The 110,324-nt window shown below is 39.1% G+C and overlaps 1 protein-coding gene and 1 pseudogene across 1 annotated transcript; both read left to right on the top strand.

Moving 5' to 3' along the window:
* The first annotated feature begins 21,633 nt into the window (after window positions 1-21,633).
* LOC121147302 lies at window positions 21,634-54,412 on the top strand (annotated as a pseudogene).
* Window positions 54,413-65,914: 11,502 nt separating this feature from the next.
* Window positions 65,915-80,138, top strand: LOC121147087 (UDP-glucuronosyltransferase 2B14-like). The gene is made up of 6 exons (XM_040966799.1): window positions 65,915-66,635; window positions 71,034-71,182; window positions 72,844-72,975; window positions 74,774-74,861; window positions 75,997-76,216; window positions 79,859-80,138. The coding sequence occupies exons 1-6, from the start codon at window positions 65,915-65,917 to the stop codon at window positions 80,136-80,138; spliced, it is 1,590 nt and encodes a 529-aa protein (XP_040822733.1).
* Window positions 80,139-110,324: the final 30,186 nt, after the last annotated feature.

The raw sequence follows: 110,324 nt of genomic DNA, 5'->3' as shown, positions 1-110,324 counted from the left end.
TGTACCAGCAGTATGCAAGAACTGGGCCTCTGCTTGGTCAAACATATACTGTTGCTTAGGATACATGTTTAACAGAACAGCAAGTGCAGGAAGTGATACCAATGGCATGCTAGAACTGAGTCTCTGCCAGGTCAAATACATATAGGCATACAGGCATATAGGCATTCCCCCTATGTATATTTGATTATGTATATAATCATTCTGCCCTCTCACCTTGAGTTGGCCCTGATGCTGAGCCTGATTTCAATAAGGACCCTTGCTGGCAAGAGTCTTAGCAAAGATATTTTGAACTAGAGTTTGGATAGTTTGTGCCAGTTCTGGCTGCAACATTGATTAACAACTCGGCAGGTGAAAGGATAAGGAAGCACAGTGTGAGAATAAAAATTCTCCCCTGCAAGCTTTCTCTGAGGCATAGGTTACATGGAAAAGACCTGAGAAAGGGAACCCAAAAGAGGGAGAGATATGGAGGAAGTGTGCACCTCAGAACATGCTAGTGAGGAGTCCAGAGGGACAAGGCACCTGACTGTGAAGGGGTTGTTTGAGGTCTGACCCAGAACTCAAGAAACGTCTGCCAAATGCCAGCTAGTGGGGCCAGGAGTCCAAGTCTGCATGAACTGAGGGGGATTTTGCAGAGTAAAGAGAACATTTAGGAGTGACAAGAAGAAAGGGATGAGACAGAGGGTGAGAGTCTGGGTCTGGAGCAGGTTGGGAATTGATTGAGGAATGCAGCACAGAACTCATGGACTCATCCTGAACTGTGCTCAGTTCTCCAACAAATCAATTGCCAAGAAAAGAACAGAATATATTTATTAGTAATTAACCCCAGCTGATTTCTCCAGACTCCTGTGTCTTTAATGTTGTGGTCTAAGATTGGACCTATTATTTAGTTCTTAGGTTCTTGCCTCTTAAAAAAACATTTTAAGTACAGACACTGTGACACATCTGAAGCAAGTGATAAGGTTTATTCTGAGGGTAAGGAAAACAGACAAATGCCTTCTCTGCATACATTGAGATGATCATATTTTTATTCTTAATTTTTGTTAATATGGTATATTGCATTTATTGCCTGAAATACTATTGATTCTGTTGGCTAGTATTTTGAGGATTTTTGCATCTATGTTCATCAGAGGTATTGGTCTGTAGTTCTCTTGGTTTGCTAGGTCTCTATCTAGCTTTGGTATTTAGATAATGTTGGCTTCATAGAAAGAGTTTGGAAGGATTTTCTTAGTAATGTTGTTTTAGGTTTATTTAGATTATTAACTGCCTCGTGATTCAGGTTTGGTAAATGATGTGTGCTCAAAAATCTATCCATTCCTATCTGGTGGTGCATGGTTATTTGTAATAGTTTCTGATTATTAAATGTATGTCTGAGTTATTTATTGTTTATTTTTTCATCTCTAACTCTTATTTCTTATCCTATCCCTACTTTTTATGACTTGTTGCCCTTTGATACATTGATCTCCTGTATTGTTCTTTTAGACAATAGTTGGTCTATTTTAGTCTTGTGATTAAGATTGAATCAAGCATCTTCTCAGACCACCATGGTGTGAAACTGGAGACCAACAAGTCAGAAAAGTCCAAAAGATGGGCCCGGCGTGGTCGCGCAGTGGTTAAGGTCCTCACCTTGCACGCCCGGGATCCCATATGGACACCGGTTCTAATCCCGGCAGCCCCACTTCCCTTCCAGCTCCCTGCCTGTGGCCCAGGAAGCAGTCCAGGATGGCCCAAAGCTTTGGGACCCTGCACCCGTGTGGGAGACTCAGAAGAGGCTCCTGGCTTCGGATTGGCATAGCATCGGCAAGCATCACTTGGGGAGTGAATCATCGGACAGAAGACCTTCCTCTCTGTCTCTCCTCTCTGTATATCCGCCTTTCCAATTAAAAAAAAAAAAGTCCAAAAGATCCGGAAATACTTGGAAATGCTTCGATGAACAATGGTTAGAGAAGGAATCAAAGAAAAAAATTTTAAAAATGCTTGAAATGAATAAAGGCATCAACACAATGTGTCAAACAATGAGGGGCACAGACAAGGCTGTGCTAAGGACAGTTCATTACAGTCAGTACGCATCAAGAGACAAGAAAGACACAAGGCAAAAAAGAGCTAACCGATTTTTTTTATTTTCGGGGAAGGGAAGATGGCCGACGTAGGAGAAAGGCTATGAGGGAGAGTTCAGTGAGAGAAGGTTAGAGTGCTGCAGAGGCAGCGAAGAGGAGCGGCAGGAAACCGTAGGGAGAGGTCCGTGAAACTCCCTGGGACAGTGTGGAGCCAAAAAGTTCCACACAACTCGGAAGAACAACGAGAACGGAGCAGGGCAAAGGTAGAGAAGCCGACATCCCACTCCAGACCTGCTGAGTCACCTTTGAGAGCGGCCTGACGGGAGACGCGGCCAGCTTGGAGCCAGGGAAATCGGAGGGATCGTCGCCGGCGGAATTCTTCAACAACAGCAGAAGCAGACTGCAGCAGCCGGACTTTGGTGAGCTGGGGATTAACGTGGCAGCCTCCGCATTCCCCACCCCCTGCTGAGGCTCCAGCCTCTGAGAACACAAGGGGCGCAACCTGAAACTGTCAGGTCTGTGCCTTGGGAACAGCGGTGCGTGTTGGTGGCTGAAAAGGTCCCGGGAAAGCGCCTCAGATCTTCCTGCGCTAAGTGGGCCAGTGCATCTCAGCGCGCGGAGGCTGCTGGTGGGAGTCTGGAATCCCCGACACCCTGAAACCCTGTGGGTGGGCGACAGCACCAGGAGGACTCTGAGCGCCGCGCCGGGCTGGGCTAGGCGGTCCCGCCTGCAGCAGCCGCCTCCGTAGCGCAGGAGTCAGGAGGGTGCTGAACTGGGAAGTGTAGCGCTGTGTGTCCCTGACACGCAGATGCCACTCCCATAGTGTGAACTGTCCATTCCTCGCCTCCCACCCCGCAGTCCTGAGTGTAGGCGACACACCGGGAGAGCTCTGAAATCTCCTGTGCCACACTGGCACTGTGCGATCCCGCTGAGAAGTTATTTTAACAGGGCGCCTGGGTCACACCTCCTCTACGGTCCTGTGAGGAGGAGCCACACACACACCACGAGTGGTGGAATCACTGCACAAGAGCCACGCCCAGAAAGTGCCTCAACCACAGTCTTGTGTGTGGGAGACACACCAGGCGGGCTCTGAAAAACCCTGCAGTCCCTGACAAGGAGAACGCAGGGAGAAAGCACATAAAACCTTCTACGTCCTGTGGATTCCCGTGCAGGGGGCGCGCCCAGAGAGCGCCTCCATCCCTCCACGCCCTGCGGTGGCACACCTGTAGAAGAGGTGCCCAGAGTGTGCCTGGAATCCACTGGGCCCCCAAGGTGGTGCTCTACAGCCCCGGGCCCTGAGAACGCACCAACGGTGCCTTGAAAATTACCACGCCCGGCAACACCACGCTTGCAGGCTCCAATCTCTACAGGAAAGCACCTGACAGCCCCTCAACACACGGGTCCATTTGCCTTACCAGAATACACCAACGCAATGGGAAAAACCACTAGAAAGAGCTGTGCTCCAGATGAAAGAGCCAGCACCCCACCAAACATGGGCCAAAAGCCATTATCAATATCGGCGATGCGAGATGAAGACATGGACGTGTTACCAGCAAAGGAATTGATGAAAATAATGCTAAAATTTCTCAGAGACGTGGACACAAAGCTGGAAGACTACCAGAACCGCATAATCACCGAAATACAACAAATCAAAACCAAACTGGATGCCCAAGAGAATAAAATTGAAAGCCTCATCAACAGAATAAATGCGGCAGAGGAAAGGATCTCTGAAACAGAAGACACACAAAATGAAAGTGCCCAGCGAATTAAACAGCTAGAGACAAACCTCAGCAAAACTAATAAAATGATGCAAGAGATGAAGGATTACCTTAGAAAATTGAATATTCGGATCATCGGCCTCCCCGAGGGAGTAGAAAGAGAATCTGGGATGCAAGCAGTGCTTGATGAAATTATACAGGAAAACTTCCAAAACACTTGGAACACGAATCCACCCCGCATACAGGATGGACAGAGAACTCCCAACAGACATGATCCAAAGAGATCTTCACCCAGACACACGGTGCTCAAGTTCTACTCCAATGAAGACAAAGAAGGAATCCTGAGACAAGTACGAAGTAGAGAAAAGATCACATACAGGGGAAAACCCATCAGAATTACTGCTGACTTCTCCGAAGAGACCCTACAAGCAAGGAGAGAATGGACAAAGATCTTCCAAGTCCTGAAACAAAACAACTGTCAACCAAAAATAATCTACCCAGCAAAGATCTCATTTGTATTTGAGAACGAAATCAGATACTTCAATAGCAAAGAAAAACTAGAAGAATATGTCTACACAAAACCAGCCCTGCAAAGTCTCCTTAGAAATGCGCTAGTCCCGGACAAAAAGGAGGCAAATCACAAACAAAGTTGGCAAATAAGAAGGTCTCCAAACTAAAGGCCGCACAAACAAGACAACTACATAGGCAACAACACATACACAACACAAACACATGGCAGGGCAAAATTGCAACCTCTCAATTTTAACTCTCAACACAAATGGTCTAAATTCACCAATCAAAAGACAGAGATTAATAGAATGGATCATCAAACAAGACCCAACCATCTGTTGCCTACAAGAAACGCATCTAACCAGAAAGGATGCAAAGAAACTGAAAGTGAAGGGATGGAAAAAGATATTTCACGCTAATGGACGAGAAAAAAAAGCTGGGGTAGCTATCCTAATTTCAGACGAGATAGATTTCATTCTAACTAACATCAAAAGAGACAGGGAAGGCCATTTTATACTGGTGAAAGGAATGATCCATCAAGAAGCAATCACCATCATTAATGTTTATGCACCGAATCTTAATGCACCTAGTTACGTAAAGCAATTACTTACAGACTTAAGGGAAGACATAGACACCCGCACAATTCTTGTAGGCGATCTCAACACACCTCTAACAACAATGGACCGGTCTACGAAACAAAAACTCAACAAAGAAACAACAGAGCTCACACAAACAATAGAACAACTGGACTTAGTAGACATATATAGAACTTTTTATCCTAAGGCCACAGACTATACATTCTTCTCAGCGGTGCATGGCACCTTCTCCAGAATCGACCACATGATAGGACATAAAGCGAATCTAAACAACTTCCAAAACATTAGTATCATACCATGTACCCTCTCAGACCACCATGGGATGAAACTGGAAATCAACAACTCAAAACTCCCCAAGAAGTATACGCACTCTTGGAAATTGAACAATATGCTATTAAACGAACATTGGGTCAGAGAAGAAATCAAAGATGAGATCAAAAAATTTATGGAAACCAATGAAAACTCTGATACAACATTCCAAAACTTGTGGGACACCGCCAAAGCAGTGCTACGAGGTAGATTCATCGCAATCGGAGCGCATGTCAAGGCCCAAGAAAGACGCCAAATACAGGAACTAACCTCACACCTCCAGGATCTGGAAAAACAGCAGCAGAAGAGTCCCACGCACAATAGGAAACAAGAAATCATCAAAACAAGGGAGGAGATAAACCAAATAGAAATCAAAAAAACTATACATAAAATCAACAAATCAAAAAGTTGGTTTTTTGAGAAAATAAACAAAATAGACACTCCACTGGCCCGATTGACCAAAAAAAAACAAGAGAAAGTGAGAATTAATAGCATTAAAGATGAAAAAGGCAACATAACAACAGACACTGCAATCATTAAGAAAATAATTAGAAATTACTACAAAGAACTGTACTCCCACAAATTTGAGGACCACCAAGAAATAGAAAAGTTCTTGGACTCCCACCACTTACCAAAACTCAGTCCGGAGGCAACTGCAGAATTAAATAAACCCATAACCGAGGTAGAGATTGAAACAGTCATCAAGGATCTCCCAACGAAAAAAAGCCCAGGCCCAGACGGCTTCACTACAGAATTCTACAAAACATTCCGAACAGAACTAACCCCAATCCTCTACAAGCTCTTCAAAACAATAGAGGAGGAAGCAACCCTCCCAAACTCATTCTATGAAGCCAACATCACCTTAATCCCAAAACCGGACAGAGAACCATCAGAGAAGGAAAACTACAGACCTATTTCTCTGATGAACATTGATGCTAAAATTCTCAACAAAATCCTAGCCAATAGAATTCAAAAAATCATCAGACAGATCATTCATCCGGATCAAGTAGGATTCATCCCTGGGATGCAGGGATGGTTCAACATTCGGAAATCCATAAATGTTATAAACCATATCCAAAAACAGCAAAACAAGAACCACATAATAGTTTCAATAGATGCAGAAAAAGCTTTCGACAAAATCCAACACCTCTTCATGCTAAAAACTCTAGCCAAAGTAGGCATAGATGGGAAAATCCACAACATAATCAAAGCAATTTATGAAAAACCCAACGCCAGTATCATACTGAATGGAGAAAAGCTAGAACCCTTCCCACTGAGATCTGGAACAAGACAAGGGTGCCCGCTATCACCACTGCTATTCAACATAGTCCTAGAGGTACTTGCAGAGGCCATAAGACAAGAAAAAGAAATCAAAGGCATACGTATAGGAAACGAAGAAGTCAAGCTTTCACTATATGCAGATGACATAATCCTATACATAGAAAAACCAGGAGACTCAATACAGAAACTGCTAGAACTTATACGAGAGTTTGGCAGAGTGGCGGGGTACAAAATTAACGAACGAAAATCAACAGCCATAGTGTACGCAAATAACACCAAGATGGAAGAAGATCTAACCAACAGGATACCATTCAAAATAGCAGAGAGAAGTATGAAGTATTTGGGAATAAATCTAACCAAAAGCGTAGGAGACCTATTCGAAGAAAACTACAAACTATTTAAAAAGGAAATTGAACAAAACCTCAAAAGATGGAATAACATCCCGTGCTCCTGGATAGGCAAAATCAATATCATTAAAATGTCTATACTACCACAAGCAATATACATTTTCAATGCAATTCCAATCAAATTGCCCAAAACATTCTTCACGGAACTGGATACAATGATTCAAAAGTTCATCTGGAAGCACAAAAAACCACGAATAGCTAGAACCATCCTGAAAAATAAGAAGTCAGCAGGGGGAATCACAATCCCGGACCTCTGGACATACTATAGAGCAGTGGTTATCAAAACAGCCTGGTACTGGCACAAAGACAGAAAGGAAGATCAATGGAATAGAATAGAAGCACCAAAAGGGAACCCACACAAATACAGCCAATTAATCTTTGACAAAAAGACCAATGACAGCTCAAGCAAGTGGGAAGGCCTCTTTGGTAAATGTTGTTGGGACAACTGGCTGATAGCCTGTAGAAACAAAAAAATAGACCCACATCTATCACCATACACTAAGATCCAATCTACATGGATAAAAGACCTAAACCTACATCCAGAAACCTTCAAACTCTTGCAAGAAAATGTAGGAAATACCCTGCAAGACCTAGGAGTAGGTCCCGACTTTCTAAGAAGGACACCAAAAGCAATAGCAGTTGAGAACAGAATAAACAAATGGGACCTCATCAAACTAAGAAGCTTCTGTACAGCAAGGGAAACAATCAACAAAGTAAAAAAGCAACCCACAGAGTGGGAGAAGATCTTTGCACACGATATAGGCGATAGGGGGCTAATTTCCAGGATATATAAAGAACTTCAAAACAACCAAAAAACCAAAACAAACAAGCCACTCAAGAAATGGGCACGGGAAATGGGCAAACATTTCACAAAGGAACAAGTCCAAATGGCAAACAAACATATGAAAAAATGTTCCAGCTCCCTAGCAATAAGGGAAATCCAAATTAAAACATCGATGAGGTACCACCTAACACCAGTAAGATTGGCCCACATAAACAAGAACACCAACGACGCTTGCTGGCGAGGATGCGGGGAAAAGGGAACCCTACTCCACTGCTGGTGGAGCTGCAAATTGGTACAGCCTTTATGGAAATCAGTCTGGAGAACACTCAAACAACTCAAAATCTGCATACCATATGACCCAGCAATAGCACTCCTAGGAATATATCCAAAACACCTGTTTTACGACAAACCAACATGCATCCCTATGTTCATTGCAGCACAATCAGTAATTGCAAAAACATGGAAGCAACCGAAATGCCCATCAGCAGAAGATTGGATAAGAAAGCTTTGGTTCATCTACTCCATGGAATACTACTCAGCTATTAAAAAAAACAAAATGCAGTTCTTTGTGGCTAAATGGGTACAACTGGAAACTATAATGCTAAGGGAAATGAGCGAATCCCAAAAGATTAGATACCACATGTTTGCCTTGATTTAACCTGTAATTTTTTGTTTGGTTGTTTGTTATTTTTTTTTTTTTTGAACCTGTCATTGATACTGTCTCAACCCAGATGTTTCGAAGAAGGGAACTTGCATTATTTTTAACATATTGTTTACCCAATACTATGTCAATTAATTCCATAATGTTGTATATTGATACTGTGGCCTCGTTGGGGCTTTTAACTGACTGGATCTTTACTCTGTTAGACCTATTTTCAGACCATAGAAGGTCTCCCCAAGAGGCCACTGAACTTATCTGGACAATAAGACGCTGAACTTTATGCTAGGCATGTGTCTGCAAGCAATGAATCTCAACCGAACTTGAACTATGGTTATGCAACAAGGTGGAGGAATCCACCATGGGGGGAGGGGTATGGGAGGGGTGGGGGGAATCCCCAGTGCCTATGAAACTGTACTACACAATACAATGTAAGCAACAATAATAAAAAAAAAAAAAAATGGAAAAAAAAAAAAAAAAAAAAAAAAAGAGCTAACCACACATCTTAAGGAGCTAGTAAATCAACGGCAGAGTAAGCCGAAGTTTAGCAGAAAAAAAAGAAAGAATCCATAAAAGGGAGAAAATAGTCCCATGATGACCACCTCTGCCCATTTAAAGGCACACTCTTACATGCATGCTGCCCTCCCACCTTCTTCCTGCTGCCCCCTCTCTCCTCCTTCCTTTTGCAATCCCCTCCTGCCACTTTGGTAGAAGATGTTTCTCTCCCTCTTTCTGCCTCCATTTTGCCCCAAATTTTCTGCCTTTAAAAATAAACACTATGCTTGTCTATGTTGTTGGTAATACTAATCTAACAAGCACCTCTATTTTATTCCACTTTAGGTAGGGCAGGACAATAAAAGTGCATATCTAGTGGGTTCTCTTCTCATATTGGATATTCCAGTCCACACAGCATGTTCTCTTGTCTAAAGAAACAACTAAATCTAGATAGTATTTTCAGTTCTGCCTTTTCTATTAGCACTCTGAACATTTGAATCCTCCATGGATATAAGCAAAGTCTAATTCAGAATCAGTGTCTATTTCTATTAGGAGCCATTTGTAGTAATCCTTACTTTGACCTATGTGGTGTAAACTTGAAATTAAGAAAAGGAGAGCCAGACAAGATAAAGTGAAAGCAGAGAGAAACACTGATTGAGCCTTACCCAGCAGCTTTTGTTTACTAACTAAACGTTATGAGACTTAATGTTGATGTGTATCCAAGAAACCACCTGGAGATCATCTGACAACACAAGGGAGGAAGAACAGGAAGTGTGTCTGCTATGTAATGAACACTTCCCTTTGGCTTGGCTTTGTTAACCTTGGAACTTGTCCCTTAGCATCACCATGGGAAACCTCTCCCAGATCTTCAATTCATGCTTGTCACTCTAGCTCTTGTTGCATAGATTTTATTCCTTCAGTGACCACTGGCAAGCCCCAAACCCAGGATATTATTATCAATCTCATTTGCAAACTATAGTACATGTCTTTAAACCAGAAAATGTGCTGCATAAACACCTTGATGTCCATTTTACTGGCAAACACAATAGATTTTTACTGCTATTACATGTTTGAGAAGGGAAAAATAGTCTATCTATACTATATCTGTGTTCTATCCATGTTACATTGCTGCAATGCCCCCATATCCACTGATCTCTTAGGTAAACATCCCTTGAAATGAATGTGGCCAAACATCCGCTTCACAGTGCTGACCACCTTACAAATCTAGAATGTAGTCTTTGATTGACATGAACTGTAAGAGTTTTATTAGACGAGTTGTCTGACAGACTGCTCCTGGGTAGGAGACAGCCCGTGACCACGTCTACAAGGCAGGGTAACCACTTGAGCGAAATGGCCACTCAGGGAAAATGGCACAGGGTTTTTATACGTAACAGGTGTGGGAATGGTCGGTGGCAGCTTCTCTGTTCGCACATGCGAGTGAGCTGCAGCACAGGATGCTCATCTTGGTGGGCTGACACACGACCTGAGTGCATCCTCAGTGGCATTTCAGCCACTCCCTAGGAGATAGGCCCTCAATGATTCATTATGGCTCACTCTAACTCTGCCTCAGACCAGCATTCTGCTTTTCCCAATCTAAAGGAACCTGCTCTGTTTTGATGCATCCCTGAAAATTTCACAGCATTTGCTCAGGATTTTTCTCTGTCTTTAATAGAATGATTACCATTTCCTCTTTGGCTGAGTCTATGGGCCAAAATATGAACCACTGTATACGAACCAGTAAAAACACAAATGCAAAATGATTTTATTATTATTCACTTGGTTTTTGTTTTCCATCATTGCTAAAAAAAAAAAAAACAGGACATGATTCAAACCTCTGTGTTGATTTATTTTTAACTTATTTGATCACAAAGCCAGCCTTCTAAACAGGCTGTTGCCTTTTCCCTACCATGCCAAAAAAAAAACCAGTAGCACTTTCTGTGTCAATTGAGAGTGGTTTTGGGAGAACTATATAATATAGAAGTTGCTCAAAATCAGTGAAAAGTGGCGAATGGCAAGAAACTCTCTGGTTGTGGATTTGCCTTGCATCCTGAACTGGCTTGAACCTGTAAAACAATAATTAAAATGATAATAACACCACTGTTCTCTACATAGAGGTCTTCAACCCCATTAGAGTGTCTCTCTGATATACCTAGCTACAACATGTGCACATCAAGTGTCTTTTTACCACATACATACCTGAGTGTTCAATTACTGCCCTATAGCAAGGAGTAATGTCTGCAAGAAGAAAAATTTTCAGAAACCGTAGTCTCAGTAGCTGTCACTAGGGGGTGCTCATAACCTTATTGCCATAAGCTCTGGTCTATCAAGCAGGTGATTTGTTTCTGCCACATCGAGTTTTTGTTCTGAACCTTTTCTGGGGGGAGGAAGTGGTTAGACAATTGTCCAGGTTCTAATTTAATAAGTTATATCAGCTCAGAAGAGAGGGTAGATTTGCCTGTCTTCTAATCCATAACATTAAATACAAGAAACAGTCCTCCGAAAAACTGAAACTCCCACCACATAATGTGAGCAAGTAATAGACAAAACTACATGAAGTATGTTAAAGAATATAGTTCTGGGCCCGGCGTGGTGGCACAAGTGGTTAAGTCCTCGCCTTGCACGCCCGGGATCCCATATGGGCGCCGGTTCTAATCCCGGCAGCCCTGCTTCCCTTCCAGCTCCCTGCCTGTGGCCTGGGAAAGCAGTGGAGGATGGCCCAAGGCTTTGGGACCCTGCACCCGCGTGGGAGACCCGGAAGGGGCTCCTGGCTTCGGCATAGTATCGGCCCGTTGCGCTCACTTGGGGAGTGAATCATCGGACGGAAGATCTTCCTCTCTGTCTCTCCTCTCTGTATATCCGCCTTTCCAATAAAAAATAATAAAAATAAATCTTTAAAAAAATTAAAAAAAAAAAGAATATAGTTCTGCTATAAAGATATCTTAATTCTCAAAACATACACATTCCTAACTAGAACTTCCATTTGGACTTTGTCATCACGTTTTGGGTCATAATACTAAATAGGGCAAGAGTTTCCCTGGTATATTCATATATTATCCATTGCCATAAAACATTTATAAAATCCATTTAAACATTGCCAACTTTCACAGTCTTACTGGGTTACACTTTTATGTTCCTTCAGTATGATGCTGATATGTTAATATGTCACCAGTGACTCCCCCTCTCCCCCAGCAGCATGTAATGTTGGCTGAGAGAGGGAAGGCAGCCTAAATCCGCAACCAGGGACTTTCACTTCGCTAGATGTTGAGAGCCACTGGCAGATCCTTGGTTCACACTAGGCACACCAAACAGGAGCTCCATCCCTCGCACCCCTTTTCACCCCCGGCAGCAAGTAGAGGTGACTGGAGGTGCTGGGAGGCAGCCTAGTTCCAGGATCAGAGATGTTCACGCTGTTAGATGCCAAGAGGCACTGGTGGGCCTTTGGGTCACACTAGGCTCACCAACCGAAGCTCCATCACCTCCCAGCATCATGTAGTGCTGGCTGGTGGGAGGGAGGGCAGCCTGGGTCCGCGATGGCGAGCTTTCACCCCGCCGGATACCAAGAGGCACTGGCAGGTTTTTGGGTCATGCTAGGTAAGCTTTGGGTATTTACAGGATGAGCAAGACCCTGGAGCATACCCCACGTTGGAGACCCTGGAATGGTTGGGAGACTGGGTGTGGCTTCTCCCATTGTCTCCCTCATCTCTTAGATACAGGAAGGAAAAAAAGAGCATGTGGAAATGACGGTCTCACCCACCTTCCCATAACCCTTGAGCCTTTGTAACCTAATCAATTGTGTAAAAATTATCCAAAATAAAAATAATTATCTGAAAAAGAAGAACCTTTCCCTCTTTTTGTTGAGCCCAGAGATTAAACTTTACATGCCCCTCCCCTTGCTCTGTGCTTTACAATAGATACTTCCTTCTACTACCCGGATGTCATTGATTGTTTTTCTGTGCATTTCATGAATGCAGCCGTTAAAGGGTTTTATAACACTGCCATAAACCAGTGTGGGGTGTTCAGCAGCAGCAAAATCCTTAATCGTTAACCTGAATGATCATTTTGTGGTTTTTTATGCATAAATGACTTTCTTTATTTCCCTACTACTGCCCCCCATTTTAAATTTATTTATTTTTATTAAAAAGCAGATTTACAGAAAGAAAGACAAAGAGAAAGTTTCCATTGCTGGCTTACTCCCTACATGGCCACAATGGACAGGGCTAAGGTGAACTGAAGCCAGGAGCCGGGAGCTTCCTCAAGATCTCCCACTTGAATAAAGGGTCCCAAGAACTTGGACCATCCTTCCACACTTTCCTAGGTCATAAACAGAGAGCTAGGTCAGAAAGTGAACAGCCACACATGAATCAGTACTATATGGGATGCCAGGAGTTGGTCGGGGCATTGTGCCACTCCCTGCCCTTACTTTCTAGTATATGTGCGTGTGTGTGTTTCAAATTGCCTTCTGTAGGCATCAAGGGAAAGTTTGCTTTAAACTTATTTTGAATAAAACAATTGTCATAACCATGGTTTGAGATAGCTAGCAGAGATCATTTAAGATCAAACTAACTAGTTAAAAATTAATCAGAAAATCTAGGTTAAAGAGCAATAATGTTAATAATACACAGATTGCAAGGGTCAGGATGGGATGGAATTGAAATTGAGACAAAAAGATTGAATTGATCTACAAATATTTAAGTATGGCATAAAATGGATGGTTACAGATACGAGAACACTCAGAATCAGGACCTTCTGCCATGTTATAAGTAACTCTGCTGCGTTTTCATCAATTCACTCTGAAATCTGAAAGGATTTAGGTGATTCCTCTTGCAGCCTTTGTCAAGATTCCATTTAGGAAAACAGGACTTTCGTTGCTTTTCTCAATAGCTGATCTTGCTTAGTTTTTTACTGATCCACCCAGCTCCTTATTACACTCAATGAAACATTTTATAAATGTGCCTGGAGAGATGATGTTGCTTATAATTAATGAGTTTTAAGATTTTGTTGCTCAATAGCCATAGTTGTCTCATAGAAATACTTTGGAGTTTGTTGAGACTTCATCTGATAGCTTGCCTAGAATTAATTTTATTCACTAGTATAGGAACACTTGAAAGGAATGTATGTACTCTAGTTTGGTACATGCATACATCAATAATTAACTCTATTGAATTAATACATTCAGTGCCTGGATTTCATATTAGGCTTCTTTTCAAAATAAAATAACAGCTGAATTAAAATATCTGATAACCTGCCTCAAAAAGTTTGTTAATTCATGTTTAAATTAATGTAATTTTTATTTGTTACTTTAAACATAATATGTGTATTATATGTGATTAACTCACATGAATCTATCAGACTTTGATTTACACATATTTTTCTTACCACATTCTTTTTTTTATACTTTATTACAGTGATTGAAGCACTTTACTCTTGTAAGCTTTCAATCCAAAGTTGTAAGTACAGGCTTTTCTCAAATCTCTCTCCACAGGTATCTAGAAACAATGATATATGGCAATCAATAAGCACATCTGATGTGTGAATCTTTGTTGTAAAGACTTTTCTTCAATAAAAAGAACTACAGCTTCAAAAGAGCTTTATTGGTCCAGGATCAAGAAAGATCCAGGCTGTGTAGCATCTCATACCTAAAAGTGAGGCACTCAAATTCTGGGGAAGATCAAAAAGATATGAGACACGATGGAAGGGAGCAACAATCAGTCAAGTTGGCATTAATTTGAGCAAAAAAAATGATAATAATTATGGATCATAATAATAAAATGAGTCTTAAAAACCAAATATGTAAAGCATTTATATATATTCCCCTTTCTTATTTTAATTTTCAGTTAGTTTTTAACAGAATTTTAATAAATTGAAAACAATGAGAATTTAAATATGAAGAAATTCATTTTCCAGTATGGCATAATCCTAAATAATCATTATGAAAAAAAATTATGGAGCCAGAACTCATTAGGCAAATTCCATAGTAATTTTGTTTCAGGCAAGAATTATCTGTGGATGGAGCAAAAATTACAGGGTAATGGGGAGATTGGAGTAGGACATTTTCATAATCTCAAAGAATCTTCTCAAAAAGCATTTTTATTCCAAAAAGAAAATATATTGAAACTGCAGAAATTTACACATATTATTTTACACAGGTTATCAGAGATAATAATACAATTACTGAACAGTTCCAATATTATGTGCTTTTAAAAATGATGGAAGGAGAAGACAAGTTCTGCAAAGTATTTGACAACAATACTTTCAATATGAGCACAAAAGAAATATTGAGCAAATGTACATTAAGGATTAGACAAGATCATCGAACAAATGAGAAAGAAAGAAAGAAAGAGAGGAAGAAAGAAAGAGAGGAAGAAAAAAAGACAGTAAAAAAGCAAGAAAGAGAGAAAGAAAAAGAAGGAAGAAACAAATAAACAAAGAAACAAAAAAAACCAAAGAGGCTTGGGTAAAAGAAGGAAGAGAAGAAATAGAAATAGGAAAATTGTGACATAGAATTGAAAAATCTGATTTAAACTTTCCTGCATTCTTTACACCTCCATTCTATATCCACTCTAAAAAACAGGTATTTTTCTCTAAAAACATTGCAATAAATTCTCCAAAATAAGATTTTTCTCATTTTAATATTCAGGGGTCATTTTAGGTAAAATAATATTGAACTCTGTGAAAAACAAGGTCCATCTGTTGCCGTATCTTTCCAAGACACACAGATATGTTGCTGAGTCATTCTGTTTCCACATTTTTAATCATAAAAGGACAGTCAAAGGCCAGTGAACCTCTGAAGCACGTGAATGAATGCAATGACAGGACACAGTAAATAAACACACATAGGTGTGCACACACACAAAGCTGAGCAATCAGTCCTGATTTGATGACACAATCTCTCATCTTCTGGGTGCAGACTTCCTTACATCCCACCATGGATGTCCAGACTTCCTTACATCCCTGAGACATCTCAGTCTACAGCTTTCCAGTTTCCCTGTTCTGTACACCTCCATCCCATGATCCTTTCTCAGCATAATCCAGTGTTCTAATCTCTCTCAGGCTCTGCTCTCTGCGGGGAAAGTGTAGGAGAGCTTGTCTTAGTGATGGCTCTAGAAACATAGACAAATTAAATGGAACTTGGGAGCTAGATTTCTCTCTGCTAATTTGAATAACAATCTCATTTATGATTAAACTGAGAACTAGTAACTGCTGGCATTCAGAAAGATTACAAGATTATAAATTTAAACATTCACAAAAGTTTGAGTAGAATTAGGGGAGGGCCATGAGGAAAATGAAACACTTATTGGTAGCAAATGTGGACAGAGGAAATGATGTACTTAATGTCAGCATAACTTGGAGATAAGACAGAATTTTTGATTTTCACATACTTATAAAATTCATAATTAAAGAAAATACAGTTTACTAAAAACTCAGATTTATGTGTATAAAATAATGCATGTTAATAATAGTGGAAACAAAATGTGGTTTGGATTTTATATATATTTTTCATATATATTATATATATTAATGTATTACATATTATTTGTGTCTATTCATATATATATTTATATATTTGTCTTAGCTATTATTTATATTAAATAAATTAGATAACAAATGGGTAATTAATGATTAATAAATGTAAATTATCATAATATGTGATAGAGTATTGTATTATATATTAATATAACATAATATGAACATTATTAATAAAAACAACAAACAGAAAAACTGGTAATGAGTTATACAAGATATTTTGTGAGGCGAATGTGATAACCGCTACACTATGGAAACGAGCTTATACAAGATATTTTGTACTTCTTCACAATTTTTGTCTTGTAAATTTAAAGCTTTCCTAAATCAAATCTGTTTTAAAAAAGAAAAATACTGGCCCAGCATTGTAGTGTAGCTTGTTAGGCTGTTGCACGCAATGTTGACATTATACAAGGACACTGGTTTGAGTTCTGGCTTCTCCATTTCCTGATCATGGCCTGGAAAGCAGAAGCAGTCAAGAACCTTGAGAAACTGTACCCACGTGGGAGACTTTGATGAATGCCCTGACTCCTGGATCTGGTCATTTGGGCAATGAACCAATGCACTCTCTCTCTCTTTTCCTCTCTCTCATTCTCTGTCTTTCTCTTTCTTTTTCTCTCTCTTCTTCCCTCTCTTTCTCTGTCCATGTGTGTGTTTCACTCGCTCTGTGTAGTTCTTTGCCTTACAAATAAGTCAATTTAAAAATACTAAATTGGTATGATTTAACATATGTGAGTCACATGCACCAATAAAATTCATACAAAAAGATACTAAAATGGCACATAATAGGAAGAAAAATGGAAAATATTAATAGTAAAATATTTCAATTTTAATAAATGAAAAAACAATTAAATGTGTCCATTTGGCCTTGCTCAAAAATAAACTGAATTGTGACATCCTTTATTGTTTTTCTGTAACAATTATCCTGTTTTGATAATTCTCTCAATTAGACAGAGGTTATTAGGCTATTAATATTATTCCTAGTCATTGTTTTTCTGTTGAAAACCGTAGGTTACAAGCTTAAATTCCAGTGCTTTTTGTTGGTTTTTACTTTCCTCATGTGTTTTTGCTTGTTCGTTTGTTTTTAGGTACAACACTGGGGCAAACCATCAGCCCAATGATAAACTTCAGTTGGGCAGTTAAGTCTTTTGAGAGAACACACTGTGAAAGTGAAACAAAGTAAACAGTAGGAGGGAAATAAAAGCCTGGAAAGTAACACAAATGAAGATTCCCAAGAGCTGGAGTTCAACCATCTTCCCCTCCTCCAATCTTGTTAGGCAGGAAAAACGTGTCCAACAGAAGTTGGAAAAGCAACCACAAACAGAATAACCTCTCCCTTGATGATAATTGTATAGTTCAAAAGCAAAAAAAGTGGAGATAACATTTCAAATGTCCCAAAGGGCTTCATGGTGGATTAAAAACCTTGCACGTAAAGTTCTACACATATTCAAACCTGAATACTTACAGGTCCTGTACTCCAACAACAGTTTTCTTTGTATCTCATTACTATAGGCTAAAAATAAAATCATGTGAAGTCAGAAAAAAAATACATTGTAATACAATAAAATGCAGACAACTATTGAAAATAAACTTTAAAAATTCATGGCAAAAATGAAAGTACATAAATGATTTACCATATTTTTGTTTTATTATATCTTTCTTGCATTTGAAAATTAATTGCATCAATACGAAGTTGCTTTATTGACGTATTTGTTCTTATAAAATCATGAACAAACATGTTTGTAATAAATGTAAAGATTCACCTTTAGCTTTTAAGGATGATTAGCACGATCATATGAAACAATGCAACATATATGTTACATTGAATTTATATCTTCATAAATGACAGAAATTTCCTTGATAAATATTCCTGTTTTCACCACCAATTTTTTCCTAATATTGTCTCAATTATTTATATCAGCTGCAAACTTCAGCATGTATATCCAACTCTAAAGCAAAAACAGAAACCCTAGGATTTCTATCCTTAAGTGTAAGTGCACTTTACATATCACTTTCAAAATTGTAACATAGGATAAACAGGCATTTATGGTGACATTGTCCAGAGGCTATTTATCTACTTGGTTTACTTATCCAGCATTGCTCTACAATGTGTAGTTGGTCAAGAGGGACAATTTGAATCTATGTTAAATGAATCCAATGGAAATTACTTGATGAAATAGACACATGATTTCTTTTTGTATTTTTTAAAATTATGTAGTGAGAGAGTTGCATACCCATATGGGCCTCTGATTAGACTAGGAAGAGTCAAGGTGTAGAGGAAGGTGGGTAAGATATTTGTTTCAACTGTTTATTCACCTGGACCTGCAGTGGGAGACAGTGAAGGGGGAGGGGTTCCCCTGTTGTCAAACTTACCACTGTCAGGGGATGGAGATGGTTTTGCTGTTGCCTTAGAGATCTCAATGTGGGAAAGAATGTTGCAAGGATGTTGCTTGTGTGGTCTTGATAGTTCTGAGAAGTTGTCAACTTTGTTGCACCAGAGAGAAGAGAATCTAAGGTCTACTGGCTGACTAGTATCTGCAGACCTACATGCTTGCTGCAGATTTTGGCCCAAGTGTTGTTCAACTTGTGTTTTCCATCTTTTGATGAGGTTTGTGAAATCCCCTGTTGGCTTAGAAGAGCTGGTTGTGTTGTTTTTCAAAGACACTCTGTAACAGAGTAAGTTCTATGAAGTTCTATATAATCAGTCAGTGAGTATCACTGAGAATATTTGAACTCAATTTGGCATACTACCAATTAAGTCAACTTGAAACCTCTTGTTACTTCATCTATTTTATATCTTCATTATAAATGATCACAAACTTTGCAAAAAATATGAAAAGTTTCAACACCTGTAAAGGCCTAAGTCTGTGTAGCAGAGAGAAATTTGACAAGAAAAACATGAAACAGCCACTTTTCATATAGTAGCAGGTGCATCTCCATAAACTAGCTCCCAGACAAAATAGCTACTAAAAGTTATTGAAAACCCCATCATTGGATAGGTGTTTGAATTTGCCCAAGGACATACAGCAAATAGAAAAATGAAACGTGTCAAAATGCTCATAAAAACAGTGAGAGCCTGTGGCAGTTGGATGTGACCCACTCACTTTCTCCCTACTTAGGCGAGTGTCATGGAAACTGCAATGTACTTAGATGTTGCCTAGACATTTGGACTTCTGGCCACAGCTTCTGGTTCAAAGTTATGATATTAGCTATAATCCCTTTCCGCCAGGTTGAAGGTATTACTACCCCATTCTTGGAGTAATCAATCCCACATGGCCATGCTAAGAATTACATTGGCTGAAACACAGACAGGTCACACTTAGAAGGATATCTCTTCTTCCATCTAGCCAGTGCCCTAACACAGCTTTAGTTGTAACATAATGAATATCAAGCTACAAAAGTGTCATTTTCCAGATCCACTCCTAGGCTCATGGTTCCATGCTGGCAGAGGCTAAAGACCTCCTCCTGCATTAGGGATATCACTCAGAGGGTGAACGTACATGAAATGCCCACAAACAATAACTGTGCAAAACCAGAATAAATTATTATTCTCCAAGGACTGGTGTAGTCAGAAATAGGAGTAGTGTGGGAGACATAAAAGTAGAGGGTGCAAGTATTCTGCTAAGATGATTTTTTAAATTTTATTTTGATTCTGATTAAAAACCAGAGCAATAAATTTTCCATCATTGTTTCACTCTTAGAGCAATAAACTTTCCATCCATTGTTTCACTCTCTAGAAGTCAAAAACAATGAATTTTGGGTTGGCCAAGGCAAAGACTTGGGAAATGAATCTGAGTCTCCCACATGAGTGTGAGGAATTCAACCCTATGAAATTTCACACGCTTGTTCCGAAGGTACGCTTTAGCAGGAAGCTGGATCAAACCAAAGCCAGTGCTTGAACCAGGAAATACGACACAGGATGTGGGGTGTCATGTCGTGTCTAAATTTCTGTACAAAATGCTTGTCCCCAGGGCTTTTTAAAAAATATAATCAAATATTATAAGCTGATAGTGATGGTGGTTATAGATTGATATGAATAGCATGACACAGAACTGTGCACTTTGAGTTGGCGAGCTAAATTTTTTTTGTACGTGAATTACATTTTATCCAATTTAAAAATACTTTGTTATACCATGTGCAAGAAATATGGAAAAGCCATACAGTTACTTTATTTCTACCTTTCTGTCATTCCATATCCTCTCATTTGCCATTGCTCTTAGCACTGTTATAAGTGGACATGGACTCCCTTAGAGAGCTGCTCAATCCTTCATTTGTGGTTACAATGCTCTACCCTATGATGGGTAGAGCCCATCTGAATTCCAATTGAACCTTTACTGTATGCTTTAACATTAATGGAAAACCTTTCCAAAATATCTGACATATTCTTTTTTTTTTAAAGATTTATTTTTATTATTTTTTTATTGGAAAGGAGGATATACAGAGAGGAAGATCTTCCGTCCGATGATTCACTCCCCAAGTGAGCGCAACGGCCGATACTATGCCGATCCGAAGCCAGGAGCCTCTTCCGGGTCTCCCACGCGGTGCAGGCTCCCAAAGCCTTGGGCCGTCCTCGACTGCTTTCCTGGGCCACAGGCAGGGAGCTGGAAGGGAAACGGGGCTGCAGGGATTAGAACCGGCGCCCATATGGGATCCCGGGTGTGCAAGGCGAGGACCTTAACCACTGCGCCACCTCGCCGGGCCCAGTATCTGACATATTCTTAAATCATTGTGTATTTTCATTTTATTTTGACCTATCAAAGTCTAAATAATCTGCTCTTGCATTCATACAAGCTCAGCTTCAAAGTTATGCAAAGCAGATCTCTACATTATCAATGAAAACCATGATCAACTAATACTTCTCTGTAAAATTGATCCCATCTCATTTTATTCGATAGTTGAAACCAAATATCAAAGTAAAGCATGGACAACATACGTTTTACCTTCTCCATGTCACTTGACCACATAAGTTACACAGAGTTATAGAGACAGAGGAAAGGGGCAATAATGTAGTCTCCTTTTCCAAAGTGTAGCCAGGAGTCTCTCCCACACGTGGCTGCTGATCCTGCGTAGGTGAAAGTACTTATGGGTAAGATGAAAACCTACTTGCTCACATAAATACAAGATCAGTTTTGCATGATTTATTCTCCTGCCATCCCAGCCCATAGCTCTTAGCGTTCATATGAAGTAATTACTTTGACTAGCACAAGTTATACTTTAACTTTAAGTTTGTTTATAAATATAAGCACAAGTAACCCCAAAAAAGGGACAGCAGTTGGAGAAGAAGCAGTGACTTCACCAGAATGTCCCTGAAACCCTTTTCAGTTCTGCTGCTGCTACAGCTGAGCTGTTGCTTCAGATTTGGGAATTGTGGAAAGGTGCTGGTGTGGCCTATGGAGTACAGTCTGTGGCTGAATTTAAATGTAATTTTGGATGAACTTGTCCGGAGAGGTCATGAGGTGATTGTTCTGAGAAACTCAGCTTCCATTTTCCTTAATCCTAGCAAACAAACTGGCATTCAATTTGAAACTCTTCCTATTGATACCACTAAAGAGGATGCAGAAGCGTTTTTCATGCGATTTGTTAATACGTGGACAAATGCACTGCAGGACTCATATTGGGAATATCTTCCAGCATTGCAAAAACTTCCTTTTTCAGAATATTTTGATGCTTGTGAAGATCTCTGTAAAGTAGCCGTTTTGAACAAGAAACTCATGAAAAAACTACAGGAATCAAAGTTTGACATCCTTATTGCAGATACTATTGGTCCATGTGGTGAACTGTTGGCAGAGCTATTTAAAATCCCTTTTGTGTACAGTGTTCGCTTCTCTCCTGGCTACACTATGGAAAAGTACGGTGGAGGACTTTCAGTGCCTCCTTCCTATGTCCCTATGATGCTGTCTGATTTAAGTGGCAGAATGACATTCATGGAGAGGGTAAAAAACATGCTGTTCATGCTTTTGGTTTCAAGCATCTAATGAGAAGAAATGGGACCAGTTTTACAGTGAAGTATTAGGTAAGTCATGGTTTTCATTGGCAGTGTGGACATCTAACTTTCCTGTGATTTTGAAGCTGATCTTGTATGAATGCCAGAGCAGATCAATTAGTTTTGTATAGGTCAAAATAAAAGAAAAATACATGCTACTGCAATAATGTGGATGATATCAGTGATTTGAGGAGACTTAGCAATGAGGGGAAACCCAGAGTTCATCAGACTATATTGCAAAATAATAATCATAACATTAATAATAATACAATTTAAATGATAATACACAATGATGTATGAATGTGTCAGATGTTATGGAAAAATTTTACATCAATGTAATGGTTTTAAATTTTAGTTATTAGTTTATGGTCCTTCATAGCACACATGTTTATCAATATTTCTCATGACATGAAAAGTCAGAAGAAACTAAGATGAATGTAGACATGAAAATTAACATGCTGTATTCTCTACCCCAGCTACCTAGGGAAGCCTGGAAAATTGCCTTCCCTGGTGTATATGAGCGTCCTTACCTGAAAATTATTTGTCTATCTAACCTTAAGGGTTCAATCATTTTTGAGAAACATCATTTTGCACACTGAAAAATCTGTTGTTTGAGGTTTCTATTGGGTCTCTATTATTCATTTATGCTTTATAATATCTTACTGAAAATTTGACATTTTATTAATTTTTTTGCCTAAGTGGGTCAAAACTAAGAGTGAGTATTAACAGATATTTTTACAGCTTATAAAAATCTTTCAAGTTACAGTTATAATTCTCATATATAATATTCTGTGGAAATACATATGAGTATGATGCTAAAGTGAGCCAAAACAACCGTGAGATCAAGGAATGCAGTCATACCTTTAAAAATCACAGTTTGGGGCGTGAGTTGTGTCATAGTGAGTTAAGTGAACACTTGTAACTGATTTGGTTAGAGTGCTTGATCTAACTGCACATCTAATTGGTAGGCGGTAGATAATAATCCAAGTATTTGGGTTCTCTGTGTCCTTTTTGAGAGCCCAACAAGCTTTTATTGGTTCTTGGCAGAGTGGCCTTGCCTTTGATGATGCAACCACTTGGGGATTGTGCGAGCAGATAAAGATTTCTCCTCCTCTTTCTCTGTCTCTCTCTGTATTTCTTTTAATGTGAACAGATATTAAAAAAAAAGAAACAAGAGGAAGAGACTGGCTGGGGGGATGATGAAGGTAAGGGGAATGATGGCAAAGGTGAAGGGAGGTAGAAGTAACTTCACAGTTCACCTGGTACTTTGGAGAAACGGACTAATTATTCCTAGGAAAGTTTTATGCAAATTTTGATCAATTCTGACTCTAAAATATTCATTTACATTCTCACTGGATTTCTTTTGGTAATTTTACGGAGAAAACTAGTATCATCAAAGTCCAATACAGACTGTTTAATTGAGAATGATTGTGAATATACTGAGGTGACATTAAAGACATACATCTTTGTGTTGGGCTTACATAGATCTAATACGTGAACAAAGTGTAAAGTGTACTTGTAAATGTGCATGGATATATATACTTGCTTTATGACTGCACAGGCCTTTTTGTACATCACATCAGAACATCTCAGAACATTCATATGACAGTTCTCTCTTTATTCCGCCTTTCCTTTCTCTTTTTCAGGAAGACCTGTTAAATTCTTGGAGACAGTGGGGACAGCTGACATGTGGCTCATTTGAAGCTAGTTGGGATTTGGAATTTTCTCACTCAACCTTACCAAATGTCCATTATGTTGGAGGGCTCCATTGTAAACCTGCTAGATCTCTGCCCAAGGCAAGTATGTTCCTGTTTGCTTTGCTTATTTTGCATTTTATTGAAAATGCCCTTTCAGTATATATTTTGCATTTTTGAATTATAGGGAGTAAAAGTTATGAAAAGTGAAATAAAGTGGCTTGCCAATTAGAAGCACATGTCTTTTTATGCAATCACAAGTATCCAGATTATGTCTTTGAGATATAATGGGTTATCTAGCAAATTTGGATAAAAAATAAAAAATAACAAAAAAATCAAGCAGAGTTTAGTATGGGAGAATGAAATTGAATATAGAGACTGACTGCTCTCGTGACAGAAGGAAGCAGTTATGATACCTAATGAAGTATTGGAGAGAGAATCTTGGTCAAGATGAGCTGGAAGAGCTATGACAGAATGATTTAGTAAGCCTATGAGATCTGTCCATATTAACGAAACTTAAAAGAAAAGACCTTCACAATGAAGACTCTTGTCAATCTACTCACAGCCAAGACAGAGGAAGGAAGCATCATTCAGAAGGTTGTTGCAAGCATTCAGGCACAGCGAGCATACTGTTGTGCTCTCGCAGCTAATACACTATTTGCCATACCATATCCCTCATTGGTACCAGACTGATTGTATCCCGCTTCCTATTCTTCTCCCTGCTATTGACCTGGGAAGGCAATTGAAGACGGTCTGAATGTTTGTTTCCCTACCACCCATGCGGCAGACCCTCTTGAAGTTCATGTTTCTTGTTTCCATCTGGTTAGCCTGGCTATTGCAGCCATTTGGAAAGTGAGGCTGGAGACATATCATCAGTCTCACTAGGCCTCTCTCGTGACTGTGATAAATGTGACTTTTAAATAATTCATGAATAAGACTTTAAAACACAGAATTCAGGCATTGATGACAGATGATCATCCTTGAACATCCAGACATGATTATTTCTCATGGTGTAACATGTGAGAAGTATAGTCTATAGCAAAAAGTCTCTAAAATGGAAATATCTTTGAAATGAAAAGAAAATCATTTCTACATTACAGTGCTTTTCATATTAGCCAGGGAAGAGATACCATGTCTCCACCCACTGATAAACAGGCAAAAGAAACTATGATACACGTAACACAGTGCAGTATCATTTGGCCATAAGAAGGATAGAATCTTGTCATTTCCTACAACATCGATTGTTCTGGAAGTTATTTTGATCTCACAGAAGTTCAGAGGATAATGAGGATTAGCACAAGCGGGAGATTAAGGCGCTAGCTGGGAGAGATAAAGGTTGACGGACAAGCACTAAGCACTATAAATATGTATAATTTTTGTGTCAACTGAAGTAAAAGCAAACAAACACAACAAAATGTCCCTGGAACCCAGCAATACAAAATTAGTGGTTACTCTTGATATTATTAATTATTTTAGTAGTACCAATAGCCTAAAAATGTGCCAATTTTGAAATGTAACTTACTATGAGTTAGTTTTCCAACAGATCAAAATTACATCTCCAAAGTTATAGAAAACAAAATTGCTAAAGACTTATTCAAAATTAAATATATGCGCTTTGGCAAAAAAAAAAGATGTACAACACCCAGTGTCTAGTTTTGCTCTATGTGTTGAGGCTCCTCAGCAACATTCTAGCTTAAAAGGAAACCCATTCCTCAACAATGTGGCCTTGTGGCCCCACAGATTTGCAGCCAAATCCAATCACTGTCAGCACAGCATTACCTCATTGCTCACGAGATCCCCGGGCTGAGATCCAACATAGAAGTAGTGGCTTCACTGCAGAGCTACTGTTTTCTGAGTTTTACTGAGGAACCTTGGGGAATTTGGTTTTAGACTCGTTATCTGTCTCAAGATGAATACAGGGAAAATGTTCAGTGCATTTGGAAGGCAAAGCTTATCATTCTTACATGGTATGTCTGAGAAGGGCCTCTCACTTTATGGTTGCAACAGAATTCTTTCAGCAGATAGAATGACACTTTTATGAAGAAATAACACGTACTAAATTCACATTACATTTTAAGGTGAATAAACCATACTTCAAAAGGTCATGAAAAATGAAGTTAAAATCTTGTTTTGCTAAAAAAATTAAAATGCACGTGAAGAATCTTCAAAAAGCTCATGGGGAAAATCTCTCCATAGATTTAAAAAATTGTACCACATGAATTTAGTTTAAATTTCATTTTTTCTATACAGTTTTAAAAATTATCTTGTTATATAGAAAGTGAAGATTTTTACATCTGTAATGTATGACATACTAAAAGATACTCTTGTCCCCTTCCAAATAGCTTTCACATAAGGTGAGATTTTATTAAGTGTTATATTACAGTATCAATTTTTTGCATAGAGTTTTTTTTTAAAGATTTTATTTTTATTTTTTTTATTGGAAAGGCGGATATACAGAGAGGAGAGACAGAGAGGAAGATCTTCCTTCCAATGATTCACTCCCTAAGTGAGGGCAACGGCCAATGCTATGCCGATCCGAAGCCAGGAGACTCTTCTGGGTCTCCCACGCAGGTGCAGGGTCCCAAAGCTCTGGGCCATCCTCCACTGCTTTCCCGGGCCACAGGCAGGGAGCTGGAAGGGAAGAGAGGCTGCCGGGATAGAACCGGCGCCCATATGGGATCCCGGGCATGCAAGGCGAGGACCTTAACCACTGTGCTACCTCGCCGGGCCCAATTTTTTGTATAGAGTTTTACACTCTAGGATAATTCTCTCAGATCCAAATGCCAGGTCAATATTGGTGAAAGTGTGATACCTTAAGTCTATGCTGCCGTGTCTGCTCAGTTTGTATAACAAAGGGTCAGGAGAACTAAGTCAAAGACTGGAGAACAAAGAAATCCAGAGGGCTGGGTCATGCCGTAATGGGGATATTTGTAATAATATCACCATTAGACTCCAACACAATGATTGCAAAATAGTCTGTCTTCATATTCAATGGCAATAATTTTATTCACCATTACTTGATTTTCCATAAGTTATCAGATTCTCAGATAATCTATATTTATATATTTTTTATTTAAGACATACATATGAGAAATGGCAAGTATTAAAATTGTTTATATTTTGGCTACATAAAACAGTAATATGAAAATACACATGGCAAAACAATAAATGCAAGTCAAAGTGTAAAACATGTATTTCCAAAAGTAAACATTAGAAAAAAAACAAAATAGCAAAATAAAGAATGATGAAACTATACATTTATGTGTTTGAAACACCACTACATTTTTTTAAATCAAAGAATCAGTCAAAAAAGAAAAGTTGTAAAGGGTGGGGCAAAGAAGATAAATAGTATAAAATTATATTTTTCTGATGCATTGAAAAGGAAATGTGATTTAGAATTAAGTATTTTTTAGTGTGTATCATTGAATGAATGAATTTTTGTAAGAAACAAAAATTCAGGACTTGATTGGCACAACAATGTGATTCCATGTTACACTACCACCTGTACATTTTGAAGTGAGAAATGGAACATTTACAGCTACTTCTCCAATCTTTCTTCCTGACTCAATATTTCCATATGTTATTTGTACCAAGCCTTTCATTAGTGTGTGATGTGCTGTTGCTATTTTGTCATGGAGCTAATTCTCTCTTCACAGGACATGGAAGACTTTGTGCAGAGCTCTGGGGAAGAGGGAGTTGTGGTGTTTTCTCTGGGTTCAATGGTCAGTAACATGTCAGAAGAGAGGACCAATGTGATTGCATCAGCCCTTGCCCAGCTTCCACAAAAGGTCAGAAAAGCTGCTTCATGGTGGGAGGTACTAAGTGAGTGTAATCAACTCTGGGCAAAGTCTGATTTCACAAACTTCTTGCATGAAAAGCAAACCGTTAAGATAGCTCCATTTATCCTCAGATACTAATTTAAGAATAGATATTTCAAAGATGCTAAAACAGTACTAAAAGCTCTTGATTTCAAATAATTTGATAACATTGACTTAAAAATATACTTACTAGGTACAGTAAATGTTTTATTATTATCCATATTATGCAATTCTCAGAAATCACCAAATTTGGCATATTCTTTGCTCCTTTCCCTTCCAGCATTATCAAAGCTATTGTATACACAAAACATATGACTAGAAAGTATTTAAAATTTAGTTACAAAATGTCTCGGCAGAATGAATATATAAGTGGGTCTTGAAGAAATTCTGACATGCTTCATCCAGTTCAGATTTTCCTTGTAATGTTAGTATGTTTTTCCCCTAACTTGGAAAGATGTTGGAGTGTTAATCACAAAAATATATAGAGAAAGAAGGACCAGGTCTCACTAACCTGAGTTTAGGTTGTCATTCACTTAGGTGCACAGACTTAGCAAAAGAGAAAAGTCTAACCTGTCCTCTGAGACTGGACTTTGTCAGTGTCTAAATCAAGCACACATGACATGTAGATCAAAGTGTGAAGCAGGGTTCACACCTCTAGTGAGACCCTGTGCAACATAAAGCCTGGCTCCTCAGGCATTGGTTTCTAACTGTCATATTCACACTTTTTCTGGATTGAAGAGGGAAAAAGTAATAAAAGGAATCAGAGGCAGGGATGACATGGGAAGAGATTCAGATGATCCCAACTTCATAAAATATAGTAGGGACAAATTCTCCAAGGTATGCATAATAAATGTTATCTTTGGACATTTATAAACTAGTTTCTTAAACTGTTAAAGGCCTGCAATAATGACTTAATTGGTTATTTTGATTATTACTTAACCTGTTAACTTGATTTTATTTAAAAAACACATATATTCCAGCTTAGCAGAATTTCTTAGAAATTCCAAAGTCAATACTCTGCTTTAACACTGAGCATAATGATTGGGCATTGCAAGGCATATTAATCATACTTCTCATATTTTATAGTTCATTGCAAGAGTTAAAAATCAGTTGAAGAAAAGTTCACAATGTCACAAGTTTGGATTTTGTCCCATTGCTATGCTGCTTATGAACCTGCTTCCCCTTACTTTTAAAATATTTCCAACTCTAGCTATTCTGGTACTTATAATTCCTTGTGTAACACAACTTCGAACTTTTTCTAGAAATAGTTCTCAGGACTTTGAAGTGTCAAATAGGTTATACATATTTCTTAATAGAAATTAACTTGCTTTTCATACACATCTGCTCTCATGGAATTGCTTTTTTGTTGTTTGAAAGATGTCAAATCTTAATGAATCGCTTCTCGGCCTTTTGGCTAAGATCAAGTGTAAGTCCTAATGAAACTATGAAGAATGTACATATAATTATATAAACATTTAATTTAAAAAACCAAAATGCCTAGTATTAAATTTGGAAAATGATAATATCAAAAAATACATATTTTAAAAAACCAATATTTCATGGATATTATGTTTTATTGTTTTTGCACAAGAATTGAATACTTTGTCAGTGATCAATTCACTTAGTGAAGGGTCTATATATGAGAGGTCATGGCTAATTTCCTCATTTGATTGAATATAAAAATGAATACAGGAAATGTAGGTCTTCTGTTAACCCCATTTTCTCCTTTCCTCTTCTTTTTATGGACAGCATTTACCCAGGTATCCTCACTTTCCCTTTAGATTTGTGATAGGCCTTCATTTGAAAGTCAATCATGGGTAAGACATTTTCTTAACCTAACAGATTTTATGGAGATTTGATGGAAAAAACCAGAAACTTTAGGGCCTAACACTCATGTGTATAACTGGATTCCACAGAATGACCTTCTTGGTAAGATCTTGATTAAAAAACTGCTGAAAACATGAGTAACAGTCAATGCAGATAATGACAGTGCAGTAGGAAATTGGTTGACTCTGTATTAATGAAAAAATCAACATCAAATATCCATACAACTACCTTACAAACCTAGGAGAAAAATAATAACCATAACAGGTGAAAGAGTGTTAAACACATTCACATTGTTTATGGCTGGAATAAAAATATCTTCCAAAGTAATTATGTCCTACAAAGACCTTATATAGTTTTCTGCATTGTTTGTCTCCTATTTCAATCATCAATCATTACTTCCATTTCACTTGATAAAAGAATCTACATATTTATGTGTGATTGCATTTCAAAATGAGGTGCTGCCAATCATATTTTGATTTTCAGCACTGCCATGTGAAGAACCCTACTTTGTGGGGCACCCAAATAACAGACCCAGTAAATGCAGATTGACAGAGAAAGAGAGAGGATGTTCAATCCACTTGTTTACTGCCCAAATGGCAGCAATGGCTAGAGTTGACTGATTGGAAATCAGGGGTCAGGAGGTTCTTCCCGGTCTGCCACATTGGTGCAGGTTTCCAAGAACTTGAGTGATTCTGAGTTGATTTCTCATGCTATACGCAGAAAGCTGGCTAAGAAGTGGAGCAGCCAGGACTAGACTTGTTGCCCACATGGGATGCCAGCACACTGCAAGGTGGATTATTAGCATGGAGAGCACACTGCACTGGACCCCAAATTCTCTATTTTTAAACAAAATGTCTTAAAGTGCACTTATCTTCTATTTTTGTGTATGACAAGTATTTTATTCAGAATTTTCTTTTTTTATGTCCACTCATTGAACTTACATTCGTTGGTTAAATTTTTTCTTTTTTCTTATTACATTTTATTATGTGACACAGTCTTATAGATACTGGGATTTCCCCCACCCCTCCCATAATCCTCCCCCCATGGTGGATTCCTCCCCCTTGTTGTGTAACCGCAGTTCAAGTTCAGTTAAGAGTCCTTCATTGCAAGCATATACCAAGCATAGAATCCAGCATCTTTTTGTCCAGATAATAGCAACGGCTTGTTGGGGAGACCTTCTCTGTTCTGAAGGCAGAGCCAACAGAGTAAAATCCTGATCAATTAAACTCATCAACATAACATCAGCAACAATATATAACGTTATGGAATTAGTTGACATAGTATTGAGTCAACAATATGTTAAAACTAGATGCAAGTTCTTAATAACCTCCTGTGACTATTTCAATAACATTTCAACAATTGAGGTGCAAAACAGTTTTAGGAGGGGTGTGCAGAGAGTTCTTCAATACTTTAGTCAGGAGTAATTAATCTTTGTGTCCTACCTAGTAAGGTGTGTGTGAGTCCATGCTGACCAAGCTTTCCTTGTTCTCTGCCTATTTATTCTAATTTGTGAGTGTGTGTGAGTGTGTGTGTGTGTGTGTGTGTGTGTGTGTGTGTGCGCTTGGGGGAGGTGGGCTCTGGAGAGACCCTGATGGTCATTGCAGAAAGGGAGAGGACCCAGAGTTGGAACTAAGTAAGGACCAGAGACTAGGGAAACTAGTCTCGAAGGGAGTTTACTGTTCTTCTGTTTCTGAGGACTGCTCAGGTTTCCTGGCTGTTGTTTCAACGGCCTTGGATCCTACGATGAAGGATTTGGGCTTCTTCCATCCCATGTGGTAGGTCCAAAGCAGGGGGTGGGGCGGTGATGTCCTCTGAGTTCTCTGTCTCCGAAGGCATTCCAGTTCCCCGTGGTCTCTTTAGCAGTTGTGATGTAGTCCTTGGTGCTGTACTGAGAGTCCTTGGTGGGGATCTGGGAGCTTCCAGGTTTGGGATACAAGACTTCTCCTGTCAGCCAGCTCCACTCTGGGGTCTCCTCACCTGCTCTGTGCATATGACCTCCTGTTAATAGGCTGTCAGGGTCGCTCTTGATTCCCCCTGTATGTCTTTGTAGTTTTACTGTTGTCTAATGCTTTTTTAAATCTATTGTCTATAAGTTACCTGTTATGTTTCTGATAAGTTACACTACACGGCTTCCTCACACATTCACAGGAGATAGAAGATTTCTTTGCTCTCCCGGCCCATTTCTAAGTAGCACAAGGTTTTGAAAGTATATTAGGTTTTACAATTTTTCAAAACACATGGGTTGAGACCATATTAGTTACAGATTCATCTGAGGGAAATTTACTGTCATTGGGAATCTTTAGGGTTGATTCACGTCCCAAAAGCCCTGAGGGTTCCGCCTGGAGATATCTAAGCAGCAATCAAAGAACCAAAATCCCAGAGCTCCCTGGCCAGGTGGCCAGCAAGCACAGCCTAGCTTCAAATGGCGCACTGGCCACCAGGTAACTGCTCCCCACGCCCGCATCGTAGCGGCCGAGTGAGATCCAGGCATGAGATGCTACTGTGCTGGGGCCTGCCAGCTGCCATGCGGTGGCTGGAAGATCAACCCCCAGGCTCAAGTCCAACCCCTTCCTGGTCCTGCCCCCAGCTCAAGCTCCACAGGCGAGCAGTGGAATAGCCGGACCTGTTTCACAGAGCTCTGAAGGTAGTTCACGGGGCTCCGGCAGGCCCAGTACCGGCTCCTCACGCACACGTGGTAGCAGCCGCGTGAGATCCAGGCATGAGACGCCACTGTTCCTGGGCCTCCCAGCCACCATGCTGCGGCTGGAAGACCTCATTGGTTAAGTTTTAAATCTCACACTTCCCCTTCCATGTGTCCTTCACTTACTTTACTTACATGCCGATTTCTCTAGATCTGAAAGCAATTTCATGCAGATTGATTTGTCAACCAGTGAGCTCTGTCCACTTATCTCACACAATGCATTTCACATTTCATTCTAAGATTTATGCTGAATAATTTTATTAAAAATTCTTCAACCCTAGGTCATCCAAAAACCAGAGCTTTTGTAACTCACGGTGGAGCCAATGGCATTTATGAGGCAATCCACCATGGCATCCCTATGGTGGGCCTTCCTTTGTTTGCGGACCAGCCTGATAACATTGCCCACATGACAGCCAAGGGAGCAGCTGTGAGACTGAACTGGAAAACCATGTCAAGTGCAGATTTGCTCAATGCCTTGAGGACAGTCATTCATGATCCTTCGTGAGTATTACTTTCCTTAAGACTAGACAGCGTTTACCCAGAAGTTATCGAATGAAGGCCAAGAGGGTGGCGGTTGAGTCTAAGCAAGAGCAAATGTTGAGCACACATTTCCCTAAGGTTGGAAGGCAATTGTGAATTTTACCATGATTTCTCATTGGCTTTAATAGAAGTGTGGTTCAGAGTTTTATGGATAATGCACAGATTGGGAAGCAGTGTATAAATTGAATGAGATGTGTCCCTGAAGATGACCACAAGAGGACTAAAAGCATAAAAGAAAAATGACTAAAAGAAAGCTTTAAGAATGCAACTGAATCAAGCAATCAACATATAAAAGCGCTAATCTACTTTCAGCACACTATGGGTTTCTTAAAGGCTGAGCACTCATAAGATGTCATATTTTAAGATGAAATTGTTCACATGCATTTCAGAGACACAGCATTTTATGGGTTATATGTAAACAGTAAAGAGATTCCTAGAGTGATGCTAAGTAACATAAATATGATCTGACATTGGTAAGTATGATTTATTAGACATTTATCAAATGGTTTATTTTCCATAAAACAACAAGCTGTAACCAACTCATTCTTGGAATTACATTTATTGTTTTGGCAATATTCCTTCCTAATGTTTTTGTCTTGTCATTCATATTGGTTAACAACTGGGACTTTTAAATTTACCCAGTTACAGCTATTGAAACAGAAGGCTAGTTACAAATGCAGCCAGGTTTTTATTTCATATGGTTGTTGTTTTTTTCTGGAAGAACTTAAAATATAGAAAAGTAACTTAAAGTAAAATTGAGCCTTCCTGTCTAATAATGACACTTATGGAAGTAACAAATAATTTATTTTGTAAGTATTTTTAATATACACAATAATTCTAGTAAAGTTTTACTGCTATGTTCTTGACTTCAATGACATACCTTATATGGTTCCCTCTTTTGCTTCAAAGTAAATTGAAATTTTAAAAACCCATGCATTTTGATTGGGAATATTGATAAGCAATAAAGCTAATAGGTTTTAGAATGCAGGTCTCTTCCATTTTATTACAGCTGTCATCCATCAAAAAGCAACACGAGAACCACCTTTGTGTTTCCTTTTGATTGGGAATATACCTTTCATTTGTTGATTTAAACTAAAGTGCATTGAGTCATAATGTATAATTGCTTTTCAAACTTAGTAACATGAGAATTTCTTAAGTAGGTGACACATGTTGAATTCATGTGCTATAACTCATATTGAACTAGTTTCTTTCCATGCATTATTTAACTTTTTCATTATAGTCTTTACTATATTACAAACAAATCTTTGAGTTGGGGTATTGTGCTTTCTAAATAGGACAAAAAGTAATTCTCCTCATTGCTATTCCTTCCGTGTCATACTATAGTATATTTTGGTTTAAAATTGGTAAAATCGTAATTTTTATGCATCCTTCACATTTGAAGACTAGACACAAGTAGAATTGCAATGCTTTAGATGAATATTATGTCTTTGTCAATACTCATGAAGGATAAGAGGAAAGAAGGGAATGAGGAGGCAAGGCAATGAAGGAGGTATGTGTTTACTTAGCCAAGAAATGCAAAAATCTGTTCTCTTTATATTAATAAAATTTTTGGAAGTATACAATAAATAAAAGAAACTGCACTATTCTAAAATTGCAAGCTTTCAAAGTAAAATGTGAGAATTTTTGAGAGAGCTTCTATTGTTTTACCACATACAAAGAATAATTGAAAGAGTTTTAAGAATCAATACATTTTTGCTTTGAACACTAGAATTAGAAAGATAATATTACTGCATATTTTGATAATTTTTCACAGATAATTTTTCATTTGTACTTTTCTCATTGCCCTCAGTCTCCATGTTTCTCATTTTCTGTTGAGATCCTAGGTTCCAAGCTTGCCTTGCAGTACAATTTTTTTTTGCAGTGTATTTTTTTTGATAATGACTATTCTTTCAGTTTTTTGGTAAAATACTCACATAAATCATCACTTAATATAAGCTGTAGATGGGTAATTAAGCCTCTTGAGAAAATACACTGCAGAAATGATTCTGTCAGTACAACCAATAGCAGGCTAATAACAGCTTGAAACATATCACAAACAAAGTTCAACCATCCTTGCCATCCAATCAATTTATCCAGGAAAAAGCTTAGTCAGACAAACATGAACAGAATAGCCTCTTCCTGAATGACAATTGCACAGTTTAAAAGAAAAGAAAGTGGAGATCACAGCCCTGACTTCCCCAAGGAATTCATGATCTTTTAGTTTTAAAGGGAATACAAAGTGTTCCAGGCCCAATGGATCCTGGGTACTCACAGGCTTTTGGCCCACAGAACTTTTCTACCCCAGCTATAGGCAACTACCTAGATTGCTTTGTACCTAGGCAAGTGTTATACTTCTGGGAGAAAAGCAGCTAATAAATGCCGGATACTGTGGACCTGGTTAAAGCCAGATCTGTGCTAATTATACCAGTGTGCCAGCATTGCTGTCTATTTTATTTTTTCTCATAAGATATGGGAAGGGAGAAAGATGCCAGTATGCCAACAGACAGGGTCTGAGGACAAGCATATGACTGTGCATGAGCCCTGGGTAGGCAGCAGGGCCCCAGGCTGGCTGAGCACAGCACAAGAGGACTAGGCTTGTGGATCTATGGGCATGGGGACTGTGGATTGCTCAGGCAAGCACATCTAGAGCTGTGTGGGAGGCAGGACTGCAGGAGGCCAGCTCCAGCCAAGTTCAGAGCTCAAGAAAAACGTGAGCATTCAGTCAGGAAAAGAGAGACACAGACACAGCCACTTGTGCCCTCTACCAACAACTCAACAAGCTATTAATTTTTTTTACTCAGACTCATCACAAGCTTCCGCACAAACATTTAATTGTTCTATTTTTGCTTCATAACTAAGCAGGTGCTCTTAAAGATAACTGTGAAAAACACTATATTCATTTTCTTTAAAGCAAGCCATTATTCATTCTTCAGCAGCAGCCATTGGGCAGCAGCCAGGATTCTAAGGCCAAGACACATGTGGTTACCTACTAATCAGTAATATACTTCTACTACAGTTCTACTTCTACAACTTAGCTATCACTCAAAGGGAAAAATTTGTTAAAAGAAAAAACACTTCTTCTATTTTTACAATTTATTTGTCATGTACTAAGAAAAACATGTCCTAAGAATAAAAAATAAAAATTCAAAGTAAAATTTTTAAACATTAAATCCCTCTACAGCTACAGGATTTGCTACGTCATAAATACTCAAACAACAATTAAAAGTGTATTTCTACAATATTAATAAAGACATCCTTTAATTCCTCTAGCAAAAAGTCATAAAAGCAGCTGAAACAAATACATTTTCTATGTTCCAAAGAATTGTAAAGACAGGCTAACCTTTAAGGTCACAGTAACTATATTTATGGCCATAATAATTTCACTTCATACTCCTATCACTTTCACTAATTTTTACGGTTCTTATCAAGCCATTTCCCAGAAGGTGTGCTACATGTATGGACCCGATTGTGGGGCAATAGTTAGACACACAATAAAGTGTCCAGAAATGGCATGAGCTTGATTGTACTCTTGTGTGTAAATTTTTTAAAAAGATGTATTTATTTATTTATTTTATTGCAAAGTCAGATATACAGAGAGGAGGAGAGACAGAAAGGAATATCTTCTCCTGGGGTCCATGTGGTGTGTGTGGAATACAGGAAGGTGTGAAGAGTATTGTTCCATTGCAGGCAGGGCTGCAAGGGATTTCCTGCTGTATGGCAGGGCCCGGTGGGTGTGTCTACAACCACCTGAATGCAGTTCCCCCTCCCTTTGCATGGACACTGGACAATCCTGCTGAGAATTCTATAATCTGTTTAGGCATTGTCTGCTTCTGCGGAGTTAATGTTTACTACCACTGCGGAGTTAATGTTTACTACCAATGTGAGCTTGGAAGTTGATGATACTGATACATTTTAGACAAAGGGCCTTTTACTATTGCTGCCTCCACTGACCATATGCTAATCAAGGGTGTAAAGTCCCTTGGTGTATTAGAAATATATTCTTTCCCTCTTTGCTTGACCTTCAGGTCCTTCCTTCTGTGATGCATTTCCTCCCTTAACCTATTCAAGACTAAGTTGTAGAATGAGGATTGTAGTAGGAATATGTTACTGATTGATATGCACCATTTACTGAGAACTTCCTGACCACAGGGTCAGGATGGATAACATCCTGCTTTAAGGTGAAACAAATGGCAGAATTATCCTTAGAAACACTCACTTGATCATGATCTAAAAAGTCTGAGCCAGAGTTTGACTGTTTCTGTATAAAAAAAGCGGACAGATTTCCCGCATTGTCCATTATGATCATGAAATCGTAGTGGTCCATTTCTTTCCTCTATATGCCTCATCCTTGCATACTTCTCGAGTTCTGAACTCAGATGGAGCTGGACTCTGGCAATCTTTCTTCTGATGATTCTTCCCCAAGTGACTGCAACAGCTGAGCTGAGCCGATCTAAAGCCTGGAGCCAAGAACTTTCTTCAGGTTTCCCACCGAGTACAGGGTCCCAAGGCTTTGGGCTGTCCTGGACTGCTTTTCTAGGCCACTATTCAGGGAGCTGTATGGGAAGCAGGGCTGCTGGGATTAGACCAGTGCCTATAAGGGGTCCTGGCGAGTTCAAGGTAATGACTTTAGCTGCTAGGCCACTGTGCAGAGCCCCTGGGTGAAATTGTTAAAGCCCCACTCACCAAGATATTATCAACAGCATTAACTCCCAAGCTCACACTGGTTGCAAAAACCATCTCACAAGGGCAAACAACAATGCCTCAAGAGATTACAAAATTCTTTGTCAGGGTGGTTAAGTGTCCATGCAAAGTGGTGAAATTGCATTGAGATGGTTGGGGAGACATCCACCAGGCCTTGCCATGCAGCTGGAGGCTTCTGGCAAGGCCTTGCCAACAGGGGGGCTGTTTTAACACATTTGTGTTTCCACATGCACAGCATGGACCCCAGCACTTCCCCCTCTTTTATCATTAAGTTGAAGCATGTTCAGTTCTCTGTGAGTGGCTTGAATTACGAAGACCAATTGTCAGAAGATAACTGGGCCAAGAAACAATACCAAAAGGAAAACAGTGTGATTTCTTAATTAATAAAAACAAGGAAAAGGTCTTATTAGAAACAAAAGATGAAAGGGATTATAAAAACTGAGAAGCAACACCTCCTTAGAAAGGGCCTGAAGATGAGAGTGAGAAATGGCAGAAGTTTGAGTATGTAATTTCTGGATGCTACAAGTAGTAGAAGTGCTATTCCATGTATACCTTGGAGATGAGTCTTAACATCATTCCAAGAGATGTGTGAACCATAGGGAGAGGAGTGATACAAATCCACTTGTAATTATTAAGGCAAGTGGCACTAAATCTAATTTTTAAGTGTTTAATTTCATCACCAATATAAATCATCACTTCCTCTAATGAATTAATTTGGGTCTCTAAGTTTTTATCAATATTTTAAGTAAACAAAGAAACACTACAAGAAAGAGAATTAACATGATCAGCTATATGAAATTACTGGAGCAAGGCAGTTGCTGAAGCTGTAAGGGATCCAATAAGGTCAATAAATTCAGTGAGACCCAAAGATAAGAAACCACAAAGCATCTAGGATGAGACAAAGCCATAGAAATTAATTCCAAGGCATAAAGAGCAGCATCATCCCCTAATGGTTCAGTAATATTTACAGGTAGCATTACATATGAGAACCTTTTCTTTTTTCAACATAATAGAAGTACCAGGCATCAGGGGAAAACTAAGACAATTCCTTAACAACACACTTAATACAAATTACAGTGTACATAGAGTTATTTTGGGAAAAGGAGGGTGAGCCTAAGGGTCCCTCAATAAGGGCAGGGAAAGGGGAGAGATGTTGCTTATCAGCAGTCCTTTTGGAAAGTAGCTTGAGTCCTGTGTGAGGATGTCTTTGGTAGTTGAGGGCAGATCAGCAGATGTACTTGTGATGTGTCATGGCAGGTGTTGACCTTCTGTACAGACTCAGCCTTTAAAACAGTCCTGATAAGCTGGAGGTCATATGCACAGAGCAGGTGGGGGGACCCCAGAGTGGAGCCGGTGGACAGAAGGAGGCTTGTATCCAATCTCTGAAGACTCACAGATCCTTAGCAAGGACTTTCAGTACAGGGACTAAGGCCTAATTCCAACTGCCAAGGAGACCACGGGGAATTGGAGTGCCTTCAGAGGCCAAGAACTCTGAGGTCAACCACCCCCTTTGGACCTACCACATGGGATGGAAGAAGCCCAAATCTTTTCTCGCAGGATCCAACGTCATTGGAACAACAGCCAGGAGCCCTGAGCAGTCCATAGACACAGAAGAACAGTAAATTTCCTTTGGGACTAGGGAGAGGAGCTTTCTCTGGTCCTTACTTAATTCCAACTTTGGATCCCCATCCTCTCTTGCAATGACCATCAGGGTCGCTCTGGAGCCCCCACCTCCCAAATAAACCAACCAACCCACCAAACAAACAAAATCAGAATAGATAGAGAACAACAAGGAAAGCTTAGAACCAGACAGGAAACGGTCAGGGTGGATTCACATATACCTTACTAGGTAGGACACAGAGATTAGATACTCCTCACTGGGGAATGGAAGATTTCTCTGCACACCCCTCCTAAAACAGTTCTATATCTCAACTGTTGACATATAACTCACTAGAGTTATAAGCCAGTTTAGAATATCCTAAACTCTGTCAAGTTCAGTTAAATCATGCCTCAATGCTATAGACTGCTAAAAACTAAAACGAGGATAGACACAAGACAGCTGAATAGTACCCCATAGCCATTTTAAGATGTATAGAAGCTGGTTGTATATAAACTAAAATCAAAATGTCAATGAATTAGTCACAGGATGTGGTTAGAAACTTGCATCTTGTAACATATTGGTCACTCAATACTGTGGCAATTAAATCCGTATGTTGTAAATTGTTGTTGATGTTATGTTGGGGCTTTTAATTGATCAGGATAATATTCTGCCAGTTCTACCTTCAAACCAGAGATGGTCTCCCCAAGAAACCATTGAATGTATCTGGACAATGTGGTGCTGGACTCTTTGCTTGGTATATGCTTGCAATGAAAGAATCTCAACTGAATTTTATCTGTAACACTCAACAAGGTGGAGGAATCCACCATGGGGGAGTGCACAGAGAGGGGTTGGGGGAATCCCAGAGCCTATGAAACTGTGTCACATAATGCAAGGTATTTAATAAAAAAAATAGCAAATAAAGAAAGTAAATAGGAAAAACAAACAAACAGACAAGAAACAGTTCTGATAAGGGTGGCATCAAGGCTAGTGAAACTCTTTTTGGTTGTTTGTGGCCAGAGGCAGGCTGGAAGGAGATAGCACTGGGGTTTAGTCTGCTGTTTGGTGTCTTAATGGCATCAGCTGGTCCTGGCTCTAGGCAGAGCTGACAGGGTTTCTGAAAAGCCACTTAAAATTGTAACTGGGGGAAAAGACATGTATGGTATAATTGTCTAGAGCCTGATCATGTAGTTGGTCTGCTTATCCATCATTTCTCTGTAATATACAGAGTTAATTGACAGAGACCATTTAAATCCTTATTTAGAGACTCCAATAAAAATTACTTGGCAAAAAAGATGCACTGTTTTAAAGAATAATTTCCATAAGTTGATATTATATAATCAGTGAGTAAGTATCCTTCAGAAAACATGAACATAAACTCATATACTACCACTGCAATTACCTTGGAACCTCTTTCAAGTCATCTATTTCATATCTTCACCATGAATGATTAAATTACTTGCCAAAATTATGAATAATTTCAAAACTTGAAAAGGCCTACGTCTGTGTAATTTTTATGAACAGAAGGAAACATGACAAGAAAATCTGGACACTGTCATATCTCATGTAATAGCAGGAGAATCTCCAAATGTAACAAGAATTACTGTTGACAATTATTAAAATGCACAGTATTGGATAGATGTTGGGATTTTCTTACTAACATACAGCAAATAGAAAAATGAAACGTTCAAAGTCTTCATAAAAACAGTGATACCCTGTGGCAGTTCAACATGACCCACTCCCTTTCCCGCAACGTAGGGTTCGGGAAAGAGCAGTGTACTTTGGTGTTGCTAGACCACCAGACTCCTTCTGCCCATAGTTAAAAGTTAGATTATGTGGCTGGTAAACCCTGAAGGTACAATTGCTCCATTCTTTTTTATATGATCCTGTTTCTACTCCAGTTTAACATCCAGACTGGTCATCCAAGAAGGGTATCCTTTCTATCTATTCAGTGTCCTAATACAGGAGATTGCTTTAGTTGAAACGTAAGTACCCAGCTGCTCCAGCTCCTCTCATAGGCTGAGATTTCCATAATGGGAGAAGTTAGTGACTCCTTTTGTGGGATGTCACATAAGGATAAATGCCACTAACTCTATTCCAAGTGTCATTGTATCCTATTTACACGAACTACTCACTAAAACTGACTTTGTAGAGGCATAATGAGAAGTAATACTTTCTGAGGACTGGAGCAATCAAAAAGAGGAATAGGGTAGGGGGCACAAAAGTAGAAGATACAGGACTTCTTTCAGAATTGTTATTTTATTTTCATTTTGATTGAAAGGTAGAGACACAGAAATATTTTTCCATCACCTTGTTTACTCTCCAAATATCACAAATAGTCAGAAATAGGCCAGGTCGTGGCTAGGAATTTGAAAATCAATCTAGGTCTTCCACATAATAGACAAGAACTCACCAATCTGAGACATTATCTAGTTCACCAAAAGTTAAGTATTGGCAAGAAGCTAGAGTCCATAACATACCATTCGTGTCCAATCCTCATCTTACAGGCTACCCATGGAAAGTGTAGAGGAGGACTTTGACTGCCTCCATCCCAGGTATCTGATTTTTGTCTGATGGAATGCTTGCACCTGGTAATATGACACAGAATGCATATATGCCATGTAATGTCTTAATGGCTACATCACATGCTTGCCACAGCACTTTTTTCAAAGTAATTAACTGTCCTGAAACGTGTTGTGGTGTTGTACATGTATATGTGTATTTGTAAGAACATAGTTGCACATATACAAAACATACTGTGTGAGACTGTAGCATACACTTTGAGTTTGTAAATTCAGAACTTTAAGTACATAATTATATTTTATAAAGTTTTACAAATAATCTCTTGACCTACACTGTTCAAACTGTTCAAGAAATGTGAAAAAGTTTCAGAATTTCTATATTTGTACCTGGGTATCATGCAATATTTTCACTTATTCCACTGTTCTTGGCACTATTTCAAAATTTATGTATCAAAGCTCATACGTACAGGCAATTAGAGAAGCAAATCGACTCGCTAGTACAAACACAACTGCTTATGAGTTTTTTCACTGGCTATCCTAGTCCTTATCTCTAGGGTTCATAAAAGGTAGACAATTTGAAAACACAGGTTATAATTTAACCTTGGATTAAATTTCTTGGGTAGAGGAAGCCAGAAGACAGCAGTTGGAGAGGAAGCACTGACTTCACCAGAATGTTCGTGAAACCCTTTTCAGTTCTGCTGCTGCTGCTACAGCTGAGCTGTTGCTTCAGATTTGGGAATTGTGGAAAGGTGCTGGTGTGGCCTATGGAGTACAGTCTGTGGCTGAATTTAAATGTAATTTTGGATGAACTTGTCCGGAGAGGTCATGAGGTGATTGTTCTGAGAAACTCAGCTTCCATTTTCCTTGATCCTAGCAAACAAACTGGCATTAAATTTGAAACTTTTTCTATTGATACCACTAAAGAGGATGCAGAAGCGTTTTTTACACAACTTGTTAATACGTGGACAAATGCACTGCAGGACTCATATTGGGAATATCTTCCAGCATTGCAAAAACTCTTTCTAGGATATTCTGATGATCGTGAACTTCTCTGTAAAGCAGCAGTTTTGAACAAGAAACTCATGAAAAAACTACAGGAATCAAAGTTTGACATCCTTATTGCAGATACTTTTGGTCCATGTGGTGAATTGTTGGCAGAGCTATTTAAAATCCCTTTTGTGTACAGTGTTCGCTTCTCTCCTGGCTACACTATGGAAAAGTACGGTGGAGGACTTTCATTGCCTCCTTCCTATGTCCCTATGATGCTGTCTGATTTAAGTGGCAGAATGACATTCATGGAGAGGGTAAAAAACATGCTGTTCATGCTTTATTTTGACTTTTGGTTTCAAACATTTAATGAGAAGAAATGGGACCAGTTTTACAGTGAAGTATTAGGTAAGTCATGGTTTTCATTGGCAATGTGGAGATCTAACTTTGCTATGACTTTGAAGCTGATCTTGCATGAATGAGAAAACAGGTCAATTAGCCTCTTTTAGGTTCAACTAAAAAAAAAAATACAATGGTTTTAGATTGTATGCAAGAAGTGTGTCTCACAATGTGGACCTGGAAAGGATGGAAGATCTTCCTCTCTGTCTCTCCTCCTCTCTGTATATCTGACTTTGTAATGAAATAAAATAATTCTTTAAAAAAAAAGTTTCAAACTATGTTCCTAGAAAGTAGTACAGGTTATCCAAGGAATTGAGTCTCTACCATCTATTTGCAAACCTTTTGGTAAAAAGACACAGAACAGAGAGGAAACGGGGTGTCAATTCACAGCCCAGTTGAATTTATCAAAGGTTAATAACTTCTCCGAGGGTGGACAACTGCTGCTGTGTAGATGAGGGACTCTATGGCAGATGCCATGTTCTTCAGCAGACAAGATCATTTGTAGCTTTGGGTGTTGAGATAGTGGAGAGGTGGAACTGTGGTATATATTCATGGCCATGTCAAATATGGGAGGCCTTGCTCCAAGGGTCTGGATTGTTGGACAGATATTCAAAGGAGCAGGTGTGGAACAATATAAGGCAAGGACCAGACCAGCCTTGAAGTATAATACAAGAGGCCCTAGGGACGCTGTTGGTGCCTGAGAGTTCTAATGGCTGTTGAACCAGAATGACTGAGGCTTGTGTCTCTGTTCCACTAACCCGATGGAGTTCCTGGCTTTAGAGTAGCCTCACCTAGTCTGTTTTAACCACTTTGGAAATGAACAAGCAGATGAAGAGATCTCCAACACTCAAGTGTGTGTATGATTGCATAAGTTGTACTCATGAATTAAATTTTTCTAAATAAATATATTTGTTTTATGGATTCAGAGGCGTTTGCACATCAGTTGCTTCACTTCAAAAGCTCTAAGAGCATGACATGATACACTTTACATGACCATTCTCTTTCCTTTTCCTTTCACTCTGCAGGAAGACCCGTTACATTCTATGAGCTGGTGGCAAAAGCTGACATGTGGCTCATTCGAAGCTATTGGGACTTGGAATTTCCTCGTCCCATCTTGCCAAATGTCCATTTTGTTGGAGGCCTCCACTGTAAACCTGCCAAACCTCTGCCCAAGGTAAGTAAGTTTCTGTTTCCTTTACTGTGTTTATTGTTCATTTCATTGGAAATGTCCATGCATTGCATCTTTAGCATATTTAATTACAGAAAGGCAGTGTTGTGGAAAGTGAGATATACTGGCTTGCCATTTAGAATCATATTTCTTTCTATACAATACAAGTATCTGACTTTTCTGTCATTGAGAATTTCTGGGCTACCCAAGGGCCCTCTTGCCAGGAAAAGAAGGAAGATAGAGTTCAGTATAAGAAAATGAAATTGAACATAAAGGCTGAATATTTTAAAGGCAAAAAAGGAAGTTATAATCCCTGATAAAGGAAAGTCTGAGTAAAGATGAGCTGGGGAAAGTTAAGACCAAATGAGGAAATTATTGTTATGAAATATCCACTTGTATTCTAATCAGAGTTATCAAATAAGCCTTCAAGATGCAAAGCCTTGGTTCATCTACATTCAACCAAGACTATGGACAGAGGGATCCTTTGGGGGTTGTTGTAGAGGTTCAGGGACAAGGGCTGGTGTTGTCCTATCTAAAGGTAAGACATTTTGTACAATACTGTATTGCTTCCCTGTGCCAGACCAACTGCACCACCACTTTCTGCTCATCTACCCAGCATTGGCCTGAGAAGGCCATGGATGCTGGCCTATTTGATCCCTTGCTAGTAACATGGGAGATCTGTTGAGTTTCTGTTCAACACCATAGCTTCTGCTTTCACCTTAGGCTAGCCTGACTATTGCACCATTTCAGAAGTGAGCCAGCAAATAGAAGACAAATATTTATCCTTCCCTCTTTCTCTGTAACTCTGATTTTTAAATAAGCAGATACATCCTTAAAAGACAGGGGTTTCAGGCACAGTAGAAAGATAAGTAAATTTTAATAATCATTGATATGATATTATCTCTTGTTGTGCTTTGTGGGAAATGTAAGAAACAATAACAACAGGACAAAAACTAAAAAGGAACATGTCTTTGAAACCAGTATGGAATTATTACCATGTGTCTGAACTTATTTGCACTGGCACACTTTTCAGTTATCCAAGAAATAGATATAACCTGTGTGTTCATCCAATGAAAATATGATACACATACACAGAACATTCATGAGAACTAAAGAAGGATGGAATCTTGTCATTTTCAGAAACATGTATGTGTGGAAGCTACTGTCACATTAAAACAAATACCTTATGATGATACCTATGTGTACAATTTGGAAATGCTGATCCCATACCAGTTAAAGGCAGACTGGGGGTTACCTGAAGTGGGAGATTCTGGCATGTGACAGAGGATAAAAATGATGCTCAAGTACTAACTTATAGTTACAGAAGAGCAAGAAGATCTCTATGGATAGTGGGGTACTTCAGGCAATAAATCTGTACAAAAAGATACTTCTTTCAAAAAAAAGCAAGAGAAATGATAAGTTTCAGGGGAGACATGTTTATCCAGATTGGAACGTTATGTAATGTGTTTATGTTACAAAACAGTATGTGGTATCCTACATTTTTTTCTGTCAGATAAAAATAAAATAAGATAAAATAATGTTTGTAATGTAGCTATTCAGAATTGATGTTGACTGTTGACCTTACTGATATTTCTGGTGTTATTTTAGTAGTATTAGTAACATCAAATGTGCCAAACTATTTAGGTACACCTTTTTTTAGTAGGACCTGGATTTCTAACAGATTAAACTTATTTTATTCTAAAAGTCATAATAGGGCCAGGTATGGTGCCTAGTGGCTAAAGTCCTTGCCTTGCATGCACCAGGATCCCTTATGGGCACCAGTTCATGTCCCTGCTGCTCTACTTGTCATCTTGCTCCTTGCTTGTGGCCTGGGAAAGCAATCAAAGATAGCTCAATGCCTTGGGACCCAGAATCCACATGAGAGACCAGGAACAAGATCCTTTGTTGACTCTTGGGTTCCTCTCTCTGTTTCCTCTCAGTAAATCTGATTTGCCAATAAAAAGGAATATTAAAAAAAAAAATCTTAGAAAACAGAAATGCTACCGAGTCAATTAAAATTAAACATACATGTTTTGGCAATAAGATGAACAAGATCCAACCCAGTGTTGAGTTTTACTATACATGCAGAAGCTCCTCAGTAATATTCTAGCTTAAAAGGAAAGCCATTTCTCAACAAAGTAATTGTGTGCTCCCACAAGATTTACAGCCAAACTCACTTGCTCTCACCATAGCATTACCTCATTGCACATGAGATTCACAGGACTGAGAGCCAAGAGAGTAGCAGTGGTGGCTTCACTACAGAGCTGCTCTTTCTGCTTTATACTGAGAGTGGACACAGCAGTAATGCCACCTTGGGGAATTTGGTTTCAGTCTCATAGCTGTCTGAAAATGAATACAGAGAAAATGCTCAATGCATTTGGAATGAAGAGCTTATCATTCTTACCTGTTGTGTCTGAGAAAGGCTTTTCACTTTACAGTTACTAAAGCATTTAGAATGACATATTTATGAAGAAATACAAAAACTAAATATGTGTTAAATTCATATTGCATTTTAAGGTGCACACAACATGATTCAAAAGTTGATGAAAAATGGAGTTAAAAGTTTACTTGTTATGTTTGAAAATATAAATGTTTATATATTATGTTTATAACTTTCACTGCTTTGGCATCTAAGTAGCTAAATTATGTTTAGTTTTAGTGAATGTACTCAGTATAAGTGAAAGTCTACTTTTTTCTTTAAGAAAATCATATTTATATTATGTATTTTATCTGTTGGGTTACTTTTTGCTCATGGAAGTAAGCAATTAAGTTGCAAATTTACCTACTCTTCCTTTTATGTTTCTCAAGCCATTGTAATTAACAACTCATTTACAGTAAAACGTTAATAAAAGGTTTTTAATAATGTGTGAATTACCCAGTATTTGGCCTTAAATCTGTGCTAATTTGTTGAAGACAGTTTTCCTTCCTTTTGGCTTATCTGATCTGTGTGTTGCTTCAATTTGGAAAATTTTATTTTGTAGATATAATGTAATGATTCTCCTCATTCACTCTTTGTAAACAAGTGTACTGCCACATCGTGTAACATTTTTTTTCCTCTTCTTTTTTATTCTAAGCTTTTACTTTAATAGAAAGCAAATAAAAATTTAAAATCCAGAATCCTCACTCATACTGTGACTCAATGCAGGTGAAATTGCTTTTGGAAACTTGTGAAAATAATTTTCAGTTGGAAGCACATTCTCATACCAGTAACCAACTTACTAGGTTACTTTACTTTCTGCAAATGATTTCATTTTTATTAAAGGTGATTCACTATATATACAAAAAATACTTGGCAAAAAGCTTAAAATGCAGGTATGAATCCTTAAGATGATCACGGGGAAATTGTGAGTAGGTCTCAAGTAAGCCTGACACCAAATAAAGTTAGCTTTGAATCCCATTTTCCATGTAATTCTCAGTTATGAAGAAAATAAGAATTCTTTACATCTGTATTGCATGATATGCTAAGCTGTATTTTATCCACTTTCTAAATAGCAGTCACATAATGTCTTCTTAAATTATCACACCATGGTATCTATTTTGATGATAAATTTTTACACTATGTGCAATAACTATCACAGGCCTAAAAGTCATGTCAATACTTGTGAAAGTGTGATTCCTAACAACTCTACTGCTGAATGTTCTCTTAGTTTGCATAATCAAGTTTTATGAGAAATAATATTAAGACATTTAGAACAAGGAAACCAGAACTATAGATAATAACGTAATGATGATAATCGTAATGATGTCAGTATGAGCCTTAAATCCAAGTTAATAATCTCAAATTTTATCTTGATACTCGATGTTAATATCATCTTTATTCCACACCACATGTTGATCTTCCACAAACTATAAAATTTACACATACTCTTTTTTTAAGAAACGCATGAGACAAGTGACACATTAAAATAGCTTATAACATTGCTAAATAGGGCACTAATATGAAACTATTCATAGAAAAGCAAAATTGCAAAAAATTAAATATATCAGGTATTTATAAAGGTAAACATTGTAAAGAAACAAAACATCCAGTAATATAAAGGCATAGTTAAATAATATATTTATGTCTATGCCAAGGCATTTATTTTATGAACAAATACTTAATAACATTAAATTAGTCCAAAATAACAATTTGTTGAAATGGGTGGAATAAAAGAGTAAACAAAGACTTATTTTTTTTCATGTAATTAGTAAGAAATGTACAATAGGATTGGATTTCTTTAAAACATTACAGAAGGAACATTGCATACTAAGTTTTTAATAAGGAGAAAATAACTTTGCAACACGATTAGCACAACAATGTGATTACATTTGATACTATTCCCTGTACACTAGAAAATGAGAAGTGGCAAATTTTGCATTGTATGTTTTTCCCACAGGTGCTCCTCTCTCATTCCTAATCACACTCAACATTCTTCCATTTATTTGTACCAAGCTTTTCATTAGTGTGTGATGTGCTGTTGCTATTTTGTCATGGAGCTAATTCTTTCTTCACAGGACATGGAAGACTTTGTGCAGAGCTCTGGAGAAGAGGGAGTTGTGGTGTTTTCTTTGGGTTCAATGGTCAGTAACATGTCAGAAGAGAGGGCCAATGTGATCGCATCAGCCCTTGCCCAGCTTCCACAAAAGGTCAGAAAAGCTGCTTCATGGTGGGAGGTACTGAAGTGTGTACTCAACTCTGGACAGAGTTGATATCAGAAACATCTTGTATGAAAAGTAAATGATTATAGTAGATCCATTTCTTCTCAGATATCATTCTAAGATGTCAGTTTAAGAAGAGACCTCAAAGATGCTAAAACATTGATGATGGGTTTTGATTTTAATTGACTTTGGTATCACTTTTGTGATTAAAAATATACTTAACAAGCAGAGTAACTGTTTTAATATTACGTAACTAATGTGATCATCATCTAGAAATTATTGATTTGACCCTGTCCTTTGAGCCTTTGCTTCTAGGACTGACAAGGCTACTGTATACATTAAAGATATTATCAGACATTATTTAAATTTATAAACAATGTACATTTTACCTTCAAATTGTCTCTGCAGAGTGAATACAAGTGGGTGTTGAAGAAATTCTGAAGTTGTTCATGCAGTTAGATTTCTCTTGTAATTCTAATTTGGTTTTTTCTCCTAACATGAATAGTTGTGTTCAGTGTGTTATCCACAACTACATTAAGAGGAAGAAGGAACGGGTCTCATTAAAACTGAGTTCAGGTTGTTGTTCACTTGGGCATGCGGATTTTGAAAAAGAAAAGGTTTATCCTGCCTTATGGGAACGGATTCTGCCAGGGTCTAAATCACAACCCCATAGCACGCAAGAGGAGCATTAGAGGGGGTTCGACACCTGGAGCTTGACTTTGTTCAGTATAAACATGGCTCCTTGAGGACTTGCATCTAACCTGTCTTATTACTACCTTTTCTGCATTGATCAGGAGGAAAGGAATATAAAGAATCCAACATTAATAGGGGTGGGATGGGAAGAGGCTTGATGTTCACAATTCTGTATAATATAGTAGGGATTAATATTCCTAATATGACTGTATGTTTATGAATGAGCTTTTTATCTAATATAAGCTTCTATTAATCACGTATTTGTACATTTTTGTTTAGTGTGAAAAACTGAGTTTATTTTAACAACAACAACAAAAAAGATTTGCTTTTATTGGAAAGTCAGATTTATAGAGAAGCAAAGAGAGAAAGATCGTCCATCCACTGGTTCATTCCCCATGTTGCCACAATGGCTGGAGCTTAGCTGATTCAATGCCAGGAGTCAGAAGCTTCTTTATGTATCACACATGGGTGTAAGGTCCCCAGGCTTTGGGCCATCCTCCATTACATTTCCAGACCATAAACAGGGAGCTGGATGAGAAGTGGAGCTGTCGGGATTACAACTGGCACCCATATGGGATCCTGGTGCATGCTAAGCAAGGAGCCCAGCCACTAGACTACTGTTCCAGGCCCTGAGTTCACTTTTAACATGCACAGATTATATAGAAAAGTAACACGTGTGGTTTGTATTCTAGTTTAGGAAAACTTCTCTGAAATTCAAGGTCAGTGCTGTACCTTATAGTGGGCATGATGACTGAGTAGAGAAGAGCATGATTATCATGTTTTGTAATGCCTTATAGTTAATTGGGAGAGTTAAATTCAGCTGAGGATTTTCAGGAACATCAGAATTTTGTACTTTGTTCAACTGCCATACTATTCATGAAACAGCTTGCACTTTATTTTTCAATATTTCCAACTCTAGAAATCCTAATACATTGAAATGATTTCAAAAATGCAACTTCAAATTTTCTTAGAAGTGGTGTGCACTGTTTGGCAATATGAAATAAGTTTTATATGATTCCTGAGAGCAACTAAACTATTTTTCATGCTTTTCTGATCATATGGAATTGCTTTCTCGTCACTTAAAAGATGTCAAATCCTAATGAAGTTATGGAAAATGTGGACATATCTCATTTTAGTTTTTAAAAGAAAAATTTTAGTATTAGATTTGAAAGATAATGCTAACATCAAAAGATACATATTTTAAAAATAAATAGTTCACTGCTAATGCGTCAATTTTTGCATAAGAATTAAATAGCTGAAGTTGTCACTCACCAGTTCACTCATTAAGGCTCTTTCTATGGAAAATATTAGATTTCACATCTGATCAAATATAAAATATCAGCACAGGAAAGGGTGTTCCATTAACACAATCCTTTCCTTATCTTTTCTATGGAGAACATTTAGTTGTTGATATGCCAATCATTTTAGATTTGTGATGTGCTCTCTTTAAATTCAACCATGGGTAAGATATTTTCTTTATTTAACAGGTTTTATGGAGATTTGATGGAAAGAAACCAGAAAGTTTAGGGCCCAACACTCAGATCTATAAGTGGATTCCTCAGAATGATCTTCTTGGTAAGACGTTGCTTAAAAAAAACTGCTGGAAACATGAGTAATAGTCAATGCAGATAATAACGGTGCAATAGGATGACGATGACTATGTATTATGGAGAAAATCATAAGCCGTGTATATATCTACATTACATTCCCAGAAGACATAAACAGATTAACAGATGGAATATTTTTAAACACATATGCATTGTTTATGTCTGGAATCAAAAGATCTTCCAATGTAGTTATGTCCCACAGAGAACTCTCAATAAGGCACTGCGTTGCCTGTCTCCTAATTCAGTCATTGTTTCCATGCTTTCCTCTAACATCATTGGTTACCAAAGTATTAGAAGAGTAATAAACTGTTTAATGAGTGAACCTGCATATTTATGTGTGATCAGATTTCAAAATGAGTGTTGACTATCATTTTTGTGTTGTCATCACTGCTAGATGCAACAAACTTCTTTGTGGAATCCCCAAATTAAAGACTTAGTGAATTGTTTATTTATTTATATTTGAAAGGCAGATTACAGAAAAAGAAGGATTTTTAGTACACTAGTTCAATCCCCAAATGGTTAGAGATGAGCTGACCTGAAACCAGGAGAGAGGAGCTTCTTCCTGGTCTGCCATGTTGGCGCAGGTTTTCAAGGACTTGAGTGATTCTGAGTTGATTTCCCTTGCTATATGCAGAGAGCTGGCTAAGAAGTTGAGCAGACAGGACTAGACTTGTTGCCCACTGGGATGCTGGTACTGCAAGACGGAATAATAGCATTTGGAGCCACCGTGCTGGCCCTCAAATGCATTGTATTTCTAAAAGACAATATTCCAACTTGCACTCAGCTTCTATTTTTGTGTATGATACTTATTTTATTCAGAATTGTTTCTTTATGCCCATGAGGTGAATTTGTGTTCACTGGTCAAGCATTACCAAACTTCTGCAATTTCCCCTTCACTTCTTTTCCCAATGGACTTACATGCCAATTTCTCTTGATCTGAAAGCAATTTCATGCAAATTTATGTCTGTCAGTGATTTGTCAACCAGTGAGCTCTGTCCCTTTATCATCTCATACTGTGTATTTCCCTTTTCATTCTAAGATTTATGCTTAATAATTTTATTAAAAATTCTTCAACCCTAGGTCATCCAAAAACCAGAGCTTTTGTAACTCATGGTGGAGCCAATGGCATCTATGAGGCAATCCACCATGGAGTCCCTATGGTGGGCCTTCCTTTGTTTGCGGACCAGCCTGATAACATTGCCCACATGACAGCCAAGGGAGCAGCTGTGAGACTGAACTGGAAAACCATGTCAAGTGCAGATTTGCTCAATGCCTTGAGGACAGTCATTCATGATCCTTCGTGAGTATTACTTTCCTTAAGACTAGAAAGCGTTTACCCAGAAGTTATCAGATGAAGGCCAAGAGGGTGGCAGTTGAGTCTAAGCAAGAACAAATGTTGAGCACACATTTCCTTAAGGTTGGAAGGCAACTGTGAGTTACGTCTTCTGAGTTTTGCCATGATTTCTCATTGGTTTTAGTAGAGTTGTCTGGATGGTGCACAGATTGGGAAGCAGTGTATAAATTGAATGAGATGTGTCCCTGAAGATGACCACAAGAGGACTAAAAGCATAAAAGAAAAATGACTAAAAGAAAGCATTAAGAATGCAACTGAATCAAGCAATCAACATATGAAAGTGCTAACCTACTTTCAGCACACTGTGGGTTCCTTAAAGCCTGAGCACTTATGTCATATTTTAAGATGAAATTGTTCACATGCAGTTCAGAGACACAGCATTTTATGGGTTATATGTAAACAGTAAAGAGATTCCTAGAGTGATGCTAAGTAACATAAATATGATCTGACATTGGTAAGTATGATTTATTAGACATTTCTCAAATGGTTTATTTCCCATAAATGAACTACAAGCTGCATTCAATTCTTTCCTGATATTACATTTATTTTGTGTTAGGTTTCAATGCTAATATTATGATCTTGTCAGTGATATGTGTAAACAGTTGAAACTTTTTAATTTTCTCAAAGCTGTTGAAAGAGTGCTATTTATACACACAAGCAAATTTTTATTTCATATTTTTTTGTTTCTGGGAAAACTGTAAAAATTGACTAAAAATTAAACTGTAAATTTCTACTTAATAATACTCTTAAAAATAACTAATAGATTTATATATACATTTTCAACATTTATAATAACTTCAGTTAAACTGATGCCACTATATTCTTTTCAAAATTTATTTTTTAAAGATTTATTTTATTTTTATTGGAAAGTCAGATATACAGAGAGAAGGAGAGACAAAATGGAAGCTCTTCTGTTTGTTTATTCACTCTTCTAGTGACCTCAATGGCCAGAGCTGTGCTGATCCAGAACCTCTTCCGGGTGTCCAACATGGGTGCATGGTCCCAGGGCATTGTGCTGCCCTCGTTTGCTTTCCCAGGCCACAAGCAGGGAGCTGGATGGGAAGCAGGGCCACCAGGATTAGAACTAATCCCTTACGGGATATGCAAACTAAAATTTGCTTCCACGTTATGTGCCATTTTTTACAGTGCTTGAAATTTCCAGATGTCTATCCTTTGTTTGTCCTTCAATTTGTTGTCTGCTTGATATTTTTTAGCTATAAAGAGAATGTCATGAAGTTATCAAGAATTCACCACGATCAGCCCATGAAGCCACTGGATCGAGCAGCCTTCTGGATCGAGCATGTCATGCGCCACAAAGGAGCCAAACACCTGCGGGTTGCAGCTCATGACCTCACGTGGTACCAGTACCACTCTCTGGATGTGATTGGGTTCCTGCTGGCCTGTGTAATAATTCCTACTTATCTTGTCATAAAAATCTTTCTGTTTGTTTATCAAAAGCTTGTTAAGACAGAAAAGAAGAAAAAGAGTGATTAAGAGTTCTTTCACACCGAAAGTGTCTGATAGATGATACTTGAGTTTAATTCATGCTCTAGAGATCAAGATGTGGCCAGTTTTTTCCTGCATGTTTTATGAGAAGTGTGCCTTCTTGATTTATTGATCTATTTAAGCTTCAAGTAAGCATTGAGGAGTACACAAGCCTAATTACAGAAATTTTCAAACAGTTCTACTTAAATGCCGACTTAGTCACGCTATTATACTTCTGAAAAACAAAATACAAAACAAGACCCTCTGAAAACTCAGGTTATCAGAGACAAGAAAATACCCGATGTTTTGATGTGTGCATAATCAGAAATACCTGTGTATTTGACTAAATAAATTTATATGGATCATATTTGTCCTTATCAGAAAAAGTAGTCAAATACTTGTGAATGTGTACAAGGTAATGTTTGAATGACAAATAAAACTACGTATATTACATTTGAATGCTAATCAGAGTCTTTGCAGAACACATTATTTAGCTCTAAGTAAGAATGAAAGTAAGTTAAAAACAGCCCCCTTTTCTAATAAGAGATATATATGAACGAGCAGATGAAAGTGTTGTGTCATTAACATTTTAACATAGAAATACCACAAAAATTATTTACACTAAAATAGTTTTGATAATTGATTAAAGTGGGTCTCAGGACAGGGTGTCTCAGGCCCAGATCCCAGACACCAGCTACCATGTGCACATGGGGAGCTGTCCCCGGGCCTGCCTGTGCTCTGGGGGCTGCTGCCTTCAGGGTGAGTACACTGACCGAGCGGGGAGGTCTCCATGACTGGGCAGGCGTGGGACCCATCTGCTGCCCTGCCCTCATTGAGCGGTGGATGGGATTGGGGAGGTTCACAACATTTGGCCTGCAGGTTTAAACTTCCAGCAGCCTCCCGGCAGCTGGTGGGTCTCAGGGCAGACTGGGCATCTCAACCTGGATCCCAGATGTCAGCCACCATGTGCATGGTGGGGAGCTGTCCCAGGGTGGCCAGTGCCATTTGGTGCTAGGTTCTGCCTGCTCTCCACCTGGGCAAGGAGCTCTGGGGTTTTGGTTCTATGAATCACTGCTTAGGTAGCTCCAGGTTGAACGCACTGTGCTTCTAGGACATGAAGCAATCGTAAAGATTCCCCATGACAGTAACTCTTCCTTTGAAGAACTTGTAATCACTTAACAATGCTGAGCACCGAACACCAGTTCATGCAAAAGCTAAGGGTTGGTGCTTGTCCAGCAGGATATCCTATTACCTGACATGATGATGGATCAACAGAGAGGTCATATTAGGCAGAGCCATGACATTAACTAGCACTCAAAAACCATATCTTAGGGTAGATGTGGGGGATGTGATGGGCCAAACTTGTGGAAATTTTAGCCCCTCCTGTTAGCTCAAGAGTCAGAGTAGTGAAGCAGTAAGCTAGGTAAGACCAAAGAGCTTGCCATCAACACAGGTCAAGGAACCCGCACCAGTCTAGACTAGTCAAGGCAGCAGCAACCGAATGTATGTCCTGAGTAGGGTGTGGGGTGGGCCAGGCTGCAACATTCACCAGCTCACATAAGGCCAAATGGAAGGCCAGACTGAACCGGGCACTGGCCTAAAACTGAATGACATGTATGAGAACTAGGTCTGGGAGTGGATCAAGTGGAGGAACTCCCCTGACAAGCTGAGCAAAGTAGCTCCAACAGCTGGCTAGTGTGTGAATTGGTAATGGAATGGGATGCACTGGGCAGGACTGAGCAAACCTTAGCCTACAAGCGAAACTAGAAACCAGGATGGAGAACAGGTCATGCTCAGCTAGGCTTTTGCACCTACTGGTTTGTGTGAGTCAGGGATGCTAAGCCATAGTGTCTAAGGCAGAGGCCAGGACAGGTGAGTGGCTGAGCCAAGCTGAGTCAGAGCAACCACTGGCATGCACATGATCTATGGCTGGGAACAGGCCTGGTTGGGGAGCTAAGGGGACACCCTAACTGGGTTGAGGTTCCCACCAATGGGCATGTGGGCTGGAATGAGGGCTGTGTTCTGATCAGGAAATGGTTGAAGTCTCCCTTGGCACAAGTGTGAACAGGGACTTGATGCACCAAACCATCCAGACTCCAACAACATCTGGGGTCCAGGGGGACCAGGGTAGATGTGGGATGGACTAGGCAAGGTCTCAACCCCTACTGAGCCAGGTGTGAGCCATATATGGGTATAGACAAGCCGTGACTGGCCTGAAACATCCAACAGTAAGAACCAGCTTGGGTTGAAGGCCAGTCAGGAAAAGCCACTGTTCCTGTGAGGACAGGAGGTGAACTGAGTAGGGCTGGCTCATGGACCCCCTGGTATGCGCAAAATCTGGCATTGGGAGGGGTTCTGATGGAGGAGCCTGGGCAACTCCTCTGGCAGGACACAGACCCGGCAGGTAAGCCCAAGAAGCATGATAGGAAACAGCCCAGAATAGGCCATGGAAAGTTTCCCACTGGCATACATTTGGCATGGGTCAGGGGCAGACCAAGCTGAATCAGTTCACATCATTCACTGGCAAATCTGAACAGCGGAACAGAATGTGATCAAGCCAGGTTCGGTCGCAAAAAAAAAAAAAAAAAAAACCAGTGCACAATATGGAATGCCAAGGTGAGGTTGCCTGTCCTGGGTGTGACTGCAGCGCCCAACCAGCATGCATGAGATCCAGAAAGGGAGGGGACTTAGCTGGCAGGAGAATAAGGGGTGGTTCCCTTGCTGGAAAGCTAATCCCACTGGAGAGCGGAGCTGGGATGGGGGCAGACCAGACTAAGCATGGCAACAACACCTGTGTACCTCATGTGGCCTAGATCAGGGAAAAGCCAGGCTGGGCTGATTATTCCTACTGGTGCAAACAAAATTAGAATGGGTGAGGGTTGTTTGGGCTTAGCCACAGCATCAGCTGGCAGAAGCTGGCATCGGGGGCTAATTCTGTCAAGTCAAACCACAGAACAACCTGGAGAGTGCATATTCTGGGAGTGAGACCTGAGAAGGAAATAGTGGGCTCCTCCCTCTAGGGTTACCACTCCCAAGGGAGGGCAGCAAAACTACGACAGCGGCTGAGTGGTAGAGTGACAGGGACTCAGCAATATCAATGAGGGTTGGATAATTGAGCTGGTTAGATGGAACTAAGCTTCAACCCATTGACATGTTCGAGAACCAAATGGGATGTGGGACAGACTGGACTAGTTTGCTACACATACTGGCAAACCAGGGTAGGGTGTGGGCCTGGTAGGGGTTATTGTGGGTCGCTCTGACTAGGCTACAGCTCCCACTGGTATATGTGAGGGCCGAATATTTGCTGGGCAGCATCAGGCTGTACTGCACACCCATTGGTTCCAGTGGAAGTCGGGGTGAAAACAGAACCAATCCAGCAATTGCAACCACCAGTGATTGGGGCAATAGATTGTGCTAGGCTCTTTGCTTGCTAGTACATACAAAAATCTGGTCTGGGAACACATCAGACAATGCTTCTTTGGGGATCTCCCCAAAGCTGAGAGGGAAGAAGTACCATGGCCAAGGTGTCCTGGAACCCCAACACCTGTGGTCGCTCACTGAACCCGCTGACTGCCTTCTAATCAAAGCTTCCTCCAAGAGCACCTCCAGAACCAAGACTCACCAGGCCCTTGGCTAACAACCAGACCAGGTATTGACCTCACCCAGCCTGAGTCCCTAGCCATTTCACAAGTGTACAAGAAAATGGAAGAATTTATCTCTTTTCCCCCTCTGTCTGCACACTCTTTGTCTCTGTTTCTGTAAGTCTGGTGTTCGAAGACAAATTTGTAAAAACAACAACAACAAAAAGACAGTAAATGCATTTATTGGAAGGAGGGAGGAAAAGGAATGGAAAGGAAGGCCGAAGAATAAAAAAGGGGGTGTTGAGTGAAAGCAGACGGAGGGGAGGGTGACAAGGAGAGAGTGAGAATGAGAGCCTGTTGGACTAGCTGCAGCATTCAGCAGTTTCCCAAGGGGCAGCTCAGATCTGGCCCCCAAGCACAAGTGCTTGGGTCTTCCTGCATGCGTGGGGGCCCCACTAGGGCTTTGCTACTTACAGCTCTATTCTGGAGGCTGAGCTCATGGCTTGTCCACAGACGTGGAAAGAGGATGACAGAGACGCTTTAGAGTGGAGGTGAGGTCAAGTCTTGCCCTTTGTGGGCCCTGGGGACCACAGCCTTCTCCAGGAGCCTCACGGCAGGGGGTTCCGCGGTCAGTGGGCCCTGGTGGGACTCCAGCCCTTTTTGGCAAGCACACTTGAGGCATCCACAAAAGGCCAGTCCCTGGGGCAAGCAGTGTGCGGACGCAACCATGAGAGGGCAGCAGGTGGCACACTTTAGAACTCTGCAGGGAACAGGCTGGGTCCTGGAGGCTGTCCACCAACCCTTTGCCCCTAGGCTGCTCACGACCACACCCACCGCGCAGCTTGGGGGTTGAGGGGTGGTCTGCCAGTATGAGGCTTAAGAGATGAGGCTGGGCTTCTTGCAGCTTGGGCAGCATGGCATTTTTGTCTTCCTATGGGTTTCACTGTGGTTTTTAGCAAAGCTGTTGGTTATGAGAGTGACAGTAAAAATTACCCTTGCTGCTAAAAGTAGTTCTGCTGGGGAACAACAGCAAGGCAGACTCATAGAAGGCAAATTGTCTTAGAGGCAAATTCTGGAATAGCCCTGGATCTTGTAGGTTAACCATTTTTAGTTCATGTTTTAACAAACAAACAAACAAGCAAATAAACAAAGACTAAGGCAGGTATAATGTCTCCCAATGCATAATTTCATTGGTCAAGCTAGAAACCATCAATGTTGAAAGCTGGATTTTTCAAGTATAAACATTTTCAAAGTAATTTTTAGACCTGAGCATTTTAATATAAGTTATGGAATTTAAAAGAATTAAACTCAGTAAAGGCAATCAAACACGAAATATTTCTGGGGACTCCTATAGTTTGAAATGTTTGGTTAAGTAGAGTTGAGGTGCAATTCTTTAAGTATAAATGTGTGAAATTTACTACCTACTTCCTACCTGGACTTGAACATTGCTTTAGCATTAGTTTTCCAAAACCTTGAAGAAGAGTTAGTACATTGAATTTTCTCATAAGTTAGGAGAGTTTAACAGAGTTGAAATTCCCCCTGACCATCAAGCATAGGCATTAATGTATTTTAATAACCTTCAAAATATTTGTGTCTTGTGTCTTCTTGAAGTTTAAAAGTGCATGAGAGATCCACAGAATCATGTGAATCAACAGACATTTGGTGAAACACCTTTTTTTTTTTTTTAAAAAAACCAGATATATATTTTCTCACTTTGACAGATATCATAAAAGGTTGATATCAGAATTTTCCTGTTTTATACAAAATAGTCTTGAATATAAAGCAGTGAATTACTACAAGATACATTTGACATGATTTCATGACTTTACAATGTGCTTTTGCATGATTTACGTTAAATGAAATGGCCATTAACTCATCTAGTTGATTCTCATCCCCTGAGAATTCTGGGGAATGCAAGTCCCAAAGTCAGGAGACTCGATTTGGAACTTTGCAGAATTATCAGTGCTCCAAATGACTCATTCAAAATAAAATGCATTTAACTGAATATTTTAACTAACACTGTGATCCAGTTGGATCAGAGTTATGTTAAACACAAGCAGATAAAATTATTTTCATGCTCAGTAGTAACAGAAAATGCACAAAACCTTCCAAGACACATAAAAGCTCTCATTATCTAAGTAATTTACAATACCAAAAAAACATTGACTCAGCACATAAATCCATTATTTATGATGGAAAAACACATCATGTGACAGAGGAAGAGAATTATGCAGTCCTATAGTCAAGGCCCAAAGGAAAAAGCTAGTCAGAAGTGCAGAGAAGGTTGAAAATAACTTCTAGGATAGGAAGGGTTAGTTAATGTCTATTTCTCTCTAGCTTAGGTTGGGAACAAGTCTGGGAAGCTGTGGCTAGAGGCCTTTCCCATTCCATTTCAAGCATTTAAAGGGAAGAGTAGAGACAGAATGAACTTCTATCTCTTGCGAGATATTCCTGACTGTGACCACAAGGGTGCAGCCAAGAGACTTCAGCTAAAAGTGAGACAATGGGGACAGAGCAGAGTGTGTTCAGAAAGGACTCTCAGAGTCAGGGTCAGCACAGCAGCTGAGTCAACCCAATGAAAACTATGCAAAGAAAGCCCATGTAGACGAACTCCATTCTCTACATTTCTAACAGGCCATGCATTGGTGCACAAAATTTTCAGGCCTCTTTCTTTAAGACCAGGGGGTCATAGGGTTTCCAATGTTTTAGGTTGTACCCCAAGGGGATGTCTGTGGTAGAGGGATTATTTGCCATCTGAAATGAAAGGGTAAAAACAGAAGTGTACCTCAGTTTTTTTTTCAATTTTTCCAGAGTTTTAGATGGCTCTCATTGCTTTCTCTCCCTGCCTGTGGTGTTCAGGTAGGTACTGAAGGCAGGGAGGTGAGGGTGGGATTAGTTCATATTACCCACAGTCTCTCAGCAATCCACACCCATAAGCAGGGACACACATATATTTGTCAGAACACATTCATAGTGAATGATTAGTTCCCTTTACCGGCAGTGTAAGAATTAGTCTTGTTGCTTAGGATATGTATCTGTCAAAACCACAGAGGTGGCATTCTAGAGCTGCGTCTCTGCCAGGATATATCTATATATCCAAACATGTTCCCAACCTAAGCTAGCGAGAAAGCTAAACCAATTAACACTTCCTATAATATGTAATATGCAATATATACTATAAACTGTGTAATATATAATAGGTGCTATATAATAAATATATCCTTTACATCCATATAGATTGTTCTGTCCGTGAATGAAAATAATTGTAACCTTGACTTGACACTGAGCCTGATTTTGACAATGAGCCTCCGGCAAGAGTCTTAGCAAAGATGTGTTGAGCTGGAGTTTGGAGAGAGATTCCCAGGCCTGGCTATTGCTTAGGTCAATGACTCAGTAGGTGAAGCAACAAGGAAATGTGGGAATTAAAATTCTCCCTAGGAAGCTGCATTAGCAACTTTTATCTGGCTGGCAGGAACCTGATGTTTCTCAGAGACCAGAGTCTTTGAACAGCAAACATGAGAGCATTTTGCAGCTCACCACCCATCTAGATGACCCAGTGCTGGATGGAGTCAGATTCAAAGTGGATCCAAGTTTCACTGCAGTTCATTCTGAGTGACAGCAACAAAACTGTTTTAGGGAATTTCAGGTGAAAAGACAAAGCAACCTCAGTTCTAGTCTTAAAAGAAGAAAGAATTCTCACATGGACAATGTCAATTGGCAAAAGCCAGGTTTACTAAAGGCATCAAAGATGGTCACTGTTAGATTCGCCACTGGCCAAAATAGTCGATTCCCCGACTGCCAGGGAAAGAGTAACTCAAGCCAAATACATGAAAAGAATTTAGATGGCCTTTACTTCAGGGCACCACAATCATGGTCTTCCCTCCCCATGGAGCAGGAAGGACAGATGTGAAGGAGTGGGCTGCAGAGAAAGAAGAGCAAGGAAGACACGGGAAAGGGCTTTTTAAATTCCTCTTGACACGGAAGCCAAGAAGGGGGTCACCTCGGCCCCTATTGGTTGGGGGATATGGGTGTGTGATTCTCACTGGTACAATGGTGGTTCCACCACCTGCGGGGCCTGACAGAATTCCGCTATCTGTTCCAGGTTTGGTTGGAGGCAAGCTCAGCCCTTCTCTGGTTACCGTGGTAGCCAGCAGTAACTTTCTGTACCACAACAAAAGGGGGCTCCAAGAGAGGAAAGACCTATATGTACACATTTAATGATGTAATCAAGAAAATTTGTACAGATGACTTACAATGACTTAATGTCAGCTTTAAGTAGATGATTAAAATGATCACCATATTAAGCAGTTCATGTATAACCTTCATTAAATTTAAATTTTTATAAGTTACAGCAATTCCCTTGGTGAATAATATTAATTTATTTTATTGGAAAAACAGATCATATTTATGGAGAGAAGGAGAGATAGAAAGATCTAACACCTGTTGGTTTATTCCCCAAATGGCCTCAAAGACCTCAGCTGAGCCAATCTGAAGCCAGGAGCCAGGAGCTTCTTCCAGGTCTCCCACGTGCATGCAGGCTTTGGGCTGTCCTCTGCTGTCCCACAAGCAGCTTGTTTGATAAGAAGCGAAAAAGCCGAGACACAAATCGCTGCTCATTTGGGATCCCAGCACTTGCAAGTTGAGGATTTAGCTATTAAGTTTTGGGACCTGTATTTTAAATCTAGTGAATGAATTCTGTGCATGAATTATGAAAGGTTCCAATACTTGCCAAACAGTGAGTTCATAGAATTTTTATGAACAGAGGGAAAGTTGACAAGGAAACCTTGAAGCATCCACTTCTCACATAGTAGCCTGTGCATCTCTATGAACCAGCTCATAGTTACTACTAGAGAGTATTTAAAAGCACATTCGGTAGGTAGGAACATTTTCATGAATACATATGACACAAAAGAAATTAAAAACATGAGTTCAAAAATTGTGTAGAAACAGAGTCTATGGGTGAGGTGCAGCCTAGACCTTTGGACTGCTTCTACTTATAGCTCCCAGTTGAAAGTTACGACCTCAGCTCTCCCTCGTATCAGCCAGATTGAAGGTATCAGGACTCCATCCTTTCTCACAGACTTGCTTTATATCACACAGTCTTTCACAAGTGTGCCTAAGATAGATCCCCACTCTTCCATTTCGCCACAGTTCTGACACAGCACCTCAGCTCCTCTATATCACACTTGGATTCCCTGTACCAAATAGTCATTGTTTAGTTCACACATGCACTATGATTCTGTTACAGAAGGAGCTAGAGACCAACCCCTCAAGTGGGGAGTGCTGTATTATTTACTTATAGGAAATGTCATATGTGCTGTGTCATTTTATTTATAGAAAATGTTCAAAATACACAAATGTAAAGAGACATAAACTGTTTGCCAGGAACTGGAGGAGTCATAAATAGGAGTAATATAGGATAAGAATAAAAGGTGCACTGAAGGTATAAGTCAGTTGCCTTGGTTGCCTTGTAACTAGGTGAGTGTTGCACCACTGAGTGAGAAGTAGCCAATAGCTCTAGGCATTTGGCCTGGTTAGTACCAACTCCGTGTTAACTATATCGGTGTGCCAGTATAGTTCCTATTTGCTCTTTAAGCTATATGGTGAATTCTATGCGGTATGGTGTGAGGGACACTGTACTTGCACAGGCCACCATGGACCCCAGGTATGCCGTGTGCTGCTGCATGGTGTGGGCTGCAGATTTCCCAGGGAAAGGGGTGTAGATACATATTGGAATAGCAGGCACTGAGATCATGTTTTACAGATGAGAAGAGACCTTTGGGGGCTTCCCTGGAATGGTCATTACACTGCTAGCAAATCAAAGGCATTGAAGCAGCATGCATTAGAAAGGTGAAAGCTAAAGGCATGTAAAAGTTAGGCCAAGACATTTGTCCAATGAGACACCTTGGCTAGGCTAAATAACTTCCCATGCTGTCAGCCAGTGAGCATGAGAGCTGAGGCTGGAGGAGATACTTGGCAGGGCTGGGCCAAAGTATCCACCCATGAGCGTCAGAGCAAGTGTTTGGTTTCATCAGGATGGAACACAGCACCCAAAAGAACACAAAGGAACTGGATCTGGGGACAGATTCTGTAGAGAATTTGTGGGACTGTAGCACCCACAATTTTGTCCTAGAGCTGGAGGTGGTGATGGGCCAATCCAGGCAGAACTGAAAGACATGCATGTGACCAGGGCTGTGAGGATTCTGGGCTGGACGTTTTGTAACACACACACACACACACTGGCACATACAAAGGCTATGACTGGGAATGGACTATGCCAAGCATAGCTACAGCCGTACAATACATGTGAGATCCAGGAAAGGGGGCTGTACTGGCAGGGAAATTTGGGGAACTTGCCTGAAAGGCTACAATTCCAACTGGTGAGCATGAGAGATGGGGTTGGAGGCAGACCAGATGAGAAAAGGCTGCTGTACTCACTTATATATATGTGGACTGGGTCTTGGGTCAGGCCATGCTGGGAAAGACCATAGTACCTACTGGTACATATGAACCCCAGGAAGGGGTGAGGGTCATGTCAAGCATGGCTGCGGCACCTGCCAGGTAAAATGAGAGCTGGAACTAGGCCATGGAACATTCTGGTGTGCATGAGGACTGGGACTGTGGGGGACTGGGCTGAGCTAGGACACAACACCTCTCAGTTCACATGAGAGATGGGGCTGGGGAGGAACTGACTGGGCACCGGCATCCACCAATATGTACATTGCCAATATATGTAGGCAGCAAACCTAACCTGACCCAGCACTAGCTGGTACACACAGAGACAAATCTGAAATCATCCATTTGAAGTTTCTTTGGGAATTCCCTATCTAGATGGCTGTATTCAAACCCAAGCCACAGAAAAACCACAGCATATGTGATTCAGCCTTGCAGTCGATGCATTGGGACAGGGCCTCCTCAGTTGTTAGAAACGGGCACTGTACAACATGGCCAGATGCATACAAGGTCATGACAGCCTTGTTTAGGCCAGCAGAAGATGTTGCATGCCTTGTCAGAGTATGGAAAGCAGAGCAAGTGGAACAACTCTCCTGGCCAGGCTTTTTTAGTAAATGTCCTGATCTGCAGAATCACAAAGGTGAACTTGATCCACCAAAAGACCTTGAGATGAGTTTCTCACCCCTGCTGCAACCAAACCAACAACTTCTCAGAACTATCAAAACCACTCAAGCAACATCCTCAGCACAGCTCCTCTCATCAGGATCCCTACGGCATTCCCAGGTGCCAATGTGGTTTGACAGTAAGCACTGACCCTACCCATTTCTTCCGTGAGGACACAGGAGAGAAAGCATAAACATGTCCCACCCACCTTCCTCCATACCTCAACACTCTCTACCCTGATCAGAAGCCCTCATGGACATGCATTGCTCTCAACTATGTAAAAAATATTGAAAAGAAAACTTTTTAAAAATGAAAAAGAATAATGGGTAAAATTTATACTGTATGTTCAGTTTTTTTTTTTTAATTTTTCATGAAAAGCAGTGGCATAAAGAATGGCCACTCATGTATTCTACAAATGCCAAGAGCATCCAGATTTGTGCCAAGCCAGGGTTAGTGTATGACAAATAAGTCTGGGTTTCCACGTAGCTTGGAGGAACTCAACCATTGGAAATATCACATGGTTCCTCAAGAGAAGCACATGAGCAGAAAGATGGAATAAAACCAAAGCTGGAACTTGAAATGGGCAAGAGGACATGATGGTGGGCATGTGACACAGCATTTTCATGTCGATATACTGTGCCTGCCCACAGGATTCTTTTGGAGTAATAAAATGTGAAAAAAAGCTGAGAGCCTTCATGATTGTATGTTCAATTGAGTCTTGTGTATGACTCTGAATTATCACTTTTATTTAGTGACGTTTTATTTTTATATACGAATTACTCTTAATAAACATTTTAGATGCAGTCCCTTCAACCACAGTATGAAGGAAGTGTGGAAAAACTATGTAATTATTTTGTCCTTACTTCAGTGTCATGCCATCACCACATTTGTCACAGCTTTTAGCATTGTTGACTTACACCCTCAGACTATTGACTTTGACCTGGGGGAAAGTACTTAATGATAAGACAGAGATTTACTCTCTCAACTCAGAATCACTTACCTTTGCTTTTTTTTTTACAACCATACCTGTGAATAGATCTGCTTGTTCATGTGATGTATTTGCTTTTATCAATGCAAGTTATATTTTAACTTCTTGTTACATTTCTTAGATATAAGCACAAGTAGAGACAGAAAAGCACGGCTGTGGAGGAAGCATCACATTTCACCAGGATGTCTGTAAAATGCATTTCAGTTCTGCTACTGTTACAGCTGAGCTGTTGCTTCAGATCTGCGGACTGTGGAAAGGTGCTGGTGTGGCCTATGGAGTACAGTCACTGGATGAATCTAAATGTAATTTTGGATGAACTTGTCCGGAGAGGTCATGAGGTGATGGTTCTGAGAAACTCAGCTTCCATTTTCCTTGATCCTAGCAAATATACTGCCATTCAATTTGAAACGTTTCCTGTATCTTTCACTAAGAATGACCTGGAAGATTTTTTCACACAATGGGTCACTAATTGGACAGAGACAGACAAGGACTCATATTGGAAATATCTCCTAGCACTACAAGACATCCTTGCAGCTCATTCTGACATTTATGAATATCTCTGTAAAGAAGCAGTTTTGAACAAGCAGCTGATGGTGAAACTACAGGAATCCAAGTTTGACATCCTTCTTTCAGATGCCATTGGTCCATGTGGTGAGCTGCTGGCTGAGCTGCTGCAAATCCCCTTTGTGTACAGTCTCCGCTTCTCTCCTGCCTACACTATGGAAAAGTACAGTGGAGGACTTACAGCACCTCCTTCATATGTGCCTTTGATTCTGTCCGATTTAAGTGGGAAATTGACATTCATGGAGAGGGTAAAAAATATGCTGTCCATGCTTTATTTTGACTTTTGGTTCCAGACATTTAAGGAGAAGAGATGGGATCAGTTGTGCAGTGAAGTACTAGGTAAGTCGCATTTTTTTTTAAGATTTATTTTATTTTTCTTGGAAAGTCAGATATATACAGAGGAAGAGAGACAGTGAGGAAGATCTTCCATCCAATGATTCACTCCCCAAGTGACTGCAATGGCCAATGCTACGCTGATCCAAAGCCAGGATTCAGGAACTTCTTCCAAGTCTTCCATATAGGTGCAGGGTCCCAAGGTTTTGGGCTGTCCTCAACTGCTTTCCCATGCCACAAGTAGGGAGCTGTATGGAAAGCAGGGCCGCCAGGATTAGAACTGGCACGCATATGGGTTCTTGGCGCATTCACAGCAAGGACTTAAGCCACTAGGCCACTGTGCTGAGCCGTAAGTCATGTTGTTAATAATATGGAGTCCTCAACTTTCCTGTGACTCTAGTGTTGAGGTCTATGGATGAGAAATCAAAGCAGTTATAGATAGGGAAGGAAATGCTTTCTTAATCTCACAGAAGTTCTGGAAGTTACAGGGTCAGATAGAATGCACCCTGGCGGTAGGGGTCAGGAGGTCACCCTCTACAAGGGAGAAGGTGTGCAGAATCTTCTATGACACTATCATAAATTCCTCAAGGTAGAGAAATGTCAGGAGCCACTTTTATAGTCTCTTTGTAAATGGAGACAAGCAGATAAAGTTGTCACACACACATGCCATATACCAGGTAGGCAGGCAACACTGAGCAAATGGCTTTCTCTGGTGCATAAGAATAGTCTTAGTACAAAATTATTACAAAATTAAATTACAGAATTAATTACAAAATTATATCTAAACAGTTCTCTAGAAGTTGAGAGATACAGTGTTTTATTGTACAGTGATTATTGCTTAGCTTTTGTGTTGAATCAAGATTACATTATTAAATATTTATCAATTATTCTATTGAAATGAAAACATATATTAGTCTCTATGTTTTCCAAATTATGCTACTTACTTACAAATAAGTAAAAACTATGTGAGAAATTTCTGTTTTTGTTATTTAAAAAAACCATCCAAGTTAATCTTCTAATTATTTATAGAATGAATTGATTTTCCCTACCTCTCTTTTATGCCCCTCTCCCCCTCACCCAGTTCCCTCATCCTCTTTCCCTTACAACCTACTTCTTTTTCTGTATTAATTTTTACAATGACACATTTTATATTTGCATTGCAATCATAATATGTAAAGCTTCACCAAGTAAGAAGCAAGTTTGAGTAAAGAGCAAAAAGTATTAGAGTTACTTTCACTTTGAAACTTTTGTGGATCTTAATAGTAACGTCATCAGCTCCTGGGCCTTTACTTTGTGGAAGACTTTGGTTACAGCTTCAATTTCATTGTTTGTTTTGGGTATGTGTAGGTTCTCTAAATCTTCCCAATTTAACATTGGCAGGTTACATATGCTGAATACTTTACTCATAGCATCAAAATCTTGCAGTTTGTAAGCCTATAGCTCTGTAATAGTAGTTCCTTATGCCCTCTTGTGTTAACATAAGGTCAGCTACAATGTGTCCTTTATCAACTTTAATTTTATTAATTTGAATTTTTCTCTCTTTTCTTTCCTAGTCTGGCTAGGGATTTTGTCATTTTTCATTCTCTCAAAGATAAAAACCAACTAGATTTGTTTTCTAATATTCTTTATTTTCAATTTTATTTCTTCTCTGATTCTTATTAGTTCTCACCTCATGCTGAGCTGGGAATTAGTTTGTTATTTCTCTGTCTTTGAGATGCATCATTGTATGTTTAAGTTGAGACTTTTATTTTTAAATGTAAGCACGCACTGCTGTAATTTCCCACCTGTTTTGGTATGTTGTATTTTCATTTTCATGCACTTCAATAAAAAATGTATTTTCTATTTAACTTCCTCAAAACTCCCTGAAAATTTAGGAGCATGTTGCTTAATTTCCTTGTGCTTATGAATGCTGAGTTGTTCTTTTTATTCATTTCCAGTTTTATTCACTTACAGCATGAGAAGATACGTTGTAAGAGTTTAATCTGCTTAAATATGCTGAGATATGATTTATGATATATTATATGGTCCCATTTTTATTTGACTCTTTTTAATGAATTCTGTAAGTGCTATGTTCATTCATGTTGCTTACTTTGTTTCACATATCTTTAGTCTGCCTCTTTGTGTCATATCTACAGAGTTCCCTTAAAACCATTATTTTTATTTCTGTAACTCTCTTATAGATTTCCTTTAGCTCAGATATAATTCTAAAGATTAACTATGTTTTTTTTGGAGGCATCATGCTGCCCTGCTTCTTCATGTTTCCAGTGTCCTTATGTTGCTATCTTCACATTCAGCACAATTCACTTCTTCTTTCTGGAGTATTATCAGAAAAGAGTTTATGGTTTAACTGGAATACAGGGTAATGCTTGGTTTGTTGCTTTAGTTTTGATTCTAGATGAGCTCAAATACTTAGTCTGAGTGATTTGTTTTGCCCTAATCAATATAGGTTTTTTTCTACAAGTGGCAGAATAATTCTTTCTGTTACATTGAAAATTATTTTTATTGCTCTTATTTTTTCTGTGATATAGTTGTATAAACATAAGGATTCCTTCCTTTATTCTCTTCCTCCCTCCCCATTTCCTCTCCTACCATTTTTACACATATTATTACAGTAGTGTAGTCCCCTAGTAACAGCTACAAGTTTAGCATTCTGCTACTTAAGTGTATAATGCCATTGTAGTTAACTGACAAGAAATGTGATTTTGGAATAAAAGTGGATATCCTAGAGTACGCATCTTTGGTCTACAGAGAGCTCAGTACCAGACCTGACTGTGCTGGCCAGGACTTTGCTCTTAGTGCTGAGGGAGGCAAAGGTAGTTAGTTGTTCCCTTGTGCACTGGCAAGCTTGATGCCAGGGCTGGCTGCATAGCAGTGTGGCTCTGTAAGCATGTGATGCTGATGCGATTTTTCAGAACTTTCTGGAATACAACTGGTGCTTGGGCATACAACACAAACATTCCTATTCCTGGGACTAGGCACAGTGAACCGAATGATGCTCTAAACCCAAAGGGTGACTATAAAGTACATAGGAAATTTTTCTGAGGCAGATAAGAGTCTGAAAAGTTGAAATCTGAGTTCTTCCCCAAAGACACTGAGTAGATTCCAGTAACACTGAAAAATTTAGAGCTAATCATTACAGTCCTGGTGTTTCAGGATACCGTGCATTCATAACCCAGCTATCCTAGATGGGGAGCATATTTTTCTACTTAATCAACTCCTTGCAGTGTTTGTCCCCAGATACTATGGTGAATCTCCATGGGTCACGTAGAGTGTATAGGCACAGCTCTGGGATAATGCCCGAAAACTCACAGTTGCAGGACGCGGGGGATCTCTGTTTTGTTCAACATGTCCCTGACTGTCACTCTGATTCTGGTAGGATTAGGGCATATGTGTGTTGTATGACTTTATGCTGTGAGTATGGCTCATTGCAGGGCTGTTGCGGGGGAGGGAAGAAATGCAGCTTGCCTGTTTTAAGCTGAGCAGATGTTCAGAACCCAGCAGCTTCTGGCGTTTCTTCTCAGGTGAAGCCATGATCAGTGGGGATGCAGTGGTTTCTTCCTGTTATTTCACAGGAAAATGGCAAAACACAGCAGGCAGCTGGCTGCAGCACAAGGCTGGGCACATCACTGTCTCTGTCTGCTGTGGAAAGAATCTTTGGTGCTTTTTCATGTCTTTGTTAAAAATGTCTGTCAAAATGCCACTGAGAACCATGACCCTTCATTTGTTCTTTTTGGATGCCAGGGCAGCTGAGTTTAGTGTGACTCTACCTGGACAGTAGGGAATGCCAACTCAAGTACTTGGTCCCTGCTGTCTGTGTGGGAGGCCCAGAAGGAATTCTTGATTTCCAGTTTCTGCTTGGCTAGTCCTAGCTGTTGTGAGCATTTGGAGAATGAACCAGTAGCTAGAAAGGTTTTTGTTATCTGTCTTTCAAGGAAGCAAAAAGTAAAATTGAAAAAAGAAAAAATACTCCTGTCCACCGTGAAAATCCATTTAAGAGCTAGACTGGTAAATTGTGAACCTGGACTGTGCAATCGTAAGAAAGTTCTATCTATGGTTATGGTCAATTCTGAAGCTAAAATAGTTGGACACATTTCTGTTTTCTTCTTTTCAACTTTAGGAAGAAAAAATACACGTGTAGGTATATTGTGGACTATGTTGTTGATTATGATTATAAATATATTCAAGTAACATTAATGACATAATTTCTATTCACGTTACCTTTGCATAGACCTAATGCATAAACAAGACATAAAGCAAGCTGATAACTTAAGCAGAGAAGCATATTTATTTTATCAATACATATTGTATTTATAATTTACTGAATCATTTCAGTGTCTTTCAGAAATTTCCTGTTCTACTTCATTTGACAGTGGTCTTTCCCCTGCATTTTCTTACTCCATTCAGGAAGACCTGTTAAATTCTATGACCTGGTGAAGAAAGCTGACATGTGGCTCATCCGAAGCTATTGGGACTTGGAATTTCCTCGCCCAACCTTACCAAATGTACAATTTGTTGGAGGGCTCCACTGCAAACCTGCCAAGCCTCTCCCCAAGGTATGTATGTTTCTGTGTGATTTGTTTTGTTTATGTTCGATTTTCAGTGGAAATGACTTTTCATTGTTCATTTGTTGCATTAGGTTTATGGGGAAAAGGAGCTATGGAAAATAAATACTCAACAGGAAACTCACATATTTACATGAAATCAGATTCCATAATAATTCACAAACAACTAGAGTAACATAACAGGATATTTTGATGAAACTAAAAGCAAGTAGAGTAGTTACTGTGGGTCCCAAGAAATACCTGTTTAGTACAGAAGAATGGTTGGATACAGAGGCTGGTTCTTTTACAGAGGTTACTTGGATCCACATTCAAGGAAGAAGTCAAAATATTTAGTGAGGATGTTGGCAAAGGGGTCAGAGAAGAGTTGAGCTGGGGAGAGATGAATAGACATCTGTTAAGAGATAGAACCCTTTAAAAGGAAGTCTTTTGGTTCATTTATAGAGAAACAATCTATGGAAAAGGAAAGCATTACTGTAATGGTGCAGGCAAAGATGATAAATAACTAAAGTACAGAATACATAGACATGACTATTGCTGTCTTGTACTATATGGAAAATATTAGTAGTAGAGATGATACACAAAATATCTTTGATGTCAATAGGAAATTATTTCTGTCAGATATCTGCACCTGCACATCAATATGCCATTCCTCATTGAAATCTCAAATATGCATTGAAGAGATGGATTCTTTTACCACTGCAGCTGTTTTCTGTTTTTTCCTTCAAGGAAAGGCCTTTCCTTTGAGGGACTGGGTTTCAGCATCGTATCTCATTGACAATAAGTGCAGGGAAAATATTCCCTGCACGTGGAATAAAGATGTAATCATTCCTACCACTTGTATCTGAGAATAGCCTTTTAGTTTATAATTACAAGAGAACTCTGAGTATATGGGATGTAATTTTTATGAGTACAAGGATTTAACATATCTTAAATGCATATTACACTTTTAAGACATTTATCTCGGAATACATTTTGGAATGTATATGAAGAGTCTTAAAAATTTATGGAAAACTATGAATGAATTTCAAAAGGAATAGAAATCTACATTAATTCAATTTTGCATGTACCTATGAATTCTTTGCCGTTATATTGCATGGCTTCTTTAAAATGTTTTTATTTGCTTTTTAATAGCAGTCACACAAAACTTAAAACTTACTAAATAGTTATAATGCAGTATCTATTTTGAAAATACATGTCTAGGTTAACCATGATGATTTTTACCTGTCCAGATGACAACATAATTTAAATAAACATCCTCTCAAACTTTATCTTAAATAAATAAATCTTTGAAAAAAAACAAGAAAGCAATGAATGAGAAGTTAAATAGAATATGATCACACTTTTCTCATGCAGCTAAAAAGAAAGAAAAACTATATTAAGTTTATTTAATACATGCCAGAATGTACACTGAATGTAAGGTTCTTTTAAATAAAGGGCAAACATTTTGGAAATGGTTGGCACATAATGGGATTATATTTAAACAGCCATCTGGCTTCTATACTAACAAGTTGAGAAGTGGCAAATTTTACATTGCATATATTTTAGCCAGTATTCACTCTAATGATTCCTGAAAATCCTGATTTCACTAGTCGTTTCGCTAGTACCTTCTGTGCTGTTGCTTCCCTATGACGGAACAATCACTTTCTTTGCAGGAGATGGAAGACTTTGTGCAAAGCTCTGGAGAAGAGGGAGTTGTGGTGTTTTCTCCGGGTTCAATGTTTGGTCATGGGACAGAAGAGAGGGCCAATGTGATCGCATCAGCCCTTGCCCAGCTTCCACAAAAGGTCAGAAAGAGTGTTCTAATTGTGGGCAAGTATTGAAAGATCCTGTTAAACTCCGATTACAGAAACTTCCTGTGTTATAAGTAAACTGCTAGGATAGTTCTAATTATCAGATACCAGTTTGAAAACACACTACAATAGGGCTGAGTAGTTAGTTGTTGTTTTCAGTTTGCAAAGTGACCAGGTGAAGGAGGAAGGAAGAGGGAAGGATAAAGTATCTCCCTGGAGAGAACCAGCAGGAGGGGTGCCTCTTGAAAGCAGAGAGGGAGAGACACCCAGTGCTGAGTGATTTGATTTCAGAAAACTTTGATACTAATGTTGGTATCAGACATATATTAATAGATTCAAAGCTTTAGCAGCATACAAAAATATGCAGGAAGGAACAAAGAAATCATCAAATTTTACCATGTTCTTTGTTCATTTCCCTTCCAGTAGTATTGAATTACTGTGCACACTAGCGATGTTGTCACAAAGGATTTAAATATGAACTGTAGTCTTTGCATTATAAATATGTGTGGGTGTTGAAAAACTTGGAATTGCACCATGCAGTTTAGATTTCTCATGTAATTCAGACATTATGATTCACCTAATTTGAGAGTAGCTCTGATTATCAGCCATTCACAAGTCTTTTGAGATCAAGGAAGGATGAGTGTCACTCCTTAGCTAAGTGGATTTAGACAAATTTGGGTCTGTCTCAGGGGACTGGATCCTGTCAGTATCTGGATCAGAAAGATGTAGGAGAAAGAGCAGCAGTGGGTCCTGCTCCGGAGACAGTCACTGTGCATTGTAATAATACGGATGGATAAAGACTGCTTCTTGCCCCTCAGATTAACAGCTTTTCCACATTGAGGAAGGAGAAAGGAATGTAACAAATCAAGCAGAAGTTAAGAATGGCCTGGGAAGAGGTTAAGATGTCCCAACTCTATAAAATATAGTAGAGACAAATTATTCTAAGGCACATTATGTAGCTTTTATGGTTGGGTATGTATGAACTAATTTTTATTGGATGTAGGCTTTAGAAATGCTACTATGTATGCATGCATTTATTACTTTCTTGAGATGTCAAATCACAGAGCAAATAGAACTGAAACACTTCTACTTTGTGCTCCAGTTTATGAGATTTGTTCAGAGATTCAAACCAGCACCTTCTTTATGTAGTGGTATGGAGTTTGTTTGGTACATCAGAGCATACCAATAAGGATTGTCAAAGCATGATAGTGCATTACAAAAGAGGTAAAAGTTAATTAAAGAAAAAGTTAGTATTAATATTATTTGGATTTACTTTCACTGCCAAATTAATATGAACCAGCTCTTTTTTCCTACTATTTGAACATCTTCATTTCTAATAATAATTATAAGATAATAGGCATGGTAGCCAAGTGGCTAAACTGCTTGTCTTCCATATGCCGTGATCCCATATGGGCGCCGGTTCTAATCCCTGTTGCCCCACTTGCCATCCAGCTCGCTGCTTGTGGCCTAGGAAAGCAGGTGAAGAATGCTCAAAGTTTTGGGACCCTGCACATTGCATGGATGACCTGGAAGAAGTTCTGGGCTCCTGGTTTTGGAAAGGCTCAGCTCCAGCTATTGCAGCTACTTGGGGAGTGAATCAGTGAATGAAGATCTTCCTCTTTAGCTCTCTTCCTGTATATCTAACTTTCCAATAAAAATAAATAAGTCATTTAATAGAAATCTTTCTTATGGAAGGGATTCACCTAGGTCATCTCTCAGTGTTTCTAGTATTCTAACTTGTAGATCATTTGGAATTCACCTTGCAAAATAAGGTATTTTCTTTACCTAATAGGTTCTTTGGAGGTTTGATGGGAAGGAACCAAAATCCCTAGGACCCAATACTCGAATCTTTAAGTGGATCCCTCAGAATGATCTTCTTGGTAAGTGTTTGGAGAACGAAGGGTGAAATGAAGAGTAACAGTTAACCAAGTTAAGAACAGCTCAGCATGAAACTCAATGGGCATACATAAATTTATCTTGTAGTCCTAGAAGAATTGAAATAAATTTTAACAGTCAGCATTGTACTATACACAGACACATTCTCTGTTAGTGGAGTCAGAGCATCTTTGATTTACCTCTCAGAGAGCTTTCAACAATATCCTACACCACCTGTGTCCTTTATTTTTAGATTTATTTATTTCCATTGCAAAGTCAGATATAGAGAGGAAGATCTTCCATCTGATGACTCACTCCCCAAGAGACCGTAATGGCCTGTGCTTTGCCAATCTGGAGCCAGGAATTTCCTCCAGGTCTCCCACACAGATGCATGTTCCCAAGGCTTTGGGCCATCCTTGACTGCTTTCCCAGACCACAAGCAGGGAGCTGGCTGGGAAGTGGAGCTGCTGGGATTAGAACTGGCGCCCATAAGGGACCCCGGCACATTCAAGGCGAGGACTTTTAGCCGCTAGGCCAAGATGCTGGGCCTCCACCTATGTCTTAATTCAATTATTATTTCAATCTTTTTTCCTAATGGAGGTATTTTCAAATGCCTCTAAATTGCTCTAAATGGCTCTATATTTTCCATTGTATTAAATCCATAATTTTTATGGTAAAATGGTAACTCCCTTTAAAAAAAGTGTGCTCTCTTTTTCAGTGTTTCCAGTGTTATTGCATTGCCGCTTTATACTCTGTTGGTCATCCAAGTATTAGACTTAGTAAATGTAATACATGGTCAAGAAAAACATTCTCACTTGTACTCAGCCTCATATATTTTTTTAGGAAATAAAGTTTTTATTTTATTGGTACAGAGAATTGTCTTTGTGTATGTACACATTTTATTCTTGTTCTCATTGCACAAGAGATTCAAACTGCCCCATTTGTCCTTTAGTCACTTTTACAGTCCACAAGGTGTCTCTTTCTTTTGATCTACAGGCAGTTTTAATGCATTTTGATCTCTGTCATTCTCATATTATTTTGTTCAGAGAACTCTTCCATTTAGTTTCTCATACTGTACAATTCTTACCTTATTTCTCAGACTCTCACTTAATAATTTAATTGAAACTTCATCTGTCCCAGGTCATCCCAAAACCAGAGCGTTTGTAACTCATGGTGGAGCCAATGGCATCTATGAGGCAATCCACCATGGCATCCCTATGGTGGGCATCCCTTTGTTTGGGGAGCAACCTGATAACGTTGCCTACATGACAGCCAAGGGAGCAGCTGTGAGACTGAACTGGAAAACCATGTCAAGTGAAGATTTGCTCAATGCCTTGAAGACAGTCATTAATGACCCTTCGTGAGTATTTCCTTCTTTAAAACAGCATAGTCTTTATACATTGTTTTCACATGTAGTAAAGGGAGCATCACTCAAGTTTGAACATAACCATAAAGATGCGTACAAATTTTCTCAACACTCGAAGGCAATAACCAAAGCATTATTGTTTCACAGTATTTTTATTAAGTCTGATGGAAGCATTTGTCAATGAAGATGAAAGTATTAGAACACAACATTAAGCAAATACAGAAATGAAGCATGGAACAAGAAATGCTTTACCAGTAACAGCCTACTTTCAATACTGTTGTGACTTACTTCCAACATGATAACTTACAAAATGTTATTTTCATAGTAAATTATGGCCGGCATGTTCAAGGTGTATAACGTGATGTTATGGGATGGATGTAGATAGTAAAAATTTCCTAAAATGAAGCAAGTTAACATCTTCATCTCTCACATTGATTTATTTTTTGATCTCTTCTAAAATGGCTTATTAACTACAAAGCAGGATGCCTTATGGGACTTACTACTCCCATCACCTTTATTACTTTGTCAGTTTTCTGTGATAATACTGATAAATGGAAAACACTAGTGTTTCCAAATTTATCAAATCAAAGCTACTGAAAGAGGAGGAAGGTACTTGTTAGAAATACAAGTATGTCTTGGCTCACATGTTTATTTGTTTTTGCTTATCTAGAAGATAAAAATAGTTGACTTGAAACAGTCAAATTAGACTATCACTGGTTTTGTTGGAGTTTTTTTATTGCATTTAATTTTATAACAACATTTTATAGGCTCTGATGTTCCCCCTTCCCCTCCTCTTCCCCTCCCCCCATGGTAGATTGCTCCAACACCGTATTGCAGTATTACAGTTCAAATCTATTCTTGTTTTCCTTCAGTGCAAGCATGTGCCTTGCATAGTGTCCAGTATCTTATTGCCCAGCTGAATTCAACACTTTCTGGAGGAGATCAACTCTGGTCTGGAGACATAGCTGGCAGATTATTGTTCCGACCAATTAAATGCCATAACATAGCATCAACAACCATTTCCAACATTATGGGATTAGTTAACAATGTAATAATACTACATTTCACAGGTACCCTTGTACAAATTGACAGCATTTCAACTTAAATTAAGGCAAACATGGGATATCTGACATTTTGGGATTGACTCATTTCCCTTACCATGATGGTTTCCAGTTGGGCCCATTTGGCCACAAAGAACTGCATTTCGTTTTTTTTAAATAGCTGAGTAGTATTCCATTGAATAAATAAACCATAGCTTTCTTATCCAGTTTTCTGTTGATGGGCATTTCGGTTGCTTCCAAGTCTTTGCAATTATTGATTGTGCTACTATGAACATGGTGGTGCATGTAGGTTTCTTGTGTAGCAGGTGTTTTGGATATATTCCAAGGAGTGCTGTTGCTGGATCATATGGCATGCAGATTTTCAGTTGTTTGAGTGTTCTCCATACTGATTTTCGTAGAGGCTGCACCAACCTGCAGCCCCACCAACAATGGAGAAGGGTTCCTTTTTCCCCACATCCTTGCCAGCAAGTGTTGTTGGCAGTTTTTTGTATGTTTGCCATCCTTGCTGGCATTAGGTGGCACCTCATTGATGTCTTCATTTGGATTTCCCTTATTGGTAGGGTACTTGAACATTTTTTCATATGTTTGTTTGCCATTTGGGTTTGTTCTTTTGTGAAATGTCTGCCCATTTCCTGTGTCCATTTTTTTGAGTAGTTTGTTTGTTTTGGTGTTTTGGTTTCTCTGGAGATCTTTGTATATCCTGGAGATTAGCCCGCTATCACCTATGTAGTGTGCAAAGATCTTCTCCCACTCTGTGTTTTTTTTTTTGTTTTGTTTTGTTTTTTTACTTTGTTGATTCTTTCCCTTGCTGTGCAGAAGCATTTTAGTTTGATGAAGTCCCATTTGTTTATTTTGGTCTTGATTGCTATTGCTTTTGGTGTTCTATTTAGAAAGTCAGGGCCTACATCTAGCTCTTGCAGAGTGTTTCCTACATTTTCTTCCAGAAGTTTGAAGGTTTCTGGGTGTAGGTTTAGATGTTTTATCCATTTAGATTTGATCTTAGTGTATAGTGAGAGATGCGGGTCTATCTTCTGGTTTCTGTTTAAAAAATAATTTTGAATTGAGAAATAATTGATGCCCCCAAATTTTCCATTTATATTGTTGTTACTAGCTTAATTATATATGTACACATACACATATATTATGTATTATATACCATATATGCATGTAATATACATTATATATGTAGATGTGTATGTTTGTGACTCTGTGTATATCTATATGTATATAGTATATACATATATGTAATATATATATTCCCCCCTTTTTTCCAGTGAGTTCAAATGGATATAATACATTGTGTTGGGCCAATATACCAATATTATTAAAGTTGACCAATTTTAAAATATGTACAGCTTCAAATTTATTACATCTTTTGTCTATCCTAATAAGCACCTTTAGAAATACTATTGCTTTTTATTTTTGAAAGAGAACATATCATTCTTTTTGGTTTCATGCAAAAATAAGCCTATCTTGAATGCATATCTAAATTAATAAGTTAATGCATGGAATGCTGCAAAATGAAGAAAATATCTTAATTTCCAAACACAGTGAATGTGTACAATATGATACACATTGTACCACATTTTGCATGCAGTATATGAAACTTACTCACTGCAGTCTTTCTCTTTTATATTACATACATGTTCTTAATTGATGCACTTCTCCGGAGTTTCCCAGTGTGCTTTTTGAATAAAAGAAAGAGTAATTACTTTCATTTCTATTCTTCCCATGTCATGCTACAGCACTTGGTGGTTTAGATTTGATTAGTAATATTCCTACACAAACCCTTCATCCTTAACTCTTCTTCATCATTTCAATGTTGCACATAAATGAAATCGCAAAATCTCAAAGTAAAATGTTGAGTATCTTGGATTCTGTGATCATAATACTAAAAACAAATCATTTCCTAATGTTCTACTGTAGGATAGGAATTGAAAGTATCCTAAGAATCAATACATTATCGTTCACTCACACTATTAAACATGAAAGGTACTATTCCTACCCATGCTATTTAGGGATGAAAAGCTAGAAAGAGAGAAATTTACAAAAAAGGCAAAGGTAGTTTCAGTGGCAGAATTCAAATAAGGTAGCTTAATGGCTTATAACTTTAATCATTAATCTAATGTTGTAAGATGAGCATTTAAATTTTAGTGAATGACAACCTTATCAATTTTGCCAAGACATGTGATAGGTTTTGTCACAAACTTGCCTTTTATATCTAATTTTGATATTATTTTGAACTCTGTATATCAGTTTTATTCATAATTCTGGCTGTGAAATTTAAGTTCAGATAAGCAAAAGGGTATGTGTGTGTGTGTGTTTTCTAACATTCAGGGATAAATAACAATCCAAATTTCCACAGTGGAATATTAAAATGATATTTCTCTATATATGCTGAAATTGTATGGATTCAAGAGATTCTAGTCTAACAGGTAAAATCTGGAATAATCACAGAAGAAAATAATCCATTTTTCTTCCATGATTAGGTGATATTTATTTTATCATCTACATGAATAATTTACATATATCACTTTTTCATGTATAACTTGACAACTACTTTGTTTTTCTTCAGCTATAAAGAGAACGTTATGACATTATCAAGAATCCACCACGATCAGCCCATGAAGCCCCTGGATCGAGCAGCCTTCTGGATTGAGCATGTCATGCGCCACAAAGGAGCCAAACACCTTCGGGTTGCAGCTCACGATCTCACCTGGTACCAGTACCACTCTCTGGATGTGATTGGGTTCCTGTTGGCCTGTGTGACAATCATTTCTTTCCTTGTCATAAAAACGTGTCTGTTTATTTGCCAAAAGTTTGTAGATACAGGAAGGAAGAAAAAGCGAGATTAGATATACTTCATTCCCAAGATTAGCAAAAAATCCAAGATTTACTGGAATATCAGGTTATTGGATGAGTACAGTAAGAAAGTTTTGTGTGCATATTCAGATACAGTCCTCTATTTGACTATGATGCACCAGTGAAATATATGTATTTTATCAAATAGACTGAGATTCTGGTTAAAGTTGGCCAGGCAATTTTTTCAGACCACTTCATTCATTGCAGTCTAGTAAAATATACTTTAAAAAGTGATACTTTCAACATGAAACTCTAATTGTTCATAAATTGAAGTTCTCCATTTGTTAAATTTCCCTATATAACTAGATAGCATGGCATAAAATAAAAGACAAAAACCCTTCCCTTTAAGAATGACAAATTGAGTCTAGGAAATTTATTCTGCTCACTATAAAGTTAGATTTCCCCTCCTTTCCTTTAAAAACTACCATTTTTAGTTTAACCTCTCAGAGAAGATGATTTCTAACTCCTGTAATACCCGAGGCTCCTAAAAACAAGAAATTTATATCTTTTATGTATTCTTTTCTTATAATACATAGCAAAGGAAGCAGTCAATTAAGATCCACATACATGCAATAATTTAAAAAAATTATTCTAAATGATTTAAATGGAAAAAAAATGCTCCTCCTGTCTTACTTTTAAAAACTATTACACAAGGCCTTTGTAATCAAAACATTGACTGTGAGGGAAAAAAAACAGCAGAGTTAAAGGTAGCATTTTAATTTAATAATCTGTATATATTTCCATAGCCAGCAGGAAGAAGGGCATTATTGTAATTTTTTGATGCAAGGAAGATTTTTACAGGCTTTTGCTGCAATGCTAAATTGCTTTTAGAGATTCTACTAATGAAATTAATTAAGATATGCTCAATAAGAAGAATGAGCACTTTCATTTATTAAACCTTGAATATGTAATCAACCACTATCAACAAAATATACAGTAAATAGTAAAAGGAAAAGAAGAAAAGTGTAATTTATTAGTGTCCTCTAACTCTATTAATTTTTAAAATTGAGAAACCTGGTACGTATTCATTGGTATGAGGCAATAATAAAGCTTAAATGCACCACTACTTCTTTTTTAATGAAATAACTTCTGAAAATTCATTAGTCATCATGACCAATGTAAACATGAAGATGCACGTGGAAGAGAATCATCAGAATTGTGTTATAGATCAAATCCTACATATTTATTACTCTTGCTACTTTCAGCGTTTCAGTAGTCAAACATTTTGAAGGGACAAACATTGTTAAAGATCAACACTTCAGTTAGGGTCCCACCTTCCCATATTGAAGTATCTGGGATTGAGTTCTACCATCTCCTTCCTTCTGTCTTTTATAAAGATTTATTTTATGTTTACTGCAAAGGCAGATTTGCAGAGAGAAGGAGAGAAAGATCTTCCAACCATGGGTTCATTCCCCAAGTGACCGCAATGGTCGGAGTTGAGCTAATGTGAAGCCAAGAGCCAGAAGCCTCCTCCGGATCTTTTATGAAGGCACAGGACCCCAAGCTTTGGCCAATCCATCATTGCTTTCCCAGGCAACAATCAGAGAGCTTGAAGGGAACTGGAGCAGCTGTGATAGGAACTGGTGACCTTAAGGAATCTCAATATGTAAAATGTGGGGATTTTAGCCACTAAACCATTACCCAACCCCCTACCTCCTCTTTCAAACCAGTTCCCTACCAGTGTGCTTCAAAAGTACTATATATGGGCCAAATAACTTGGTCTTACCACACATGTAGAAGACTCAGAGGCATTTTTGGCTTCTGGGCTTGGTTTGGCACAGCTCAAGCTGTTGGCACATTTAAAGACTAAACAAGGAGATTGAAAATTCTCTTTTATCTCTCAAATGAAAAAAAAAACTAAGTGAAATTTCAAAAATATAAAAATGGGCAATCTAAGTCATTACATGGAGTGGTAGAATTAATGACTCATTCATTTTTTTTATCTCTATGATAATCTTATATCAAGAATATTAATTTAAGGCATCAATATGCAACCTCAGTAGAGATAGGTGACAAAAAAATCAAATAACAATGAGCTTCATTTTTAAGATAATGTATGAATTTCTTCCCTTCCCTTCTATCTTCCTGTTCTCTCCTCATTGTTCCTGTGTTTTACAACAATATTGTCCTTCAGCTGTAGTCTCAACCTCTGTACTTTGCTTTTTACCTGTATCATAAAATTGTAGTTACAGTCAATGATAAAGAGTCTAGTATTTTATTGTTAAAGGAATATTTAATAGTTTTACTGGGGGCTTATTTTTATTCAGGAGTAGAGATGTATACTTCAGTCCTTTCTTCATTCCTGGTACTCTGATCTTCATTACACCATTATGAGATGACAAGTGTATACTTGTTAATCTATATAGACTTTCATTTTGTATTTTGGATGAAAGTTGTTGTATGTTTTATGGGTGTAGGGTGTGCCAGGCCACGATATTCACCACCACACACACAAAGATTGGCACTGGGGGACAGAGTGTGCCTAGTAAGGGCATAGCACCCACATCTGGGTCTGAGAGTGGGCCTGGTGTGGGAACTTGGGAAACTCCCCTGGTAGGGCATAGTGTTTGCTCATGAACACTTGAAACAGGGCTCAGTGTTGGTCAGGTTGGGTAGGACTATTTCACTTGTCAGCAGGTGTGTGGGTTCACTCAATAGGGGGCATACTGGGCAAGCCCAGGCCAGGCCAAAGCAAGCGTGCTTCATGTGTGAATGAGGAAGGAGTGTGGGTCATGCTGAGCTAGGTTAGGATATTACAGTTAGTTTGCATGAAAGACAGGGATGGAGACATGCTGGGCAGGACTAGTAAGCTTCAGCACCCACCAGTGAGAGTTCGGATTGCGGGAGGGCCAGGCCAAGTTAGGGTGCAGCCCCTGATGGCAAAGGTCAAGATGGGAAATGGGTTATGCTGGGCTGAGTCAGAGGGACCTCTGGCAAGTACAATATCTGTGGCTGGGAGTAAACCTTCTCAGAGAGCTAAAAGGACACACTTGCTGGGCTGTGGTTCTCACTAGTGAGTTTGATAGTCAGAATGGGAACATTGAATTGGTGAACAAGGCTGCAGCATCCCTTGGTATGTGTTTGGAGAGGATCTGGCGTATGCCAGATTGGGTAGACTCCAGCACCTACTGGTGTTCACAAGAGTCAAGGTAGGTGTAGGACAGGCTGGTCTAGGCTTCTTTACCTGCTGAGCCTAGGGGAGAACAAGGTGTGGCTGATCTGTAGAACCCTGTTGCATGAGCCGTAATGGTTGTGAGCTGGTTGGGCAAGGCCACTGCTCCTGCCATTACAGGAGATAGGCCAAGTCAGGCTGGATCAAGGATCCACTCGTATGCAACATGTGGCATGGGGAGGTGACCTGATAAAGGAGCTTGGGAACTCCTCTGTCAGGATGAGGTTCCTGCAGGTGAACACAAGAACCAAGGCTGGGAACAGCCAATACAAAACCAGGTTACATTACTCCCTGGAATACATGTTGGTCAGTTTTGATCTGTGTCAGGCTGGGTCAGTTCATAGCACCTGTTGGCAGATGTGAGAACCAGGATGGGGTGCAAACTAGCCTGGGTTGGGCTCCAACATCAGTCAGTTCACATTAGGGCCAGGACTGGGGGCTGGCTGGGCTGGGCTAGAGAAGAGCATCTTCCAGCATGAACAGGAGCTGTGGCAGGCTAGGCTGAACAAGGCAGCAGCACCCACTGGTGGATGCCAAGGTTAGGTGAGCCATGCCAGTCTGGGTCATGGCTCCCACCAGCACATGTAAGACCTGTTTTGGGGAATCGAGCCCTACATGGAAACTGCAGGGACTCTCCTGGGTTGTAATTGCTCTTGCTGGGGAGTACGAGAGCTGAGTCTGAGGGCAGAGCAAGATGGTTAGACTAGGCCTGTGTGTGAGCTGGGTTAAGGGGAGGGCCAGTCTGGGCTAAGCAACCATATCCACTAGTATATGCATAGGCCATATTAAGTACAGGCTGGTTGAGCTTTGTTGCAATATCAGCTGGCAAGTGCTGGGACTGGGGGCAAGTCCTAGATGCAAGATCTGGTGCTGGGAGTGGGCTCAGGAGGGAAACTGTTGGGCTGCAACTCCTACTGGTGAGCATAAAAATCAGGGCTGGGAGTAGGTTTTGCTAGATAGGAAGTGGGCTCTGTCATCGTATTATGCGCTAGATAGTGGGGTCATTTGGATTAAGCTAGGTTCCAATGTCTATTGATATCTGTGAGAGCTGAATGGGATGCAAGACAGATGACCAGTCTGCTGAAGATACTGGCATGTACAGAAACCAGGGCAGGTGATGGGTTTAGTGGGGATTATTTGGGGTGCTTTAACTAGGCTATTATTTCCACTCATGTACATGAGGGCAGAGTGTGTGGTGGGCAGGTTTAGGCTGATCCACAGCATCTGTTGGTTTGAGTACTAGATGGGGTGGGGATAGAACAGGTGACTGCAATTAACAGTGTGTGATTGCAGATTGATGTGATAGACAGCTGTGCTGGACCCTGTACTGGCTGGCACACACAGGAGTCTAGTTGGGGTTACCTCTGAGAGGTTTGTTTTGGGCCTTCCTCCCAACTGGATCACTGGACTCTGAACTCCAGGCACAGTGAAAATCACAGGAAATGTGGTCTGATCATGGAGTACATGTATCAGAACAGGGTCTCCTTGGTTTCCAAAGCTTGTACAGTAGATGGCATGCATAGATGCACATGGGGACATGACAACCAATTCATTGAGACCTACATATGACTCTAAGGTGGACTGCATCAGGGAAGGTTTTCCTCAACCTTGGACCACCAACCTCAATGGCATCTCAGAACTGTCAAAACCATTTAAGCAGTATCGTCAGAACATGTTCCATATCAGAGACCCTGGGGTGACACTGAACGGCTGTCTCCCATTCCTTGGTATTGATGCAGTTGGGTTGCTGGGAGTGGCCCTCTTCCCCTCCTCTCCATTGTTCTCTACAGGAAGACAAAAGGGGATTGGAGGCAGTTCTCTCACCCACCTTCCCTCAATCCTTGACCTTCCTCACCATACTTGGTGGTCCACATGGGCATGCATCCCTCTCAGATATGTAAACATCATCAAAAACAAAATGGATTTATTATTTAAAAAATAAAAAGAGCAAAGAAAAACATGGGCATATGGGTACATCAATATTCAACTTATTGTAAGATAAATCAAGAAAGAAATCCCACCCAAATACCTACAAAAATAAGGATTTAGGAATATATTTCATCAAAAATGAAATCTGTACTTTTGAAAGTATAAACAAAGATGAAATAAATAATCAATTACATAAACAAGATTGATAGTCTTCATTTACAGATTTATGTAATTAATACTGCTAAAATTCTGTATTACATATACTAGGTGAAATAACCTGGAAATTAAATGTAATCCCCACCAACATATTAATAATTGTATTGACAAAATTAGAAAAATAATGTCTCAAATGTATGTATAAATACAAAGGGCCCAGAATAGTCAAGAAGGACTTCTTTATATTAACAAAAAAGACACTGTAAAACTCCAGTTTTGAATTAATGTCAGAGACAATGTTGATTATTATGTATACATGTGTAAATGTATTAAAATACAAAGGTTATGGCTCATTAATGTGCATAAATATTATTTATAATTTTTAAGACATATGCACTTTTTGATTGGTTTTTGCAGCTTGTTTTGTTTGTTAAATGTGGTTATTTTTCCTTCAGAGTTCTTGAGATTTGCTTGTGTGCGTGACACTGTATTCAAACTGGAAAATCAGTTATTTTTATAGGCTTCATAATCTGGCACCATTTATGACTGTTCTTTTAGAAATTCTGTTAATTTTAGAAAAGCTGTTTATTTTCTCAGAGTCAGGGGCTACATCTGGAACTTCTGTACTCACTGCAATCTTACTTCAAGGTTTCCCATTAGTCTTGCTCAGTGCACTCCAATTCATGTCAGAGGGTACTCTGAATTGAGACTTGCCTCAAATCTTCTGATGGTCTGTCCAATATGAATGAAAGAAGGAATTATTCACAAAGGAGAATTCTGTGACTACATGACCTTCCCTGTGTGGGTCAAACCTAGAAACAGTCCTGTGGCTTCCAAAACTGCAATGGTATTTCAGACATGAAGAATACAGTCCCCTGAGACCAATTCCAGCAGTGAAGCAGGACTAAAAACTTCATTGCTGCTGTCTGCCTTCTGCTGAAAGGACTACCAGCTTGACGTGACACAACGAACCACAAGTGATGCCAGATAGGGCATAAGTAGAGCACACTGGTGATAAGGGATTTCATTTGATGTCTGTGGCAAATCTAGTGCTGTAAATTATAGAATAGCTACATACCTTATAATTACAATAATTTTAGCAAACTTTTAGCCATAACACACTGGTGACCTATTGAAACCACTTCAACGAGTATCTCGGAGCATGCCCCACATGCGGGACTTGGGGTGGGTGGGAAATCAGGTGGGGCTTCTCCCTCAATATCCCCCTGTACCTCAGATATATGAAGGAAACTATATGGAAATAATAGTCTTACCCACTTTCCTGTAGCCCTTGACCCTTTATGCACAAATTAACCATGTAAAGATTGTTAAAATAAAAAATATTAAAAAAAAGAAAAAAAAATGGAACTTAAAAAAAAAAAGAAATTACATTTACATGTATATATACTTGTATCCTACTTTTACATGTAGAGGCCACACAAAAACTCTCAAACTTAAAATTAGGAGTATCACTGAGTAGCTATGAGTGAGCTATTTCTTCACTTCTCTTAACTTTCTATTAATACATATTTTAATTTTTACAAGTGTGTTAAAATTGAAACTACCATTCTGTGTCACTAACTAATCTGCACAAGGAGGTTGTGTTTATAGAACAGGATTGGGTGGAGGCAAGATGGCAGCATAGAGTACAGACACGTTTGATAAGACAGAGAATCTCTAGGCAGGGAGAAGTACAATAAATAGATTACAGGGAAAAAATAGAGCTCACACAGTAATCAGGGGGTACCTGGAATCCCCCTGGACACAGGGAAGCTGCAGAAGTGAGACAGCAGTGTTGTAGTGGACCAAAGAACCCACCAGCAGTTGGTGAGCAGCAACCCAGACCCCAGCAATCCAGGCCCCAGCAATCCAGGCCCCAGCAATCCAGGCTCTGGTGATCCAGGCTCCAGTGATCCATTTCCAGCACCAGTCACACATCCAGCAGTGGCCTCCACACAGATGTTGGGACTGCCAGGTGAAAGCCTGGGTCCGCATGGGGAGCTAGGAAGGCAAGTATAGTCTGGGAGCAGACAATCAAGCTGAGTGACTGGGACCAGCCACAGCCAGAGAGAGTAGGGGACTCATGGTGCCATCTTGTGTGGAGAGGCGGAACACGGAGTTGACAGAGAGGCACAGAGACTCCTTTCTGGCTGTTCACAGGGACCTGATCCAGGGTAGGTGTGGTCCTTGGAGCTGAAAGCCAACAGCCACAATTCTCCACCTGGTGCCATCTCGTGTAGCAGGGCAGCAAGTGTGGACCCCAAGTGAAGATCCAGAGTGGGCGTATTACTAGATAATTGCACTAAGCTGAGCCCACAGCACCAGGCTTGCAACCTGTAGGGACTATGTGAGGTCCCTGGAGCTGATGGCTCACAGCCCCCCTAATCTTTGTTGGTGCCCCTACAGGCGCCATCTTGGACACTGAGTCAAGTGCTCTGAACGCTGATAAACTGCAAGGGGAGGAGTGGTAAACTGCGCATGCGCTAATTCAGCAGCTCTCAGATAACAGTATCATGGGACCAGACACTGTTATACCGAAGGGAGGACAGCTGAGTCGCCCAAGAACTGACCTGGGGACAAAAATACCACCATCTTAGAGCAGTGTACAGGCTCCACAGAACATACAACCCCTACAAGGCATTCCACCAACTCCACCCAAAATAATCCCAGGAGGTACTCAGACTTATCAGCCAGCAGGGGGCGACAAGCTCAGTGCTGCCTACAAAATCAGTGCCCTGGACAAAGCAATTATTCAGGACAGCTGTGTTTTCCAAATCCAGGGCACAGATTGAACATAAAAATCAACTTATAGACTTGTAGGTAATACACCATAGAGATGATTTCGTCAAAGAGAATGGCAACTACAAAAGGTAAAAGACAAGACAAAAGCACTATGAATGTCACTGAAGACTCTCCAACGAAGGAGCAAAAGCTTTGCTCACTCTCAGAGTTAACTGAGGAAAACATTGAGAAAATGGGGGACAAAGAACTCAGAAAACTCGTTGCAAAGCTGCTGGTCAACAATGAGAAGAGTTCAAAGAAGAAATAGCAGTAATATATCAAATTAAGGCTGATATATCAGAAATTAGGAACACAGTATAGCAAATTAAAAATACAGTGGAGAGTCTCAACAACAGAATGAATGAGGCAGAATAAAGAATATCAGAATTCGAAGACATTTCCTGTCACCATAAAGAAACAAGCAAAAAGCTGGAAGCAGAGCTAGGTCAAGCTAAAAAAAGTATCCAAAAATTAAAAGAAATGATTAAAAGGTCCAACATAAGAGTTATGGGAGTTCCAGAAGATGCAGAAAGAGAAGTTCGGATTAGAGCTGTATTCAGTAAAATAATAAAGAAAAACTTCCCTAATCTGAGCAAAGAATTGGAAAATAATATACAAGAGGGCTACAGAACCCCCAACAGAGTTGAGCAAAACCGAACTTCACCACAACACATGATAATCAAGCTCTCTTCAGTTGAGCAAAAACAAAAAATCCTTTAAATGTGCCCTTGAAAAAAATCAAATATCATATAGGGGAACCCCAATCAAACTCACAGCAGACTTTTCAGAGGAAATACTACAGGCCAGGAGAGACTGGAGTGACATATTCCAGATTCTAAAAGAGAAAAATTTTCAGCCCATAATAACTTATCCTGCAAAGCTCTTCCTTGTCTTTGAAAATGAAATAAAATTCTCCCACAATAGAGAAGACTTCAAGATTTTGTCTCATCTAAACCTGCCGTACAAATGATACTCAAGGATGTTCCCATGAAAAAGAAATGGCAACAACCAGAAACAAAGTTAAATGTGGAGAACATCCCACTAACAGAAGCCTCAATCATGGAATAACACATCGCCAAAATGACAGGACCAAACTGCCCCTTATCCATAACAATGCTGAATGTAAATGGATTAAACTCATCAGTCAAACGCCATAGATTGGAGGACTGGATTAAAAAACAAAACCCAACTATCTGCTGCTTACAGGAGACACGTTTCACCAACAAAGATCAGAAAAAATTGAAAGTGAAAGGATGGAAAAAGATATTCCAAGCAAATGGTAAGGAAAGATGAGCAGGTATAGCCATTCTTGTATCAGATGACATGGACTTTGATGTAAAGAGCATCAAAAGAGATGAAGACAGATACCACATAATGATCAAAGGATGCCTTCAGGAAGAAGAGATCAGCATAATAAATGTTTACTCTCCAAACGCCAAAGCATCTAGCTACGTGAAGCAAATATTAATGGGCTTAAAGGGAGAAATAAACTCCAACACGATCGTAGTGGGAGACCTTAATACCCCATTTACACAAATGGACAGATCAAAAAGCCAGAAACTCAGCAAAGAAACAATAGAACTCACCCAAACTCTAGAGCAAATGGACTTAGTTGACATCTATCAAACTTTTCATCATATAGATAGAGAATGCACTTTTTTTCCCCATCAGTACATGGAACTTTCTCCAGAATTGATCATGTTATAGGTCATAAAACAAGCCTCAGCAAATTTAAAAAAGTGGAAATCATACCATGCATCTTCTCAGACCACCAAGGAGTGAGGCTTGAGACCAAGAAATTGAAACACCAAGGAAGACATACAAACATGTGGAGACTGACTAATATGTTATTAAATGAGGGTTAGAGAGGAAATCAAAGGGAAAATTTAAAAATTGCTTGAAACAAATGAAGATATCAACACAACTTATCAAAACTTATGGCACACAATCAAGGCGGTGCTGAGGGGAAAGCTCATTTCAATCAGTGCTTATGTCAAGAAACTAGAAAAGCACCAAGTAAAACAGCTGAAAGAACTAGAAACACAACAACAAAGCAATCTCAAGATTAGTAGGAAAGAAATAAATCATCAAAATAAGGGAGGAAATAAACCAAATAGAAATCAAGAGAACTATACACAAGATCAATCAATCAAAGAGCTGGTTCTTTGAGAAAATCAACAAAATAGATTCCCCACTTGCTCGACTAATCAATAAAAGCGGGAGAAAATACACATCAATAGTATCAGAGATGAGAAAGGAGATATAACAACAGATACCTCAGAAATACAAATAATCATCAGAAACTATTACAAGCAACTATATGCAAACAAATCAGAAAACCTAGAGGAGATGGATAGATTTTTGAACACATACAATCCATCAAAATTGAATCAAGAAGCAATTAACAATTTAAACAGCCCAATAATATGCACTGAGATTGAATTAGTAATTAAAACCTTCCCAACCAAGAAAAGTCCTGGACCAGATGGCTTCATTGCTGAATTCTACCAAACATTCCAAGAGGAACTTACCCCAATCTTACACAAGCTTTTTCAAACAATAGAAAAAGAGGCAATCCTTCCAAGCTCTTTCTATGAAGCTAATATCACCTTAATACCAAAGCCAGATAGAGAAACAACAGAAAAAGGGAACTACAGACCAATATCCTTGACGAACATAGATGCAAAGATCCTAAATAAAATACTAGCCAGCAGGATCCAACAACACACCAGGCAGATCATTCACCCAGATGAGGTGGGATTCATCCCAGGCAGGCAGGGATGGTTCAACATTCACAAAACAATAAATGTGATACATAACACAAATTGACAAATAAAAACCATATGATTTTCTCAATAGATGCAGAGAAAGCATTTGATAAAATCCAACACCACTTCATGTTAAAAACCCTAAACAAGATAGGCATAGAAGGAACATTCTACAACACAATCAAAGCCATTTACGATAAACCCGATGCCAGCATCATACCAAATGGGGAAAGATTGGAAGCCTTTCCGCTAAAATCTAGAACTAGACAGGGATGTCCACTCTCACCGCTACTCTTCAATATAGTTTTGGAAGTCCTAGCTAGAGCTATTAGGCAAGAAAAAGCAATTAAAGGAATACAAATTGGAAATGAGGAATTGAAATTATCGCTATTCGCAGATGACATGATTCTCTACATAGGAGAACCAAAAGACTTAGTCAAGAGACTATTGGAACTCATAAGAGACTTTGGCAGAGAGCAGGATACAAAATTAATGAACACAAATCGATGGCATTAGTGTACGCAAATAATCCCATGGCTGAGAAAGAAATTGTAAGTACAGTTCCCTTTAAAATAGAGGAGAGGAATCTTAAATACCTAGGAATTAAGCTAACTAAATATGTGAAAAACCTCTATGATGAAAACTATAAATCATTTAAAAACGAAATAGAAGACTTTGAAAAATGGAGAACCCTACCATGTTCTTGGATTGGAAGGATCAACATTATCAAAATGATCATATTACCAAAAGCAATATACAGATTCAACAGAATCCCAATCAAAATCCCAACAACATTCTTCTCAGAAATAAAAAAAGATGATAAAAAGTCCATCTGGAATCACAAAAGACCATGAATAGCTAAAGCTATCCTGAAAAATAGAAATCAAACTGGAGGAATCACAATTCCAGACCTCAAGACATACTACAGAGCAGTGATTATCAAAACAGTTTGGTGCTGGTACAGAAAGAGAGAAGATCAGTGGAACAGAATAGAAACGCCAGAAGGAAATCTACACATGTATAGTCAACTAATCTTTGGCAAGAAAATGGAAAACAATCCAGGTAAAAAAAACCTGGTCTATTCAACAAATGCTGTTAGGACAACTGGATAGCAGCTTGCAGAATAAAAAAGCAAGACCTGCACCTGTTGCATTATAAAGTCAGCTGTAACTGGCTCAAGGACCTAAATCTACACCCAGAAACCATCAACCTATTAAAGGAAAACATAGGAAACACACTCCAAGATATAAGAACAGGGAAAGACTTCTTAGAAAAGACATCTAAAGCAAAGGCAATCAAATGCAAAATGAACAAATGGGACTACATCAAACTAAAAAGCTTCTGTACAGCAAAGGAAACAATTAACAAAGTGAAGAAGCAACCAACAGAATGGGAGAAAAGTTAATCATACTACGCAAGTGATAGGGGACTAATATCCAGGATCTACAAAGAGCTTCAGAAACCCAGGGACAGCGTACAAAACAACCGTTTAATGAAATGGGCAAAAGAAATGAACAGACATTTCTCAGAAGAACAGGTTCAAATGGCCAGCAGACATATGAAGAGATGCTCAGGCTCCCTAGTCATCAGAGAGATACAAATGAAAACCTCCTTGAGGTACCACCTAACTCCAGTGAGACTGGCCTACATTCAGAACTTGAATAACAACACCTGCTGGCATGGATGTGGGGAGAAAGGCACCCTCCTTCACTGCTGGTGGGAGTGTAAGCTAGTACAACCACTGTGGAAATCAGTATGGAGAGTGCTTGGAAAATTGCAAATAAACCTGCCATATGACCCAGCTACCCCACTCCTAGAAATATACCCAAAAGGAGTGAAATCTGCATGTGAGAAGGGGATCTGTAATCCTATATTTACAGCAGCACAATCTACAATAGCAAAGACATGGAAACAAACCAGATATGTGTCCAAGGAAGAGTGGTTAAAGAAGCTGTGGTACATCTACTTCATGGAATATTATGCAGCTATTAAGAAGAATGAAATTATTCTATTTACAACCAGGTGGTCCCAACTAGAAAACATTATGCTCAGTGAAATGAGTCGATCACAAAAGAACAAATACCATATATTCTGTCTCATAAAGGAAGCCAACATGGAAAGTGTAACTCCAACAGTCCGATCTATACTTTTTTTTTTTGATTGTCTGTTTGGTTTTTTGGCTGTATCCCATGTGTTTTGATGTTTTTATTTCAGTTTGGTTGCTTTCAAATAATCTTTTTCTCTAGTATTATTCATTACATGCTCATGAAGTATACGATGGCATGATTTTTCCCAAGAGACTTCTGTGTTTCCTTTTTGTCATGCATATGTTGGTTATTCAGTGGTGTGTTTTTTTTCAGAGTGCTATAAGTTGTTGTTGATGTTGTTGTTGTTGTTGTTAATGATGGGGCTGTTATGAAATGATGTAAATCCAAAAAGCAGTAATATTATTTCAAGCACAAACAGCCTGTATCTAATGCAACAAGATATTGTGAAGTAACCAGTGAACCAACAATCAATATGAGTCAGATTGCTTATGATCTACATCAAAGAATTGTAAAACCTAAGATACTTGTAAGGCCCTATGCTACTCAGAAATGGGGAGGGAGAGCAGAGAAATCTTACATCTCCCTAGAAGGTGTGAGGAAGTTGGGAAGTATAACCTATCAGGATCATAACTGGTAACTCATAGACAACAGATTCAAATCAGCATTAGACAATAGCAAAACTACAAAGGCATAAGGGGGGAATCAGGAGTGATCCTAACAACCTCTTAACAGGAGGTCATATGCACAGAGCAGGGGGGCACCCCAGAGTGGAGCAGGCGGACAGGAGGAGGCTTATATCCCAACCCTGAAGACTCTCAGATCCTCACCAAGGACTATCAGTACAAGCACCAAGTACTACATCCCAATTGCCAAGGAGACCATGGGGAAATGGAGTGCCTTTGGAGGCCAAGAACTCTGAGGTCACCCACCCCCATTTGGATCTCCCACATGGGATGGAAAGAAGCCTAAATCCCTCCTTGCAGGATTCAAGGTCATCGGAATGACTACCAGGAGCCCTGAGTGGTCCTCAGAAACAGAAGAACAGCAAACTTCCTCTGGGACCAGGGAGAGGAGCTTTCTCTGGTCCTTGCCTGGTTCTGACTTTGGGTCCCCACCCTCACTGGCAATGACCATCAGGATGGCTCCACAAACCCCTCAAAACAAATGAACAAACAAAGAAACAACAACAACAACAACAACAAACTAGAATAGATAGACAGAGAATAACAAGGGAAGTTTAGAAACAGACAGGAAATGGTCAGCGGGGATGCACTTATAACTCACTGGGTGGGACACAAAGATTAATTACTCCTCACTGCTAAAACTGTTCACCTAAACTGTTGACATATGCCTTGTTAGAGTTATAGAGTTAGACTACCCGAAAAACAGCCAGGTTCAGCAAAATCATGTTTCAATGCTATAAACTGCTAAACACTAAAATTAAAATAGACATGAGACAGCTGAATAGTAATCTGCAGCCATTTTAAGGTGTATAGAAACCAGCTGTATATAAACTAATAATTGAAATGTTAATGTAGAAGTCATAGAATGTGGTTCAGAACTTGCATTCTTTTTTTCCCTCTTTTAACATATTGGTTATTCAATACCATATCAACTAATTCCATAACGTTATAAATTGTTACTGATGTAATGTTGGGGCTTTTAATTGATCGAGATGGTACTCTGCTGGCTCTACCTTCAGACCAGAGATGGTCTCCCCAAGAAACTGATGAACTTATCTGGACAATAAGACGCTGGACTTTATACTTGGTAGATGCTTGCAATGAAAGAATCTCAACTGAATTTGAACTGTGGTAATGCAACAAGGTGGAGGAATCCACCATGGGGGCGGTTGGGGAGTGGGGAGGAATCCCAGTGCCTATAAAACTGTGTCACATAATGCAATGTTATCAATAAAAAAAAAAAAAGAAAAAAACCCTAAAAAACAAAACAAAACAAAAGAACAGGATTGTAAGGAAGAATTTTCCTTAGCATTGATCGTACAGATGCTGAGTAGAGAATAAATAAAATAAAACATTGTGCAGAAGTTACTCAAAAGGACAACAAAGATCACTAGAAGAAAACTGTATGTGGACATGGACGAGGATCCTGGCTTCTGATCAGCTCAGTTCCGGCCGTAGTGCCATTTGGTGAGTGAGAGTGAATGGAAGATCTTTCTCTCTGTCCCTTCTTTACTCTGTAAATCTGTCTTTCTAACACAAATAATTAAATATTTTAAAAAATTGTTAAGTTTCTTCTTGCAATCACCACAAACATGCAAGTGAAACATACAGATTTACATAGTATGCATAAAAGGTGATATCAATTTGATACTACACATCTTCTATCAGAAACTGAGTAATTGATCAATAGAATGACTATCAGTACGTTAGTATTCTGATGTTACTTAACTTTTTCTTAGTCGTTGGCTTCAATATTATCACTAGTGTTTGCTGTGCTGCTGCACTTTCATGATGTTTTTATATGAAATGATTTTGTAGAGCATTCTAGAGAAAACAAGAATTGTTGTGTTTACTCTGCAATCAATGATCAGTATTGTGACAGAAGAAAGGGCCAATGTGATTGCATCAGATCTTGCCCAGAGGCCACATAAGGACAGAAAAAGGTGTCCTAATGGTGGGAAGATATTGATTGAACTTTTATTCCGCTAACAGAAATTTCCTGTGTGGGGCTCGGCATGATGGCTCAGTGGTTAAATTCTCATATTGCAATTGCCAGGATCCCATGTAGGTGCCAGTCTATATCCTGGCTGCTTCACTCCCCATCCAGTTCACTACTTGTGGCCTAGGAAGGCAGCGGAGGGTGGACCAACATCTTGGGATCCTGCATCCACCTGGGAGGCCTGGAAGAATCTCCTGCCTCCTGGCTTGAGATTGGCTCAGCTACAAGTCATTATGGCCACTTGAGGAGTGAACAGGTGGACAGAGGATCTTACCTTCTGTATCTCCTCTCTGCAAATCTGCCTTCCTGGTAAAAACAAATAAATATTTTAAAAAAGAAACTTTCTGTGTGAAAAGCAAACTATTAGGAATGCTCTAAGTTTTGAAGTGCAGAATTACCACAGGGCCTGGATGAGATATTTCTACATATATGACATTCATTTTAGTATTCCTTTTTACTTTAAAAATCATTTAATTATTTAAAAGGCATAGTGATAGAGATGGAAGGAAGAAAGATGGAGGGATGATAAAGACAGGAGAGAGAGAGAGAGAAAGAAAGAGAGAGGGAGAGAGAGAGAGAGAATTTTATACCCACACTTTATTCCAGCCAAATTCCTGCAAAATTCAGGGTTGAGTCAGACCACATGCAGCAGCCAGAGATTCTCTTGAGAAATTTTATGTGGGAGGCAAGAACCCACAAGGACACAAAACTATTGAAGTGTACGCACATAAGGTCATCATAATTATATATTATGTTGCATATATTTTAATTAATAACTTGATAATGTTTGCTTTTTCTTCTTACTTGTTCAAAATATAAGGGTATAGCAATATTTCCCACTCTACCTGCCTCCATCCTCCTCCTTTCTTCGTTTTCATTTAATTTTAGAAATGGCATACTTCAACTTTGCACTATAAGCACAAGCTTAGCCCTCCAATAATAAAGATTAAAATAGTGGAAGATCACTATCATTGATTCTCAGGAATATAGATAAGTAGCATAAAAATGAAACGATCTTGAGCCTGGTACAGTGGATCAACTGGCTAAATCCTCACCTTGCTATGTTCCAGCTGTTCCACTTCCAATCCAGCTCCCCACTTGTGGCCTAGGAAGCAGTAGAGGATGGTTCAAACTCATGTGGGAGACTGAGAAGAAGCTGCTTGTTCCTGGTTTTGGATCAGCTCAGCTCTGATTGTGGCTACTTCGAGAGTGAACCAGTGGACAAAAGATCTTTCTCTCTGTCTGTCCTTCTCTCCATAAATCTAATCTGTCTTTCCAGTAAAAATAAATAAAATCTTAAAAAATCTCAATAATCAAAATCACTCATACACATTACATATTTTTAGCACTCTCTGAATAGCTGCCTTAAATCTGAAGATGCAAACTGATACTGATGCCTTATTTTGGGACTGGCTTATTTCAGTAAGCGTAGCAGTCTTTAATTACATCCACTTCGCTATAAATGACAGGGTTACATTATTTTTTATGACAGAGTAAAATCCTAATAGTGTGTGTGTGTGTGTGTGTGTGTGTGTGTGTATTCTGTATCTAGTCATCGGTTGATGGGAATATGGATTGAATCATTATGTTAGGCGTTTTGAGTTGAGTTGCTATGAACATGGGGGTATAGGTAAAACTTTGGCTTCCTTCAATGAGTTTATTTGAAAAGAGGTGTGTGTGTGTGTGTGTGTGAGAGAGAGAGAGAGAGAGAGAGAGAGAGAGAGAGCGAGAGAGAGAGGACCCGATTTCTTAAACAATCAGCTCTGTATTCCTGGTTGCATATTAGAAAGAAATTGTATCAGAAAAAGAGGAGGCACTACAACTCAAGCATTTCAATATAGGATGTTTCAATAACAAAAACTGTGTTAACTTTTGAGGCTGATGTAGCAAGACAAGTTAGGCTAATATTTGGTGATGGCTTTGCTCCATAAAGATGCTGGTTCATTCCAAGATGTTCGACTTCCAATTTAGACATAGGAGGTTCTTGACCCAGCCTGACTTGGCTCACCTCCTGTCTTGGTAGGTACTGCAGACTTGTCAAACCATCCCATGCTCATTCTGGAACTAACTGTTGAGTGCTATAACCCATACTCTCTGTTACACCCTCAGACTCAGTGATTTCTGAGACCTTGTTCAGCCTGTTCTATTACTACCCTGGCTCTTGTGAGCACCAGTGGGTGCTGAAACCTAGCAGAGTCTGATACACCCCAGTCCCAGGCCACACTCATGCCAAGGGATGCTCCAGCCATGTCCAGCCAGGTTCACCATCCCCTATTTTGATTGTCACACTCACTAGTGGGACAGCAGCCTAGTTTGTGTATCAGCTTAGCTCTCTGATTAGGCCCTCTCCCAGCCATAAATCTTGCACATGCTGGTGGCTGCTCTGACTCAGCCCAGTATAACCCATTACCCAGCTTGAGTTTGATATTGGATGCTATAGACTCTCCTGGCCTAGCCTGTGCCCAGTCCAAACTTTCACTAGTGCTTGCAGCAGCCTAGTACTGTCAAGCATACCTCTATCCTTGGCTTTCACTCAACCCAATAGGTGTGATAGTATATCCCAGTGCAGCATGGCCCACAGTCCATCCATTGAACACATCTTTAAATCCAGCTTCTCTTTCTATTTCTTCTGGAGCTCTCATAACTCTTCTATTCTGCCTTTTAATACTGTAATTCCTGAATGCTTCTCTCAACTTGACTCAGTTATTTTTCCCAGTTTTTTGACTCTTTCAGTGTTATTGCAGGAAGTGTCTTTCAATTCTTCTGCCTCACTCATTCTATTTTTGAAGATTTCCACTGAATTTTTAATTTGCTGTAATGTGCTCTTCATTTCTAATAATGTAGCTGCCTGGTCGATTCCTCCTCCAGTCTTAGTTGCCATGTGAACTGAAGGGTGCTGCAACCTAGCTTAGCCCAACTCATCCCAGTCCTGATTTTACATATAAGGTGGGTTGCCATGTCCTAACTGGGATGATCTGCAGTTTTCACATGCATTCACAGAAACATGATCTACATGGACACCACACAATCAAATGAGACATATATATTCTTATTAAAGAAAAGCAGAGCCAGATCTTTGCACAAGTATGACATGAAAGAGAGACTCTAGGATAAAGTGACCTCAACTTTAATCAGACAAAAACAACTGATTTTAAAAAGAATGAAAAATAAGCATTGAAAAGTGAGAATCAAAGAAAAGAAATGAGAACTGTGCAAATTACAGAAGAATGAATTGAAATATTATTAAAATGGATTTATAAGATGGATTAGAAAATGTACAGTTTGCAATTTCACTGGGTTTTGTCTTGTTAAGTAATTCATAAAAATCAGATTCAACTTATAACCATATTCCGTGTCTTAGCATAGATAGGAGAAAGGCTAACATTGTTGAATTCTAGCACAGTGTGTAGGCAAATGTTTTGTGCAGTTTCAGGTTCACATTTCTCATGAAATAAAATACACATCATTGTAGAATTTTTGTTTTGTTCAAATCATTATATATAGTTCTTATGCATTTTATACCAGTCTACACAATCTAGTGAAATACTTCTTTTTAAAATGAAAAAGACAGCTGCAAAATTTTGAATTAGGAATGTCATTTCCTGAATGGCTGGCAGAGTTACAGGGAGAGGAAGAACGAGCAAGGGATAGGCAGGAGCCTGCTCTAGTTTTCCATGGCACATAATCATGTTCTTAGACCTGTATATGAAAATTCCTCTGAATCTGTTAAAAACGAAATAAAAACTAAAGTTAAAGAGGTGGCACAACAGTTCACATCAGGCCTCAAAATGAAAAGCCTTGTGTCAACAAGAACGTTGGTATTCAGACTAAAAATGGCAAAACAAAAACATGGAGAAAAGGAAATCTAAGAGCAGTGTTTTGCACAGCAATAGCTACATGAAAGTCAAATGGAAGAGGGGCTTATCATTTTGAAATATGGAAAATATTTTCACAGTGCTCTTCTATACTTCAAATTTATATTAAGAACTGTTGTTAATAAAACTAATAGATAGAAGAGAAGGAAACTAAAAGTAATTTATAAGCTTGAAAATATTCGTGGTGAGGAAGATTCAGGAAAAAGAATTTTTGAATAAGAAAAGGCATTGTATGTGAAATTGTTGTTCCAAATAGAATGGTGGGTTTACTCTAGACTCAAAAGGATAAGTAAATAACTGAGGGAATATGAGAATGCTGTAGAAGATTTGTGGAAGGTGAATGCTGTGTGAGATCACATTGGCTGGAGATGGCATGGAATTAGAGATACTAGTTTGGCTCCTCAACTCCCTAGGTGGAGAACTTGGCTTCTATTTCCTTGTCTTAGCTCTAGCACATTATTTAGTGTCTCTCATTCAGACCTTCACATTTAGACCTTGTACACGCTGCAATCCCATATACACATTGTATATTCCAGTATTACATATGGGTGCTGGTTTGAGTCCAGGCTGCCCCACTTCCTTCCCAGTTTCCTGCTTGTGACCTGAGAAAGCAGTAATAATGGCCCAAAGCCTTGGAAGACCTAGAGCAGGTTCCTGGCTCCTGGCTTAGGTTCAGTTCAGATTCAGCCATGGTGGAGTGAAAAGAGTACATGAAAGATCTTGCTGTTTCTCTGTCTCTGTAAATCTGTCTCTCCCCAAAAATAAATGAATCTTTTTAAAAAGATGGGTAACAAGTAATTTGTTCTCCACAGAAGCCCCCTGTGCTATATCTTACAGATCCCTATTTGATCCACAAAATTTAAAGGAAAAAGTTAATTTCTTTGCAAAATTGGAAGGTCAAAATACATACTGTCTTATTGGGGATTTGGGGGTCCTGATTAGGAATAATAAGTTGAACATGATACTACAGTTTGATTTATTCCAGGAAGGGCATGACAAATAAGTAAAGATAACCTATGTTCTAAGTTTGTTTTCTAGTAATATGAGAGTAGGTACTTGCATGATAGCCTACTGCCTAAAGCTTCACCTTCACATGCTAGGATTCCATATGGGCATGGGTCTGTATCCTGGCTGCTTTGCCTACCATCCGGTTCCCTGCTTGTGGCTTGGCAAAGCAGTGGAGGATGGCACAATGCCTTGGGACCATGCACCCCCGTAGAAGATGCGAAAGAATTCTTGGCTTCGGATTAACTCAGCTCTTGCCAATGCAGCCACCTGTGGAATGAAACAGTGGAGAGATCTTTCTGTCTGTCTCTTCTTTTTCACTGTGATCTCTTTTCCATTTAAGGTAACTCAGAGAGAGAGACAGAGAGAGACAATCCTTAGACAATTCAAACTAGCCAATTGTGCAGAGCAATAAGGAGGTCTGAGTGAAAATCCTGGAGGTAGAGAGCTTGGTTTCCTGGGGTAAGAACTGCTGAAACCTCCTTCATAACATTTTCATGCCAATTTCCATCAAATCTATAATGCACACTCCTTTGTGTCCTGGTCTTCATCCATACCATGGGCAACATACCCATTACCCACCCATGTCACCTGCCTTGGCAGAAACGCCCAGTCCTCTGCCCCATATCTCACACACTTACCTTTCTTACTGACAGAATTTCTGAAAACCCTAAAGGAAATTAACAGACCTTCTAATAAATTATTTTTCTTTTCCCTCACATTATGTGGAGGAAAATAGACTTTAATTGATAATGAGTAAGAGTGTGCATACTGAGAGGGTCAAAAGTTTGTGGCCAATTTTAAGCAAACAGATGATAACTACTCCTTGAGAGATGATAACTACTCACATGATTCTACAAGGTAGAAGAGAATGCACAAGAATGTTTGTGAATCACAGGATTCTTGGAGAGTTAAGCTGGAGTAAGCTTTTTCTACCTGGCAATGTTAATGATCAATTGGCACTAACCTGATGATGCAGAGCCTCTGATAGTTGAAGATTTCTCCAGAAGCAAATACATGAAGTGCTTGCAAAAGCTGTGAGGAGCACTTGGGTTTCCTTCTCTCCTTCCTGCTATCTCACTAAGGAAAGTTTCTTTTTGTTTTTTCATCTTATGAATGATGGGATGGTATGTGTTGTGACTAATCCCACCTTTGTGCAGCACATGGTGTGTCTTTCTGTGTTGTGACGATTCAGTCACTTTCCCACTGCACTCTAGTTCTCTATTTGATCATCAAAATGAAATATCAGTAATGTTTCCCTTGATTTGGTGATGATGGGGGTCAAGAATTGGATCTGGATTTTTCATGTTGGCACTGTGGACACAAGTATCTCAGCCACCACCTGTTACCTCCCAGATTGTTGTAAGAAGAATATTGGATTAGTTGTGGCAGTTGGGCTGTGTTATCAGCACTCTAGTATTGGATACGGGAGCCTTCTGCTGCCAGGATCATCCAGAAAGTTATTTTTATAAATAAACATTTAAACCTCCTAGGCAATATTCAAAAATTAAAAACAAAGAAACACTTTCCACAGAAAATCCATAATTTTTTACAGGAATATCAAGAGCCCCCAGAATATAAATGATAATTTACACACAGCTACCCTTTAGAATCTGTGCAAATAGAAATGTCATTCCAGGCAGTACATGCAAGCTCACAGGGCCCCTACTTTCTATGAGGTCTTATCGAGGGTAAGACATGTTCTTGGGAGTGGGAAACTTCCTGAAATGTTCACGTGCAAACACACACACACACACATACATATACACCCACCACTTCTTACCCATAAATAATTGAAACTAAATTGTTGACCTTCAGGCAGGAAAGGTTTCTCTTTCTATGTCCACCCACCCCTAAGGCAGTATAGTTGATGAAAGTAGACAATGAGTGCGTGAGTACAAAGCTATTATCACTCTACTTTTATAGGATTAAATGTGGAGAATGGGATATCCAGATTAACCCTACCGGCAGACTCTTCCTCCCAAAGTCAGTGTGACTCAGTGACATTTGTAAAGGTTGCTCCTTGCTCTGTGTGCCAAGTTTCAAACGTGTTATTAAGGAGAGAGTCCAATGAGAAAAGAGAGGACCTTGAAGCCCTCTCTCTGAAGCAATGCATCTTATCAGAAACAGTGAATGAAATAACAACTTAAGTGTTCCAGCAAAACAGGTAAGGATCATTTTGAACAAGCAAATAGTTTTATGACAGATATAAAAGCAATAACAGGCAAAGTAGCTTGTCGGACAGAGAGTGCCAAAGATAAAAATAAGGAGAGTTCTTTTAGGAATAGACAAATGTCAAAAGCTTCCAAAAACCACTGTCTTACACACACACACACACACACGTGCAGAGTCCAAATTTTGCGGAATTCAATGAATTTTATTCTACTTATGCCTTTTCAAATGATCAAAAATAATAAGGGTAAGCCTGCAATTTTTGATGTTTCACAGCTGTGTTGACTAACAAAAAGATCCTACAGACAAGTTCTTGCCCGTGCAGTTGAAGCCCAGAATGTGATGCCATCACCTAACACTGGCATCTGATATTGGAGTGTCAGATGGAGTCCTGGCTATTTTGCTTCTAATGAAGCTTTTGAATATGCACCTGGGAAGGCAATGGAATGCAGGCTGAGTATCTGGGCCTCTATGAGACAATTAGAAGACTAGTATAGAGTTCCTAGCTCCAGATTTCAGCCTGTCCCAAACATGACTGCTGTAGTTACTATGAACAATCTCACTTAAAACACACAAAAAGAATATACCAGGAAAAGAAGCAGAAATCCATACCATGAGTTGAAAAACAAAGCTTAAAACCTAACTGCAAAAGATTAAAAAAAAAAAGAATTACACATTTATAAAATGATTGAAGTGTGCCAATTACATAATAATATGATATTCTAAGCAATATTTCAATTCATGTAATGAAATACTACTAATAATTAATAAATGGAAATTCATATTCTTTTTTTTTTTAAGATTTATTTTTATTATTTTTTCATTGGAAAGGCGGATATACAGAGAGGAGAGACAGAGAGGAAGATCTTCCGTCCGATGATTCACTCCCCAAGTGAGCGCAACGGGCCGATACTATGCCGATCCGAAGCCCGGAGCCTCTTCAGGGTCTCCCACGCGGGTGCAGGGTCCCAAAGCTTTGGGCCGTCCTCGACTGCTTTCCCAGGCCACAGGCAGGGAGCTGGAAGGGAAGCGGGGCTGCCGGGATTAGAACCGGCGCCCATATGGGATCCCGGGCGTGCAAGGCGAGGACTTAGCCACTTGCGCCACCGCGCCGGGCCCGTAATTCATATTCTATCTTGACAGACTGGAAGGCTCTCAATAGTAATTGAAATGCGCAATTGAAATGTGCAAATATGTGTAAAGTTTGAATAACATGTTTCAAAAAATTTCTTTACAGAATTAACATGTTGGTTCTCAAAATTTACAGAAATAAGCACAAGATAAAGAAATAGTCAAAACTATCTGCTAAAACATTACAAATGGAGGATTTACACTCCCTAATTTCAAATCCAATAAATTCATGCTAATTAGGAGAGCATGATATAGAAATACCGAGTTGTATAGATTGACAAATAATACCCAAAGTGATTTACGGATTAATTATAGTTTTTGTGTAAATAAAAAAAAATCTTCATAGCACTGAACAAACAATCCTAAAATTGGTGTAAAATCACAAAAGATCTTGAATAGCCAAAGCAGTTCTGTGGAAAAATAACAATGCATGATGCTTCACTTTATTCAACTTAAAAACATACCAGAAAGCTGTAGTAAGCAAATAACATGAGACTGCCATAAAAACAGATGCACATGCCAATGTGAAACAGTGGAGACGCAAAGTGGCACACCTAGAGCCAAGTGATTTTTCTAACAGAAAAAAACATCTCTTCAGTGAATGGTGTTGGAGGTTGCTGTGGGAGTGGCTTTGTGGGTGCTTGATGGGACCTTGAAACCCCTCCCCTCAGGCCTCCAGCTGCACTTCCTGTTATTTGTGAATAACAGGGCCTGCTGTCTGGAGAGTTCACCACTTGGTGTCCTCAGTGAAGCTGTAGCTGTGGTCTTTCCATCGCATGGTGTCTTCAGTAACATCGTAGCTCTGGCCATTTCTCCAGTGCCAGTTCCCTATGTGCACTGTGTTTGGATTGCCTCAGCTTCTCCAGACAGTTTAGAGGTTGTCCTGCATGAAAGGGTAAACTTTGTATTCTTCTTTTTTTTTTTTTTTTTTTAATTTATTGTTGCTTACATTGTATTATGTAGTACAGTTTTATAGGCGCTGGGGGTTCCCCCCACCCCTCCCACACCCCTCCCCCCATGGTGGATTCCTCCACCTTGTTGCATAACCATAACCATAGTTCAAGTTCAGTTGAGATTCATTGCTTGCAAACACATGCCCAGCATAAAGTTCAGCGTCCCATTGTCCAGATAAGTTCAGTGGCCTCTTGGGGAGACCTTCTATGGTCTGAAGATAGGTCCAACAGAGTAAAGATCCGGTCAGTTGAAAGCCCCAACAAGGCCTCAGTATCAATATACAACATTATGGAATTAATTGACATAGTATTGGGTAAACAATATGTTAAAAATAATGCAAGTTCCATTCTTCGAAACATCTGGGTTGAGACAGTATCAATGACAGGTTCAAAAAATAACAAACAACCAAACAAAAAATTACAGGTTAAATCAAGGCAAACATGTGGTATCTAATCTTTTGGGATTCGCTCATTTCCCTTAGCATTATAGTTTCCAGTTGTGCCCATTTAGCCACAAAGAACTGCATTTTGTTTTTTTTAATAGCTGAGTAGTATTCCATGGAGTAGATGAACCAAAGCTTTCTTATCCAATCTTCTGCTGATGGGCATTTCGGTTGCTTCCATGTTTTTGCAATTACTGATTGTGCTGCAATGAACATAGGGATGCATGTTGGTTTGTCGTAAAACAGGTGTTTTGGATATATTCCTAGGAGTGCTATTGCTGGGTCATATGGTATGCATATTTTGAGTTGTTTGAGTGTTCTCCAGACTGATTTCCATAAAGGCTGTACCAATTTGCAGCTCCACCAGCAGTGGAGTAGGGTTCCCTTTTCCCCGCATCCTCGCCAGCAAGCGTCGTTGGTGTTCTTGTTTATGTGGGCCAATCTTACTGGTGTTAGGTGGTACCTCATCGATGTTTTAATTTGGATTTCCCTTATTGCTAGGGAGCTGGAACATTTTTTCATATGTTTGTTTGCCATTTGGACTTGTTCCTTTGTGAAATGTTTGCCCATTTCCCGTGCCCATTTCTTGAGTAGTTTGTTTGTTTTGGTTTTTTGGTTGTTTTGAAGTTCTTTGTATATCCTGGAAATTAGCCCCCTATCGCCTATATCGTGTAAGTTACTATACAATGAATACATTTGCATCAAGTTTCCTCTGGAGAATTGGTGTGAATGATACGTATTGCCAAGAATTGTGGAGTTAGACTTGAGCCTTTAGGTATTAACTTAATCTACAATATTGGAAATGGGGAGGAGAGGATTGCCAAGCCATAATGCAGTTCAGAACATTTCAGTTTTCAATTGCACCAGAGCTGTTCAACAATTGAGAACTATTCCATGGATCTCCTGCAACAAGAAGCCGTGAGGCAACTAGAGAAGCAGTTCACTGTTGTAAGAGAGCAGATTTTGGCAGAAACGATGAAACAAATTCAGCAGGAAAAAACCACTGGGCATGAGGGAGACTTGAACAAAGAAGACAGGGAGCTTGCCACAAAAAAAAAAAAAAAGAAAAAAGAAAAAAAAAGTGTATCAGGCATGGATTATTTGAGGAAAACCAGATGAAGAAAAATTGGATGATCCAAAAGTTATTTATGACATAGAGGTGTTTTCCATAAAGAAAGTGTGATTGTATCCCTGGGACACAAAGTCAACTGATGAGTTCTCATATAAGACACAGGCTAGAAGCATTTCTCTCGGTATTTCAGATGGTTGCAGGGGCTGAAGGACTCAAAGCATTCTCAGCTGTTTTTCCAGTCCATTAAGAAGGAAGCTGGATCAGAAGCGGAATAGTTGGCACTAGAACCTGTGGCCATATGGGATGTCAGCACTGTGGGTGGAGGATAGGAAAAGGCAGGAGTCACTCTGTTTGGGCATGTGCATGGCATAGTTCCCAAAGGGGTTTAGTTAAATGTATTACATAATGTATTGTAAAAAATAATAATTCTTACTAGCATTTGTCTCTTTTCAGTCGACTGCATCAACTCTATTGAAATGTTTTAGTTGGTTTGTGATGGAAGAGACTGTCCTCCTGAGGGATGGAAGACTGGGAAGACCTTTGCAGTAGAGTGAGTTGTGGTGTTTTTCTTTAGTGATCTGGACAAGAGAAAAATCCTTGTGGCAACATTGGCCTCTATTCGGGTTCCACAGGGCCTTTGAAAAAGTGGCCTAATGATGGGCAGCTACTGATCCTCTGTTAAACTCCATTGGTTCAGATTACAAAAATGTATTGTGTGAGAAGTAATCTATTGCAGTAACTTATCTGAAACCAAATTGAAATAAAAAATACATGAAAGATGACAAAAGGTACAGAGGTTCTTTTTGATTGATTGTAACTTTGGCATTAACACTGTGAAAAGAAAGTAATTTGTATAAGAGGTACAGTTGGAAGTTGTCATTGCAATGTTACTTGTAGGCTGGTACACAGCCATCAGAAAATTCTGCTGTGTCATTTCCTCCTTGTCCAGACTGGACTCTGAGAGCAGTGGAAATGCTACAGGTGTTATCAGAAAGGAGGATGATGTTAATGAGTAACTGCAATAGCACAGTGACATAAGCAGCTTTGGAAAAGACTGAATTTCACCATAGAGTAATAGAATCCCAGCCCATTTTAGCCCACCTCTATTTTGAAATAAGCTTATGCACAAGTGTCTTCCAAGAGAGTAAGGTCGGAGCTCATCAACTTTGAATTCAGTTATTCACCCAACCAGATTTAGGGGGAAGATACAAATCAACTTGCCCAATGGCATGATTCTGTCAATGCCATGCCAGGACTAAAGGGAAAGGTGGTTTGGTTTGTCATCGAGAGTTTTATCTAATTTACACTGAGTGAGCATTGTGATTGTATTCCAGCATATGAGCATGAAAACAAGCAAGTAATGAGAATATTCTACTTACGTCTTGTTTCAGTAACTCATTATTTAATCTCTTCTCATCATTTTCTCATTTGTCATATAGAATGTATTTACCTATGTGATTTTTAGATCTCCTTAGAACTTCAGATGTTGTATAATTTGGCATTTGATCTATATTCTATGCAGATCTCATGAAAAGGAAGTGGGAACCTTGGGACCAATGCTCAGCTGCCTAAGTGATTCCAACAGTGTGACAACATTAGTTACATCAGGGGGAAATCTTAAAAATGAGCAATAACTTTATACTCATTCAACGCAAAATAAACTTAGCACATATATTACAGAAAATGCAGAAATAAAACAAAATTCTTTGTATTTGCTTTAAAGTCATTGGGAAAAGGATAAAGAAAACAATTACTTTTCCAATACACAGTCATACATTATTGTCAGAATTAGCGTATTTATTTCTGTTGTAATTATTTGTGCAGTTGAAGTCCCAACTTACCTGATTTCTGACTAGCTTCCTACTAATGCAATCTTTGGGAGCTTCAGATTCAGATGCACAGCAATAAGTGAGATATTTAGTTGGCTAGACTTTTTGATTTGGACTAGCTAGCTTAATCTTGCTTAGAGGAAGTCTGTTCTGTTGGATCTATGTGTATTCTTTAAAATGACATTCGGTTTATAATCTATCAAATTAGTGCTTAAAAGTGGCCTATAATTTGATCCTTTACCAATCCAATGTGCAGATTATACTGTACTTTAATGATGCAAAAAATTTGTATTCAAGACAAAATATGCTTTGAATTTTACTTTGAATAATGACCTTTCCTGGGACACATGGTGTATCACATTAATTTTCTAATGATGCTGGATAAAGGCATCCAGCCACAGCTTCAACTCAGTCTATTACTAAGAGAGTATGTAACCAAGACACATTACTAAACTGTAACATTTTGCTTGTTTATTAGTCCAATTGTGTTACTTTAACCAAATACCAATAAGAAGATTTTACTCTGGAGTTTATAGTAGCCGCCATGGTATATGTGAAAGAATGACCATGTGGTGAGCAAAGAAGCAGAGAGAAAACCATTAATTCAAATGTAAACCCTAGTTAACCCTCTTGTAAAAGGGCAGGCTTCCAGTAAGCTAAATACCTTCCATCATGCCCACCTCTTAGGCAACATAATTAAATAAAATGTACATAGTTAATCCATCAACTATTAGTATTAAGTCATCAGAGTTTAAACAGCTGTATGAATTTTGGGGACAAAAATTCCTGTGTAATGTATGCAAATATATTAAGTATATTAAATACACTTTCCACTTACAATGATTTCAACCAATAATGTGTTTACTGAGATGTAATCCCATCATCAATTTGTGAGTATTTGCAATTGTAAGTCTATTATTGATTGAATTGAGAAATCTAATGTTTAACATGGTTGATTAGCTTTTCAATCCATGATTCATTCAGATTTTGCATTCATTGTCTTTTGCTGCTAACTTCCTTAATGTAGAAAAATAACAACGTATGAAAACATTCTGTTTCATATATAAAACATTGCAAGACAAGAGTATGGAGCCCAGAGAGATGGGCAAACAAATGAAAACAATGAAGTCCAAATAAAGAGTTATAAATTAGTCATAAGTCCTGATCAGTGAAACTTAGTTTGGGAATAGGATCAATTATTATAAAGAGACCCAAGCTGAGAGTCAGAATAAAATGTAATTAGAATTGAGAAAAATACTGTGACATTTAGTACATAAACAACTTCCTCACCCCAATTTAACTCCATTTAGCTGCAACTGCACCACAAACAAAACCACCAGGTCCCTTCTACTCATAGCCTCCATTTCAACTTTCTGAGATCAGTCAATCCCCACCAGCAGAGAAGCTATCAGATTCCTGTCTTTTTCTCAAGCTCAACTGTTTTTGTTCTTCTCTGGGCTAAATTAATAAAGGTGTGAACAAGAAAAAAAAAAAGAAAAAAATATGTTTATTCAAATGCATGGTAAAAAAATTCATTCGGTTTCCTCTTTGCCTTTCCACCACATTATCACAGCAGTTCAACTGGAGGTAAGTGCAAACTAGAGCCCACACAAAAGAAAAGAAAATATGATAGAATCTTCTTCCATAAAGACACAGTCTTTTTTTTTCTTTCACCCTTTTTAAGATTTATTTATTTTCATCGGAGAGGCAGATTCACAAAGGAAAGACAGAGAAGTAGCTTCCATCTGCTGGTTCACTTCCCAAATGGCTGCAAAGGCTGGAGCTCAGCCGAGACAAAGCCAGGAGCCAGGGACTTCTAAGTACCTCTCCTGGGTGCAAGGTACCAAGGCTTTGGCCATCCTTCTTTGTTTCTTAGGCCACAATCAGGAAGCTGGATTGGAAGTGACGTGGCCAGAACGACAACCAGCACCAACATGGGATGCCATGCTTGAAAGTGGAAGATTAGCCAGTTGAGCCATTTGGCAAGGCTCTACTGTCACAGTCTTAGCACAGAGATTGTACTGAGATAGCACAGTCAGAATTAAAACTATCGATTAGACATTGTTCAGCTGAAGCATAGAATAGTGATTTCATGTTGGGAGAAGCCAGATGAAACTAAAATATAGATAGTGTTCCAGCAGGGATGCTGCTTATAGATTTGTG

The sequence above is a fragment of the Ochotona curzoniae genome, unplaced genomic scaffold (genome assembly GCF_017591425.1).
Source record: "Ochotona curzoniae isolate NIBS_2020 unplaced genomic scaffold, NIBS_Ocur_1.0 scaffold_4506, whole genome shotgun sequence".
NCBI classification, from domain to species: domain Eukaryota; kingdom Metazoa; phylum Chordata; class Mammalia; order Lagomorpha; family Ochotonidae; genus Ochotona; species Ochotona curzoniae.
The sequence above is the reverse complement of the archived record's forward strand: the minus strand, read 5'-3'. Positions and strand labels throughout refer to the sequence as shown.

Bases quoted from the DNA above. Each gene is read 5' to 3' on its own strand.
- LOC121147087 (XM_040966799.1), top strand. From the start codon at position 65,915: ATGTCTGTAAAATGCATTTCAGTTCTGCTACTGTTACAGCTGAGCTGT. The intron at 72,976-74,773 runs GTCAGAAAGAGT...TTTACCTAATAG, and splicing joins TTGCCCAGCTTCCACAAAAG to GTTCTTTGGAGGTTTGATGG. The intron at 74,862-75,996 runs GTAAGTGTTTGG...CATCTGTCCCAG, and splicing joins CCCTCAGAATGATCTTCTTG to GTCATCCCAAAACCAGAGCG.